We start from the raw sequence: 111763 nt of genomic DNA, 5'->3' as shown, positions 1-111763 counted from the left end.
CAACCCATTCCAGTATTCTTGCCTAGGAAATCACATGGACAGAGGAGCCTGGTGAGCTATAGTCCACGGGGTCACAAAGAACCCAACATGACTGAGCACGCGTGACACACATGTGCACACACGCACCCACCCATCCACCCACATATACCCAGATCTACTTACTTTTGCTTTTCCCATAGGCTCTGGTTCCACCATTCATATGAGTGTTTACTCCTGCTTTGGATATTATGATGATGCTTTTAAGTCAAAGCAACATGTTCAAAACTCCATATTTTTCCATATCTATTGCCTTTCCATATATATCTCTCTGTATGCTCATTCATCTGTTCATTTATACCCTTATTCATTATTGTATTTATTGAATACTTCCTTTGTATCAAGTCTTGTTGCTGGATATATATTAGTGAAGATAGCTGACAAGTTCAGTCCTCTGAGGAGATTTTCACAGAATCAAGAGACATGAACGCAGCATACAAGTTAGCAGTATGGGATGGCATGAGAACTACCAAGTTATGATGATATTGGGATAGAATGAAAGAACAAAGGGAGCACCTAATCCTGACTTGGGTGTCAGCAAAAGCTTCTTAAAGGAAGTAATATCTAAGTTAAGTGCTAAAGCTCGAGTAATATTTTATCCATGTAAAAGAGAGAAGGTAAGGAAGACAGTGAGTATAACAGTAAAAAAAAAAAAAAAAAAAAAAATCATGGCACACAAGCATGTCTAGAAAATAGAAAGAAAGAAAGTGAAATCACTCAGTCGTATCTGACTCTTTGTGACCCCATGGACTGTAGCCTACCAGGCTCCTCTGTCCATGGAATTTTCCATGCAAGAGTACTGGAGTGGATTGCCATTTCCTTCTCCAGGGGATCTTCATTATATCTGGATGCTTCTTAGGGGTATGAAATAGTGAGTTTTCACACTGGAAAAGGAATCAGGAGCCAAATCCATAAGTGCTCTTTAAGTCATGTTAAAGAATTTGTACTTTATTCAAAAGGACAGAGGATACATTGGAGGATTAAAAAGGATAATTTGATCAAATTTGAAGTTACAAATATCATTTTGACTGCACTGTGAAGGTTACATTCACACTGAAAGGCCAAAGACAGGGGAAATAACAATTAGAATGAAATGAGAGATGATGAAATCTTTGATTGAAGCAATGACATTAGAAATGTAGAAAAGCTAAGGATATTAAAATATATTTTGAAGGTCATGGTGATTTCATTAATTGGGGCTTTAGAGGGAGAAAATTCAATGATTTATATCTTGAGTAATAGGATGTATAAGGATATCTGTGTGTGTGTGTTTTCTTCTGACCAACTGGATGTCCTACAATTCAGTTAAATTCTGATACTGACTACCCTGGAGGTAGCAGCAGACTCCACAGACCTAAAGGCTCAGTCCTCAAGTTTTCCATCACTTCAGATGCCAGTTGCAAGTACTGAGTTACCATGTTATCTTCACTTCTGTCTCACTAAGCTAGAGAGTCGGCGTTTCCACAGTATGCACATCCTCCATTTTCTAGTCTCAATAATTTCCTAGAATAACTCATGAGGATCAGGAACACACCGTACTCACTATTACTGCTTTATTATAGAGGATAAAACTCAGGATTAGCCAATGAAAGAAATGCATAAGGCAAGGCATATGGGAAGGGACACATAGTTTCCGTGCCCTCTCCAGGTGTACCACCCTCTTAACACCTTGGCATGTTCACCAGCCCAGTAACTCTCTGAACTCTGTGGTTGAGGGGGTTTTATGGAGGTTTCATCAGTTACCTCATTAGAATAAAAGTTGTTTCTATAACCCTTATCAGTCAGGAAATTTCAAGGATTTTAGGAGCTGGGTGTCAGGAATGGGGAACAAAGACCAAATATTTATTTTTGTTATACTACAGCCTTCTACTGAGAAATGGAACAGAAGAACAGCAGGTTTAGAAAGGAAAAATTTGAGTTCAATCTTAAACATGTTGCACTTGAGTTTCTTTAAGTATAAGCATAAATAATCAGTAGAAAGTGAATGGGTCTGGAGTTTAAGAGAAAAATTTAAACTGGAAACTTTGCCTTAGTGAGCCTTAGGGCATGAAAGGTTATTCAAAGCATGAAACTAAATGAAGATTGCCAACAGTGAGTACACCACATGAAAAGAGAGAGGCTCCAGATTCTTCAACCAAGAAATGGAAGCCTGCAAAGAAGATGGGGAAGGTAAGTCATCAAAAAAATAACAGGAAGAATCAGGACTAAGCTAATATATTTTGAGTGTGTATGTTCACTGAGCATTGAGTGCAGTAAGCACTTTGCATGGATTGGTTTATGTAAAACCACAGAGTGTAGAGTCAAGGAAGTCAAAGGAAGAAATTGTTCAATATAGATGAAACCAACTATAGAGCTGATTACAACCAAGACCTTAATTATGGTAGAGACTGATGTGTGTTTATTGTATTTAGTGCAAGGAAGCCTCTGGAAAACTTGAGAAAAGCAATTTCTGAAAAGTATTACAAGCAATAACCATCCGAAGGAAATGTTTCTTATGACTACTGCTAGTTCAGTTCAGTTCACTTAGTGGTGTCCAACTATTTGAGACCCCATGAGCTGCAGCATGCCAGGCTTCCCTGTCCATCACCAACTCCCGGAGCTTGCTTAAACTCATGTCCATCTAGTTGGTAGTCGGTGATGCCATCCGACCATCTCATCCTCTGTTGTCCCCTTCTCCTCCTGCCTTCAGTCTTTCCCAGCATCAGGGTCTTTTCTAATGAATACTGCTAAAACTGAAAAGTGAAAGTGAAGTCGCTTAGTCGTGTCTGACTCTTTGCGACCCCATGGACTGTAGCCTATCAGGCTTCTCCGTTCATGGGATTTTCCAGGCAAGAGTACTGGAGTGGGTTGCCATTTCCTTCTCCAGGGGATCTAACCCAGGGATCAAACCCAGACCTCCCACATTGTAGGCAGACACTTTACCCTCTGAGCCACCAGGGAAGTCTACTATCCTACGTATCCAGAATTGAAAACTTGTCTTCATTTTGGATCTATTTCTTTCATTTGTTTTCTGATGTTAATTCTAATTGCACAATGATTGTTGCTTCTCTCAGGCTTGTCCTTGTCGTTGATACTAAGAGGGCCACTGTTGTTCAATCCTGGTCTCAAAGTCCTGCACCTCAAATTCGGCTCCTGTTTTCGTAAAATCATACCATAGTTGTTATTTAAAGCCTAGTTCAAATTCTGCGTATTTGACCAATAATTTCATACTCAAGCAATCAACTTTTCTCTAAACTCTTATAAGGCTTCATAGGTACCCTTTTTGTGATTTTCACAGCTTTCAGCCTTGAGTATGACCACCCACATACATGTCTTCTCTCCATTTCTATGTGTTAACTTCATTAGAACAGAAGTCATACTTATTTTTAAATTGTACATAGTTCCTTAAACAGAACATTTAAGTACTTATTTTGTTTCTGTATAATTTTGAACTTTTGGACCTTGGGCAACTCCTAAGTCTTCTGAATATTATTTCTTCCAAAAAGGGATGATAATATTATATGTTTTGCCTATTAATATTGTAGAATGCTTGTGAGAATTTACAAAATGAACGCTTTGAAAAATGCTTTAAAATGGTAGCATATACCCCATTAAGATATAAACAGTTTATTATTTACACTGTTACTATCACTGTGGCATAATAGTGTTATTAGAATTATTATTATAGTGATACCAATATGATTATTCTATGCTAAAAATGGCTGGTCTATTTAGTTATGTAACAATTCAGCCAATTAGTAGTTTAAAGATTAATTTCCTCAATTCATAGCATAAAGCACCTGTGGGAAAGTATCTGCCAATTGATTTTCATGAATAATTCAAGAAACATATATTTTATTCAGAGACCATTTCTTTCCCTGGATGTTTATATTAGGAGATAACTCTGGTGATTTTGATTAAGTATCTTGAGCATCATTCATCACTTTGCTATTCTTTTACTTTTTAAGTTCAAAATTAATGTGTGCTTATTGTAAAAATGCAAGCCATTCTTAAGAGTACACATAAAAACTAAAACTCCAATTCCCAGAAATAACTACTGTTAAAAAGTGCTGCTGCTAATAAGTCGCTTCAGTCATGTCTGACGCTGTGCGACCCCATAGACGGCAGCCCACCAGGCTCCCCCATCCCTGGGATTCTCCAGACAAGAGCACTGGAGTGCGTTGCCATTTCCTTTTCCAATGCATGAAAGTGAAAAGTGAAAGTGAAGTCGCTCAGTCATATCCCACTCTTATTGACCCCATGGACTACAGCCCACCAGGCTCCTCCGTCCATGGGATTTTCCAGGCAAGAGTTCTGGAGTGGGGTGCCATTGCCTTCTCCGTAAAAAGTGCTTGGTATGTGTATTTCCAGAAAATTGGTCTATATGCACACATATTTATTTTTTATTATCATCAATATTGTTCTCTATTTTTCTCTTTCCTCATCCCTGTGGTTCTGTGTATATATTTGTGTGACATGACTTAGTGACTAAACAACAATGTACATACACACAAAGGTATACATATGTATGTGTTAGTCACTCAGTCGTGCCCAACTCTTCGATCTCATGGACGGTAGCCTGCCAGGTTCCTCTGTCCATGAGATTTTCCAGGCAAGGATACTGGAGTTTGCCATGTCCTTCTCCAGGGGATCTTCCTGACCCAGGGATCTAACCCAGGTCTTCTGCACTGCAGGGAGATTCTTTACCAACTGAGCTACACACACACACACACACACACACACACATATGTATATTAAGTGTAATATAAATATTGTGGTTGGAGAAGACTCTTGAGAGTCCCTTGGACTGCAAGGAGATCTAACCAGTCCATCCTAAAGGAGATCAGTCCTGGGTGTTCATTGGAAGGACTGACGTTGAAGCTGAAACTCCAATACTTCGGCCACCTGATGAGAAGAGCTGACTCATTGGAATAGACCCTGATGCTGGGAAAGATTGAGGGCAGGAGGAGAAGGGGACGACAGAGGATGAGATGGTTGGATGGCATCACTGACTCGATGGACATGAGTTTAAGTGAATTCTGGGAGTTGGTGATGGACAGGCAGGCCTGGCGTGCTGCAATTCATGGGGTCACAAAGAGTCAGACACGACTGAGTGACTGAACTGAACTGAACTGAGTGGTTTTGTATATTCTAGAAAGCAGCTCTTTCCTGTGGGTAATGAGGTTGCAAAGAGTTGGACACGACTGAGCGACTGAACCTAACTGAACTGATTCATTCTTTGATTCTCACATGTATTCTAATGTGATACGTTAGAGGGCCACCTATGATTTTGTGAGAACACACTTGACGTAGTAGACTTTCTTGGCCTTCCCTGGTGGCTCAATAGTAAAGAATCTGCCTGCAATGCAAGAGACTTGCAGGAGATGTGGATTTGATTCCTGGGTTGGGAAGATCCCCCTGGAGAAGGAAATGGCAACCCACTCCAGTATTTCTGTTGGGATTATCCCATGGACAGAGGAACAAGGCAGGCTACAGTCCATGGGTTACAAAGAGTTGGAGACAACTGAGCAACAAACCAACCAACCAATCAATTCATCTTCCAAAAAGCACTTACTATATGTTGGATGTAGGAGACACTGCTGTGAGTCAGACATCTCTGCACCTGCAGAGATGGAGCTTAATACAGTGGGAGGTAGACAAGATGTATTATACAAGGCACCGACCTACTTTTTAATTGAGCTCTCTAACAGAAAAATGTTTTATCAGAGAGTAAATGCATGTTGTTTCCTTTTCTCTTTTAACAACAGAAATTGCCAGGTACTTCTTAGAATAAGCAGGCACAGAAAAATCACCTCGCAGCAGATACTGTTGAGAAGAATTATTTGCGGACTCTCATGTATAAATAGAGAATGAGTGGGCTCATCTATCTTATGAAATGGCAAGCCTTCCCAGCCCCGCCAACCCCACCTTTCAGTGACTTTATAAACCGCTCCTGTTTTATGTAAGGAGAGGGTGGTGTTATGGAAGAAGACAAGTTGGGTCAATTTGGTTAAGGAACCTAAGGCATTCTAAAAAGGAAGAAACCCAAACATGAATGCCTTAGGAAATGACTCTATAAAACCTAGATTTCATGGTGTAACATTGGGAGTTTGGCTGATTAGGATATAAAGCTAACACACTATCACAATATGTGAAACTTCTTCCCCTCAAAACACCAAGAGGTTCTGGATCAACCTATAGAGTAGTTTCACTCAGGAAGTGCTCCATCTCCAGGCTGGCCCAGCTTTCAACTAAAGGCATGTATCTGTCTCAGCTCCCACCATTCCTGTGAAAGGAACAGGGTCTCCCTCAGAAGAGCTGGTCCATACCCAGCATTGGTGCATTCACATCTAGCATCGCCTGATACCCAGGGGTGAACAATCTGCCACCTCTATATGGGAAGTTACGACACTGGAACTCTCTTCTATCTCCATCAGTCAGGGCTACCAGGACCCAGGATAGTGCTTGAATCAGAGAATGAAAAGTGCTCTTGTCAAGGGATTTAACGTGTTTAGTTAGTGTCTTAATTTGCTCAGGGATGCTATAACCAAATACTGTAGACAAGATGGCATATAAATATAATTTATTTCTCATAGTTCTGGAGGTAGCTGGATATCCAAGATTAGGATGCCAGTGTGGTCAGGTGATGATTCTCTTCTGGGTTGTAAAATTCTCATTTTATCCTCCCATGGCAGAAAGGGGCAAGGGATCTCTCTGAAGCCTCTTTAATAAGGGCTCTAATCCCATTCATGAGGGCTCTGCTCTCATGACCTTATAACTTCCCAAAGGCCCCACCTTCTAATACCATGACGTGGGGAAGCTAAGGAGATACACACATATAACCTAGGCTTAGCTAAGCAGATTATTCCCGTCCAAAATTTAAATCTTGAAGAAATGAGAGAAATAATACAGGCAGAATTGAGAAATTATTCACTGTGGTATCAACGACTTTGAGGGTTCAGTACATCCTGAAATTATCAGTGCCTTAATCTGTACTGTGGTATGAGGCTGTGCTCCCAACGCCCAGCCCCTCTGGGTTCCTGTCCATTGCCATTGCCTAAGTACTGATACTAGCCTTTACCTTCATGCAGTACTGTATAGCTTTTCATATAAAGTCTATCTGTGTTTAGCTGAAAGATTCAGCTTCTATTCTCTGCAAAAAGTAACTGTGACTAATGGCAGTGGCATGCATGCATGCTCAGTTGTATCTGACTCTTTGCAACCCCATGGACTGTAGACCACCAGGCCCCTCTGTCCATGGAATTTCCCAGGTAGTAATACTGGAGTGGGTTGCCATTTCCTACTCCAGAGGATCTTCCTGTCCCAGGGGTTGAACTTGGGTCTCTTGCATCTCCTGCACTGACTGAAGGATTCTTTAACACTGAGCCACCAGAGAAGTCCAGTGGGAATGGAGAGGATGTGAAAATGAACCAAAAAGACATCTCAAGTAAATGGCAATAAAATGGCATGATTTAATCTAGGAGATTCTAATAAAACTTCCAAGACTGGAGGGGAAAAACAGACTTGAAATATAACTGGTCTTCTCTATCCACAGGTTCCACATTTAAAAAAATTAAAATTACTGACAGTTCCAGAAAACAAAACTTGAATATGCCACACTCTGGCAACTATTCACAGAGCACTTAAATTATATTCACAACTATTTACATAGCTTTTACATTGAGTTAGGTATTATAAACAAACTAGGTGTAATTTAAAGTATAGGGGAGGCTGTTCCTGGGTTATATGCAAATATACCATTTTATATAAGGTTCTTGAGCTTATACTAAGATTTTGGTTTGGGGGGGTGGTTCTGGAACTAATCAATCCTCTGCAGATACTGAAGAACAACAACTGTCTTCAGGAGACAGATAATAAGGACAGTTTGGGGACTAGACAAATAGTACATATCGGGAAGTAGGGTTAAATAATAATGACGTGTGTGTGTGTGTGTGTGTGTGTGTGTGTATGCACGTGTGCGCTCCATCGTGTCTGACTCTTTCTTGGCCATGGACTATAGCCTGCCAGGCTCCTCTGTCCATGGGATTTCCCAGGCAAGAATACTGGAGTAGGTTGCCATTTCCTACTCCAGGGGATCTTCCCAATCCCATGTCTTGAACCCATGTCTCTTGCTTGGTAGGTGGATTCTTTACAACTAGCACCACCTGGGGAGCCCAATAATGACTAAGTGATCTCCTAATTGTTCACTCTTTTATCACTCCCAAAAATTGTTTGTTGAATTCTTGTTATATGGCAACAATTCTGTTGGCTCTGGACACTTAAAGATAAAATGGCAAAATCTATGTAGTCAAGGAGACACTAGTCTTTTCCAGAGGAGTAGTGAATTTCAAGGCACAAATTTCTTTCATTAAAAATTTTTTTTTTTCTATTCGATTTTTTTTTCAGTTTTATTTATTTTTTTACTTTACAATATTTTATTGGTTTTACCATACATTGACATAAATCGCCATGGGTGTACATGTGTTCCCCATCCTGAACCCCCCTCCCACCTTCCTCCCCATCCCATCCCTCTGGGTCATCGCAGTGCACCAGCCCCAAGCACCCTGTCTCATGCATTAAACCTGGACTGGCGATTTGTTTCACATATGATCATTTACATGTTTCAGTACCATTCTCCCATATCATCCCACCCTTGCCCTCTCCCTCAGAGTCCAAAACACTGTTCTATACATCTGTGTCTCTTTTGCTGTCTCACATATAGGGTTATCGTTACCATCTTTCTAAATTCCATATATATGTGTTAGTATACTGTATTGGTGTTTTCTTTCTGGCTTACTTCACTCTGTATAATAGGCTCCAGTTTCATCTACCTCATTAGAACTGATTCAAATGTATTCTTTTTAATGGTTGAGTAATATTCCATTGTGTATATGTACCACAGCTTTCTTATCTATTCATCTGCTGATGGACATCTAGTTTGCTTCCATGTCCTGGCTATTATAAACAGTGCTGCAATGAACATTGGGGTACACGTGTCTCTTTCAATTCTGGTTTCCTTGGTGTGTATGCCCAGCAGTGGGATTGCTGGGTCATATGGAAGTTCTAGTTGTATTTTTTTAAGGAATCTCCACACTGTTCTCCATAGTGGCTGTACTAGTTTGCATTCCCATCAACAGTGTAAGAGGGTTCCCTTTTCTCCACACCCTCTCCAGCATTTATTGCTTGTAGACTTTCGGATCGCAGCCGTTCTGACTGGAGTGACTGTTTGGCTGTGCTAGGTCTTCATTGCTGTGTGCAGTCTTTCTCTGGTTGCGGCAAGTGGGGACTAATCTCTAGTTGCAGTGCGTAGGCTTCTCCCTGTGGTGGCTTCTCTTGTTGTAGAGCATGGGCTCTAGGGCACATGGGCTTCAGTAGTTGTGGCACATGGGATTAGTGGCCCCACAGCATGTGGGATCTTCCCAGACCAGGGATTGAACCTGCATCCTCTACATTGGCAGGCAGATTCTTAACCACTGAACCACCAGGGAAGTCTTCCTTTCAATTTTTAATTTGACCATTTTGATCTCTCTCTCTCTCTCGGGCAAATTATTGTAATCCATTTATTACTTTTAAAAATTGACAGAAATAGAAATTAAGTAAAATTTCCTATATCAAATAATACTAGAAGAATGAAAGTAAAAGAGTGTGGATCTTAAGGGCTACATTCTCTATTTTATGAATACATACCTATTTGCTAGTTATGGTTAATCATAAATTTAATAGTTTATGTAAAATAATACAGTACAAAAAATAAGGAAGTGAGATTCCACATATGACAGTAGAAAGGCTGGTGCCATCAACGCTGCCCTGCTACTTACCTCTTGACCCAGCTGCCCCGAGGCACGTATCAACTTCTTCCTGAGATACCCAGGCTTGGATTAAAATTCTATTGCTACAATTCTAATAGCCCTTTTGAAACTGTAATTGAATAGAATAGGGAGTTTAAAGCATGAAGTGGTATAAACTCACTAGCCAATCAGAAAAGGAAGAAGACAAAATGTATCTCTCATGACCAAAATGATACTGATGTCTCACCATTTTCCAATTCCCCCACTACTTCAAGAGAAAATAAAGGCATGCACTATATTATAAAACAAAATTACATGATGCAGAGCTGGGAAATAACAGTAGTACATGGAAGATTCACAGGGGTTTACTTACAAAGAGTACTGATAAGGAGACTGTGCAAACCTCGTCCTCCCTCATAGATGGATGTTACTAATGGATGGTTTCCCAATCTATCCACAAGCCACAGTGGCATACACTGTGGTCTTCTGCCAGCATAACTGTTGGAGCCCCAGTTTCCTGAGATTTTTTATATAGTGGTGTCCTTTGGTGAAATGAAATTAATCAGTTACGGAAGAGCTTCTCATCTAGGGTGCCATCAATGTGTGTGCCAAAATATCAGTCTCCTTAACTCTAGGATTTACCCTGTAGAGTCTGGGATATTCAGAGCCACAGATCCATCATGTTCACCGCAAGAAGGCCGTTTGCCTCAAAGCTTTGTGAAAATATTCTTTTTATCTGTTTGGCAAAATGTGAACAAGGATGGGAAACACCAGGCAGAACCAATACTCACTAGTCTCTCTAGGAACTCTGGGAGTCTGGTGGCACAATCCAGTCATTATATACATAGACCTCAGTAGGCCTCGGCCAATTCCATTCCAATTAAATTCAAGCAGAATTTTTGGGTCTTGGGTGATTCATCTTAATCTTTATATGAAAAAGCAAAGAGCCAAGAATAGCCAAGGTAATTTTAGAGAAGAATCATATGGAAGCGGGACTTGGAAAATGTTTGTATAGGGTGCATGGGAGTTCATTATTTTATCTGTATTTTTCTGTGTTTGTCTAAAATATTTCACAATTAACTTAAATTTAGAAGAAAATAAAAGACTGTAGCTATAGACTCTGATTGTTAAGACTCTTGTAAACAAGAAAGTAGAGAGCACAAAATATAACCTAAAAAGTTGTTCAATTCAGCTAGCAGTACCATAAAATATATAGCATTGTCATCAAAAGACACCATAAAAAATTAAAAGACAACCTGCAAACTAAGAAACACTATTTGTAACACATACATCTGACAAAAAAGGAGTAATTAAAATTTAAAAACATAGAAAGATTATCTGCAAATTAATTTTAAAAAACAAGTCAACCAAAAAATGAGCCAAAATAGAGAACAGGCATTTCACAGAAACCCAAATAGCCACTAAACATATAAAGATGCACAACCATATTAGCAAGACAGAATATACAAATTAAAAGATCAATCAGATGCTACCACCATCTGAATATAACAATCAGTGTAGGTTGATTACAATAGTAATCAACAATAGTGTGGGTGTTACAAATAATGATGTGACAGTCCAGTTCATGTGAAATGGATTTATGTGTAGATGAACCTCAAAAACTGAATGTGCAGTGAAAAAAAAGAGGGAAAAATAAGTGTAAACTTATTAGATCAATATACAATACCAGGATAGCTATATTTTTAGGGAATTACATACATAAATATTTTCAAAAAGAGCAAGTAAATGAGTAATATAAAATTCAGAGTAATAATTATTTCTGGCTGGGATGGAAAAAGTTTTAAAGAGGCCTCTTAGAAGTCTTCAAAAATGCTGGCACTTTTCTGGATCTTCCGGTCTGTAGTGAGTACCTGGGTATTCTTTTTTATTATTATCCTTTAAAATGTGCACATATGGGATACATTCACATATATATATATATATATATTTCACAATTAACATTTGTTTAGAAAATCCAGTGAGATTTAAAGAAGAACTCTTACAAAATGTTCGTATCAGCAACTTCTAGACTGTCAGTGAGGGTTTCCTTGCTACTAGGTAACCAAACAAAAGAGAGAATTCTCTTGGTTTCTGATGTAAGGTGAAAACCTTCAGCTGTAACCGCTATTTCAAAAGTTCTTTTTCTTCACAGCTGCCTCATTGTTCTCAATTATTTCTAAAAGTATTCCAATACGTGATTTTACGCAATCTGTTTGCAAATAATAAGTGTCATTTCTGTCTTTTAGCTTCCAAGTAAAGTTTCATATATATATAGAGAGAGATCTATATCTATTTTTTGGAGGGCAAGATGTTCTCTAATTTACAATGTTTGAAAACTGCCAATGTAATCCAGTTAAAAGGAACTTTTGGATACCTCTGCTTCCCTTGAGGCTCAGCTGGTAAAGAATCCGCCTGCAACCCAGGGTTCAATCCCTGGGTTGGGAAGATCCCCTGGAGAAAGGAAAAGCTACCCACCCCAGTATTCTGGCCTGGAGAATTCACAAAGAGACGGACACCACTGAACGGCTTTCACTTTCACTTTCAAAGCTTTCCAGCAGAACCTTAGAACACCAGTTTCTAAGGAATGGGTTTCTCTAGTTGGGGAAAGGGGGCGGGGGGAGTCCAGCTTTAACTCAACTCTGAAAAATCTCTCCCTGCATGCATCTACACCCCTTTCCATCCCTTACACTCCAGAGGGACCTGTGCCGGAAAACCAGAGCCCCGCCCACTCAGCGAGCCCCACCCCACTCTGGCCCCGCCCCTAGGGTCTTCCAGTACACTGTGCGCGCGCCCTTCGGGAGGCGGGGCTGCTCAGGCTCACTGCCGGGCAGCAGCGGGCTACCTCTGCTCTCAGCTTCAACGTCTCCGCTGGCTGATCCTCTTCTGGTGTCTGGATTCCCGGACCCTGGTGAGTAGCTGGAGATTTCTGGGCCCAGCTGGCTCAGTCGTGGCCGGCACTGGGGCCACCCTCAGCGCCTGCGCTCTTACCCGCCAGCCAATCTGCTCGCCTGCAGATGGCCTTTGACCCTGCGCCCCAACGCCCTGCGCCGGCCGCGGCGGGCTGTGTCTCGCTGCGAGCCTCAGGAACTCGGGAACCCCACTCCGTTGCTCTTATACCTAATTTTGCTAGGGTTAGTTTTGTTGTCTTCTATTCTACTTTATCCCGAGCCTGTCGGCCTCGTCTCCGCCACTGTTTTGCAGCGGAACCTCTTGTCGCCTCGGTATTTTTCCCTCCCCAGGAAGTTGGGAATTTTAGGAGTAAATGAAAAGCCTTTCAGCGCCTTATCCTTTTGTCCCCAAACTCGGCCTAGGGGCAAGTGGGAAGGTCGAGGCCTACCTGGCTTGGGCTGCAGGAAAGTGGCAGGCTCCGGTCTCCGGACGCCGAGGCGTAGGGAGAGGAGAGCGAGGGTGGAGAGGCCAACGCATAGATGCGATTTCCATTCACCTGTTCCACGTTTGGGACTGTCATATTAGCCTGTTACCGTTTGCTAAATCGAAGGATGCAACTCTGCTGGAATAGTATCTTTTCCTGTTTTCCAGAGGAACCAATGAAAATTTAGGCAGTTAGGATTGTTGGTTTCTGTTTCAACAGTTAGAGACCCTGCAGATATGAGTTAAGGAAAAATGTGGCAGTACTTTAAAAAAATAAAACAAGGGAAGATAATGTTAATTATATGACTTCAGAAAAAGGCACGTAAGCCTGGAATGAGTTGGTTATGTTAAAGTATTAAAACAGGAGCTTCCTGGGTGTCTCAGTGGTAAAGAATCCACCTGCAGTGCAAGAGATCCTGGTTTGATCCCTGGGTTGGGAAGATCCCGTGGAGAAGGGAATGGCAACTCACTCTAGGATTCTTGCTTGGGAAATCCCATGGACAGAGGAGTGGGCTACATACAATTCATGGAGTCGCAAAGAGTCAGACATGTTTAGCAACTAAACAACAACAACCAAATTTAGACAATAGTTGAAAGAAAAATACAAAATAAAATCTAGATATTGGTAATATTAAGTCACACGATTGCACATCATTTTCATGACAGTATGTTGCTCCATTCATATTGAACTATATGTAAACCTTAAAAAAATAGTGTTGTGTAGGGAATCTTGCAGATTTCTAGGTTCTATGCATAAAACATTACCAGAGCTGTTGCTGTCAGTCACACGATGAGTATTGAGTATGTAAGAAAATAAACTTTCTTCAGATTTAATTTGGACTACAGTTTATGAGTAGGAAATAACAGATAATCGACTTTAAGCAAAAACATAATCACATGTCAGCAGGTTTCATCTGTCACAAAATTTATGGTGGTGTATTCTCTAAGCTTGCTTTGTCTAAAATGTAGGAAGGTGTGATAACAGGAGGAGCTTGAGTTCTAGAACTGTATTTCTCTGCTCTTTGCTCACTGCTTAACCACAGGTTACTTGGCCATTTGTTAGCCCTGTTGCTGCTGCTGCTAAGTCGCTTCAGTCGTGTCCGACTCTATGCGACCCCATAGACGGCAGCCCACCAGGCTCTGCCATCCCTGGGATTCTCCAGGCAAGAACACTGGAGTGGGTTGCCATATCCTTCTCCAATGCATGAAAGTGAAAAGTGAAAGTGAAGTTGCTCAGTCGTGTCCGACTCCTAGTGACCCTATGGACTGCAGCCTACCAGGCTCCTCCGTCCATGGGATTTTTCAGGCAAGAGTCCTGGAGTGGGGTGCCATCGCCTTCTCCGATTTGTTAGCCCAGGTACTGGGAAAAAGTTGGCAACTGCTCTATTGGCAATTTAGTTCAGTTCAGTTGCTCATTCGTGTCTGACTCTTTGCGACCCCATGGACTGCAGCACGCCAGGCTTCACTGTACATCACCATCCCCTGAGCTTGCTCAAGCTCATGTCCATCGAGTCGGTGATACCATTCAACAATCTCATCCTCTGTCGTCCCCTTCTCCTCCTGTCTTCAATCTGTCCCAGCATCAGGGTTTTTTCCAATGAGTCCGTTCTTTGCATCAGGTCGCCAAAGTATTGGAGCTTCAGCATCAGTCCTTCCAATTAATATTCAGGGCTGATTTCCTTTAGAATTGACTGCTTTGATCTCCTTGCAGTCTAAGGAACTCTCAAGAGTCTTCTCCAACACCACAGTCAAAAACTAGAATTAGTTATATTTCTCTTCAATGGTTTCTTAGAAAATAATGTTAGGAAAACAGCTAGAAAAATAAAGCAATCAGAAGTCTGTATAACATAATAATAAAAATTAAAAAATGAGGTTTTTGGGGGCTTTCTGCATAGCAGGATGGGAGGTAATCCTTTTTGAAATCATAGTATCATACTGATTCTGGATCTCTTATATCTCGCTAGATCTACAAGTTAAAGTCATCATTTCAAAGATTGAATGACCTCCAAATCACAAAAAGCAAAAGTAGAAGCCGTAGAGTTTCAAAAGAACAAATGTATTACTTCTGTGTGTTATTTTATCATGTGCCCTTTGAAGACACTGGATTTTTCTCTTATCCAATACCCTGAGTATTGAGTAGGTTACTCCTTTGGAAATCTATACATCTGTAATTAACTTGGAACTTTTTTCCTCTGAGGTGACTTCTGGAACTTTTTTGTGTTGAAACCAATTAAGTAGTCCCACCACAGTTTTTCTACTAAAGATCATTAGACCCTGTTAGGCATCTCAAGTTTCATTGTTTTGCTAATTTGGACACAATAATTTTTTAAAAAATGGATTTTAAAAATTATTGGATCTATCTATTTAGCTATGATTCTTCCTATATAATATGTTCAGTATGGACTGGGCATGTCAACTATGTGTATAGTCTGCAGAACCTGTTTGTACACATACTGCCTCAATAGATACCAATGTCAAAAACAAAAGGGCCAGAAATTAAATTTTTAAAGTTGAACATTTAATGGTCATTGACTAAATATAAGATATATTGGGTTCTACTATAGTGTAAAGATAAGGACTCCATTTTTGGATCTTATGGAACAATCTAGTAGGATGTATAATGCATTAAATAGCATGGTGCAATAGATAAATGCCAATTTAAAAAGTAGATAATAGTGTCATAATAGACTATATGAGAAAGTGAGTATTTTTCAGTTTGGAATCATTGGGAGAAGTATCAAGAAGAGGCAACAGTTTAGCTTTGTCTTGATGGATTAGTGTAGCAGTCCAGAAATTAGCCATATGGAGAGTAGGTATTTAGAGAGAGTAAACTGTGTGTTAACTGATTGCTTGCCAGACACCTATCTTTAATAACAAAGCCAGAAATGATTCCAAGGATTTTTTAATATTAACTTATTTCATCCTCATAAAAATCCTTTGAGTGAGGTAATAACTCATTGTAAAGATGAGAAAGGAAGGGAAATTTTCAAGTCACTTATATAGGTGAAATGGCTAAAAAAAGCCCAGCTAGAATTTGAACTGCAGAGTCCAAATTTTAAGCACAGGAGGCCTGTCTTTATTTAGGTAGATTAGACTTATTGGAAATAATATGAAAGGAAAAGAGAAATAGATTTATAGGTAAAGGAGGGAGCCTATTAAAATACCTATTCCATATAAATATTTCTTCCTTATGAAATATTATGTTCTAACTTTAGAAGACAACATAAGAAAATAGCAGTAAGTAAATGATTACCCACAGGTAGTCATTATGCTTGTTTAAGTGTACTTCTTTCCTCTCTGTCTCCTTAATATAGTTGAGCTCCTATTAAATCCATATTTTTTTTTCCTACTTAATGACTTGTCAGTAATTCTCAGTTTCTTTAAGTAAAGGGAAGGATTTGTTTTTGTCTTGTCAACTTTGAAATTTTAGGACAACAAATCATAGAGGCAGGTCAGACTGTCACATTCCATACAAAGGAATGTTAAATCCCTGGAGTCCTGCAGTTTGCTGGTGATAGCTGTTTTCCTTTCTTACCTGTTCTTAAATGATTTTAGACTTAAAAGTTTCAAAAAATAAACAACTTGAAAATCTCTGTATATTTTTCCTGTAGATTCACCAAATGGTAATATTTTGCTGTAAACATTTGCTTTATTGTGACACAGACACACACACTCATATATTACATTGTATATAATTTTACATACACATTATATGTAATATGTGTACATATGCATATATGTATACATACATGTGTATGCTGCTACTGCTAAGTCACTTCAGTCGTGTCCAACTCTGTGCCACCCTATAGACGGCAGCCCACCAGGCTCCTCCGTCCCTGGGATTCTCCAGGCAAGAACACTGGAGTGGGTTGTCATTTCCTTCGCCAATGCATAAAAGTGAAAAGTGAAAGTGAAGTCGCTCAGTCGTGTCCGACCCTCAGCGACCCCAAGGACTGCAGCCTTCCAGGCTCCTCTGTCCATGGTATTTTCCAAACAAGAGCACTGGAGTCGGGTGCCATTGCCTTCTCCTATATGTGTATGAGAGTATCTTAATATATTGTCTGCCGTTTCTTCATGATTAGATCCAGATTAATGTTGACAGAAATACTGCAGCAATGATTGTATGTTTTTCTTAGGGCATTCACTCTATAGACTCATGTTAATCTATTTATTCAAATCAGCTGGTAAAGTTAATTTTGATCACTTGTGTGAGGTGATGTCTGCTAGGTTCTGCATCTGCACTGTTAAGTGGCTGTATATATCTCCCTTTGTAGTTAATTTGGTATATTTTTTGGGGGAGGGATACTCTGCCAATATGTAGATATCCTGTTTCTCATAAACCCTATTTCTTTGAACCCCTCATTAATATCCGTTAATGATTCTTGCTTAATACAGTAGTAGCCAAGTGGTGATAGTCTGATTCCATTATTCCATCTAAATTTATGAATTGGTATTTGATTATGTCTTTTTTATTCCATTTATTTTCACATTTTAAAAATATCAGTATAGATTCATAAAGTCTTATTTTATGTCTGTAATTTATTATTCTTATTCATAATTTTGATGTTGAAAGCATCCCAGATTTAGTCAGTAGTTGCCTCTTTACTGTGTCCTATGAACATATCTCTACGTTTTTTGAATAATTCCTGATTTTCAGGCCATACTGGTTTTCATTTCAGGCTGATTTTCCTTTACAAGTTGTTCCAAGCTCATCTTGTACTTTCTTAGCCACATTCTTGAAATCAACCTGGTTCTATTAAGTAGAGAAGGGTATATAAAATTCAAAATCTTGGCATCAGATGGGTTTATTGCTGCAAGGATTTCTTCGGTTCTAAACTCTCAGTGGACAGAACTAGGAAATAATGTGCATGTATTTGTATGTGTACACACCCATTTACCCACCCCTACACATGAATTTGTTTATCTTTTAAAAGCCATGCATCCATATTGATACTGCCAATTGCAGTCTGACAACACAAGTTTCATTTTAGCCTCCTACTTTCTGTGTTTGTAACACTTTTTTCTTTTTTTTTTTTTTGTCAGTAAACAACCTGAGCCCCATTTTCTGGCTTATATTGCTTATTTTTACAATGCACATTAAATATTTTAAGAATTGCTAACCTTCATCATAGCATAAAAAAATTTACTTATTAACTGGAATTTAACCTTTAATATATTTTGTTTGTTTTGAGTATGTGAAATGTAACATAACTTAAAATGACAAACCTATATAAAAAGTTATACTCAGTTACTTTCATTATCCACACTTCTACCCTGTTTTAATCACCCCATATTTTTCAGTTTCTTTTTACCCTCTATAGATAATCAACCTTATTAGATTCTTGTTTTTCTGTTTCTTTTGCTCACTTGGGAAAATCTATTTTTTCTTATTGTCATTTTGCTTTTTTCACTTAGCAGTATAGCCACAGAATCACTTTCTTTCATCTCAGAGCTCTTCCTCATTTTTTCTGAATACTCAGTATTTTACAAACAATGCTGCATATTAACTTATGTACTTACTTATTGGTTGTGGATTTTCAAGGTAAATTCTGTGAAGTAGGATTCTTGAATCAAAGGAAAATGGATGTGTAATTTTGTTATATACTGCCAAATTCCAAAAAAGGTTGTACAGATTTCATTCACTATCAACACATAAGAGTGATTATTTTCTCAGTGTTCTTGCCAACAGGATGTAGTTTCATGCTTTTTATTTTTTGCCAACCTCATAGATAAGAAATGTTACATTTGTGTGGTTTTAATTTACATTTTTCTAATATTGAATGATACAGAAGATCTTTCAAATATTTTCATTAAGATTGTCAGTTGTCTGTTCACTTTATTTTGTAGTGTTTTTTGATATATATATTTAAAAATTTATGTAGTTAATTGTTTTTTATTTATTGCATCTGAATTTTGAGTCTTTTATTACACTAAAGATATAAGCGAATTCAGGTGGGATTATATGAATATTTGAATGATTCTGAACCCTACAACTTACATTATTCTTTGAGAGATTAAGGTGGGAAATAGGGGCATTATTTAAAACCTCTGCTTCAAAGTAGCATCAGAGAAGCTGGGAATATAAGGCAAAAATGGCAGCTGAGAAAATGAACAGAGCTTTCGGTAGTTTCATGGCTCTTTGGGGACCAAAATTGGAATTCAGGGCCCTTCTAAAGCCCATCCTAGAGGAAGAATCTTGGTAAATGCTTGTGACTCTGATTTCAGAACCTGTAAGTATAATGGAGTAAAGATGAATCAGAAATACACCAAATATTTGCAAGGGCTTAAACGCAGTTTTGGAGAAGGCAATGGCACCCCACTCCAGTACTCTTGCCTGAAAAATCCCATGGACGGAGGAGCCTGGTAGGCTGCAGTCCATGGGGTCGCTAAGAGTTGGACACGACTGAGCGACTTCACTTTCACTTTTCACTTTCATGCGTTGAAGGAGGACATGGCAACCCACTCCCGTGTTCTTGCCTGGAAAATCCCATGGACAGAGGAGCCTGGTGGGCTGCCGTCTATGGGGTCACATGGAGTCGGACATGACTGAATCGACTTAGCAGCAGCAGCAGCAGCAGCAAACCCAGTTTTGAAGATTTCCATCTGTGATTGCTGTTGTTCAGTCACTAAGTTGTGTCCAACTTTTTGTGACCCCATGAACTATAGCACACTAGGCTTCCCTGTTCTTCACTATCTCCCTCAGTTTGCTCAAACTCATGTCTCTTTGAGTTAGTGGTGCCATCCAACCGTCTCATCCTCTGTTGCCCCCTTCTCTTGACCTCAGTCTTTGCCAGCATCGTAGTCTTTTCGAATGAGTTAGCTGTTTGCATCACGTGTCCAAAGTATTGGAGCTTCAGTTTCAGCACCAGCCCTTCCAATGTGATTATACTAAGATAATCTTCCTCTACCCTAAAAGTCTTCAAGAAATAAAAATAAGCTTTCTTTGAAGGAAGATGTCATGTAGAGCCTCACATTATCTCTGAAACTTTTCATATTCTATGTATAGCATTTAGTAAAAATAATAATTTAGCCTATAAAAAAATAGTTACTGTCTGGATATTAAGAGGAAAAACCAAACAGGCAGTAGAAACAGAATCCTAAGATTCAAATTCAGGTTATTAGAGGTAGACTTTAAATAAATGGTATTACAAAATTCAAGGAATAGGAAATTTTAGCAGAAAACTGCTATCTTTGAGAAGAATTAAATGAAAATTTTAAGACTAAATTTATAACTGAAATTAGTTGCCACTGAAGAGTCAGGAAATTGAAGATAGTTCAGAAGAAGATATTCAGACTGAACCATAGAGAGACAAAAGGAGGAACATTTTAAAAATATTTAAGGAACACATGGGACATAAAATTCTGATGTGTGTAATTTATTCCATAATGCGAGATGAGAGACAAGATCAAAATTGAGTATAACACTTGAGTTGGTGAAATGGGGTGGGGAAAAAAAGGTGATTATAATTGAGGCAGTCAAATAATAAGTTTGTTGAATGACTAGGCTTTTTATATATTCCTAAATACTTCTTTTTTATATCTGAAGTTTTTATTTTATATTTAGAAAATTTTAGTCTCTGAGTGGAATGTTTCTTTTCTATATCAGTATATGTAAAATCTGTCTAAAGGATGAAGAATATATTTACTTTTTAAAAAACATGCTTAAAATCTTTATCTGACAAAAATGTAATTGTGATATTTCCAAATAAATACTGCTATTCAGTCTAATTATGTATAGATTCTTTCTATAGCTATTAATATTTGATTATATAATTAACATCATAATACTCTTTAAAATTTTTCAGTGTAACAAACTTTATGAATTTTAGTTTTCCTTTTGAATATATTGGAAAATATTATTAATACCACTTACTAATAGTTGTTTTTCAATACATTACAGCTAAACATTTACCATTTTGGAGTTTAAAGGATGACATCATGGCAAAATTTCGAAGAAGGACTTGCTTCATTTTGTCACTTTTTATTCTATTTATTTTCTCTCTGATGATGGGTTTAAAAATGCTGAGACCAAATAAAGCAGCTTTTGGAGATCCTTTTGGACTTGACCTTCTTCCAGAAATCCGGCAACAAACTCATTTGACGAAAGTTTTTGATTCCCAAAAGAGTGACAAAATCAGCAGTGAAACAAACATCAAGAACTTAAAATCTGAGGAAATCACTGTGAAAGCTTCCGTAGCCTCTGAACCTCATCCAGAAGAACCGCCACCTCTGAATTATTACTTACATGTATTTTATTACAGTTGGTATGGAAATCCACAATTTGATGGTAAATATATACATTGGAACCATCCAGTTCTCTCACACTGGGACCCTCAGATAACCAAGAAATATCCCAAAGGGAAGCACAACCCCCCTGATGACATTGGCTCCAGGTTTTATCCTGAGTTGGGAAGTTACAGCTCTCGGGATCCTTCTGTCATTGAAACTCACATGAAACAAATGTACTCAGCTTCAATTGGTAAGTATTTTAGATATGTATGTGCATATATAAGTAAATTTTTGTAGAACATTAATTACTAATTGACCTTACCTGCTGGCTCAGTGGCAAACATTTTGCCTGCAATGCAGGAGACAGGGGTTTGATCCCTGGGTTGGAAAGATACCCTGAGAAGGAAATGGCAACCCACACCAGTATTCTTGCTAGGAAAATCCCATGGACAGAGGAGCCTGGCGGACTATAGTCCATGGGGTCAGAAATTATTAATTAGTCTCGCGTTATAAGTTTATAATTTTAAACTTACAAACTCTAGATTAAACTGTTGTTATAACATGTTAACACTAAAATTTCTGGGTGTATTATTTTTATTGATTTCTAATTTAATACTCTGTGAATTTTATTAAATTATGATTGACATAAGATACAATGAATTCTCTCACTTTATGTTATACATTTGTGTAGATATCGTCCCAATTATGAAGTAAAATATTCTATAGCCCCCAAATTTTTGTCTGCTATTCAGCTCTCCCTACATTCAAGGAAACTATGTATCATATAGAGTAGTTGTTGTAAATGTTTTACTATTAAATAAAAATAGAATCATTAATTATTTGTGTGTATCCATGTCCAAGGTAAGAGAAACCCAAGTAAGATGGTAGGTGTTGCAAGAGGGCATCAGAGGGCAGACACACTGAAACCATACTCAAAGAAAACTAGTCAATCTAATCACACTAGGACCACAGCCTTGTCTAACTCATTGAAACTAAGCCATGCCTGTGGGGCCACCCAAAACGGGCGGGTCACGGTGGAGAGGTCTGACAGAATGTGGTCCACTGGAGAAGGGAATGGCAAACCACTTCAGTATTCTTGCCTTGAGAACCCCATGAAAAGGCAAAATGATAGGATACTGAAAGAGGAACTACCCAAGTCAGTAGGTACCCAGTATGCTACTGGAGATCAGTGGAGAAATAACTCCAGAAAGAATGAAGGGATGGAGCCAAAGCAAAAACAATACCCAGTTGTGGACGTGACTGGTGATAGAAGCAAGGTCCGATGCTGTAAAGAGCAATATTGCATAGGAACCTGGAATGTCAGGTCCATGAATCAAAGCAAATTGGAAGTGGTCAAACAAGAGATGGCAAGAATGAACATTGACATTATAGGAATCAGCAAACTAAAATGGACTGGAATGGGTGAATTTTACTCAGATGACCATTATATCTACTACTGCAGGCAGGAATCCCTCAGAAGAAATGGAGTAGCCATCATGGTCAACAAAAGAGTTTGAAATGCAGTACTTGGATGCAATCTCAAAAACGACAGAATGATCTCTGTTCGTTTCCAAGGCAAAACATTCAATATCACAGTAATCCAAGTCTATGCCCCAACCAATAACGCTGAAGAAGCTGAAATTGAAGAGTTCTATGAAGACCTACAAGACCTTTTAGAACTAACACCGAAAAAAGATGTCCTTTTCATTATAGGAGACTGGAATGCAAAAGTAGGAAGTCAAGAAACACCTGGAGTACCAGGCAACTTTGGCCTTGGAATACGGAATGAAGCAGGGCAAAGACTAATAGAGTTTTGCCAATAGAATGCACTGGTCATAGCAAACACCCTCTTCCAACAACACAAGAGAAGACTCTACACATGGACATCACCAGATGGTCAACACCAAAATCAGATTGATTATATTCTTTGCAGCCAAAGATGGAGAAGCTCTATACAGTCAACAAAAACAAGACCAGGAGCTGACTGTGGCTCAGATCATGAACTCCTAATTGCCAAATTCAGACTGAAATTGAAGAAAGTAGGGAAAACCACTAGACCATTCAGGTATGGGCTAAATCAAATCCCTTATGATTACACAGTGGAAGTGAGAAATAGATTTAAGGGACTAGATCTGATAGATAGAGTGCCTGATGAACTATGGACGGGGGTTCGTGACATTGTACAGGAGACAGGGATCAAGAACATCCCCATTGAAAGAAATGCAAAAAAGCAAAATGGCTGTCTGAGGAGGCCTTACAAATAGCTGTGAAAAGAAGAGAAGCGAAAAGCAAAGGAGAAAAGAAAAGATATAAGCATCTGAATGCAGAGATCCAAAGAATAGCAAGAAGAGATAAGAAAGCCTTCCTCAGCAATCAATGCAAAGAAATAGAGGAAAACAACAGAATGGGAAAGACTAGAGATCTCTTCAAGAAAATTAGAGATACCAAGAGAACATTTCATGCAAAGATGGGCTTGATAAAGGACAGAAATGGTATTGACCTAACCATAAGCAGAAGATACTAAGAAGATATGTACATAGAAGATACACAGAAGAACTGTACATAAAAGATCTTCATGACCAAGAATCACGATGGTCACTGACCTATAGCCAGACATCCTGGAATGTGAAGTCAAGTGGGCCTTAGGAAGCATCACTACGAACAAAGCTAGTAGAGGTGATGGAATTCCAGTTGAGCTATTTCAAATGCTGAAAGATGATGCTGTGAAAGTGCAGCACTCAATATGCCAGCAAATTTGGAAAACTCAGCAGTGGCCACAGGACTGGAAAAGGTCAGTTTTCATTCCAGTCCCAAAGAAAGGCAATGCCAAAGAATGCTCAAACTGCCGCACAATTGCACTCATCTCACACGCTAGTAAAGTAATGCTCAAAATTCTCCAAGCCTGGCTTCAGCAATATGTGAACCGTGAACTTCCTGATGTTCTAGCTGGTTTTAGAAAAGGCAGAGGAACCAGAGGTCAAATTGCCAACATCTGCTGGATCATCGAAAAAGCAAGAGAGTTCCAGAAAAACATCTATTTCTGCTTTATTGACTATGCCCAAGCCTTTGACTGTGTGGATCACAATAAACTGTGGAAAATTCTTCAAGAGATGGGAATACCAGACCACCTGATCTGCCTCTTGAGAAATTTGTATGCAGGTCAGGAAGCAACAGTTAGAACTGGACATGGAACAATAGACTGGTTCCAAATAGGAAAAGGAGTACGTCAAGGCTGTATATTGTCACCCTGCTTATTTAACTTATATGCAGAGTAGTACATCATGAGAAATGCTGGACTGGAAGAAGCACAAGCTGGAATCAAGATTGCTGAGAGAAATATCAGTAATCTCAGATATGCAGATGACACCACCCTTATGGCAGAAAGTGAAGAGGAACTAAAAAGCCTCTTGATGAAGGTCAAAGAGGAGAGTGAAAAAGTTGGCTTAAAACTCAACATTCAGAAAACTAAGATCATGGCATCTGGTCCCATCACTTCATGGCAAATACATGGGGAAACAGTGGAAACAGTGTCAGACTTTATTTTTTGGGCTCCAAAATCACTGCAGATGGCGACTGCAGCCATGAAATTAAAAGACACTTACTTCTAGGAAGAAAAGTTATGACCAACCTAGATAGCATATTGAAAAGCAGAGACATTACTTTGCCAACAAAGATGCGTCTATTCAGGGCTATGGTTTTTCCTGTGGTCATGTATGATTGTGAGAGTTGGACTGTGAAGAAAGCTGAGCACCAAAGAATTGATGTTTTTGAACTGTGGTGTTGGAGAAGACTCTTGGGAGTCCCTTGGACTGCAAGGAGATCCAACCAGTCCATTCTAAAGGAGATCAGCCCTGGGATTTCTTTGGAAGGAATGATGCTAAGGCTGAAACTCCAGTACTTTGGCCACCTCATGTGAAGAGTTGATTCATTGGAAAAGACTCTGATGCTGGGAGGGATTGGGGGCAGGAGGAGAAGGGGACAACAGAGGATGAGATGGCTGGATGGCCTGGTTTTTGTTACTGTTGCTGCTGCTGCTGGTGCTAAGTCACCTCAGTTGTGTCCGACTCTGTCCAACTCTGTGCAACCCCATAGATAGCAGCCCACCAGGCTCTGCTGTCCCTGGAATTCTCCAGGCAAGAACACTGGAGTGGGTTGCCATTTCCTTCTCCAGTGCATGAAAGTGAAAAATGAAAGTGAAGTCGCTCAGTTGTGTCCGACTCTTCGCGACGCCATGGACTGCAGCCTACCAGGCTCCTCCATCCATGAGATTTCCAGGCAGGAGTCTTTTTGTTACTGAGTTATATGAATTTTTGTAAATGATGGCTATTAACCCCTTATTTATTATATGATATGCAAAATAATATCTCCTATTCAGTATGTATCTTTTAATTGTGTTATTGTTGCTTTTGCTCTGTAGAAGCTTTTAAGATTGATATAGTCCTACTTTAAGATTTTTTTCTTTTGTTATTTGTGCTTTTGGTGTCATATGCAAAATATCAGTGCGAAGACCAGTGTCAAAGATCTTCTTCCCTGTGTTTACTTCAGGGAGTTTTATATCAGGTCTGTCTTATATTTTAAGTCTTTGATCTCTTTCAAGGTGCTTTTTGTGAGTAGTGTAGGATAGACCCAACTTTCTTTTCTGTGTATGGCTATCCAATTTTCCCAGCGCCAAAGGATGTTCTTGATCCTCTTGTCATGTATTAGCTCCTCAAGGTATAAAGCCAGATTGTTTCTTTCTAAGTTTCCCCATTTCTTAACATCTTCATTTTATGACTACAAATATCCCTTTCAGAATGGCTTTTGGAGCATCCCATAGCAAAGTGAAAGAGGAGAGTGAAAAAGTTGGCTTAAAACTCAACATTCAGAAAACTAAGATCATGGCATCTGGTCCCATCACTTCCTGGAAAATGGATAGCGAAACAGTGGAAACAGTGAGAGACTTTATTTGGGGGCTCCAAAATCACTGCAGATGGTGACTGCAGCCATGAAATTAAAAGATGCTTGCTTCTTGGAAGAAAAGTTATGACCAACCTAGGCAGTATATTAAAAAGCAGAGATATTATTTTGCCAACAAAAGTCCGTCTAGTCAAAGCTATGATTTTTCCAGTAGTCATGTGTGGATGTGAGAGTTGGACTATAAAGAAAGCTGAGCGCTGAAGAATTGATGCTTTTGAACTGTGCTGTTGGAGAAGACCCTTGGACTGCAAGGAGATCCAACTAGTCAATTCTAAAGGAAATTAGTCCTGAATATTCATTGGAAGGACTGATGCTGAAGCTGAAACTCCAATACTTTGGCCACCTGATGTGAAGAACTGACTCATTGGAAAAGACTCTGATGCTTGGAAAGATTGAAAGCATGAGGAGAAGGGGACGACAGAGGGTGAGATGGTTGGATACAATGGACATGAGTTTGAGGTGGTTCCAGGGGTTGGTGATGAACAGGGAGGGCTGGAGTGCATGGGATTACAAAGAGTTGGACATAACTGAGTAACTGAACTGATAGGTTTAGGAGAAAGGGATTTTATTTTCATTTGTTTTAAGGTAATCTTTGGTTCCTATTTTGATTTCTTCTTTTACCCATTGGTTGCTCAGGAGTTTCTTGTTTATTTTTCATGTATCTGTAGATTTTCCAACTCTTTTGATTGTTAGAAGTATAGCTGCCATGGCTTCCTTTTGGTTCCCACCGGAATGGAATGCCTTTTCATCCTTTCACTTCGAGTTTATGGGGATCCTTAAAGCTTTCTTGTTGGAACCATAGAGTTGGCTATTGTTTTTCATCCTTCCAGGCTCTCATGTGCCTTTTGATTGCTGAATTCAATCCACTTTTGTTTAGAGTAGTTATTAATACTTAAGGATTTACTCAGTTCACTCACTCAGTTGTGTCCGACTCTTTGCGACCCCATGGACTGCAGCATGTCAGGCTTCCCTGTCCATCACAAAATCCTAGAGCACGCTCAAACTCATGTCCATCAAGTCAGTGATGCCATCCTACCATCTCATCCTATGTTGTCCCCTCCTCCTCCTGCCTTCAGTCTTTTCCAGCATCAGGGTCTTTCCAATGAGTCAGTTCTTCGCATCAAGTGGCCAAAGCATTGGAGCTTCAGCTTTAGCATTAGTCCTTCCAATGAGTATTCAGGACTGATTTCCTTTAGGATTGAATGGTTTGATCACCTTGCAGTCCAAGAGACTCTCAAAGAGTCTTCTCTGACGGCACAGTTTCTTCAACGCTCAGCTTTCTTTATGGTCCAACTCTCACATCCATACATGATTACTGGAAAAACATAGCTTTGACTTGATGGACTTTTGTCAGCGAATAATGTCTCTTCAGTATGCTGTCTAGATTGGTCATAGCTTTTCTTCCAAGGAGCAAGTGTCTTTTAATTTCATGGCTGCTGTCACCATCTGCAGTGAATTTGGAGCCCACGAAATAAAGTCTGTCACTGTTTCCATTGTTTCCTCCTCTATTTACTATTAAGTAATGGGATCTGATGCCATGATCTTAGTTTTTGAGTTTTTTTTTTTCAGCCTGAAATAAGTCTTCATTTATTGACTACTTACAGTACAGTGATTTCATCTTAGCTGGTATTCAAAGATGGTTATGTTTTAAGTGAGAGAAGGCATAATCTCTCTTTCAGATACCACCTCTCAGAAATCTGGGCTAATTCAACTTTAAGAACTAGAATTGCATCTCCTGGTAAGCACGTGACAGTTGTCACCCTGAGAAGGGGAACAAGGCAAAGAAACTATAAAGAACTTTGATTCTCGTACACAGGTGCACATAAGTTAGTTTATTAATGACTACAATTTGAAGCCAGCCGTTTTGATCCAGTATTTAAATAACAAGCTGTTTAATATTAAAGCAGAAGATACTGCCACAATGTGACAGAAATACAGCTTTACCCATAAACCTTTCACACAATTATACATTAAATGCTATTTTTATTTAAGCAAGGCACCCCTACTTGTTCTAAAATATGGGATGTGCTACCCCACTGAAAAAGCAAATGAGACAAGATGTTGAGTTTTAAGTCAGCTTTTTCACTCTCCTCTTTCATTTTCATCAAGAGGCTCTTTAGTTTCTTTTCACTTTCTGCCATATGGGTGGTGTCATCTGTGTATCTGAGATTATTGATATTTCTCCTGGCAATCATGATTTCAGCTTGTGCTTCATCCAGCCCGGCATTTTGCATGATGTACTCTGCATATAAGTTAAATAAGCAGGGTAGCAATGTACAGCCTTGACGTACTCCTTTCCCGATTTGGAACCAGTCTGTTGTTCCGTGTCCAATTCTAACTGTTGCTTCCTGACCTGCATACAGATAGCTCAGGAGGCAGCTAAGGTGGTCTGGTATTCCCATCTCTTTAAAAATTTTCCACAGTTTGTTGTGATCCACACAGTCAAAGGCTTTGATGTAGTCAATAAAGCAGAAGTAGATGTTTTTATGGAACTCTCTTGCTTTTTCAATGATCCAGTAGATGTTGTCAGTTTGATCTCTGGTTCCTCTGTCTTTTCTAAATACAGCTTGAACATCTGGAAGTTCTCAGTTCACATACTGTTGAAGCCTAGCTTGGAGAATTTAAAGCATTACTTTGCTAGCGTGTGAGATGGATACAATTGTGTGGTACTTTGAACATTCTTTGGCATTGCCTTCTTTGGGATTGGAATGAAAACTGACCTTTTCCAGTCCTGTGGCCACTGCTGCGTTTTCCAAATTTGCTGGCATATTGAGTGCAGCACTTTCACAGCATCATCTTTTAGGATTTGAAATAGCTCAACTCAGATTCCATCACCTCCACTAGCTTTGTTCGTCGTTTCTCCTGTGGCCCACTTGACTTCATATTTCAGGATGTCTGGCTCTAGGTGAGTGATCACACCAGTCATGGTTATCTGGGTCATTAAGATGTTTTTTTTTTGTATAGTTCTTGTGTGTATTCTTGCCACCTCTTAATGTCTTCTGCTTCTGTTAGGTCCATTCCATTTCTGTCGTTTATTGTGCCTATCTTTGCATGAAATGTTCTCTTGGTATCTCTAATTTTCTTGAAGATACCTCCAGTCTTTCCCATTCTGTTGTCCTCTATTTCTTTGCATTGATCACTGAGGAAGGCTTTCTTATCTCTCCTGCTATTCTTTGGAACTCTGCATTCAAATGGGTATAGCTTTCCTTTTCTCCTTTGCCTTTAGCTTCTCTTATTAATGGCATTAAATTAAAAGCATTTATTAATGCTACCTTATTGTGTGTTGGTTTTGTATTTCCATTATTATCTTTTCTGCCTGCATTTGTAAAGGTTATTTTTCCATGATGGTATGCTCTTTCTCCTCCTTTTTTGTCTTTTATTGATCTGCTCTTGATTTTTGTTTTATTTTTACCAAAGGGTTAGTTATAATATCTTACAGATAAAACAGTCCAGTTTAGGCTAATAGCAATTTCTTTTTAACTTGTAAAGGTTTTCCTTAGTGTGCAGAGGATGAGATGGTTAGATAGTATTACCAACTCAATGGACATGAATTTGAGCAAACTCCAGGAGATGGTGGAAGACAGAGGAACCTCACGTGCTGCATTCTGTGGGATCACAGAGAGACAAACACAGCTTTGGGACTGAGCACCAATAAAGTGTCTACCATTTTGCTCCTCCCTTTATATTACTGATGTCACAGTTTACCTCTTTTTGTTGTATCTTTATGAATAACTTATAGTATACTTTTCCTCCTCTTTCATTTAGACTTTGTACTCTTGTTGAGTGGTTAACACACCACCCTACTACACAGTTACAGTGTTCTAAATCTAACCACATGTTTCTCTTCTTTCCCAGTGTACTGTGCAGTTTTGTGTGCTTTCATGTGACTGATTAGCTTGTTTTCATTTTAGCTTGAACTCCTTTTAGCATTAAGTACAAGGCTGATGTAGTGGTGGTGAACTCCCTTAGATGTTGTTTGTCTGGAAGTCTTTACTTCTTTGTATCTGAAGGGTAACTTTGCTAGATAAACCATTCATGGTTGGGAACTTTTATCTTTCACCTCTTCAAATATGTCATTCCACTGTCCCCCTGGCCTGAAGAGTTTCTGCAGAGAAATTAGTCATTCAGTCGTGTTCGACTCTTTGAGACCCCATAGAATGTAGCCCACCAGGCTCCTCTGTCCAAGGAATTCTCCGGGAGCAGGTAGCCATTCCCTTCTCCAGAAGAATCTTTCTGACCCACAGATCAAACCCAAGTCTCCTGCATTTCAGGCAGATTCTTTACCATCTGAGCCACCAGGGAAGCACAACTTTGCTAGATAAACCCTTCTTTGCTGGGCATTTTTATCTTTGAACTCTTCAAACATGTCTTTCCACTGTCCCCTGGCCTGAAGGGTGTCTGCAGAGAAATCCTAATGGCAGTCCATTGTAGCTTCCATTGCTTTCTCTTTTTTTCCCCCCTGCCTGCCTTTAAAGTCTTAGAGGGTGTCTTTTTGCTTTGAGATAGCAGGATGATCTATTAGCTTTGTAAACTTACATGTCCAAGTCTTTCCTCAGATTTTGGAAATTTTCACCTATCATTTCTTTAACTCCCTGCCCTCCCCCTTCTCTGTCTGGAATCCTGATTATCCTGATATTTGTCTTTTTGATGGATTTCCATTGATCACGTAGAGTTTCTTTGTTCTCTTTTAGTTTAAATTCCCTCTTTTCTTCTATTATTTTAAAATTCCTACCCTCTAAGTTACATTTTTTTTTCTTCCATATAGGCAGCCTTGTTGCACTGCATGCTTCAGGTCATTCATTGAATTTCATTTGGTTCTTTTTAACAATTTTAATAACTTCCTTCTCTTTAATAAAGAATCATTTGTTCATCTTTTTATTCTTGAATTCATTGATATGTCTTTCTAAGTTTTCTTGTAATTTGTTGAGTTCCTTTAGAACAACTAATTTGAATTATTTATTAGATTGTATATTTGGCATGTTCTAGCTTTCTTGTTGGAAAATATCAATACTATTTTCTTTTTGTGATGCTGTATTTCCTTGATTTTTTTTTGTTGTTCTTGTGGATATATGTTGATGCTGTCACATTTGAAGTAGTTGATACCTCCTTAACTCTGCTTGTGCCTTTCACATATGCCATTGTATCTTTATAATGTTGATATTTGAGTTCTTTTCCCCTGTAAAGCTGTATCTGCTCCAGTATATTTCTTACCCTTTGGGGAAAATTTTTAAGCATAAATGCCTACTCAGCTTTTAACATTTTCCCAGGCTGGCTTTTGGAAACCTCTTGTTATGCAGAAAGTGGCCACTGTAGATCAAGGTTTTTGTGGTTTCTCACTCATGCGTTGATTGTGGTGGTTTGTTTTCTTAGTGGACTTCCTGTTTGCCAGAATGCTTTTCTGGAGGCTTACACAGGAGCAAGCACAAGGAGCCCATGGCAAAGTGGGAGGAGGTGTGGGCTGTAGCGTTGAGGTACATTGAGGGGGGAGGTGTGTGCTGTAGCATTGCGGTGCATTGAGGGTGCCAGTAGGCCCGGTGAGCCACATCAGTGGGTGATTTCCAGTAGGCTCATGGGTAGACTTTCTGCCCAGTGGTGTCCCTTTCCTCCTCTTTGCCATCATCCCCTCTTTCCTGAGTTGTGAAGCTCCCACCTTAGTACTCCAGGTGAAGAGAAATGGATTTCTCCAGCCATATCCTGCCCAGCTGCTTTCTTTATCCCGTGAGGGAGGAGTTGCCTCCACTGGATAAATCAGCCTTGTTCAGTGTTTGCAGCACCAGGAAGTTTTTCATACTTCATACTATCTGACCAAATTCAGATCTTTTGGTGAAAGCTGGACTTATGCAAGTTTTCTTTCATGCCTAAGTGCCTGCCAGGGACAGCATTCTGTCAGTTTTTGCCTGATAGCAGCCAGTGGAAGTCTAGGCAGATTTACTGGCCTAGTAAAGAATCCGCCTGCAATGCAGGAGATTTGGGTTCAATCCCTGGGTTGGGAAGATGCCCTGGAGGAGGAAATAGCAACCCACTCCAGTATTCGTGCCTGGAAAATCCCATGAACAGAGGAGTCTAGTGGGCTTCAGTCCATGGAGTTGCAAAGAGTTGGACATGGCTGTGTGCCTGAGCACACACTGGTTTGGTAGCCCTGTTTGTCTGTTTCTTACTTGCCATATTATTGGAAGAGATTCCTCACAGGTCCCTTGGAGTAAGGTACTAGATCCCAAAATAACCACAAAAGTAATATAAGGATGTCTCATTCACTGACCATCTTAATGGCACCATGTTGCTGATGTCACTTCCTATTAGGCTTATCATTATTAGACAAAGAATAACTGGACTTGTTATAAAAATTGTGAACATAGAACACTATTTTGGTCCATGGACTTTTCCTGCTGACACTGGCATTTTTTGAATTGAAGAAGATAGTCAGTGAAGGCTATTTAAATTGTATATGAATGTGCTTGTTTAAAATTCATATTTTTCCTTTGATATAAATGGCCTTGTTTTTCCTTTTATTGAAATTGCTGTGTGAAATAATTATACTTTTGTATCACCCAGTACAAGCTCGTTAATTATTTGTTTTACAATTAAAGTGTTATGTGTTTTAAATATTAGTGGTCTAACCTTTTTTTTTTTTCCCGAGAATGATGAAATTAGAATGAAGTATTAATGCAATATTTAAACTCTAACCATTATAATCATGTATCAGATAGAAGTAGCCACTGATAGATATATACCCTTTTCAAGTCTTTAAAGTACCATAGGCAAGTACTTTCCATTTTTTAATTTTCTATAAAATGCTCAAAAAAACATAGAGGGGTATTCATGTACACATGATGTACCCCTAAGATGTACACATTCTAATCTCTGGAATCTTTGAATATGTTGTCTTACAAGTCAAAAGGAATTAAGGTTGCAGATGTATAATTAGTGTTGCTAATCAGTTGACCTTGAAATAGGACTAATATAATCACTGGAGTTCCTAAAAGTAGAAGAGGGAAAAGAGAGATAAGTGATCGAAATAAGAGATAAGTGATCTAAGCTGGAGATGAGTGATCTAAAAAGGACTTAGTTTGCAGGCCTGTCTTTGAAAATGGGGTTAGAAAAGTCAACAGCCAAACAATGTGGTGTCTTCTGTTAGCTAACGACAGCAAGGAAACAGCTCTTTCTTGAAACCTCTAGAAAGGAATGTAGTTCACTGAACCCTCTTGATGTTAGCCTACTAGACCCATGTCAAATTCTGACCTATAAAACTGTAAGGTTATAAATTTTCATTGTTTTAAGCCATTAAATTTGTGTTAATTCATTACGGCAGTAATAGAAAACTAATACACTTCAGCAAAACATAATTTACTCTATATCTTTAAAACTATCTTCCCTTTCAATCCGTTTAACACTGTTTATATATTAAGTTTCTACCATGTCCCAGCCTTGTGCTGGATTCAAGATGAGTAAGTCACATCTCCTGGGTTTCCTTTTGTTTTCTTTATTGGTACTTGAAAAGCGCTAGATGGAAACAAAGCTGAAAATGATCAGTTTTTATAAGGCAACACTTTGTATTTCTGCAACTCCTGCCTTTAAAATTTGTACATAAAAGTAGAAGAAACAGAACTTATAGTAAGACAGTTCAGTTCTGTCACACAGGCATATCCAACTCTTTGTGACCCCATGGACTGCAGCAGGCCTGGCTTCACCAGCTCCCACAGCATGCTCAAACTCATGTCCATTGAGTCAGTGGTGCCATCCAACCATTTCATCTCTTGTTGTCCTTGTCTCCTTCTGCCTTCAATCTTTCCCAGCATCAGGGTCTTTTCCAATGAGTCAGTTCTTTGCATCAGCTGGCCAAAGTATTGGAGTTTCAGCTTCAGCATCAGTCCTTCCAATGAATATTCAGGACTGATCTCCTTTAGGATTGACTGGTTTTATCTCCTTGCAATCCAAGAGACTCTCAAGAGTCTTCTCCAATACCACAGTTCAAAAGCATCAATTCTTCCATGCTCAGCTTTCTCTATAGTCCAACTCTCACATCCATACATGACTACTGGAAAAACCGTAGCTTTGACTATATGGACCTTTGTCAGCAAAGTAATGTCTCTGCTTTTTAATATGCTATCTAGGTTGGTCATAGTTTCTTAAGCTTCTTTTAATTTCATGACTGCAGTCACCATCTGCAGTGATTTTGGAGCCCAAGAAAATAAAGTCTCTCACTGTTTCCATTGTTCTCCATCTATTTGCCATGAAGTGATGGGACCAGATGCTATGATCTTCATTTTCTGAATGTTGAGTTTTGAGCCACTTTTTCACTATCCTCTTTCACTTTCATCAAGAGGCTCTTTAGTTCTTAGCTTTCTGCCATAAGGGTGATGTCATCTGCTTATCTGAGGTTACTGATTTCTCCTGGCAATCTTTTTTTTTTTTTTTAATTAATTTCTCCCAGCAATCTTGATTCCAGGTTGTGCTTCATTCAGCCCGGCATTTTGCATGGTGCATTCTGCATATAAGTTAAATAAGCAGGGTGACAATATACAACCTTGATGTACTCCTTTCCTGATTTGTAACCAGTGTGTTGTTCCATGTCCAGCTCTAATTGTTGCTTCATGACCTTCATACAGATAGCTCAGGGACAGGTTGGGTGGTCTGGTATTCCTATCTCTTTAAGAATTTTCCACAGTTTGTTGTGATCCAAACAGTCAAAGGCTTTGATGTAGTCAATAAAGCAGGAGTAGATGTTTTTCTGGAACTCTCTTGCTTTTTCAGTGATCCAGTAGATGTTGGCAATTTGTTCTCTGGTTCCTCTGTCTTTTCTAAATATAGTTTGAACATTTGGAAGTTCATGGTTCACGAATTGTTGAAGCCTGCTTGGAGAATTTTGAGCATTGCTTTGCTAGCCTGTGAGATGAGTGCAATTGTGCAGTAGCTTGAACATTGTTTGGCATTGCCTTTCTTTGGGATTGGAATGAAAATTGACCTTTTCCAGTCCTGTGGCCACTGCTGAGTTTTCCAAATTTGCTGGCATATTGAGTGCAGCACTTTCACACCATCATCTTTTAGGATTTGAAATATTTGAAATAGCTCAACTGAATTCCATCACCTCCACCAGCTTTGATCGTGGTGATGCTTCCCAAGGCCCACTTGATTTTGCATTCCAGGATGTCTGGCTCTAGGTGAGTTATCACACCATCATGGTTATCTGGGTCATGAAGATATTTTTTGTATAGTTCTTCTGTGTATTCTTGCCACCTCTTCTTATTATTATCTTCTGCTTCTGTTAGGTCCCTACCATTTCTGTCCTTAATTGTACCCATCTTTGCGTGAAATGTTCCCTTGGTATCTCTGATTCTTGAAGATCTAGTCTTTCCCATTCTGTTGTTTTTCTGTATTTCTTTGCACTGATCACTGAGGGAATGCTTTCCTATCTCTCCTTGCTATTCTTTGAAACTCTCCATTCAAATGGGTATATCTTTTCTTTGCTCTTTTGACTTTTGCTTCTGTTCTTTTCGTAGCTATTTATAAGGCCTCCTCAGACAACCATTTTACCTTTTTACATTTCTTTTTGTTGGAGATGGTCTTGACACTGCCTCCTGTACAATGTCACGAGCCTCTGTCCATAGTTCTTCAGGCACTCTGTCTATCAGCTCTAATCCCTTGAATCTATTTGTCATTTGTACTGTATAGTCATAAGAGATTTGATTTAGGTCATACCTGAATGGTCTAGTGGTTTTCCCTACTTTCTTCAGTTTAAGTCTGAATTTGGCAATAAGGAGTTCATGATCTGAACCACAGTCAGCTCGTGGTCTTGTTTTTTCTCACTGTACAAGAGCTTCTCCATCTTCGGCTGCAAAGAATATAATCAATCTGATTTTGATATCGACCATCTGGTGCTGTTCATGTGTAGAGTTGTCTCTTGTGTTGTTGGAAGAGGGTGTTTGCTATGACCAGTGCATTCTCTTGGCAAAACTCTATTAGCCTTTGCCTTGCTTCATTTTGTATTACAAGGCCAAATTTGCCTTTTACTCCAGGTATCTCTTGACTTCCTACTTTTGCATTCCAGTCCCCTATAATGAAAAGGACATCTTTTTTGGGTGTTAGTTCTAGAAACTCTTATAGGTCTTCATAGAACCGTTCAACCTTAGCTTCTTCAGCATTAGTGGTTGGTGCATAGACTGAATTACTGTGATATTGAATGGTTGCCTTGGAAATGAACAGATATCATTGTATTGTTTTTGATATTGCAACTGAGTAATGCATTTAGGACTCTTTTGTTGACTATGAGGGCTGCTCCATCTCTTCTAAGAAATTCTTGCCCACATTAGTAGATATAATGGTTATCTGAATTAAATTCACCCATTCCAGTCTGTTTTAGTTCACTGATTCCTAAGATGTTGATATTCACTCTTGTCATCTCCTGTTTGACCACTTCCAGTTTACCTTGGTTCATGGGCCTAACATTCCAGGTTCCTATGTAATAATGTTCTTTACTGCATTGGACTTTACTTCCATCACCAGTCACATCCACAACTAGGCATTGTTTTCCCTTTGGTTCCACCTCTTCATTCTTTGTGGAGTTATTTCTCCACTCTTGTCAAGTAGCATACTGGGCACCTACTGACCTGGGGAGTTCATCTTTCAGTGTCTTATCTTTTGCCATTTCATACTGTTCACGGGATTCTCAAGGCAAGAATCCTGAAGTGTTTTGCAGTTCCCTTGTCCAGTGGACCACATTTTGTCAGAACTCTCCACCATGACCTGTTTGTCTTGTGTGGCCCTACACAGAACATAGTTTCATTGAATTAGACGAGGCTGTGGTCCTTGTGATCAGTTTGATTAGTTTTCTGTGATTGTGGTTTTCCTTCTGTCTGCCCTCTGAAGGATAAGGAGAAGAGGCTTATGGAAGCTTCCTGAAGAGACTGACTGTGAGGGAAACTGGGTCTTGTTCTGATGGGCGGGGACAAGTTCAGTAAATCTTTAATACAATTTTCTGTTGGCTGTGTTCCGTCCCTGTTGTTTGACCTGAGACCAAACTGTGGTGGAGGTAGTGAAGATAACGGTGACCTCCTTCCAAAGGTCTCGTGCACTCACTGCTGCACTCAGTGTTCTGACCCTGAAGCATGCCACTGCTGACCCACACCTCCACTGGAGACTCCTGGACACTCATAGGCAGGTCTGCATTAGTCTCTTGTGGGGTCACTGCTCCTTTCTCCTGGGTCCTGTTGTACATGAAGTTTCGTTTGAGCCCTCCAAGCATCTCTGGTAGGTATGGGGTTTGATTCTAAATGCAGTTTTGCCCCTCCTACCATCTTGCTGGGACCTCTCCTTTAGTAAGACAAATTAGATTTCTGAAGTTTGAATGAACCCATTAGGATCTAACATAATGTCATAAAATTTCCTTTTAGAATAACTCTGTTTGTATTAAGTTTAAAGTTCATATTTAAATGTAGGTTGATGATAGTTTCATATTGCTATAGATACCTGAGTTTAATTCTATTGATAGCTTCTTCTTGGGAGTGTGCCAGAATTTTCCTTGTTTTTCCAATTGCCTTGCCATTTTTTTCTTGAAAGCATATTATCTTTTGTAGGTTCAGAGTTGTTGTTCGGTTGCTTACTCATGTCTGACTCTGCAACACCAGGGACTGAAGCACGCCAGGCATCCATTTCCTTCGCCACCTGCTGGCGCTTGCTCTAACTCATGTCCATTGAGTCAGTGATGCCATCCTGCCATCTCGTCCTCTGTCGTCCCCTTCTTCCAGTCTATTCCAGCAACGGTGTCTTTTCTAATGAGTCAGCTCTTCCCATCAAGTGGCCAAAGTATTGGAGCTTCAGCATCAATCCTTCCAAGTGAATATTCACGGTTGATTTCCTTTAGGATTGACTGGTTTGATTTTCTTTCAGTCCAAGGGATTCGCAAGAGTCTTCTCCAACACCACAGTTCAAAAGCATGAAATCTTCAGCATTCAGCCTTCTTTATGGTCCAATTCTCACATCCATGGCATGAGTACTGGGAAAACCATAGCTTTGACTATATGGACTTTTGTCACAAAGTAATGATGCTGCCTTTTAATACACTGTCTAGGTTTGTCATGGGCTTCCCTAGTGGCTCAGATGGTAAAGAATCTGCCTACCAGTGTAAGAGACCCAGGTTCGATCCCTGGGTTGGGAAGATCCCTGGAGAAGGGAATGGCAACTCACTCCAGTATTCTTGCCTGGAGAATCCCATGGGCAAAGGAGCCTGGCAGGCTATAGCCCATGGAGTAGCACAGAGTCAGACACGACTGAGCAACTAACACTTAGGTTTGTCATAGCTTTCCATCCAAGGAACAAACATTTTTTAATATCGTGGCTGCAGTCACCATCTGTCATGATTTTGAAGCAAAAGAAAATAAAGTCTGTCACTGTTTCCATTGTTTTCCCATCTGTTTACCATGAAGTGATATGACTGTTTGCCATGATCTTAGTTTTTTGAATGTTGACTTTTAAGCCAGCTTTTTCACTATCCTCTTTCACCATCATAAAGAGGCTCTTTAGTTCCTCTTCACTTTCTGCCACAAGGGTAGTGTCATCTGCATATCTGAGGTTATTGATATTTCTCCCTGCAATCTTTTTTCCAGCTTGTGCTTTCCAGCCTGACATCTTGCATGATGCACTCTGCATAGAAGTTAAATAAGCAGGGTGACTGTATACAGCCTTGACGTACTCCTTTCCCAATTGGAACCATTCTGTTGTTCCATGTCTGGTTCTAACTGTTGCTTCTTAACCTGCATACTGCTTTCTCAGAGGGCAGGTAAGGTGGTCTGGTATTCCCATTTCTTTAAGAATTTTCCACAGTTTGTTGTGATCCATACAGTCAAAGGCTTTAGTGTAGTCAGTAAAGCAGAAGTAGATATTTTTCTGGAACACTCTTTTTCTATGATCCAGTGGATGTTGGCAATTTGATTTCTGGTTCCTCTCCCTTTTCTAAATCCACCTTGAACATTTGGAAGTTCTCGTTTAATGTACTGTTGAAGCTTGGCTTGGAGCATTTTAAGCATTACTTTGCTAGCATGTCAAATGTGTGCAATTGTGTGATAGTTTGAAAATTCTTTGGCATTGCCTTTCTTTGGGATTGGAATGAAACCGACATTTTCCAGTCCTGTGGCCACTGCTGAGTTTCCATATTTTCTTGCATATTGAGTGTAGCCCTTTCACAGCATCATCTTTTAGGATTTGGAATAACTCAACTGGAATTCCATCACCCCCATTAGCATTGTTCGTTATGATGTTTCCTATGGCCCACTTGACTTCGTACTCCAGGATGTCTGGCTCTAGGTGAATGATCACACCCATTGTGGTTATCTGCATCAGATGTTTTTTGTATAGTTCTGTGTATTCTTGCCACCTCTTCTTAATGTCTTCTGCTTCTATTTGGTCCCTACCATTTCTCTCTTTTATTGTGACTATCTTTGCATGAAATATTCCTTTGCTATCTCTAATTTTCTTGAAATATCTCTAGTCTTTCCCATTCTATTATTTTCATCTATTTCTCTGCGTTGATTACTGAGGAAGGCTTTCTTATCTCTCCTTGCTATTCTTTGAAAGTCTGCATTCTGATCGTATATCTCTCCTTTTCTCCTTTGCCTTTAGCTTCTCTGGTCAGCTATTTGTAAGGACTCCTCAAACAGCCATTTTGCCTTTTTGCATTTCTTTTTCTTGGGGATACTCCTGGTCACTGCCTCCTGTACAGTGTCATGAACCACCATCTGTAGTTCTTCAGACCCAGTATCAGCTCTTATCACTTGAATCTGTTTATCACTTCCACAGTATAATTGACAGGAATTTGATTTAGCCTATATCTAATGGCCTAGTGGTTTTCCCTACTTTCTTCAATTTAGTCTGAATTTGGCAATAAGGAATTCATGATCTGAGCCACAGTCAGCTCCTAGTTTTGATTTTGCTAACTGTATAGAGCTTCTCCACCTTCGACTGCAAAGAATGTTATCAATCTGATTTCGTTATTTCGTTATTTCGTTATTTCGTTATTTCTATCTGGTGATGTTCATGTGTAGAGTCTTCTCTTGTGTTGCTGGAAGAGGGTGTTTGCTATGACCCCTGTGTTCTCATAACAATACTCTATTAGCCTTTGCCCTGATTCATTTTGTACTCCAGGGCCAAACTTGCCTCTTAACTCCAGGTATCTCTTGACTTCTTACTTTAGCATTTCAGTCCCCCATGATGAAAAGAACATCTTTTTTGGTGTTTGCTGTGGAAGGTCTGTAGGTCTTCATAGAACATTTCAACTTCAGCTTATTCAGCATTAGTGGTTGGTTGAGTTACTCTGCTATTCAGTGGTTTGCCTTGGAAACGAACAGAGATTATTGTGTCATTTTTGAGATTGCACCCAAGTACTGCATTTTGGTCTCTTGTGTTGACTTTCATCTCTGGAAAATGGGCGTGGCTCTCTTTATGATAAGAATGTAGTATGGAAGTTTCTCACTTTATTTATTAAGAAAACGGTAGCATCTCAATTTATGTGTTCTTTCACTTTTATCAGATGTCCAATGCCTATACTTATTTGTTTGGGTTTATTTCAGGATTCTTTCCTAATCTATTAATTTATATGTCTGTTCCTTTCATCAATACCATCCTGTTTTGATTGCTTTCGCTTCCTGAAAGCAAGTGATATTATTCCTTTTTGTTCTCTGAAAGTTTCTTTTGCTATTTAATTTCTTTGCTTATCTATATCAACTATTCCATATCTTTAAAATATCCTGGTGGAATTTAGAGTGGGATTGCCTTGAATATAGATAAATTTGGGTAAAGTTGACATTTTTAAAATAATATAATACCACTATTGAACAATAACAAGTTGAATATTCTATTGCATAAGCATGGTGTATCTTTCCATTTATACAGGGCTTTATTTTTTTTTAACTTACTTTAGGTTTTTATTATTAACCACATACAGGTCCTGTACATATTTTTGTTTTAAGTATTTTGGGGAGGTTTGTTATTGTAAATAAACTATTTCTTAAATTTTTATTTTTTGCCCATCAGAAGTATATAGGAATACTATATATCTATATCTTATGTCTTGTGATTTTAATAAACTCAGCTTATTGATTCTAGGAGCATTTTTTATGGACAATCAAATGAAAATAAAGACATATTTATGTCTTCCTTTCTAATCTGCATACTTCTGTTTCTTTTTCTCTTCACACTGGTTTGGACTTCTGATGTTATGTGGATATAACTGGTAAGAGAAGAGGATATACCTGACTTGTTTTTGATCTTAGAGGAAAAGAAATCTTTCTTCTTTAAGTATTATATGAGCTGTAGAGTTTTTATAAATGTCATTTGTCAAGTCAAGGAAGTTCATGTGTATTACTAGTCGTGAGCGTTTTATCATGTTGAGTTTTATCAAATGCTTTTTTTCTGTATCCATTGATCTGTAATTTTTTTTAATTTTCAAATTCTTTTTATTATGGTAAAATACATATAATATAAAATTTACCATTGTAAGCATATTTAAATGTGAAATTCAGTGATATTAAATATTAATACATACATAATGTTGTAAATCATCACCCCCATGCATCTTCATAATAGAAACTTTACCCATTAAATAATAATTCCCTATTCTCCCCACCCCACATTTGGCAGCAATCATTATACTTTCTCTATTATTTTTGATACAAATAATTCATACAGTATTTAAATAATTCATAATGAATTTATCTGTCTGTGACTGGTTTATTTCAGTGGATTCATTCATCCATATGTTGTAACATATTGCAGAATTTCATTCTTTTTAAAGATTGAATGACATTGAATTATATGTAGATACACATTTTGCTTATATATGCATCTGTTTATGGATGGACACTTTAGTTGCTCTCACATTTCAGGTATGTGAATAATGCTACTATGAACATAAGTGTAAGGACATAAATATCTCTTTAATAACCTGCCTTCAGTTTTTTAGTTGTATACTCAGAAGTGAAATTACTAGACTAGGTACTAATTCTATTTTTAATTGTTTCAGGAACCCACCCTACTATGTTCCACAGCAACTCTACTTTTTTACATACCTACCAACAATGCACAAAGATTCCAATCTTACCACGTCCTTGCCAGCAATTGTTTTCTGTTTTGTTGTTGTTGTTGTTTTGTTATTTGTTAAAAGCTTGCCTTATGGGTGTGAGGTAGTATCCCATTATACTTTTGATTTGTTCTTCCCTAATGATTTAATATGTTCCCTAGTGATGTTGAATATCTGTTCATGTGCTCATTGGCCATTATGTATTTTCTTTGGAAAATTTTTTATTTAAGTCCTTTGCTCTTTTTTTCTTTTATGTCTGGTAGTTTATTTTTGTAACTATTGAGTTTTAAGAGTTTTCTCTATACCCTGGATGTTTTAATCCCTTGTCAGATATGTGATTTACACGTGTTTTCTCCCATTCTGTGAGCTGCATTTTTACTCATTTGATAGTATCTTTTGATGTACACATTTTTAAAAATTTCAGTAAGTCCTGTTTGTTTATATTTCTGATGCCTGTGTTTTTGCTGTCACATTCAAATTGTCATTACCAAATACAATGTCATAAAACTTTTACAATCTGTTTTCTACTAAGAGTTTTATTGTTTTAGGTCTTAAATTTAGATCTGTGGTCCATTTTGAGTTAATTTTTGTGTATGGTGTTAGGGTTCACCTTAGTTATTTTGCATGTGAAAGTCTAGTTTTCCCAACAGCTTTTATAAAAAGACTGTCCTTGCCCCATTGAATGATGTTGGCATTTTTGCCAAAAAATACTTGAATGTATATGCAAGGGTATATTTCTGGTCTTTATTCTATTCCATTAGTCTACATGTTTGTGTTTATCCCAGTACCACATGAGGATGATTAATATTGCTTTGTAATAAGTTTTGAAGTCAGGAAGTATAAATCCTCTAATTTTGCTCTTTTTCAAGATTATTTTGGCTTTTAGGATCACATGAAATTCCATATGAATTTCAAATGCATTTCCATATGAATTTCAAATGCATTTTTCTATTTATGTAAAAAGTCATTGAGAGTTTGGTAGGGATCACATTGAATCTATGCATCACTTTGAATAGGTGTGGCATTTTAGCAAAATTAATTCTTTAAGTCCATGAATATGGGATGTGCTTGCATTTTTTGTATTTTAATTTCTTCTGGCCATGTTTCATAGCTTTCATTGCACAGGTCTTTCACCTCCTTGGTTAAGTTACATCTGAAGTATTTTTTTCTTTTGCATGTTATGTTGGAATTGTTTTTGTAATTTAATTTTCAGATTGCTTGTATAGAAATGAAACTAATTCCTGTGTGTTAACTTTGTATTCTGCAATTTTGATTAATTCAGTTCAGTTCAGTCACTCAGTCCAACTCTTTGCAACCCCATGGACTGCAGCACGCCAGGCTTCCCTGTCATCACCAACTCCTGGAGTTCACTCAAACTCAACGTCCATCGAGTCCGTGATGCCACCCAGCTATCTCATCCTCTGTCGTCCCCTTCTCCTCCTGCCTTCAATCTTTCCCAGCATTAGAGTCTTTTCAAATGAGTCAGTTCTTTGCATCAGAGGGCAAAAGTTCTGGAGTTTCATCTTTAGCATCAGTTCTTCCAATGAATTTTCAGGACTGATTTCCTTTTTGATGGACTGGTTGGGTCTCGTTGCAGTCCAAGGGACTCTCAAGAGTCTTCTGCAACACCACAGTTCAAAAGCATCAATTTTTCGGCACTCAGCTTTCTTTATAGTCCAAATCTCACATCCATATGACTACCAGAAAAACCATATAGCTTTGACAAGACAGACCTTTGTTGGCAAAGTTTATGTCTAGCTTTTTAATATGCTCTCTAGGTTGATCATAACTTTTCTTCCAAGGAGCAAGCATCTTTTTAATTTAATGGCTACAATCACCATCTGCAGTGATTTGGGAGCCCCCAACAATAAAGTCTGACACTGTTTCCACTGTTTCCTCATCTATTTGCCATGAAGTGATGGGACCGGATGCCATGGTCTTAGTTTTCTGAATATTGCGTTTTAAGCCAACTTTTTCACTCTCTGTCACTTTCACAAGAGGCTCTTTAGTTCTTCTTTGTTTTCTGACATAAGTGTGGTGTCATCTGCATATAAGGTTATTAATATTTCTCCTGGCAATCTTGATTCCAGGTTGTGCTTCATCCAGGCCAGCGTTTTTCACGACATACTCTGCATATGAATTAAATAAACAGGGTGACAATATACAGCCTTGACGTACTCCTTTTTCCGATTTGAAACTAATCTGTTGTTCCATGTCCAGTTCTAACTGTTGCTTCTTGACCTGCGTACAGATTTCTCAGGAGGCAGGTCAGGTGGTCTGGTATTCCCATCTCTTTCAGAATTTTCCACTGTTTGTTGTGATCCACACAGTCAAAGGCTTTGGCATAGTCTACAAAGTAGAAGTAGATGTTTTTTTGTAACTCTCTTGCTTTTCCGATGATCCAGTGGATGTTGGCAATTTGATCTCTGGTTCCTCTGCTTTTTCTAAATACAGCTTGAACATCTGGAAGTTCATGGTCCACATACTATTGAAGCCTGGCATGGAGAATTTTGAGCATTGCTTTGCAAGCATTTGAGATGAGTGCAATTGTGTGGTTTTTGAGCATTCTTTGCCATTGACTTTCTTTGGGATTGGAATGAAAACTGACCTTTTCCAGTCCTGTGGCCACTGCTGAGTTTTCCAAATTTGCAGACATACTGAGTGCAGCACTTTCAGAGCATCATCTTTTAGGATTGGAAATAGCTCAACTGGAATTCCATCACCTCCAGTAGCTTTGATTGTAGCAATGCTTCCTAAGGCCCACTTGACTTTGCATTCCAGGATGGAATGTGGCTCTAGGTGAGTGATCATAACATCATGGTTATCTGGGTCATGAAGATATTTTGTGTATATTTCTTCTGTGTACTCTTGCCTCTGCCTCTTAATAGCTTCTGCTTCTGTTAGGTCCACACCTTTTCTGTCCTTTATTGTGCCCATCTTTGCATGAAATGTTCCCTTGGTATTTCTAATTTTATTGAACTGATCTGGTCTTTCCCATTCTATTGTTTTCCTCTATTTTTTTGTGTTGATCACTGAGAAAGGCTTTCTTATTTCTCCTTGCTATTCTTTGAAACTCTGCATTCAAATGAGTGTATCTTTTCTTTGCTCCTTTGACTTTCACTTCTCTTCTTTTCATAGCTATTTGTAAGGCCTCCTCAGACAACCATTTTGCCTTTTAGCATTTCTTTTTCTTCGAGATGGTCTTGATCACTGCCTCCTGTACAATGTCACAAACGTCCATCCATAGTACTTCAGGCACTGTCTGTCAGCTCTAATCCCTTGAATCTATTTGTCACTTGTACTGTATAGTCATAAGGGATTTGATTTGGGTCATACCTGAATGGTCTAGTGGTTTTCCCTACCTTCCTCAATTTAGTCTGAATTTGGCAATAAGGAGTTCATGATCTGAGCCACAGTCAGCTTGTGGTCTTGTTTTTTCTCACTGTACAAGAGCTTCTCCATCTTTGACTGCAAAGAGTAAATCAATATGATTTCAGTATTTACCATCTAGTGATGTTCATGTGTAGAGTCTTCTCTTGTGTTTTTGGACGAGGGTGTTTGCTATTACCCGTGCGTTCTCTTGGCATAACTCTATTAGCCTTTGTCCTGCTTCATTCTGTATTCAAGGTCAAGTTTGCCTGTTACTCCAGGTATTTTTTGACTTCCTGCTTTTGCATTCCAGTCCCCTATAATGAAAAGGACATCTTTTTTGGATATTAGTTCTAGAAGGTCTTATAGGTCTTCATAGACCTGTTCAACTTGTGCTTTTTCATTGGTACTGGTCGGGGCATAGACATGGATTACTGTGATATTGAATGGTTTGCCTTGGAAACGAACAGAGATCATTCTGTCGTTTTTGAGATTGAATCCAAGTACTGCATTTCAGACTCTTTTGTTGACTATGTTGGCTACTCCCTTTCTTCTAAGGGATTCTTGCTCACAGTAGTAGATATAATGGTCGTCTGGGTTAAATTCACCCATCCCAGTCCATTTTAGTTTGCTGATTCCTAAAATGTCAATGTTCACTCTTGCCATCTCCTTTTGACCACTTCCAGGTTACCTTGATTCATGGGCCTAACCTTCCAGGTTCCTATGCAGTATTGCTCTTTACAGCATCAGACTTTACTTCCACCACCAGTTACATCCACAACTAGGTGTTGTTTTTGCTTTGGCTCCATCTCTTCATTCTTCCTGGGGCTATTTCTCTACTGATTTCCAGGAGCACATTGGGCACCTACTGACCTGGGGAGTTCATCTTTCAGTGATTCGCTTATTCTAATATTTGTTTTGTGTAGTGGAATCTTTAGAGTTTTCTACATATAAGATCATATCATCTGTAAACAGAGATAATTTTGCTTTCTTTCCAATATGAATGCCTTTTACTTCTTTCTGTTTCCTAATTGCTGTCTAGAACTTCTAGTATTGTGTGACATTGAAGTGGTGAAGGTAGACCTCCTTGCCTTGTTCTTAATCTTTGAGGAAAAGCTTTTAGTCTTTTGGTATTGAGTATGCTGTTCAATGTGGCTATTTCATATAAAATTTCTCTTATGGTAGCTTTGTTTTATTTTTTCTATGCCTAGCATTTGAGCGTTTTCATGAAAAAGTGTTGAATTTTGCCGGTTGCTTTTTTTGCATCATTTGAGATGACCGTTTATTTTTCCCTTCATTCTGTTAAGGCAGCATATTGCATTGATCAGTTTCCATGTGTTGCATCATCCTAGCACTCCAGGGATAAACCATACCTAGTCATGTTGTGTAATCCTTTTAGTGTGCTGCCAAATTCAACTCGCTAACATTCTATTGAAGAGTTGCATCAATGCTCATAAGGGATAGTAGTTTATAGTTTTCTTGTGTTTTGGTCTTGCTTTGCTATTAAGGTAATACAGATATCATAGAATGAGATCAAAAATGTTTTCTCCTCTTTGGCTTTTGGAACAGTTTGACAATGATTGTTTCATTTCTTCTTTAAATATTTAGTAGAATTCACCCATGTGAAGCCATCTCGTTTAGGGCTTTTTCTTCCTTTGTCAGGAGATGTTTGTTTGTTGATTCAATTTCCTAAATAGTGATGTCTATTCAAATTGTTTATTTCTTCATAATTCAGTCTGGGTAGGTTTTGAGCTTCTAGGAATTTGCCCATTTTATCTAGGCTATCAAATTTGCTGGTATAAAATTGTTCCTGGTACTTTATAAAAATCATTTTGCTCCTGTATAATCAGTAGTAATACTCTCACTGTTGTCTTTGATTTTAGTAATTTCCACCGTCTCTCTTTTCCTCTTAGTTCATCCAGCTAAGGTTTGTTAATTTTATGACCTCTTCTGAAAACCAAAGTTTGGTTTCATTGATTTTCTCCATTATTTTTCTATTTTCTGTTTCATCTATATCTTATCTAAGCTTTTATTATCTTCTTCCTCTTCTAGCTTTTGAATTATTTTGTTCTTTTTCTAGTTCCTTAAGTTTGTAAAGTTAACTTGTTTGAGATTTTCATTGTTTTATAGATGTAAGCATTTACAGCTATTAGTTTACCCTTTAGTATCACTTTGGCCACATAAGTTTTGTTATATCATATTTTTGTTTTATTCATCTCTTAAGTGTTTTCCAGTTTCCCCTTTAATTTTTTTTTCTTTAATCCTTTGGCAGTTTAATCTTTACTTTTAACATAGTTACTTATATGGATTAGTTTTTAAATGTTGAATCTCATTCTTTATTCCTAGAATAAACCCTATTTGGTGATGATTTGTTATCCTATTTGTATATTGCTAAATCCTATTTGCTCATCTTTTGTCGAGACCAGCTCGACAAGCAGGGTTTCTGAAAGTGCGAACTGGCGAGAGAATGAGAAACGAGACACAAGAATTCAGAGAAAAGCGAGGATCAGGGGACCAACGCTGCTCCGAGGTGAAGGTGCTGAAACTGAATCCAAGCCAGCTTGATTATACTTTCAGCCATGAATGAAAGGATAAGCGGGGAGTTAAACTATAACTCATGTGGCCTTCAGGGCCAAAGAACAAAATGATCATTAACCATTGAGTAATTAGGAAACAGTCATCAATAACAAATCAGTAACTAAGACTAATACTCTCATCTATAGATTTTCCACCAGATACGTAAAACATGTGACTCTGAGACGCCAGTTGAGAAACAGTCTGGGGTCGGTTTTCCGACCTCAGGATCATATCTTGTTTTCAAGATTATGAACTGTTCCCTCTGGACTTGTTCCAAGAGTCTCATGCCTTATAGCATCCAGTTTATCAGTAATTATAAATTTCTTTTGCGGTCCTTGCTGGAGCCTGCTTTTCTTTTATTCTTCCTGTCTCCTACAATCTTTTTAAAGGATTTTGCATCCTTTTTCATATGAAATATTGGAGACATTGGTCTGTGATTTTCCTTTTTTGATGTGTTTTGTCTTTTGTTGTTAGATTAGTTTATGACCTCATGAAATTAGTCAGGAAGTCTTCCTTCTTTCATATTCTGGAAGAGATTTCATAGAACTGGTTTTTTTTTCTTTCTTACCTTGATAGAATTCACCTGTGAAATCCTTTTGGGCTGGTAGGTTCATTATTTTTTTTAACTACAAAATGAATTTCATTAATAGACATAGGACTGTTCATATTATTTATTCTACAGTGACTTTATATACTTTTATTTTTTAAAGAACTGGTCTATTTCATTGAAATTTTTAGTTCTTGGACATAGAATTGTATGTATTATTTCTTTCTAATGCTTTTAGAGCCTCTTACACATCTACTTTTGATAATCCATTTCTGTTCTTCTTTTCTGGTCAGTGTTTGTAGAGTATGATTATTATTGTTGACTCATTCAGTGACCCAACTTTTGGTTTCATTGATTCCTTGGTAAAAGAATGTGTGTTCTGCTGCTGTTGAATGGACTATCTTATAAATGTCAGTTAGTTCACATTCTTGACGGTATTGTTCAGATCTTCTTATCCTTTTCTATTTTCTGTTTCTTTTATCAATTACTGATAAAGCAGTTTTCAAGTCTTCAGAAAAAAATTGTGGATTCATCTATTCCTCCTTTCAGATTTGTCAGATTTTGCTTCATATATTTTGAGGTCTTTTTTAAGTACATAATCATTTAGGACTGTTATATCATTGGGGATAATTGAGACCTATACTGTTATAAAATAATCCGTCTTTATGCTGGTAATATTCTTTGTTTTGAAGTCTACATTATTTCACATTATTATTACAACTGCTCCTCTCTTTGATTAACTTTTGTCTCCTGTATCTTTTATCATTCTTTAGCTTTTAACTTATCTTTGTCTTTATACTTAAAGTGACTTTCCTGGACACAGCATATGGTTCAGTTCTGTTCAGTCACTCAGTCATGTCTGATTCTTTGCAACCCCAATCGACTGCAGCATGCCAGACTTCCCTGTACTTCACCAACTCCCAGAGCCTGCTCTAACTCATATTCATTAAGTTGGTGATGCCATCTAACCATCTCGACCTCTGTCATCCCCTTCTCCTCCTGCCTTCAATTTTTCCCCACAACAGGGTCTATTCTGATGAGTCAGCTCTTCATATCAGGTGGCCAAAGCATTAGAGCTTCAGCTTCAGCATCAGACCTTCCAATGAATATTCAGGACTGATTTCCTTTAGGACTGACTGGTTTGATCACTTTTCAGTCCAAAGGACTCTCAAGAGTCTTCTCCAACACCACAGTTCAAAAGCATCAATTCTTTGGCATTCAGCCTTCTTTATGGTCCAACTCTCACATCCATGCGTGAGTACTGGGAAAACCATAGCTTTGACTATATGATCTTTTGTCACAAAGTAATGACTCTGCCTTTTAATACGCTGTCTAGGTTGGTAATAGCTTTTCTTCCAAAGAGCAAGTGTCTTTTAATTTCATAGCTGCAGTCACCATCTGCAGTGATTTTGGAGCCCAAGAAAATAAAGTCTATTATTGTTTCCCCATTTATTTGCTATGAAGTGATGGGACCAGATGCCATGATCTTCACTTTCTGAAAGTTGAATTATAAGCCAGCTTTTTTACTCTCCTCTTTCATCTTCATCATGATGCTGTTTAGTTCTTCTTTGGTTTCTGCCATAAGGGTGGTGTCATCTGCATATCTGAGTTATTGCTATTTCTTCTGGCAATCATGATTCCAGGTTGTACTTTATCCACCTGGTATTTCTCATGATGTACTCTGCATATAAGTTAAATAAGCAGGGTGACAGTATACAGCCTTGACATACTCCTTTCCCAGTTTTGAACCAGTCTTTTGTTCTATGTCTGATTCTCACTCTTGCTTCTTGACCTGCATACAGATTTCTCAGAAAGCAAGGAAGGTGGTCTGGTATTCCCATCTCTCTAAGAATTTTTCACAGTTTGTTGTGATCCATACAGTCAAAGGCTTTATTGTAATCAATGAAGCAGAAGTAGATGTTTTTCTGGAATTCTCTTGCTTTTTCTATGATCCAGCGGATATTGGGAATTTATTCTGTTTCCTCTGCCGTTTCTAAATCTAGTTCTCAGTTCACATACTATTGAAGCCTCTCTTGGAGAATTTTGAGCATTACTTTGCTAGCATGTAAGATGAATGCAATTGTACAATAGTTTGAAATAACTCAGCTGTAATTCCATCACCTCCACTAACTTTGTTTGTGGTGTTGCTTCCTAAGGCCCACTTGACTTCGCACTCCAGGCTATGTGGCTCTAGGTGAGTGATCACACCATCATGATTATCTGTGTCATGAAGATCTTTTTTGTATAGTTCTTCTGTGTATTCTTGCCACCTCATCTTACTATCTTCTGCTTCTGTTAGGTCCATACCATTTCTGTCCTTTATTTTGCCCATCTTTGCATGAAGTATTCCCTTGGTATCTCTAATTTTCTTGAAGAGATCTCTAGTCTTTCACACTCTATTGTTTTCTTCTTTTTCTTTGCATTGATCACTGACAAAGGCTTTCTTATCTCTCCTTGTAATTCTTTGAAACTCTGCATTTAGGTGGATATATCTTTCCTTTTCTCCTTTGCCTTTCACTTCTTTTCTCATAATATGGTTTATTTATGTTGTTGGACTGATTGAAATCTACTGTCTTCTCAGTCTTTATATTTCTTCCATTTTTTATTTCTCTTATTCTGTATTCCTTTGGGTTAACTAAACTTTTTATGATTACATTTAGTGCTTGCTATTTGCTTTGTTGTTGTTACTCAGTCACTAAAGCATGTCGATTCTTTGCAACCACGTGAACTAGAGCACGCCATCTTCCCTGTCCTTCGCTATCTGCCAGAGCTTGCTCAAACTCATGTCCATTGAGTTGACAATGGCATCCAAGCATTTCATCTTTTGTCTCCCCCTTTTCCTCTTGCCCTCAATCTTTCCCAGCATCAGAATCTTTCCCAGTTCGACAGCTCTTTGCATCAGGTAGCCAAAGTATTGGAGCTTCAGCATCAGTTCTTCCAATGAATATTCAGCGTAGATTTCATTTAGGATTGACTGCTTGATTTCTTTGTGTCCGAGGGACTCTCAAGAGTCTTATCCAGCACCATATTGAAAGCATTAATTCTTCGGTGCTCAACCTTCTTTATGGTCCAACTCTCGCATCTGTACATTACTACTGGAAAAAAAAATTAGCTTTGACCATACGGACCTTTGTTGTCAAAGTGATGTCTCTGCTTTTTTTTAATATGTTCTCTAGGTTTGTCATAGGTTTTCTTCCAAGGAGGAGGAACCTTTTAATTTCGTGGCTGCCGTCACCATCCACAATGATTTTGCAGCCCAAGAAGACAAAAATCTATTAATTTCCCCATCTATTTGCCATGAAGTGATGGGACTGGAGGATGCAGTGATCTTTGTGTTTTGAATGTTGAGTTTTACGCCAGCTTTTTCACTCTTTTTTTACCCCTCATCAGGAGGCCCTTTGGTTCCTCTTCACTTTCTGCCATTAGAGTGGTATCATTTGCATATCTGAGGTTATTGGTATTTCTCCTCTCAATCTTGATTCCAACTTTACAGTCATCCAGCCCAGCATTTCACATGATATAAGTTGAATAAGCAGGGTGACAGTATTCAGCCTTGATGTATTTCTCTCCCAATTTTAAACCAGTCCATTGTTCCATGTCCAGTTCTTACTGTTGCTTCTTGTCCTGAATACAGGTTTCTCAGGAGGCTGGTAAAATGCTCTGGTATTCCTCTCTCTTTTTAAGAATTTTCCACAGTTTGTTCTGATCCACACAGTTAAAGTGTTTAATGTAGTCAATGAACCTGAAGTAGATTTTTTAATTGCTTGCTTATTCTATGATCCAGCAAGTGTTGACCATTTGATCTCTGGTTCCTCTGCCTTTTCTAAATCCACCTTTTATATCTGGACATTCTTGGTTCATGTACTGTTGAAGCCTAGCTTGAAGAATTTTGAGTAGTACCTTGCTAGCATGTGAAATGAGGGCAGTCGTTTGGTAGTTTGAACATTCTTTGGCATTAGAATTGGGATTAGAATGAAAAATGACCTTTTCCAGTCCTGTGACCACTGCTGAGTCTTCCATATTTGCTGGCATATTGAATAGAGCATTTCAACAGCATTCTCTTTTAGGATTTGAAATAGTTGAGCTTTAATTCCGTCACCTCCACTAGCTATGGTCCTAGTAGTATATTCTAAGGCCCACATGATTCATATTCCAGGATCTGACTTTATATGAGTGATTACACCATCGTGGTTATCCAGGTCATTAAGAGCTTTTTTGTAGAGTTCTGTGTATTCTTGCCACTTCATCTTAGTCTCTTCTGCTTCTGTTAGGTCCTTGCCATTTCTGTCATTTATCAGTCCTGTGTTTGCATGAAATGTTCTCTTGGTATCTCTGATTTTCTTGAAGAAGCCTCTAGTCTTTCCCATTCTACTGTTTCCTCTATTTCTTTGCATTGTTCACTTAAGAAGGCTTTCTTATCTCTACTTGCTATTCTCTGGAACCCTGCATTCATTTGTGTATATATGTACCTTTCTTCTTTGCCTTTCGCTTCTCTTCTTTTCTCAGCTCTTTGTAAGGCCTCCTCAGACAACCATTCTGCCTTTTTGCCTTTCTTTTTCTTGGGGATGGTTTTGGTCACTGCTTCCTGTACAATGTTATGAACCTCTGTCCACAGTTCTTCAGGCACTCTGTCTCTCAGATCTAATCCCTTGAATCTGTTTGTCACTTATCCTGTATAATCATAAGGGATTTGATTTAGATCATATCTGAATAGCCTAGTGGTTTTCTGTACTTTCTTCAATTTAAGTCTGAGTTTTTCAATTTGTAGCTCATAATCTGAGCTACAGTCAGCTCCAGGTCTTTTTTTTCTGACTGTATAGAGCTTCTCTGTCTTTGGCTGCAAAGATTATAATCAGTCTGATTTCATTGTTGTCCACGTGTAGAATCATTCTGTTGTTGGAAGAGGGTGTTTGCCATGACCAGTGTGTTCTCTTAGCAAAACTCTTGTTAGCTTTTGCCCTCCTTCATTTTGTACTCCAAATCCAACTTACCTGTTATTCTAAGCATCTCTTGATTTCCTACATTTGCATTCCAGTCCCTAATATGAAAAGGACATCTTTTTTGGTGTTAATTCTAGACAGTCTTGTAGGTCTTCTTAGAACCATGTGACTTCAACTTCTTCAGCATCAGTGGTTGTGGCATAGACTTGGATTACTGTGATGTTGAATGGTTTGCCTTGGAAATGAACTGAGATCTTTTTGTTGTTTTTGAGATTACACCCAAGTACTGCATTTCGGACTCTCTTGTTGACTCTGAGGACTACTCTATTCTTCTAAGGGTTTCTTGCTCACAATAATAAATATAATGGTCATCTGAATTAAATTCACCCATTCACGTCCATTTTAGTTCACTGATTACTAAGATGTCAGTGTTCACTCTTTCCATCTCCTGCTTAACAACATCCAATTTACTTTGATTCATGTACCTAACAATCTGGGTTCCTATGCAATATTGTTATTAACAGCATCGGACTCTACTTTCACCACCAGACTCATCCACAGCTTAGCGTCTTTTCCACTTCAACCCAGCCTCTTCATTCTTCTGGAGCTATTTCTCTGCTCTTCTGAAGTAGCATATTGGACACCTACGGACTTGGGGGGCTTATCTTCTGTTGTCATATCTTTTTGCCTTTTCACACTATTCACAGAATTCTCAAGGCAAGAATACTGAAGTGGTTTGTCTGTCATTCCCTTCTCCAGTCTCAAATCGTAAGGTTAAAAATATGTATATTAGAGCTTTGAAATTTATCCCAGAGGTATTGGATGCATTTGTTTTGTATTTTTTGCCCCAATCATTTTTTTGATAATTTCTTGTGACTTGCCTAATTACATGACCCTTTCCTCAGAGGCTCTGACGTTCATGAATCTTTTGAAGGCATTTTTTATTATTACCTTTAGTGATTTTTTTGCTTGTTTTTTTTTTTCCCCCCAGCATTTCTATTTAGTTGTTTTAATTTTCATCTCTCTGCTAGTATTTCCCACCTGACCTTACATGTTGACTATTTTCCTATTAGATCTTTTAACATTAAATCATAATAATAATTTTAAATTCCTTGTTTAATGATATCAACATCTATTTCAGATCTGAGCCAGTCTTTCTCTATTGAATGCTTTGTGCATTATTTTTCTTGTTTTTTATAATGTCTTATTTTTTTTTGAAATTGTCATCCTGTGTAGTAGTGTTTATGTATGGAAATGGCATTTCCATTTTGCCTTTCTTTCTATGAAATCTTTAATTTGAAAGAATGTTTGAGATGTTTGAAAGAATGTTTGAGATGTTTGAAAGAAGCACTGTTTTAGATGTTTGAAAGAAGCACTGTTTTCCCCATATATAAGAGAAACTATCACAAGCTCTGTTGAGGTAAACAAAAACAAATTTACTTACCATTTTACTGTCTTAGATATTTTATTTAATAATTCTTTTTATAAATTTTTTAAATTACTTTTTGGAAGAAGTCCCACTCTGCATAATGCATTCTTTCATGTATGATTTTTAAAACAGACTTTTAGGTTATGAACTAAATTTATTCCCATTTACAAATGTGAAGACTTAAGTAGGCTAACTTACCTAAAGATAAACATCTATCAGATGACAAAATTGGACTGAATTTTCTGGGTCTGTCTGTTTCCTACCTGTATTCTTAAGTATTACCCTGTTTAGAATCACTTAGCTTAACAAAAATATTATTGTTGGGTTTCACTTATATTGAAGGTCTTGTGATAAGTGATGTGGAGGGAGGACGTGATCATTATATGAAGTGATCTGCATTTAATATACTAATGTTCCAAGAATGGACCTTAAAGAGTATCCTTTTTCACTTAGCAATTGGAATGGTAGAAATATGCTCTAATAGATTTTATGTATAAATGCTACTTGGTCGACATATTTTAGAGAAACCTTTCAGGTTACTCTGAAGGATTCATTAACATTTTATTTATTTATTTATTTTTTTATAGTTATTTTTTTTTTTTTTCTCCAATTTTATTTTATTTTTAAACTTTACATAATTGTATTAGTTTTGCCAAATATCAAAGTGAATCCGCCACAGGTATACATGTGTTCCCCATCCCAAACCCTCCTCCCTCCTCCCTCCCCATACCATCCCCCTGGGCCGTCCCAGTGCACCAGTCCCAAGCATCCAGCATCATGCATCGAACCTGGACTGGCAACTCGTTTCCCACATGATACTTTACATGTTTCATTGCCATTCTCCCAAATCTTCCCACCCTCTCCCTCTCCCACAGAGTCCATAAGACCGTTCTATACATCAGTGTCTCTTTTGCTGTCTCGTACACCGGGTTATTGTTACCATCTTTCTAAATTCCATATATATGCGTTAGTATACTGTATTTATGTTTTTCCTTCTGGCTTACTTCACTCTGTATAATAGGCTCCAGTTTCATCCACCTCATTAGAACTGATTCAAATGTATTCTTTTTAATGGCTGAGTAATACTCCATTGTGTATATGTACCACAGCTTTCTTATCCATTCATCTGCTGATGGACATCTAGGTTGCTTCCATGTCTTGGCTATTATAAACAGTGCTGCGATGAACATTGGGGTACACGTGTCTCTTTCTCTTCTGGTTTTCTCAGTGTGTATGCCCAGCAGTGGGGTTGCTGGATCATAAGGCAGTTCTATTTCCAGTTTTTTAAGGAATCTCCACACTGTTCTCCATAGTGGCTGTACTAGTTTGCATTCCCACCAACAGTGTAAGAGGGTTCCCTTTTCTCCACACCCTCTCCAGCATTTATTATTTGTAGACTTTTGGATCGCAGCCATTCTGACTGGTGTGAAATGGTACCTCATAGTGGTTTTGATTTGCATTTCTCTGATAATGAGTGATGTTGAGCATCTTTTCATGTGTTTGTTAGCCATCTGTATGTCTTTTTTGGAGAAATGTCTATTTAGTTCTTTGGCCCATTTTTTGATTGGGTCGTTTATTTTTCTGGAGTTGAGCTGTAGGAGTTGCTTGTATATTTTTGAGATTAGTTGTTTGTCGGTTGCTTCATTTGCTATTATTTTCTCCCATTCTGAAGGCTGTCTTTTCACCTTGCTAATAGTTTCCTTTGATGTGCAGAAGCTTTTAAGGTTAATTAGGTCCCATTTGTTTATTTTTGCTTTTATTTCCAATATTCTGGGAGGTGGGTCATAGAGGATCCTGCTGTGATGTATGTCGGAGAGTGTTTTGCCTATGTTCTCCTCTAGGAGTTTTATAGTTTCTGGTCTTACGTTTAGATCTTTAATCCATTTTGAGTTTATTTTTGTGTATGGTGTTAGAAAGTGGTCCAGTTTCATTCTTTTACAAGTGGTTGACCAGATTTCCCAGCACCACTTGTTAAAGAGATTGTCTTTAATCCATTGTATATTCTTGCCTCCTTTGTCGAAGATAAGGTGTCCATATGTGCGTGGATTTATCTCTGGGCTTTCTATTTTATTCCATTGATCAATATTTCTGTCTTTGTGCCAGTACCATACTGTCTTGATAACTGTGGCTTTGTAGTAGAGCCTGAAGTCAGGTAGGTTGATTCCTCCAGTTCCATTCTTCTTTCTCAAGATCGCTTTGGCTATTCGAGGTTTTTTGTATTTCCATACAAATTGTGAAATTATTTGTTCTAGCTCTGTGAAGAATACTGTTGGTAGCTTGATAGGGATTGCGTTGAATCTATAAATTGCTTTGGGTAGTATACTCATTTTCACTATATTGATTCTTCCAATCCATGAACATGGTATATTTCTCCATCTATTAGTGTCCTCTTTGATTTCTTTCACCAGTGTTTTATAGTTTTCTATATATAGGTCTTTAGTTTCTTTAGGTAGATATATTCCTAAGTATTTTATTCTTTCCGTTGCAATGGTGAATGGAATTGTTTCCTTAATTTCTCTTTCTGTTTTCTCATTATTAGTGTATAGGAATGCAAGGGATTTCTGTGTGTTGATTTTATATCCTGCAACTTTACTGTAGTCATTGATTATTTCTAGTAATTTTCTGGTGGACTCTTTAGGGTTTTCTATGTAGAGGATCATGTCATCTGCAAATAGTGAGAGTTTTACTTCTTCTTTTCCAATTTGGATTCCTTTTATTTCTTTTTCTGCTCTGATTGCTGTGGCCAAAACTTCCAAAACTATGTTGAATAGTAATGGTGAAAGTGGGCACCCTTGTCTTGTTCCTGACTTTAGAGGAAATGCTTTCAATTTTTCACCATTGAGGATAATGTTTGCTGTGGGTTTGTCATATATAGCTTTTATTATGTTGAGGTATGTTCCTTCTATTCCTGCTTTCTGGAGAGTTTTTATCATAAATGGATGTTGAATTTTGTCAAAGGCTTTCTCTGCATCTATTGAGATAATCATATGGTTTTTATTTTTCAATTTGTTAATGTGGTGTATTACATTGATTGATTTGCGGATATTGAAGAATCCTTGCATCCCTGGGATAAAGCCCACTTGATCATGGTGTATGATCTTTTTAATGTGTTGTTGGATTCTGATTGCTAGAATTTTGTTAAGGATTTTTGCATCTATGTTCATCAGTGATATTGGCCTGTAGTTTTCTTTTTTTGTGGGATCTTTGTCAGGTTTTGGTATTAGGGTGATGGTGGCCTCATAGAATGAGTTTGGAAGTTTACCTTCCTCTGCAATTTTCTGGAAGAGTTTGAGCAGGATAGGTGTTAGCTCTTCTCTAAATTTTTGGTAGAATTCAGCTGTGAAGCCGTCTGGACCGGGGCTTTTGTTTGCTGGAAGATTTTTGATTACAGTTTCAATTTCCATGCTTGTGATGGGTCTGTTAAGATTTTCTATTTCTTCCTGGTCCAGTTTTGGAAAGTTGTACTTTTCTAAGAATTTGTCCATTTCTTCCACGTTGTCCATTTTATTGGCATATAATTGTTGATAGTAGTCTCTTATGATCCTTTGTATTTCTGTGTTGTCTGTTGTGATCTCTCCATTTTCGTTTCTAATTTTGTTGATTTGATTTTTCTCCCTTTGTTTCTTGATGAGTCTGGCTAATGGTTTGTCAATTTTATTTATCCTTTCAAAGAACCAGCTTTTGGCTTTGTTGATTTTTGCTATGGTCTCTTTTGTTTCTTTTGCATTTATTTCTGCTCTAATTTTTAAGATTTCTTTCCTTCTACTAACCCTGGGGTTCTTCATTTCTTCCTTTTCTAGTTGCTTTAGGTGTAGAGTTAGGTTATTTATTTGACTTTTTTCTTGTTTCTTGAGGTGTGCCTGTATTGCTATGAACTTTCCCCTTAAGACTGCTTTTACCGTGTCCCACAGGTTTTGGGTTGTTGTGTTTTCATTTTCATTCGTTTCTATGCAAATTTTGATTTCTTTTTTGATTTCTTCTGTGATTTGTTGGTTATTCAGCAGCGTGTTGTTCAGCCTCCATATGTTGGCATTTTTAATAGTTTTTCTCCTGTAATTGAGATCTAATCTTACTGCATTGTGGTCAGAAAAAATGCTTGGAATGATTTCTATTTTTTTGAATTTACCAAGGCTAGCTTTATGGCCCAGGATGTGATCTATCCTGGAGAAGGTTCCATGTGCGCTTGAGAAAAAGGTGAAATTCATTGTTTTGGGATGAAATGACCTATAGATATCAATTAGGTCTAACTGGTCTATTGTATCGTTTAAAGTTTGTGTTTCCTTGTTAATTTTCTGTTTAGTTGATCTATCCATAGGTGTGAGTGGGGTATTAAAGTCTCCCACTATTATTGTGTTATTGTTAATTTCTCCTTTCATACTTGTTAGCATTTGTCTTACATACTGCGGTGCTCCCGTGTTGGGTGCATATATATTTATAATTGTTATATCTTCTTCTTGGATTGATCCTTTGATCATTATGTAGTGACCTTCTTTGTCTCTTTTCACAGCCTTTGTTTTAAAGTCTATTTTATCTGATATGAGTATTGCTACTCCTGCTTTCTTTTGGTCCCTATTTGCATGGAAAATCTTTTTCCAGCCCTTCACTTTCAGTCTGTATGTGTCCCCTGTTTTGAGGTGGGTCTCTTGTAGACAACATATGTAGGGGTCTTGTTTTTGTATCCATTCAGCCAGTCTTTGTCTTTTGGTTGGGGCATTCAACCCATTTACATTTAAGGTAATTACTGATAAGTATGTTCCCGTTGCCATTTACTTTATTGTTTTGGGTTCGAGTTTATACACCGTTTTTGTGTTTCTTGTCTAGAGAATATCCTTTAGTATTTGTTGGAGAGCTGGTTTGGTGGTGCTGAATTCTCTCAGCTTTTGCTTGTCTGAAAAGCTTTTGATTTCTCCTTCATACTTGAATGAGATCCTTGCTGGGTACAATAATCTGGGCTGTAGGTTATTTTCTTTCATCACTTTAAGTATGTCTTGCCATTCCCTCCTGGCTTGAAGAGTTTCTATTGAAAGATCAGCTGTTATCCTTATGGGAATTCCCTTGTGTGTTATTTGTTGTTTTTCCCTTGCTGCTTTTAATATTTGTTCTTTGTGTTTGATCTTTGTTAATTTGATTAATATGTGTCTTGGGGTGTTTCTCCTTGGGTTTATCCTGTTTGGTACTCTCTGGGTTTCTTGGACTTGGGTGATTATTTCCTTCCCCATTTTAGGGAAGTTTTCAACTATTATCTCCTCAAGTATTTTCTCATGGTCTTTCTTTTTGTCTTCTTCTTCTGGAACCCCTATGATTCGAATGTTGTAGCGTTTAATATTGTCCTGGAGGTCTCTGAGATTGTCCTCATTTCTTTTAATTCGTTTTTCTTTTATCCTCTCTGATTCATTTATTTCTACCATTCTGTCTTCTAATTCACTAATCCTGTCTTCTGCCTCTGTTATTCTACTATTTGTTGCCTCCAGAGTGTTTTTAATTTCACTTATTGCATTATTCATTATATATTGACTCTTTTTTATTTCTTCTAGGTCCTTGTTAAACCTTTCTTGCATCTTCTCAATCCTTGTCTCCAGGCTATTTATCTGTGATTCCATTTTAGTTTCAAGATTTTGGATCAATTTCACTATCATTATTCGGAATTCTTTATCAGGTAGATTCCCTATCTCTTCCTCTTTTGTTTGGTTTGGTGGGCATTTATCCTGTTCCTTTATCTGCTGAGTATTCCTCTGTCTCTTCATCTTGTTTAAATTGCTGAGTTTGGGGTGTCCTTTCTGTATTCTGGCAGTTTGTGGAGTTCTCTTTATTGTGGCGTTTCCTCACTGTGTGTGGGTTTGTACAGGTGGCTTGTCAAGGTTTCCTGCTTAGGGAAGCTTGTGTCGGTGTTCTGGTGGGTGGAGCTGTATTTCTTCTCTCTCCTTTCGAAGAGTTGGGTTGCTTTTCTGGGTGCCTGATGTCCTCTGCCGGCATTCAGAAGTTGTTTTGTGGAATTTACTCGACGTTTAAATGCTCTTTTGATGAATTTGTGGGGGAGAAAGTGTTCTCCCCGTCCTACTCCTCCACCATCTTGGCTCCTCCCCTCATTAACATTTTAAATGGACCAGTTCCCCTCCCGAAGTAGGACCATCATTGGCTTGGTTCCCAGGCCATTACTTATTCAAAGCTCATGAGTAACACAGCCCAAAATACACTGTACAAAGATAAATTGGATTATGGAGCACAATATGGGGATATAATTCAACATGTAGAAGTGATAATTGATACAGTAAAACAGCTGAAACACAATGATAGGATAAGGAAGAACAAGGAACATTTTCCCTAAGCCTTAGAGTATATCTTCAGCAAGGATAAAGAGGAAGAAAAATCACTGGACAAGAACCAGTTGGTAAGTTGTTTGTAGAATCAGTGTATTAGCAATGCTGTACAATAGAAATTTCTGTGATAATGAAAATATGCTATATCTGTGTTTGCCAATACAGTAGGAAATACTAGCTACTTTACATTCTCTGTGGGGTTAGAGGACTTCCCATGCATTGTCCACCTGGGATTTCATCTACTGACTTTGAGGGCTGGTTTACTTCTACCAGTTATGCTTAGGGCAGACTGACTTCCTTGCTCAGTTACCTCTCGGACTTCACATTTTCACTTCATTCTAGACAGGTAGGTAGTTCTTTACTGTCTTCAGCTCTTTGACTTTTGGAAGTTTTTTGTTCCCATTTTTATTTAATAATTTGTTTTTTTTTTGGAATTTTGGTCTGAGTATCCTAATCTACTATTAGAAACAGGAATCTTGTTTTGCTTTTAATTTCATGGAAACATGCCATGTTCATAATTTTCTGAACTCTGTGGCATAAACTTTCTTTTGTATGTTTCTACTTTATATACTTTTCTCATGTTCTTTCTCCATTTTTTTTCCCCAGGGTTTTTCGATAGGTCCCATGTTGAGAAAATTTGTATTGTTGCTTTTCATTGGTGATACTTTGCAATCAATTTATATGAAGTTTACAATCACATTGCAAGAAATTGATGTACTTTTTATAAAGCTGGGAACGTTGGCAGCTTAAATGTTTGATCAGTTGTCTCCAGAGTTTCCTCATCACTTTTTTTTTTTTTTTTTTTTTAATGACTGCTTTCATGGCTAACTAAAAGCTCCCTTGGAGCCCCATGTATTATAATTTTTTTTCTGCCTCAGTGTTCTTGTTGCTGTTTTTATATTTTTCATAAAATAAAATTGTATAGGGGACAGATACCTTTTTTTCTGTTAACTTAACCTCCGAGTTCTGTTTTGTTTCTGTAGGTGGAACTGCTCTGTTTGTATTGGTTTTCTTGTATTTGCTTTGTTTGGTTGGTTGGTAAGTTGTATCCACCTCTTTTTGTGACCCTATGAACTATAGCCTGCCAGGCTCCTTGTCCACAGGATTTCCCAGGCAAGAATACTGGAGTGGGTTACCATTTACTTCACCAGGGGATATTCCTGACTGAGGGATTGAACCCATGCCTCATGCATTGGCAGGCAGATTCTTTATCAGTGAGCCACTGGGGAAGCCCTTCTGTTTTTACATGACATAGGTAACACAAGGTTTAAGTCTTAAATTTAGTTCTCTGCCGGTTTCTAACTTTGCCTTTATTGTTTTCTATTTTCATTTCCACATGCTTGTCTTTTGATAACATTGTATTTTTCTTCTTGTCATAAAGAGTCTGTTAAATGATTTAGAGGTGGCTCAAACTAAAGAATCTACCCACAGTGTGGGAGACCTGAGTTCGATCCCTGAACATCCCTTGAAAAAGGGATGGCTACGCACTCCAGTATTTTTGCTGGAAAATTCCACGGACAGAGGAGCCTGGTGGGCTACACTCCATGTGGTGGCAAAGACTCAGACGTGACTGAGCTACTAACACTTTCACTTTCACCATACTTTTAGTGGCCTCTTGCTTTAAATGAGGCTTTGAATTAGTTGATTTCAAAGATTTCTTCCTCTAGTTAGTAATTTCTTTGCAAGCTTATTGTTTTTAAAACTTTCCTTTTGTAGTTTATTAGTTCAAAAGCAAGTAGGTATTATAGGGATAAACTGTAATTTTAAAATCACTGAGTCTTTTGTTAAGTGATACTGATCCACACAAAAATTTGCACTTATATGTTTATAGCAGGTTTATTGTTATAATTGCCAAAACTTTTAAGAAACATAGATGTCTTCAACAGGTAAATGGATAAACTACAGCATATTGATAGACTGAAATGTTACTTAGCAATAAAAAGAATGAGCTGTCAAGTCATAAAAAGATATGAATGAAACTTCAGTGCACATTTCACAGTATAAGAAGCCCGTCTGAAAATATTACTTTATGATTCTATCTATATAACATTCTGAAAAAGACAAAATATATAGAGACAGTAAAGAGATCAGTTATTTTCTGGGGGATTGAAAAGAAGAAAGAGGAGTTATTAAGTGGAGTGCAATGGGTTTTGAAGGCAGTAAAACTATCCTTGTGTGATACTGTAATAAATAGTGGGTTCATGACACTATACATTTGTCATAAGCCATAGAACTGTGCAATACAAAGAGGGAACCCTAATGTAAACCCTGTGGACTTTAGTTAAAAATGATATATCTACATTGGTTCATCACGGTCGTAACAAATTTACCACACTGATGTAAGATATTAATATTAATGGAAAAACTGTATGGCGTGGGAGGATGGTGAGTAGGAGAGGAGAATGCAGAAACTCTTATTTTCTGTACAGCTTTTCAGTAAATCTAAAACTTATTTTAAAAACTAAAATCTGTTAATTAAAAGATACTAATGCCTGAGAAAAAGGTTAAAGTATTGAGTATACCAAGTAATCGAATAACTAAAAGTGATATCTAAGTAAAGTAACAAAATAACATTATTTGAATATGTTTCTTTTTATTGTTAATACTGCCCTTGTCTGCCTTTTTTTTTTCTTTTAACAATACCTGTAGTCTTTTCTGTTCCTATGTTTATTTTTATTTTCTTTTTGGTCGTTTCTATTAGGTGTACTAGCCCTATCTTGGTACCCACCTGATTTGAATGATGAGAATGGAGAACCTACTGATAACTTGGTGCCAACTATTTTGGATAAAGCTCATAAATATAATCTGAAGGTATTTAATTTATTTTATTGAGATATAATATTAGATTAGTTCAAGGTGTTCAGCATAATGATTTGATATATGTATATATTGTGAAATAATTGTCACAATTAGTCTAGTTAACTTTTATCCCCACACATAGTGCTGTTTTTTTTTTTTGTCTGTTTGCTATGATGAGGATTTTTAAGTTGTATTCTTTTAGCAAGTTTTAAATATACCATGCAGTATTATTAACTATAGTTATGAAGCTGTACTTTACATCCTGGAAGCTTACTTGTTTTATAACTGGAAGTTTATGCCTTTTAACTGTCTTCACACACTTTACCCACCCCCTGTCTCAAGCAGTCACAAACCTGTTCTCTGTATCTATGAGTTGGTTGTTTTATGTTTTGTGTGCACGTGTGTGTGTGTGTGTGTGTGTGATTGCTGTTTTGTTTTTGATTCTGTATATAAGCGAGATCATATGGTTTTTGTCTTTCTCTGACAGACTTATTTCACTTAGCATAACACCCTCAGGGTTAATTCATGTTGTCACTAGTGGCAACATTTCCTGGTTTGTTTGTTTGTTTGTTTTTGACTGAATAATATAATATTTGTGTGTGTGTGTGTGTATACACACACCATTTTTTGTTATTCATCATTATGGATGCTTCCAGCATAAGCACTTCCATTTCCTGGGTATTATAAATAATGATGCAGATGTATTTTCAAGTTAGTGCTTTTGCTTCCTTTGGATAAGTACCCAGAAGGAGAATTGCAGGATAGCATATTTCTATTTTTAATTATTTCAAGAAGCTCCATACTATTTTCATAGTGGCTTCATCAATTTATATTCCCACCAAAGTGAACAAGTGTTCCCTTTTCTTCTCATGGTCACTAACAGTTCTTATTTCTTAATTTTTGATAATAGCTATTCGTACAGGTATAAGGCACTATCTCAGTGTGGTTTTGATTGGCATTTCCCTGATGATTAGTGACGTTGAGCACCTTTTCAAGTACCTGTTGGCTCTCTGTATATGTTTCTAGGGAGAATGTCTATTCAGAAGTGATGCACGTTTTTCAAAGCGTTTGTTTGTTTTTTGCTAATGTGTTAATAGGACTCATTTATATATTTTGGATATTAACATTTTTTCAGATACACAGTTTGCAGGTATGTTCTCCCATTTGTTATATTACCTTTTCATTTGTTAGTGGCTTCCTTTGCTGTACAGAAGCTCTGTAGTTTGATGTAGTGTCATTTGTTTATTTTCACTTTTGTTGTTTTTGGTTTTGGTGTCAAATCCAAAAAAGTCACAGCCAACACTAGTTTCAGGGAGCTTACCACCTTTGTTTTCTTCTAAAAATTTTATGTTTTCAGATGTTATGCTTAAGACTTTAGTCCATTTTTAGATATTTTTTGTGTATAGTGTAAGGTGGTTCTGTTTCATTCTTTTGCATGTGGCTGTTCAGTTTTTCCAATGCTATTTATTGAAGAGACTGTCCTTTCCCTATTGTATATTCTTAGCTCCTTTGTTGCAAATTAGTTGACCACAGGTGCCTGGATTTATTTCTGGGCTCTGCATTCTATTCCATTGATCTATGTATTTTTATGACAATACCAAACTATTCTGATTACTATAGTTCTGTAATATAGTTTGAAATGAAGTATGGTGCCTCCAACATCATTCCTTTTTCTCAAGATTGCTTTGGCTTTAGATGGCACCCCACCCCAGTACTCTTGCCTGGAAAATCCCATGGATGGAGGAGCCTGGTAGGCTGCAGTCCATGGGGTCGCTAGGAGTTGGACACGACTGAGCAACTTCACTTTCACTTTTCACATTCATGCATTGGAGGAGGAAATGGCAACCCACTCCAGTGTTCTTGCCTGGAGAATCCCAGGGACGGCGGGACCTGGTGGGCTGCCGTCTTTGGGGTCGCACAGAGTCAGACACGACTGAAGTGACTTAGCAGCAGCAGTAGCAGTAGGGTCTTTTGTGGTTGCATACAAATTTTAGAATTGTTTGTTCTATTTCTGTGAAAAATGCCTTTAGTATCTCATTGAATCTATAAATTGCTTTTGGTAATATGGATATTTTAATAATATTAACTCTTCCAATCCACGAGTGTGGGATATCTTAACATATACTTGTGTTTTTTTAATGTCTGTCATTAACATATAGTTTTCAGGGTACAGATCATTCACCTCCTCTGTTAAGCTTATTTCTAGGTAGCTTATTCCTTCTGATGCAGTGATAAGTGGAATTGTTTCATGAATTTATCTTTCTTCATTCATTCTTAGTGAAATGTAAGAGATTTTTGTATATTGATTTTTATATCCTGCAAGTTTACTGAATTTGTTCGTTTAAAGTTTTTCAGTGAAGTCTTAAGAGTTTTCAGGATGTCACATGTTGTTGTCTGTAAATAGAGACAACGTATTGTTGTCTGTAAATAGAGACAACACAGTTTCTATTTTTCTCCTTCTTTTCTGAATTTGATGCCTTTCATTTGTTGTGTTGTTACATTATTGCTCTGGCTATGAATTCCAGTGCTGTATTGAATAAAAGTGGTGAGAGTAGGTATCCCCGAGTTGTTGCTGATCATGGAGAAAAAAACGTTCGGCTTTTCTCCCTTGAGTCTGATTTTAGCTGCAGTATTGTGATATGCGGCCATTATTTTGTTGAAGTACTTTTTCTCTATACTCACTTTGTTGAGAGTTTGTATCATGAATGGGTGTTGAATTTTGTTGAATGCTTTTTTTCTGCTTTTTTTGAGATGCTCATATGAATTATATGGTTAATTTTGTGAATGTGTATCACATTGATTTGAGGGTGTCAATTCATCCTTGCATCCTGGAAATAAATCCCACTTGATCACAATGTATGATCCTTTTGTTGTATGTTGAATTCAGCTTATTAATATTTGTTGAGAATTTTTGCATCTCTGTTCATCAGGGTTATTGGCTTTTAATTATCTTTTATTGTGGTGTCCTGACTGCTTTTAGTATCAGCATATTGCTTGTCCCATATAATGAGTTTGGAGGTATTCCCTTCTCTTCAAATTTTTGGAAGAATTTGATAGGATTAGTATTAATTCTTCTTTGAATATTTGGTAGAGTTCACCAGTTAAGCTGTCTGATGCTGGGTTTTGTTTGTTGGAGATTTTTGATTACTGATTATTTCCTTTTAAGTTACCTACCAGTCTGTTCAAATTTTTCTGTTTCTTAATGATTTAGTCTTGGAAGGTTGTATTTCTAGAAATATATCTATTTGTGATGTCTGTGGAGTATTAAAGTCCTCTGTTATTATTGTGTGGCTGTTTTACTCTTTAGGTCTGTTAATATTTGTATTTATATTTAGATGCTCCTATGTTAGGTGCTAACATATTTACAAATGTTCTATCCTCTTATTATATTGATCCCTTTATCACTATGTAATGACCTCTTTCTCCTCTGTCTCTTATTATAGTCTTTGTTTTATGTTCTACTTTATCTCTTATAAGTGTTGCCACTACAGCTTTCTCTTGGTTTCCAAGAGTGTGGGGTATATTTTTCCATCCCTTTGTTTTCAGTCTGTGTGTGTTTGTACACACATGTTTGTACATTTGTGAGAATCTCGTGGGTAAGATAAAGATGACTTTTTATTATTGATAGGTATGGAGTTCTTGCCATTTTGTTAATAATTTTATAGCTCTTTTATAATTTCTTTTTTTTTTTTTCTTTCTACTTTTCTTGCTACTCTTGTGATTTGATGATTTTCTGTCGTGGCATTCTTAAATTCTATATTCTTTATCTTTTGTGTCCCTACTCTAGGTTTTGCTCTATAGTTACCATAAGGCCTACATAAAACAATTTATATTTATAATAGTCTATTTTAAGTTGACAACAAATTAACTTTGGTAACAGTTTAAAGCTCTATGTTTTTACTTACTCATATTTTATATTTTTGAAGTCTTCATTTACATCATCTTACCTTGCTTATTCACTGACAATTACTGTGCTTATAATTATTTTTACTGTTTGTCTTTTAACCTTCATGCTAGCACTTTATAGAAGTGATTAATCTTGTTTACATTAGCTTTTTCTAATTTTACTATATTTTAATTTTTACCAGTGAGGTTTATATGTTTATATTTTTTCCTTGTTTCATCTTCAAAAGTCCCTTTAACATTTCTTGTAGGACTGGACTATTGGTCATTACTCTTACGTTTTATTTTTCTGGACAACTTTTTAAATCTCTTTCAACTCTGAGTGATAACTTTGTTATGCAGAGTATTCTTTTTTGGCCGTTTAATTTTTTTCAGAGCTTTAAAATACCATGCCCTTCTATATTTTTTCAACTAGAAAATATGCTAATAGTCTTATAGGGGTTCCCTTTTATATAAGAGGTTTTTCTCTTGCTTCTTCAAAGAGTCTGTCTGTCCTTTAACTTTTGACAATTTATTTGTATTATATATTAGTGTGGGTCTTCTTAAATTCATCTTGGTTGAAACTTTCAGGCCAGACTTTGGGCAGCAGCTTTTAAGTTATACATAGACACCTCTTTCCATGGACATCTGGGAGATGGACCTTTCACTCTGCTCTCTGTGTACGGAGTCCTGCATGATAGTTAAGAACCATTTCTTCCTTTGTGTCATCCAAATAGATCCATGAACTCAAGACCCACCAGCCACTAGAGCCAGGCATCAAGGGTTATTTCTTCTGGACAGCAACCACAGAAGTTGGTGCACCAAATATGGGCAGAAGCTCCTTTCTCAGAGGTTACCAGTGACCTGGGGCTGGGCACGGGGTCTTTGTGAAGTTGATGTCCAGTTCGTTCCCAAGATTGCAGCTGGCCCTAGACTTGTGTTTAATTTGACGCCCTCCCCTCAGGCCAAATCTATGAAAATAGGACAATAGTCCTCTTTCACAGAAAGACTGGATGCCTGTCTGTTACCTCTCTGCTTTGTCCACTGAGTTGTTGCTGCTTATGTTCTCTTTCTCCACTTGTTTCAGTCCTCCGGGGCTGACAAATGCTAACCACTGTGACAGCCAGAGCCAGATGATCAAGGTAGTACCTCCTTAGCTGCCGCAGCAAAAACCAAGCCACCAGACATGTGCACAAGTTTCTTTCTGGGAGATACTGGTGACCTGGAGTGAGATGGAAGAGGACACCAGCGTGGCTCTTGCCAGCCTTTTTGGTCTTTGGAGAGTATTCAGTAAGCTTCTAGGTATGCCCTAAATTAGATGCCTGCCACTTAAACTGAAGCTTTAATATAAGTGTCTAAGTCTCTTTTACAGAAAGACTAGGCAGTTTTAATCGTCTGTCTTTTTGCTGGGCCTTGGGTGTTGGCATAGAGAATCCTCTTGAACTGTCTATGTAATTTTTCTGAGTTCGCTATAGCCTCGTGTGTATCATGGACACGAGCCTTGTTAACTATCAGAGTGAAATGTTTTAGGTGTTTGTTGCTCAGGTGCAGGTCTGAAAAGCTGGGGTACCAGATATAGAGTTCAAATTGTTTGCTCCTCAAAAAGAAGCTCAAGAGTTGTGTGTTTTCCTCCTATTTGTGGGTCTCCATACCAGGAGTGGAGTTTATAGTTAGATTGTGACTCAGCCTCTCCTACCCATTTCAGTATCAGTCTTTTTATTTTTTTCACTAGTATGTAGGAGTCACTCAGCTAGTTTTTGGATTTCTTTCAGAGAAAATTGTTCCTTGTATAGTTGTAGATTCGGTGTGTCCCTGGTAGGAGGTAAGTTATGAATCCCCCTACATTGCTATCAAGAACTAGAACTTCTAAAGGTATTTTATTATCAAATTATTGACAATTTGATAATAAAATATTCATGGATTATTCTTTGGGATATGAGGAGAGTAATTGCAATTTTTGTAGTAGTCATTTTAATTAAAACTTGATGTGAAAATAATGGCTTAGAATCTTTTATAATAATATATTTTCTCATGAAAAATTTCTGAGTTCCAAACCTCATCTAGAGTATAATTTGCTAATGTTCCATTCTATTAAAATTTTTCTGTATATGTTCTATTTTCATTATGGCAGAAAAGAGAGAATTGCAGTGTTCTTTTATAAAGCTAATGAAATGACAACCCACTCCCAATATTCTTGCCTAGAGAATCCGATGGACAGAGGAGCCTGGCAGGCTACAGTCAATGGGGTCACAAGAGTTGGACACGACTGAGTGACTAAACCATCTAGTGAGATTTACATATCTAAGTGTCTTGGATGTCAAAGATTTACTAAAAATAAATTTTGTTAACCATATGAGTTTAAATATTTCTAAGATAGAAAACAAACTACTGTCTAAAAATCTGTCAAAATTGGATTTTAATTTAAACCTTGTATACACATACATACATGTATGTACACACACACACAGACACACTCATACACTCATGTACCTAAAAAATGCAGGTGAAAGTCTGAAGGCAGTTATAAGATCAAGTATATTCTACCCATATAGTAAGATGTGTTACAACTGTGGGAAAATTTCATTTATTTCAGAAATTAATGAATCATGGAAGCAAATAGAAGTAATAATTAAAAGGATTTTGAATAGCACTACAAAGGAAATTTTTACAATGAATAGCAAGAGAATAGAAATTATTTTTAAAATCCAAGGATGCTTTTCAAAAATTGGTTGTGTAGTAGTTAGCAACATTAATCTTAATAAATTCACAAAAAAACATAACCATACAGGCTGCATTCTCTGTCCATATTCAGTTCAACTGAACATTAAAAGTAATGCCAAAATAAACATTTCATTAATCATTTAGTTGCTAAGTTGTGTTGGACTCTTTGATCCCATGGACTGTAGCCTGCCAGGCTCCTCTGTCTGTGGGATTTCCCAGGCAAGAATATACTGGAGTGGGTTGCCATTTCCTTCTCCAGGGGATCTTTCTGATGCAGGGATTGAACTGGGGTCTCTGCATTGCAGGCAGATTCTTTACTGTCTGAGCCACCAAGGAAGCCCTCAAACATTTTTTTCAACTTTTTAGTATAAAATTGTCTAAAATTTTAATTATAACATTATAACTGAAAATAACACTTCTTTTAAAGTAAAGATCAGAAGTGAAAATTTAGGATGATATAAAAATAGACAGCACTAAGATTATCAATACCAATGTGGGACATGGATGATGAAATAAATGAAAATTACAAGGAGGGATTAATAAGGATGACATAAGCCATTAATTAAATAAATACAAGACCTTCAAAATCGGTAGCCTTGATAAATTATTTTTCCGCTTTGGGGAAGAATAAAATAAACCACTAGCAAGATTAGAAAAAAAAGGAAAAATAGACAAAACATAATATCAAAACTTGAAAGGGAATACTAGACCTATAGAGATAGAAGTGCATTTAAGATTGTATATTGCCACATTTAAAATATGGGCTCCCCTGCTGGCTCAGATGGTAAAGAATCTGCCTGCAATGCAGGAGACCCAGGTTCGATCCCTGGGTTGGGAAGATCACCTGGAGAAGGAAACAGCAACCCATTCCAGTGTCCTTGCCTGGACAATTCCATGGACAAAGGAGCCTGGTGGGCTACGTCCCTGGGGTCTTAAGAGTCGGACACGACTAAGTGACCAACACTTCCATATTTAAAATATATAAAAAATGAATAGTATTCTTGGAAAACACAAAGTTTATTTTTTTGCAGAGAGAAGTTTAAAAAAATCTAAATTGACTTGTATCCTGGAAAACTTTTATTGAATGTACGTCTTCCTCAAATACCAGATCTTATCTAGCAGTTCTGTTCAACCTTTCAGAACCAGTTGATGCTTGTTGTAGTGAAATACTGTGGAAGGTTTTCTCATTATCTACTGCTTTATAACAAATTACCTCAAAACTCGGCAGTTTAAAATAACAAAGACTTTGTATCTCGCAGTTTTTAAAGATCAGAAATCCGGAAGTGGTTTAGCCTGGTGAGTCTGGTTCAGGATTTCTTAGAAGGTTGTAATCAAGCTGTTGGCTGGTAGTATAGTTATCTGAAGCTAGAGGATCTATTTCCAAGTTTTCTTATGTGGTAGTTGATATACCTTAGTTTCTTTTAGCTGTTGGAAATGAGACTCAGTCCTTTTTTTTTTTTTTTTAATTAAAGTGTAGTTGATTTACAATTTTTCAGTATATGAGACATAGTTTGTGGACAGCCTCTCCACAAGACTCCCTATGTCTCCTTATGGTTGCTGGCTTCTCCCATAATGATGGCTTGAGAGAGTTCCATGTAGAAGGTGCAGTGTTTTGTGATCTAATTGAGGAAGTGATTGTCACGTATGCCCTATTTTATTGGTTTTTCTGCTGATAAACCTGTCCTCATACAGTGTGCAAGGCAAATGCACAGGTTTTGAAATATCAGGAGTCGGGGATCATCGGTGGCCATGTTGGAGACTGGTTACCAAGGAAGACTTGCAAATTTAATCTATAATGATAACACAATTCTGATTCCAAAAATAAACAAGGATAGCACAAGAAATTTATAGAGTGACCTCATTAATGAAAATATATGCAAAATTTCCAAAGAAAACTTAGAAGTGTTTATTAACAAGAATCTATGAGTGGATTCAGGAGTATGAAATCTTAATCCAAACCGCCTGCATTCAGTCCTAGTTCAACCACTTACTAGCTTTGCTTCAGTTTCCCCATTTCTCAATGGAAAAAGTAACAAAATCTATTAATACCTTACATAGGGTAATACATGGGAAACAGTTACTGGCACATGTTAAGTAAATCAAGTTTTATTGATTATTTAAAGGAGACATGATTATCTTGATATTAAACTTTTGAGGGAATTAAAACTCTTTACTGATAGAATTAATAACCAACATTCTTTAACTTGATAAAGGATATTCTTTAGTAACCTATATCAAACACCATATTTAATGGATAAACATTAATGCTCAGTAAACCACAATCAGTCAAGAATGCCCTCGATAGTCAATGTCACTTAATATTATAATAGAAAGTCTGAACAAAGTGGTTTAACCTAAGTATAAAAATGTTTTCTAAGTAAAATTTTCATTTTTGTACATGGAAAATATTTACAATACCTGTGAATATACTAGATTTAATGAGTCTAGTAAGGTAACTAGAACCAAAGAAATATGCAAGTCAATAGGATTCATATATTACAAGAGAAAATATGGGAAAAACTACATTGAGAATAACATTAGCAGTAGATGCACAAAGATTTGTTAGCATTTTATTGAAGGAAATGAAAGATTTACATAAATGGGAAAACATGAATTTTATGGAAAGATTCAAAAGTAACCATTCTCTCTAACATTTGTATTTCATTTTCAATATAATTTATAAATTAAATGCAATCCCAGATAAAAGTTTCAGTGAGATTTTAAATGAAGAATTTGGCAGGCTATTCCAAAGTTTATAAATGTTAGGAAAGTATTTATTAAACATTTAAAACTTGTCTTCCCAGATACTAAAGTGTGTTTTAAAATGACAGAAATTAAGAGTATGGCATTAGCATCAGTATACACACAGAGATCAGTGAAAATAATAGAGTCATTTTATATGAGAATCTAACGTAATTCAAGAATCATTGAGAGTGAGGTGTAAAAGGAATGTTTATTAATGATCTTAACTTCATGATACTGGTTTAGTGTTTTGAATTATCTACCCTGCTGTTTTGTGTCCTTGGGCATTAATTTACACGTCTAATAATTCTACTTCTCAAATTGTTCTTTGTTTAAGTTTATTCTTTTTCAATGCAGTGTGTTTGCAAATCTTACTGAAAACATGAATTGGAATATCTTTTAACCAGAGACTTATGTGCCCTGAGGTTGTTCTCACTCTTAAAAACTTCTTGCAGTTTATATAGCTAAATGGAACATAGGCTGATTTGTCCAATACAGTACAATACAATAATTGAGTAAGTTCTTTTAAGAGATAATATGGATCCCAGTTGAAATATTAATGTCCAAATTAAAATGTGGAAAATTAGTCTTAATATTCTTTTTGCAGCTTAAAGACTCGGTAGCTACTGGGGAATATAAGTGGAACTCTAGAGAAAGAGAAATAGCTAAATAGGCAAGAATTTTTTATTCCTGTCAATGAAGGCTCCTACTTTATAATCCTGAAGGTAAGGAAGCATCTCTTAAATTAGCTGACTGGCAAGAGCTGTCATATGCCATGTCCTCAGTTTCTTTCAGTGAGCTCTTATTGGTGCTTGAAATCTGTGAGTAAACGGACATCAGGTCTGAGTCTGGATGGTTAGTGGTGTAGTGTTAGTCGCTCAGTCGTGTCCAACTCTTTGCGATCCCGTGGACTGTAGTCTGCCAGGCTCCTCTGTCCATGGGATTCTTCAGGCAAGATTACTGGAGTGGATTGCCATTCCCTTCTCCAGAGGATCTTCCCAACCCAGGGACTGAACCTGGATCTCCAACATTGCAGGCAGATTCTTTACCATTTGAGCTACAGGGAAGTCCGTCGATTCTGGACAAACATGATTTATTTTCCATAAAACAGATCCAAAGGCCACTTTTTTTGTCCAGGCTCTACTGTTATCCTGGGAGATGGGAAGTAAGAAGCCGCCACAGTTCAAGAGAGCTGGCAATTTTAGTACTTTCAGGACATTCTTAAAGGTAAAGTGAAATGTTCTGATGCATGAAGATAGCTGGCAAGAGTACTGGAGTAGGGTGCCATCGCCTTCTCTGAGATAGCTGACTAGTTCTATTTAAAGCCTCTGTGCAGAAGGAGAATGTGGCCAAGAGGTGTGGTCACCAGCATACTTAATTTCTCTGTGCTTCAGATTGTGTATGTCATGATCAGAAAAATGTGGAACCAGTCAGGGTAATAATTTGCAAAAATTTTAGAAACATTTCTTGGCCTTGTGTCTGGTGATGAACTCTATCCAGTACCAAAAAATAGACTAGGAATCACGAGACTGGAGTTCTTGTCCCAGCTGAGTACTCTGGAATCTTCAATTACTTACTTCATCTTTTTGGCTTATCTGCTTCATTTGTAGAATGACAGGATGAAGTGATAAGATGGTTTTATTTATTATACTTTTGTGTGATTTCTGTTGTGTTGACGTTCACCATCAACATTTTTTATAATTTGATGAAAATTTTGTTTGTAGTAAAATTTTGTTTCTGTAAAGAGTGAAAAGCTTTGCTTCCAAATAGGAGGGAAAGTTAATGTTTTATTAATGATAATAATTTACTAGAATAACTGAAACTTCTAAGGCAATATGATACAAATAGAAGAATTATAGTATTATGAGTTCTGTGCTGATAAACTTGGATCTAAATTCACATAACTGTTCACACCTGAAACCTTAAATGTAAAATAAATGGGTTCATTATTAACACTTTTTGCCTGCTAATCTTTAAGGAAATAATCTGCCCTTTCCCCCAATTTGATTAGTATAGATTTACTTCACCCTTTTCCCCCCAAAATGACCCTTCAATTTATCAATGATTTTACTTTTAAAATATTCTAATGATTATATCATCTACTTCATTCTTGATTAATGGGCTTCTCATTCTTCGCTTGAGTTTGTTTTACTCTATTTTTTGAGATGAAAATGTTTTTATTTTCATTCTTTGTTTGTTTAGGAATAGAGAGTTTTTAAGGAATTAGCCTCACAGTTAAGCTTTTGTCATAGCTCAGTAGTTTTGATTACATAATGCTTTAATATTCATCTCTAAATACATTGTGATTGCAATTTTGATTTATTAACTTCAACTGGAAGTCATTTAGTGAGTGCCTTTTAAGTCATAAGAAAAATGAAAATGTTTGACAATAATAAAAATGTTATTCTACATTATATTTTGCAAATGTACACTAATTTCTTTTGGAAGAGTAATTGAGTAAAAGTGAAAGTCGCTCAATACTGAAATGTAAATCATGATTTTTCAAAAAGATTTAGAGATCTGCTCTTTTATATACTTGCCTGCATATTCACTAGAACAAGTATTATAGCAGTTTTAACTGTCATTGAGTAGTCTGGTTTTGCAGAGACTATAAATTTCACAGCTGGGTATTTACCACTGTATCATTAATAACGCAGCAGTGAAATAATCTTTTGATGAAGCACAATAGATAGTTTTGATAGATTTTCAACAACTATTCCTGTTTTCCTTCTTTTCTATGGGAAGAGCAAATATACCTCTCATCCCATTGATGTTGGGCTTGGCCTGATGGCTTGCTTTGACTAATGAGATGTTAAAAAAGTCATGTATACCATGTCTGAGCAGTAGTAGTATGTGTTTCCATGGTTGTGTTCCTCTTCCATGCGAGCAGCATGCCCCACATGCTCCTTCTGTCTGGGACCCAGAATGACAGACATGGAGCAAAACTGAACTTGATCCATAGTCTGGAACAAAACCAGCATAGCCAGCGCATAGACCTATGTGTAGTAAACAAATGTTTGTCTTTGAAGACACTCAGATTGTGGGTTGTTATTACTATAAAACATCATTACCTTAAACCTGACTGAATTAAATTATCCAACTAGGTAAAAGAAAATCAGAATTATAGGGGAAAGAACTAACTCAGCCACTGGTGATGTTCTCGCATTTAAATAAATTTATTTTAAAAGAGCAAGTTTTTTTTTAAATAAAATCATATTTTAAAAGAGCAAGTTTTTTCTACTTTATATAGAAATCATATTTCTTACACTATTGACTTATCACCATCCATTATTTATTTGACCTATTGCTTGAGAGTCATCATAATGTCTGCTACTCAGGCTTCTGCAGATTTTTGACCATGTGAAACTTAAAATTATGAGTATTACATCTATGGTTCTTTTCTAAAAGATTTTTCAGTTTCATTTGGAAAACATTTTACTGTTTATGACCTTGTTTTTTTTTTTTTTTTTTTTTTACCTTATTGCTCTTTATATAATAAAGTGAATTTATGGTGAAAACTTGATGAATGTTACCTAAATGGGGTATGTAAATGGCATACCTAGAAATTAATTTGATGGTTGTCTGTTTCATGGAAATCATTCAGGGTCTGCTATGTGGCAGGTGCTGTTGGAGATTCTGGTAGTACTAAGAAAGGTATTCTCCTTGTACTTGAGACCTTGCAATCTCTTGGTGGTCAGAGACAAACACAAGTAATTGGAGGAGGAGTATGATGGCAGCACGTAAGAGTAGGAAGATCTGCCTCATTCTAACTGCATTGGGGGATGGAGGGTGTGCAGGAGTGAAGCAGGTTTAGAGGACTTTGAGAAGCAGAAAAGCATATCAGATTTTTGCTTTTTTTTTTTTTTAATTTTACTGAGGTATAATTGACATAAAATTGTGTAAGTTTAAAATTATAACATTTATTTCTATTGTAATATCACTGTCATTGATAGCTAATACCTCTCTATCATGACACACAATTATCATTTCTTCTCATGATAACAGTTAAGATCTAGTTTCTTAGCAAGTTTGCTGTAATACAGTTTTGTTGTTTATAATTATGGTTAGATTAGATCTCCATAACTTAATTATCTACTGGCTGCAAGTATATATTCTTAGTGAAAGTGAAAAGTGAAAGTTGCTCATTTGTCTCCGACTCTTTGTGACCCCATGTACTGTACAGTCCAGGTAATTCTCTAGGCCAGAATACTGGAGTGGGTAGCCTTTCGCTTCTCCAGGGGATCTTCCCAACCCAGGGATTGAACCCAGGTCTCCTGCATTGCAGGCAGATTCTTTATACCAGCTGAGCCACAAGGGAATCCCAAGAATACTAGAGTGGGTAGCCTATCCCTTCTCCAGCAGATCTTCCCAACCCAGGAATTGAACCAGGGTCTCCTGCATTGCAGGTGAATTCTTTACCAACTGAGCTATCAGGGAAGCCCAAATATATTCTTAAACACCATCTATTTCATTCCCCCACCTCCCAGCCTCTGGTAACCACCATTCCTCTCTGAGTTTTCAAGTTCATTTTATTTTGGATTCCACTATAAGAGATACATAAAATACTTGTCTTTCATTGTTGGGTCTGTCTCACATCATGATATTAATGTTCATCCACGTTGTAAACAAATGACAGCATTTCCTTTTTTCTCATGACTGAATATATTTTCATGGTGTGTGTATGCACACATTTTATTTATTCATTTTTTCATTGATAACTCTTAAATTTTCATTGGAGTATAGTTGATTTATACTGCTGTGTTAGTTTCAGGTGTACACATGTCCACTCTTTTTTTAGGTTCTTTTCCCATATAGGTCATTACAGAGTATTAAATGAGAGTTCCCTGTGCTAAACAGTAGGTTCTTACCACCTTTCTGTTTTATATATAGTAGTTTGTGTATGCCAATCCTGCTGCTGCTGCTGCTGCTGCTAAGTCACTTCAGCCATGTCCGACTCTGTGCGACCCCATAGATGGCAGCCCACCAGGCTCCCCCGTCCCTGGGATTCTCCAGGCAAGGACACTGGAGTGGGTTGCCATTTCCTTCTCCAGTGCATGAAAGTGAACAGTGAAAGTGAAGTCACTCAGTCCTGTCTGATTCTTAGTCTCCCAATTTATCCCTCCCCCTCATATACCATGTAACCATGTTAGCTTTCTACATCTGTGATTCTGTTTTGTAAATAAGTTCTCCTGTACTTTTTTTTCAGATTACACATATAAATGACATCATATATTTGTCTATTAGTATGTCTGACTTACTACACTCAGTATGACAATCTCTTGGTCCATCCATGTTGCTGCAAATGGCATTATTTTGCTTTGTTTTGTTTTTTATGGTTGAGTAATATACCATTGTATATATTAATATGCACCACATCTTTATCCATTCCTCTGTTGATGGACATTTAGGTGGCTTGCATATCCTGACTATTGTTAGCAGAGCTGCAGTGAACATTGGGGTGCATGTGTCTTTTCAAATGATGATTTTCCTACAGTATATGTCTAAAAGTGGGATTACTGGGTCATATGGTAGCTCTGTTTTTAATTTTTTAGGGAACCTCCATACTGTGCTCTGTAGTGGCCGTACCAATTTACTTTCCCCTCAATAGTGTAGGAGGGTTCTTTTTCCCCTACACCCTCTCCAGAATTTATTTTGTATAGATTTTTTGATGATGGCCATTCTAAGCAATGTGATGTGATACTTCATTGTAGTTTTGGCTTGCATTTCTCTCAGTTAGCAATGTTGAACATCTTTTCATGTGTGTTTTGGCCATCTGTATGCCTTCTTGGAGATACATCTGTTTAAATCTTCTACCCATTATTTCAGTTGGGTTTTTTTATATTGAGTTGCATGAGCTGTTTGTGTATTTTGGAGATTAATCCCTTTTTGACTTTGTTCTTTTGTCTCAAGATTGGCTATTCAGGGTCTTTTGTGGTTCTATACAAGTCTGAGGATTATTTTTTCTATTTTTGTGAAAAATGACATTGTATTCTGATGCAATTTGTGTTGAATCTGTAATTAGTTTGGGGCAGTATTGACATTTTAACAGTATTAACTCTTCCAGTTCATGAACTCAGTCTCCTTAAATATTATGGTCATTTCCTGGTTCAGTCTTGGAATGATTCTAGGAAAGTGTACACTTCTTCTAGGTTATCTGATTTTTCTGGCTTATAATTATTCCTGGTAGTCTCTTTTCACATTTATTTCTGTACTGTCAGTTATAATTTATTCTCTTTCACTTCTGATTTTTTTTGTCTTTTGTTTTCTTAGTTGTGTTTGAGTGATGTAGTTTCATTCTTGTGTATTCTGTCCAGCCCTTTGAAAAGCACCCAGATTTTACATAAAAGAAACCCATTTGCTAATTTTAAAAGCATTGGTCTGAGAGGCAAAGGCCTGCTAGGATATTCTGTGGGGAAAGAGCCAGGAGGTCTCTGTTCACCCTCTACGTACTAAAACCAGCAGGGCAGGTGCCATCCTTGCACTCCACACCTACTTCACTCCAGGAAGTGGGCGGCATCACTGGGGTCTCCCTCTGTCATGACCCAGAGCACAGTATTTCTAACACTATTTTATAATACCGTTTATTGAAGACTGTCCTTTACCCATTGTATGTTTTTGGCTCCTTTGTTATAGATTACTTGACTGTATGTGCGTGGATTCTTGACCTTTTAATTATAATATGTCCTGGTGTGGTTTTCTTTGGGCTCATTGTATTTGGCATTCTTGGGCTTCTTTGACCTGGATGTATTTTCTTCCTTGGGTTAGGGGTTTTTTCAGTTACCCCCTCTCCCAATAAGTTTTCTGTGCCTTTCTCTATTTCCACTCTTTATAGGATAACATCAAGTAAGCATTCACATGGTAAGTGTCCCAGAAGTCCCTTAATTTGTCTTCCCTGTTTGTCATGCTTTGTGCTGCTCAGATTGGGTAAGAGCCTCTTGCCCTTTTTTTCTGCTTCTAGTCTGCTGTTGAACCTCTCTAGTGTGTTTATCAGTACAGCTATTATATTCTTCAGCGCTGTGACCTCTAATATTTTCTCTTTGTTGCATTTTCACTGTGTTCAACCTTTCTTCTCCCCTTGAATTTGGATAGCATTTTTATTACCATTACTTTCAGCTCTTATCAGGTTACTTACTTATCTCGGGCTCTTTAAAGTTTGTTTTATTTTTCTGAGGTTTTATCTTAATGTTCTTTCATTTGGAGCATATTCCTCCAAATACAGTTCTTCATTTTGCTTGACTCTCTGTATTAGTTTCTGTGCATTTAATAACACACTCACCTTTCTCTGTCTTGAAGCACTGACCTTGTATATAAGATGAATCGTATCATTTAATACTTCCCTAACTGTCTCAAACCTTTGTGGTTGTTTAAGCAGCCTATTTTGTTTTTAATAGCTCCTAATAGTTGATGAAAGTGAAAGAGGAGAGCGAAAAAGTTGGCTTAAAGTTCAACATGCAGAAAACTAAGATCATGGCATCTGGTCCCATCACTTCATGGGAAATAGATGGGGAAACAGTGGAAACAGTGTCAGACTTTATTTTTTGGGGCTCCAAAATCACTGCAGATGGTGATTGCAGCCATGAAATTAAAAGACGCTTACTCCTTGGAAGAAAAGTTATGACCAACCTAGATAGCATATTAAAAAGTAGAGATATTACTTTGCCAACAAAGGTCTATGTAGTCAAGGCTATGATTTTTCCAGTGGTCATGTATGGATGTGAAAGTTGGACTGTGAAAAAAGCTGAGCACCGAAGAATTGATGCTTTTGAACTGGGGTGCTGGAGAAGACTCTTATGAGTCCCTTGGACTGCAAGGAGATCCAACCAGTCCATCCTAAAGGAGATTAGTCCTGGGTGTTCACTGGAAGGACTGATGCTGGGGCTGAAACTCCAATACTTTGGCCACCTCATGCAAAGAGTTGACTCATTGGAAAAGACCCTTATGCTGGAAGGGATTGGGGGCAGGAGGAGAAGGAGACGACAGAGGATGAGATGGCTGGATGGCATCACCGATTCGATGCACATGAGTTTGGGTGGACTCCGGGAGTTGGTGATGGACATGGAGGCCTGGTGTGCTGCGATTCATGGGGTCACAAAGAGTCACTGAGTGACTGAACTGAACTGAACTGAATAGTTAAAGGTATGCCAAGACCAGTATCCTTTAGGTGCTACCTGAAAGCCTTCTGTTGACTGTGGCTGATTGAAAGTCAGACCCTCAGGCAGCAGGTTTTAAAAAGTATGAATATATTCAATCTTATAGGACCACAATGTAAGCTCCCCTGGCCTCCAGATCCAGGTGATCAACAGGTGTTCCTTCATGACACCTGCAAAATCTAGGTCACAGGGCATGTAGAAGCTCCTCTCTTGGAAATACTGTGCTCTGGAGCATGACAGAGGGAGACCCCAGTAATGCCACGCACTACCTGGAGTGAGGCGGGTGGAGCTCAAGGATGGCACCTGCTGGCTTTAGTAAGCAGAGGGTGGACAGAGACCTCCTGCCTCTTTCCACATAGAATATCCCAGCAGGCCTTTGCCTCTAAGACCATTGCTTTTAAAATTAGAAAATGGGTTTCTTTTACATAAAATCTGGGGACTTTTCAATAGGGATGCTTTTGCACTGGTCCCTGGACTGAATGAGACTGCACACAAGCCCTTTAAGAGCTACATCCCTTTGGATAGTCAAAGCCGATATCTTGGGGACTCATCTTTCATGTGCTGGTCTTAGAAATTGGTATGCCAGATGTGGGATACAAACTGTTTATTCCTCAGGGAGAAGCTCTGGGTTTTGAGTTCCCTCTGGATTGTATGTCACTACTGGGGATGGGGTTTATGACGAGATTCTGTCTCAGCCTTTCCTACCTGCTTTGGTTTGATTTCCCTCTCATTTACCACATGTGATGAGGTCACTCCAGCAGGTTCTTTCTAGAGGAAGCTGTAGATTTGGTTTGTCTGTGGAGGGAGGTAAGTCAGAATCTCCTTCATCACCCTCTTGAAGCAGAACCATTTTATTTTTCCTAACAGAACAGAGATCTAGTTATTTCAATAATATTATACAGTAAAACTGTAAAGAAACAAAAATATTTGATCACTGAAATTATCTGAATTTTGTAAACGAGAAAGTTAACAATAATCATAAGTACAATGAATTGTAAAGATATGTTGATATGAAGGAAAATAACCAGAAGAAACACAAAAAATAATTTTAAAATACAACATCCCAATTGTAACAGCACATGGAAACTTTTCCATAAACAACTTGGTCATTTTTCAGTCCTGTTTAAATTTACATTCTGAAATTGATATTCCACTATAGTTTCACCTGCATGTAGTGTCTTTTTCATCCCTCCACTTTGAGTCTCTGTGCATCCTTAAAGCTTAACTGAGTCTCTTGATAACACACCACACAGTTTGGTCGTATTTCTTTATCCATCCAGTCACTATGTACCTTTTGACTGGTGAATTCAATATATTTACATTCAGAGTAATTATTACATATAGTCTTATTGATTGCATTCTGGTTTTGTATTGTCATTATTTCTTTTTCTCTTATCTCTTTCTGCCTACATTTGTAAATTGGTTATTTTTCATGGTGATAAGCTCTTTTATCCTCCTCTTGTCGATATACTCTAAATTTTTGCTTTGTGGTTATCAAGGGAGGTTATATAAAACATCTCTTAGATATAACAGTGCATTTTAGGCTTATAGAAACTTATCTATAACCTTGTAAGTTATCCAATATTTTGCTCCTCCCTTTTGTATACTGATGTTACAATATACCTCTTTTCAGTTTAGTTGAGTAGCTCCATCATGTCCAACTCTTTGCGACCGCGTGAATTGCAGCACGCCAGGCCTCCCTGTCCATCACCAACTCCCGGAGTTTACTTAGACTCATGTCCATCGAGTCACTGATGCCATCCAGCCATCTCATCCTCTGTTGTCCCCTTCTCCTCCTGCCCCTAATCCCTCCCAGCATCAGAGTCTTTTCCAATGAGTCAGCTCTTTGCATGAGGTGGCCAAACTATTGGAATTTCAGCTTCAGCATCAGTCCTTCCAATGAACACCCAGGACTGATCTCCTTTAGGATGGACTGGTTGGATCTCCTTGCAGTCCAAGGGACTCTTAAGAGTCTTCTCCAACACCACAGTTCAAAAGCATCAATTCTTTGGCGCTCAGCTTTCTTCACAGTCCAACTCTCACATCCATACATGACCACTGGAAAAACCACAGCCTTAACTAGACGGACCTTTGTTGGCAAAATAATGTCTCTGCTTTTCAATATGCTATCTAGGTTGGTCATAACTTTCCTTCCAAGGAGTAAGTGTCTTTTAATTTCATGGCTGCAGTTACCATCTGCAGTGATTTTGGAGCCCCCAAAAATAAAGTCTGACACTGTTTCCACTGTTTCCCCATCTATTTCCCATGAAGTGATGGGACTGGATGCCATGATCTTTGTTTTCTGAATGTTGAGCCTTAAGCCAACTTTTTCACTTTCCTCTTTCACTTTCATCGGGAGGCTTTTTAGTTCCTCTTCACTTTCTGCCATAAGGATGGTGTCATCTGCATACCTGAGGTTATTCATATTTCTCCCGGCAGTCTTGATTCCAGCTTGTGCTTCTTCCAGCCCAGCGTTTCTCATGATGTACTCTGCATATAAGTTAAATAAGCAGGGTGACAGTATACAGCCTTGACGTACTTCTTCTCCTATTTGGAACCAGTCTGTTGTGCCTTGTCCAGTTCTAACTGTTGCTTCCTGACCTGCATATAGGTTTCTCAAGAGGCAGGTCAGGTGGTCTGGTATTCCCATCTCTTTCAGAATTTTCCACAGTTTATTGTGATCCACACAGTCAAAGGCTTTGGCATAGTCAATAAAGCAGAAGTCGATGTTTTCCTGGAACTCTCTTGCTTTTTTGATGATCCAGCAGATGTTGGCAATTTGACCTCTGGTTCTTCTGCCTTTTCTAAAACCAGCTTGAACATCTAGAAGTTCACAATTCACATATTGCTGAAGCCTGGCTTGGAGAATTTTGAGCATTACTTTACTAGCATGTGAGATGAGTGCAATTGTGCAGTAGTTTGAGCATTCTTTGGCATTGCCTTTCTTTGGGATTGGAATGAAAACTGACCTTTTCCAGTCCTGTGGCCACTGCTGAGTTTTCCAAATTTGCTGGCATATTGAGTGCAGCACTTTCACAGCATCATCTTTCAGAATTTGGAATAGCTCAACTGGAATTCCATCACCTCTACTAGCTTTGTTCATAGTGATGCTTTCTAAGGCCCACTTGACTTCACATTCCAGGATTTCTGGCTCTAGGTCAGTGATCACACCATCGTGATTATCTGGGTCATGAAGATCTTTTTTGTACAGTTCTTCTGTGTATTCTTGCCACCTCTTCTTAATATCTTCTGCTTCTGTTAGGTCCATACCATTTCTGTCCTTTATCGAGTCCATCTTTGCATGAAATGTTGCCTCGGTATCTCTAATTTTCTTGAAGAGATCTCTAGTCATTTCCATTCTGTCTTTTTCCTCTATTTTTTGTAGTGATCACTGTGGAAGACTTTCTCTCTTCTTGCTATTCTTTGGAACTCTGCATTCAGATGCTTATATCTTTCCTTTTCTCCTTTGCTTTTTGCTTCCCTTCTTTTCACAGCTATTTGTAAGTCCTCCTGAGACCGCCATTTTGCTTTTTTGCATTTCTTTTCCATGGGGATGGCCTTGATCCCTGTCTCCTGTACAGTGTGACGAATCTCAATCCATAGTTCATCAGGCACTCTGCCTATCAGATCTAGTCCCTTAAATCTATTTCTCACTTCTACTGTATAGTCATATGGGATTTGATTTAAGTCATACTTTAATGGTCTAGTGGTTTTCCCTACTGTCTTTAATTTAAGTCTGATTTTGGCAATAAGGAGTTCATGATCTGAGCCACAGTCAGCTCCTGGTCTTGTTTTTGCTGACTGTATAGAGCTTTTCCATCTTTGGCTGCAAAGAATATAATCAGTCTGATTTCAGTGTTGACCATCTGGTGATGTCCATGTGTAGAGTCTTCTCTTGCATTGTTGGAAGAGGGTGTTTGCTATGACCAGTGCATTCTCTTGGCAAAACTCTATTAAGCCTTTGCTCTGCTTCATTCCATATTCCAAGGCCAAATTTGCCTGTTACTCCAGGTGTTTCTTGACTTCCTACTTTTTCATTCCAGTCCCCTATAATGAAAAGGACATCTGTTTTGGGTGTTAGTTCTAAAGGGTCTTGTAGGTCTTCATAGAACCGTTCAACTTCAGCTTTACTGGTTGGGGCATAGACTTGGATTACTGTGATATTGAATGGTTTGCCTTTGAACAGAGATCATTCTGTTGTTTTTGAGATTGCATCCAAGTACTGCATTTCGGACTCTTTTGTTGACCATGATGTCTACTCTACTTCTTCCAAGGGATTCCTGCCCGCAGTAGTAGATATAATGGTCATCTGAGTTAAACTCACCCATTTCAGTCCATTTTAGTTCGCTGATTCCTAGAATGTCGACATTCACTCTTGCCATCTCCTGTTTGAGCACTTCCAATTTGCCTTGATTCGTGGACCTAACATTCCAGGTTCCTATGCAATATTGCTCTTTACAGCATCGGACCTTGCTTCTATGACCAGTCACATCCACAGCTGGCTATAGTTTTTGCTTTGGCTCCATCCCATCATTCTTTCTGGAGTTATTTCTCCACTGATCTCCAGTAGCATATTGGGCACCTACCAACCTGGGAAGTTCCTTTCAGTATCCTATCATTTTGCATTTTCATACTGTTCATGGGGTTCTCCAGGCAAGAATACTGAAGTGGTTTGCCATTCCCCTCTCCAGTGGACCGCATTGAACCAGGTCTCCCACATTGTAGGCAGACGCTTTACCATCTGAGCCACCAGAGAAGTTTTACCTCTTTTATTGTATATTTATTAACAACTTATAGTAGTTATTTTTCCTACTTTCATTTAACCTTTAGACTATAGTTGAGTGATTGTGTGGCATCTCAGTTAAGTCCAACTCTTAACCCCATGGACTGTAGGCTGCCAGAATACTCTGTTCATGGGATTTCCCAGGGAGGAATACTGGAATGGGTTGCCATTTCCTTCTCCAGGGATCTTCCCAACCCAGGAATTGAACTTGTATCTCTTGCATCTCCAGCATTGGCAGGCGGGTTCTTAACCACTGGAGCCACCTGGGAATCAGTTAACACATTATTGACTGGGGGATTTCTACAGAAACTAATGCCTATGGCCTTTAATACATTTCCAGACAATAATATGTTAACGCACCATCCTACTACAGAGTTACAATGTTTTAAGTCTAATTGTGTATTTCTCATCTTTACCAGAGTACTGTGTAATTTTTTGTTATTTTTTAGCTTGAAGAACTCCTTTCAGCATTTCTTGCAAGGCAGATTCAGTGGTGGTGAACTCCCTCAAATTTTGTTTATTCTGGAAGGGCCTTTACTTATCTTTTCTAGCTGAAGAATAACTTTGCTCGATAAAGTATTCTTGGTTGGCCATTTTTATCTTTCAGTTCTTCAAATATGTCATTCCACTGCCCTGAGGCCTAGAGTTTCTACAGATAAATCTTCTGATAGCCTAATGGCAGTGCACTGTAGGGTTCATGCTTTTTTTTTTTTACTGCTTATCTTTTAATATCTTGGAGACTGTCTTTTTGTGTGGAGACAATAATTGATGCTTTTGAACTGTGGTGTTGGAGAAGACTCTTGAGAGTCCCTTGGACTGCAAGGAGATCCAACCAGTCCATTCTGAAGGAGATCAGCCCTGGGATTTCTTTGGAAGGAATGATGCTAAAGCTGAAACTCCAGTACTTCGGCCACCTCATGTGAAGAGTTGACTCACTGGAAAAGACTCTGATGCTGGGAGGGATTGGGGGCAGGAGGAGAAGGGGACGACAGAGGATGAGATGGCTGGATGGCATCACTGACTCGATGGACGTGAGTCTGAGTGAACTCCGGGAGTTGGTGATGGACAGGGAGGCCTGGCGTGCTGCTATTCATGGGGTCGCAAAGAGTCAGACATGACTGAGCTGAATAGAATAAGCTACTAGCTTTGTGGACTTGTATATCCAAATCTTTCCTCAGATTTTTGAAGTTCTCATCTATTATTTCTTTAACTCCCTGACCCTGCCTTCTGTGTCTGGAATCCCATTTATCCTGACATTTTTCAGGATATATGGATGCATATCTGTAGATCATGTAGGCTTTCTTTGATCTTTTCTCTTTTTTCTCTTTCAGTTCTCTCTTCTCCTTTATGTGATTTCAAAATTTTCCTCCAAGTCAGTCATTCTATCTTCATGTTCTCTGCCCTGCTAAATATTCTCTGTACTGCATGCTATCTAGTTCTAGAATTTTTGTTTGATTCTTTTGAAAACTTCAGTCTCTCTAATAAAGAATTGTTTTGTTCACATATTTTATTCATGATTTTATTGAATTGTCTTGAGTTTTCTTATAACCTGTTGATTAACATCTGTTTTCAACTCTATCAGATAGTTTGCAGTATTCTGTGCCTCTGAGTTTGACCACTAGAAATAGATAATTTTTCTGTGATGCAATGTTTCCTTGATATTTCTTATGTGTTTTAGATTTGCACTTTTGTTTTTGCATATGAATTAGTAGATACCTCCTTCACTCTTTTCTTGTTGCCTTCAGCAGATGGTATGTTATTGTAGTGTTGATATTAGAGTTTTTACTTTGTTTTCGTGAATTTGTATCTGCTCTAGTCTTCTTTGTTTCCTCTTTTGAGTGAATTTTTAAACACTTCTGCCCTCTCTTTTGCTTTTTAAAAAGTTTCTATACCTCCAGTTTGTAGATTCTGAGCACGCCCTCACTCTACTGGAGCTTTCTCTTGGCAGTGGCACTGGGAACCCATACATGGAGCCAACATAGAGTGGCAGTAAAGTGTGAGTTTAGCACTGGGTACATTGGGGGTGCCTGCAGATCCAATAGGGTAATCCCGGTGGTTCCTAGGTGGACTTCTGCTAAGAACAATCCCTTTCCCACCAAGTGAAGTTCTTATTTGCATCTTTCCTAATATCCTCCCTTCCCCTAGTTATAATTTTCATATCTTAGTACTCTAGGTACTGGTGGAGAGAATGGATTTTTTCAGCCACTTTCCAGTCCAGCTGGAAAGGCACTTAGCCAGGCACTTACTTACCAGCTTTCTTTTCCCCTCTCAGTGTTTCCTTGGGCAGAACTGGATGCTTAGAAAGTTTGTCTACTGCCACCAAACTAGCATTTATCTGTTTACTTATTTACTTACTTTTGGTCTCCAGTTATGTGCTGAAGTCTCTCTTTGGGAGGATTAGACTTCGGCAGGTTCTGTCTCATATGTGAGTACCTGCCTGGGTCTTCACTGACCCAGTTTTTGCCTGACAGGAACAAAAGTCTAGGCAGTTTGGCTGACTCCTCTGTTTCCCAGCTCAAATAGAAGTTTGTCTCTTATCATCTTCACAGTGGGTGAGACAACTCCTGGGTTCCTTGGCGTAAGACACTAGGTCCTAAAACACCACAGAGGCACTTTTGCTCATGCATGAATATCTCATATGTTGATTTAAAAGGGAATAAATAATAGGAACATTTTATGCCATCACGTTTCTAATCCCACTCTCCAGGATCATCAGGTTTTAACTTAAGAGGTTCACTTTGGGTGCATGGTTAAAATTGGAAGCATGAAATGAGGAAGCATCTATATGACTCTTACTTCCCCTTCTAAAGATATTACAAAGATCTGATTTTATATATATATATATATAGGATTCTGTCATATTTAAAGTGGTAGTATTAGTCTAATAGATTTTTTTCCAAACAGAATAGTGAAATGGTGATACATCACATTATTAATTAAACCTATAAAGAAATATAATGACCATTAATGAGTTAGAAATATGAAGGATAATATGAGTGTTATATATCAATAATAGCTTTTTGAATTACTATAAATGTATTGATCTGCATTTTATAGAAAGAAAGCCATTTATACTTTGCAACTTTACAAGCAGATTCATTTTAATGTAGGATATTTGTTTAAATATGGTATCCTTTATATATAAAATGAAACTTCCTTAGGAAGTGTTGCATCTAAAGGGAGATTATCCAAGGTTACATTATGTAAGAGTATGAAAATACAAATATCCTTGTCAATTTTCTTTCAATTGAAGTTAAAAAGCAAATATCAGAGCTACTGCAAAGTCTGCCCTAGCAGTACTTAGAGTATACTGCAGAAATGAATATATTTTGTTACTACTAAAACCTTTCTTTGTATAATATTACTGAAATTTTATTAAAAGTAGGAAATGAGTTACACTGAATGTTGTCTGCTGCTGCTGCTGTTGCTTTAGTTGTGTCTGACTCTGTGTGACCCCATAGACGGCAGCCCACCAGGCTCCGCCGTCCCTGGGATTCTCCAGGCAAGAACATGGGAGTGGGTTGCCATTTCCTTCTCCAATGCATGAAAGTGAAAAGTGAAAGTGAAGTCACTTAGTCGTTTCTGACTCAGCAACCCCATGGACTGCAGCCTACCAGGCTCCTCCGTCCATGGGATTTTCTAGGCGTACTGGAGTGGGGTGCCATTGCCTTCTCCGGAATGTTGTCTGACTTTAAAATTAATTCTGTGAGAACTAGTAGCACTGATTAATGCAAAATACATTTCACTTTAATTAAGGTAATTGAAAACAAAGACATTTTATATTGCAGTAGCACATAAGTCTCTAATTCCATACATGCTTCATAGGAACCACTCTAAAATTAAAATATTATCAATAAGTTTATCACATTCCCATAAAGATTTTTAATGGTCAGTAAAATTAGTAATAAATATGAAAATTCTCATAGTTGTTTTGCAAATCTTAAGTAGATAGTACACATGATCTTTCCTTTAAATGACAGTCTATTCCGCTAGTAATAAATGACCTACAGAATGGTTTTGGTAGCCAAAATTAGTTTTTATTGATTTATATATAACCTTTTTTTGGTTAGAAAAATTGAATTTTCTGTGCACAGTGCTTTAAAAGTATTTTTGGTTTCTGCTTTCTATCATCATGGTAGTGATGTATAAACCACATCAATAACGAGTATTTAATAATGAGTATTCTGAAAATTATTGTTCAGTATAGTATGTTTTTGATTTTTAAGTAATTTTGTTATAAATTATTTGAATAGTACATATTAAATGTGTATTATTTTGTAAAATGCTATTTTAATTGTATAGGAGAATCTGTCATTTAAAGACATTTGCTATTGATTGCATTTAAATGTTGGAGAAGGCAATGGCACCACACTCCAGTACGCTTGCCTGGAAAATCCCATGGATGGAGGAGCCTGGTAGGCTGCAGTCCATGGGGTCACTGAGGGTCAGACCCGACTGAGCGACTTCACTTGCACTTTTCACTTTCAAGCATTGGAGAAGGAAATGGCAACCCACTCCAGTGTTCTTGCCTGGAGAATCCCAGGGACAGGGGTGCCCGGTGGGCTGCTGTCTATGGGGTCGCACAGAGTCGGACACCACTGAAGCGACTTAGCAGCAGCAGCATTTAAATGTAAACTTAATGTTCACGCATGAAAAAAGAATCCAGGTTTTTCTAGATCATACTTTGTTTTGCCTTTTTTTAAAGAAAGATATATCTGAATATAGAATATATTCTTATTTATTTTTTAAAAGGAATAAGTATATAGGATGAACCACTGCACAGTAATCAAACATTTGCCCTTTGAATTCAGATTGCTTATATTGCCTCCAGCTGGCTAGGTGACAACTCATTGAACTGCCTTATCTTTGCTTCATATGGAGATACTAATAGTAACTACCTTATAGACTTGTGAGAATTAACTGAAGGTAAAAAGTATAAAATATTTAGAGATTATTTAAAAGAGAAAGCACTTAGTAAACATTATTACTGTTTGTTAGAATTCTCTAGCAACCTCTGTGTTCAGTAAATATACATCTTACCTTGCCAAGAAAGACTTATACCCTGAAAACTGTAAAACATTAATAAAGGAAACTAAGGATAATTCAAAGAAAAATCTCTTCAGCAAGTGTTACTGGTAAAGTTGTAAAGCTGCAAAATCAATGAAGTTAGAATACAGCCTCACACCGTACACAAAAATAAACTCAAAATGGCTGAAAGACTTAAGACATGATACCATAAAACTCCTAGAAGAGAACATAGGGAAAACATTCTCTGATGTAAATTGTACCAGTATTTTCTTGGGCCAGTCTCTCAAGGCAATAGAAATGAAAACAAACAATGAGACCTAATCAGATTATAAGCTTTTGCATAGCAAAGGAAACCTAAAGAATGGAAGAACGTGTTTGCAAATGATGCAACCAACAAGGGTATAATTTCCAAAATACATAAACAGCTCATACAATTCAGTAACAGAAAAACAAGCAACCCAATCCAAAAATGGGCAGAAGGCCTAAATTAGACATTTCTCCAAAGAAGAAATACAGATGGCAGTAGCCGAATGAAAAGATGCTCAACCTACTAATTATTAGAGAAATATAAATGAAAACTATAATGAGATGCCACCTCACACAAGTCAGAATGACCAACATCAAAAAGTCTATAAATAGCAAATGCTGGAGAAGGTGTGGAGAAAAGGAACCCTGCTACACGCTTGGTGGGAATGTAACTTGGTGCAGCCACTGTGGAAAACACTACAGAGGTTCCTCAGAAAACTGAATATAATTATATTATCTAGCAATTCCACTCCTGGGTTTATATCCAGACAAAACTATAATTCAAAAAGATACTTGCACCCCTGTGTTCATAGCAGCACTGTTCCCAATAGCCAAGACATGGAAGCAACCTAAATGTCTTATCAATAGATGAATGGATAAAGAAGATGTGGTACATATACACAATGGGATACCACTCAGCCATTAAAAAGGAATGAAATGATGCCATCTGCAGCAACCTGGATGGACCTAGAGATTAGCATACAACACGAAGTAAGAAAGAGACAAATACCACATGCTGTCACTTATATGTGGAATCTAAAACATGACACAAATGAGCCCATCTATGGAGCAGAATCACAGACATGGAGAGCAGACTGTTGGGTGCTGTAGGGTGGGGAGGAATGGAATGGAAAGTTGGGTTAGTATATGTAAGCTTTTATATAGAGAATGGATAAACAACAAGCTCATACTGCATAGCACAAAGAACTATATTCAATGTCCCATGATACACCATGGAAAAGAATATGAATATAAAAAAGAATGTATATGTGTATAACTGAGTCACTTTACTGTACAACAATAATTAACACATTGTTACTCAGCTATATAAGTCAACTTCAATAAGGTTAAGGTAAGTCAGTTTATTAAGTCAGTTTATTATTTCATTTTCATTGTTAATCATAATTTTTTCTCTATCAATATTTTTTGTTTTAGGTCACTTTTCATATTGAACCATATAAGAATCGAGATGATAAAACCATGTACCAAAATGTCAAGTACATTATAGACAAGTGAGTTTCTTCTCTCCTATAATTGCTGTTATAAGTGTATTTAAATTATATTTGAGAGATTTGAATGACATAGTATGACATTAATATCAATTTATTTTTGTAATGAATATTGCAAGCATTTTGAGGAACTTTTCTGAATTTTCTTATAATTTGATTTCTCTGTGAATAATTATAAGTTGCTGTTTTTACTCTTATGTGTATATTAGACTATGATGTTTGTCATCTAACATTTTACATTCTTACAAAATTGTTTGTAACATGTTTGTAAAAATAATTTACAAAATTATTCTGTAAATTTTATGAATATAAAGTTGTCTTTTTTAAAAAAATGTTCAGAATATGAAATATGAATTGGTATTAGATATGGTAGATTCATATCTAATATTTTCATTTATGTTTCAGTATGTTTACAAGGAAAGAATTTATTAGTACAGTTTCATTTTGTTTAAGGGTTTACTGATAATAGTCTGTGACAGATGCCATACTCTTATAAAGAAACATGTCAGCAACAGCTGGGACATGTATCATTTAGAACACACACAGACACAAAAGCAGTATTTTCATGTAGAAAAATGGATTTTTTATTGTGTTAGTCATAATTTTTAAACCTCAATATAAGTAATTACTTTCTTGTTTGTTAATGTCTTAATGTATCCAGTATCTCATTTCCCAATGTGTAAAATTAAAAATGTGTTTTTAATGATTACACTTACGTAGCTAATTCCACAAAGAAGGTGAACAATACACTTAAACTGTACTGATTACCTTCATTTTCAGTACATAAATAACTGGCTATGGGAAATAAGGCATGAATTTTCATTTTATTTTCATATATGTTTATATTCTAGGTATGGAAATCATCCTGCCTTTTATAGGTACAAGACTAAGAACGGCAATGCTCTTCCAATGTTTTATGTCTATGATTCCTATATCACAGCATCTCAAAAATGGGCCAATCTTTTAACCAGCTCAGGGTCTCAGAGCATTCGCAACTCTCCTTATGATGCATTGTTTATTGCACTTCTAGTAGATAAAAAGCATAGATACAGAATTCTTCGAGGTGGTTTTGATGGAATTTACACATACTTTGCCACAAATGGCTTTACTTATGGCTCATCCTATGAAAACTGGGCTAAGATAAAATATTTTTGTGATCAGTTCGACCTAATGTTCATCCCAAGTGTGGGCCCAGGATACATAGATACCAGCATCCGACCATGGAACTCTCATAACACTCGTAACCGAATAAACGGGAAATATTATGAGACTGCTCTGAGTGCTGCACTCCAAGCCCACCCCAGTATAATTTCCATCACCTCTTTTAATGAGTGGCATGAAGGAACTCAGATTGAAAGTGCTGTTCCCAAAAGAACCAGTAATATCGTGTACCTGGATTACCGGCCTCATAAACCAAGTCTTTATCTAGAGCTAACTCGCAAGTGGTCTGAAAAATACAGAAAGGAAAGAGCAATTTATGCATTAGGTCACCAGGAACTTAGCACACAACCTGTTTCTTAATGGATTGACTTAAGTTTAATAATTACAGAAATTACCTAATTTCAATACATTCCTTTTGTTTTGGGTTATGGGAAGAAAACTGTCAAAATCAATATGTACTGTTACCATTATCTCTAATAAAAATAATTTGTACATTGTTAAGGATCGTAATATCATTGCCACCTTTCACAGTGTTACACTGAGAGAAAAGTGCAAATAATATTCCTTATGGCATAAATTTGCTGAATCTGTGACTGGAATTGAAATCTTGCTTTGATAGCTGTTTCTATTTCACAATAGGCAATTGCTTGCATTTCAGAGAGTAGTTAGCACACAATCCTACTAGTATTCTGCGCCCAAAGAAATAGAACTGTGTATATATTTGATATGTCTGTTGAAGAACAAAGATGTAAAAGATAATACACATGGTTCATTTTTTAATGATCTAATCAGCTTTGTCCTATTAGCATTCAGACTCTGGAAAACGTTCCAATAATTCTTCAGAAGAAAATATGCCTTAAGCCTTACTGAGATGAAGGCCTGCTTTCTGTAACACAATATATATCATCATATGCAGATTTCTGGTTTCCTAGAGCTTGCTAGGTATTTTGCATGTCTGATGTTTCTACTTTGTAGTGATGAATTCCAGACTTCAGAAGGAAAATCTTTTCATAAAGGCTTTTCATAAAAGTTAAGAATTGCTTCTCAGTTATTGAAAAAACATAGCCAATTTACAATTATTCTGGAAATACAATGCCTAAAATACTATTTTTAGGGTATCTTGTCAATCTTTAACTTGTTTTATTATTCATGATTTTAAATTTAATTACAGATGAATTGTTAAGAAAAAGTTGATACTAACATTGGATTGCCACCTTTTAAGTTTTTAAGCTATTTTTACCAAAACTAATAGAGAAAATTTACTTAGCATTTCAGATTTTAAGGTTATGGAAATAAAATTTCATTCCTATGTTTGACTTTTTATTAGATGTAACATTTAATAATGGAAATGTTTTATTTAAAAGACTTTAAATTATTGTATATAATAATATCCCCATCTAAAAACATTATACTTTTATGTTACCTAACAGGATAAAGACTTGTGGTCTGTTGTCATAGTGTGACAAATTGATCATCTGTAAAAAATGAATTTCTTTAAAAACTAGAGAATAAAAGACACTCTGTTATTTTAGTTAATATTTGTAACTAGAACTATAGAAAAAAACTAATATATAATGCTCTTACATGAATATTTTTTAGATATTTATTAAATGTCAGCAATATAGAATACATATAGTCAGAATATAAGGACATTCATTCAGAAACAAATAGTGGAATTTGTCATAAATGTCATTGTCTACTGAGTTATTTTTAAGCAGTGCTTTCAAAGCAAACTATTATGTCTTTGAAAAGAGGCATGATTAATGTTAAATTGATTTATAACTTGAGAATTTGCCATATCTCAGAATATTCAGACCATGGGAAATTAGTACAATGGTAATTAGTAAATTCACTTTCTAGAAGAGATTACAAGAATAATTCACTATTGTATTATAACCATATTCATAGGAACACTCATACTGATATAACCAGTGGATTTTTTTTTTGTTTTTATTATAGTCAGTTTGCCACTATATGTTTTATTAGGGATAAACTCTAAATATGTCATACCTAATAATTTTTATTACTTACTATATTTTATTAAAGTTTAGTTAGATATCTACCACACAGGAATTTTTGTCTTTGCTTATGTTATATGCTTGAACCCATAATAGACAATTTTATGAAATAGTTCTGAGGTTAAGAGAAAGTATAAAAAACAAGGTCAGAAATCCTCAGCACGGACACCACCATTTGTCTCCTGCTCTCATTACAGATATAGATCATCTAGGATCACAGACTCACCTCTGAGCTTTGTTGTGGTTCCCAACACACACTACCCCAACCAGCCACTAACTGTCAGATTTCAAATTAAGATAAAATAGATTCTGTCTTCATTGCAGAAAGTTAATTCTCAAGGGAAGAATGTTTGGAATCAGCTCTAAAGATAGTTTACTAATTTATAATTCTTTGAATATGTTTATTTTCTTTTTTAAAAAAAGTTATTTGAAAGAATTATCTCTAATAATTTTGTTATTCTTAGGGAAGAATGCTTCAAAATCTTCCTCAGGTATTCGTTACCATTTAACTCATAACAAGTTTAGATTGTATAATCACAAAAATTATTTGCTTTTATTTAATTCAATAAACTAAAGGAACCGTTTAAAGGGAGAAGTAGTGTAATATATATAATGCATGGATTAAAATGAATTATTATTATTTTAAGGTTTAATCGGGCTAATTTTTTTGACTGTATAGAAACCAAATCTTTCTTTTACTACTCTCTTTTTAAGGACTGATATTATAAAAAACTACTGTTATTAATGTTGATCTCAGTTCTATATTAATTTTTTTGTTTTAAGAGTACAATTTAAAAATGACTATTTTGTTATATAAAATAGTTAACTTTCATCTTATAAGAGCATGCACAGAATAAATTTTATCTTAGATATAAAAAATTATTTATGAAATATTTACTTTCTGATTAACAGTTAAAAAGTAGTATTCAGTCTGCACTCTATATAGCATTTAAAAAGAACACATCTTTTAACTGTACATACTTTTAAAATCTGTGAATTTGTGTTATATACAGAAAAATAAGAAACCATTTCCCAAATTTAAAAATTTCCTATTTTTTATTCTTTGAGCATAATCGTATTGCTCTGACATCCTTTAGGAAATTGATCTTTCCTGAACCAGCTCAGTTGGTAAAAAGTCTGCCTGTAATGCAGGAGATACAGGTTTCATCCCTGGGTTGGGAGGATCCCCTGGAGAAGGAAATGGCAACCCGTTCCAATATTCTTGTCTGGAGAATTCCAGGGACAGAGGAGCCTGAGTGACTAACAATTTCAGTTTCACTTGAAAACATCAAAGTAACAAACCACTAGAGAACCTACTAAGTTCCTGTGCTGTGCTGTACTTAGTCACTCAGTCATGTTGGACTCTTTACAACCCTATGGACTGCAGCCCACCAGGCTCCTCTGTCCATAGGGATTCTCCAGGCAAGAATACTGGAGTGGGTTGCCATGCCCTCCTCCAAGGGAACTTCCCAACCCAGGTCTCCCACATTGCAGGTGGATTCTTTACTGATTGAGCCATAACCAAACCTTTTTTGAAACTGACCAGAGTTATGAAATTTAAACATAATGACTGCTTATAAACTCTACAGTGCTTACATGTGGAAGCAGTCCTTAAAAGTTTTTACCTAAATTTTGAATTAAGGGTGGACACTTATGTGCCCTAGTGTAGAAGCAATATTTTTTTTTACTACCAGCAAAATTTCAGTCATTTTTACAAATATTAATGTACTTTAAATTGTATACTGATTGTTGTATGTCCACATAAAGGCTAAATGTTACTGTATGTTTAATGTAAGATGACTATCCTGGAAAATTCAAGTACGACTTTGGCTTACTTAATTCCTCCTTAGTCAAATCAAAGAACTTAGTGGTAGTGCTGTTATATTCCAACTATCAGTGAAGGGAAGAACGGTTTTCAATGTGACTAGATTTTGCTGTTGTTATAATCACTATTTATGAATCAAAAGGCAGAATAATTTAAGACCTAATAGGCAAGTAGTTGCAGATCTAAAATTTATAAGCTCAAAACTTGTAGCACTTTTTATATTGTATGTTCTAAACTTCATTTAAGGTAGCTTACATATTGAATTTATATAACCATAAATGTAACCATGAAGTTAAAATGCCTTTTAGAGTCTTTCCCATTGAAATAATTATTTCACTATACAAACTAATGATGTACCACAGTAGCGATAATTCTATATACAGTTCATTTATAGTTTATGATTGTGTCATCATGCTTTTGTGTTTTTGACTTTTTAAAAGAATAGGTTAAAAATCTGAACAATCATAAACAACACAAAGTGGCAGTCTTCAGCTACTTAACAGCATTTAAACTAAATGTATTAATTAAGGGATTATGTCCATGGAGAAAAGTCTTTTTGAGTCAGTTTTACAGAAGCCATTTTGAAAACACTATATATCACCATGTTAATTTGATGATAGTATCTAAAGTGACCTTTATCCTGATCTTGAAAATATCAAATCCAAAAGAGAAAATACTTTAAAGGAAATTCAGTTGTAATACATGCAATACATTTTAGAAATTTATGTTCGAACAGAGTCACTTAAGAGTAGCTGCCATACTTCTTCAGTTTATACACACTAAATTTATATTTCTTAACCACCATTCTATAATAACGTTTTTTAATCACCCATATTATCCATATGACAGACTATTAAGCTATTAGTATTATGATAGAGCAGTCCAGTCTGACATCATGTAAAAGTCAACTGCAAATCTGATTACTAAATTCTTCCTTGAAAATTTGCTGTGTTGTTATATTTTTTTAAAGTACATTCTTGAAAACTATGTTCTTGGTTTTTTAGATATCATGTAAGAACAATATGTAGTGACAGTCATTATATGAACAGTAGTTGAACTCAAATTTTATTTTTCTTCATATGAGTATTATGTGTTTGTAGCTTAAGGCTTAATTTAATTTGCAAATAAAATATTCCATTAACATAGTATTTTGTCATTTCATTTTTTTACTTGAGTCATCCTCAACTAAAATTTATTTAATGTTTCCTCTTATAAGAATATGTGCACACTGACTCTGCAGAAAGGATTTGACATATTTTTTCTAAGAAATAGTTACAAAATTAATATATAATCAATGATGAAATTTTAAAAGGAATGTATATATGATACTAGTGTATATGGTTGGCTACACATTTGGTAGTGAGAGAGCTTCTAAGCAGTGAATGCAAGATGTTATATGGCTCTTGTTGCCAGAAAAGAAGCATCCCCTCCCCTCTGAAGACAGACTTTGCCTTGTCAATACATTTTAAAATACATTTCTCAAACAGGCATTATACCTAGGACCAAAACTGCAGAAACCTACTGGAAACTACTAGGTAATGTAAGTAAATGCATGAGATTTATACCCCATGGAGTACCTGCAGCTGTGGACAATTGTAACCCAATAGGAGTAGATGCTAACAGCTCCTGTCTGTGTTGCCCCCTCTGTAGCTCTGCGTCCCTAAAATGAGGATGTATGTCTGCGTATTTGGGGATTTTTCTAATTATACCTGTTGGCAAATATTGCAAAATATTTTAAAAATATTTTCTGGTTGGACCAGTTCATTGGTCACTAATTTGTGACTTCTGATGTAAAGAAGGTAAAATTGTATCATGAAAAACGTCCTCAACATTTTATAACACTCAAGGGAATTCCATAAGACTAGTTATTGTGATGATTATTACACAATAGATTCCAAGTATATAACAGCAAAACACAAATCAGTGAAACTGAGTCCTTGTGGCTCTGATTATGTGTTAGCTTTCCCTAGGTCCTATCAAAAATTAAAGCATCAAAAAGTGAGTTAGGTACATATCTCTCAGCCAGTCATCTCTATTATTCCTCCTAGTTTGACTTCTGAATAGCTGATTTGAATTAGTATTCACTGAGAGAGACTTGGAATGCTTTTATTCTATTGCTATTTAGATATGGATCCATTGTTGATGCCTGGCAAGAAGGTAGGGAAAAAAAAAAAAAAAATAGGTAATTGAGTGTAATTCTAGTCTCCACTTCTCAGGTGACTCAGCAGTAAAGAATCTCCCTGCTAAGGCCGGAGACACAGGTTGGATCCTTGGGTCAGGAAGATCCCCTGGAGGAGGGCATGGAAACCCACTCCAGTATTCTTGCCTGGAGAATCCCATGGATAAAGGGGCCTGGTGGGCCACAGTCCACAAGGTTGCAAAGAGTTGGACATGACCGAGCGACTACAGCACCACCAGCACCACCACCACTTGTGAAGCCTATTTTCTGTCCTTTTGCTGCCTGTCTGCCCCTGCCTACCTACCTGCCATTCAACTTTCTTTAGTCTCAAATCATCTGCCTTTCCTAACTGCTTTGTTTCCAAAAGGATATTAGTGATTTGCTGGAATATTTAACATGTAGCAATATATTCCCAAGAAGAGAGCAAGAATAAAAATATCGAACCCAGCATTAAATGAAAACTAAATAATGTAAATACACTGCTATACTGGTGGTCACAAATTTAAGCTTTCAAGTGGCCAGTAGGTAAAAGGACATGTAATTATCTACACATTGTGAAAATGTCTATAGTATAAGACAAATTAATTTCTCAAGAGAAAAGTATAGGTGCTTTGCTATTAGAGGAATTTCTCCTGAGGATTCTCATGAAGAGGATACTATTACTATATGATGTATTTATCAGCACCTTCCCTAAAATGCATGAAGATCAAGTTTCATAAGACTTTTTTACAAATATCTTTATAGTATGTGATTACAGTATCATGCCATGCACCATTTACTGATAGCAGTTATGTCTCCATCCATCTATATCCATCCCAAGGAGTGGATGGGCCTCAAACAGTGCTTCATGTAATTTATTTTTGAGTATCCATTAATTAAATATTTCTTCACTTTCTGTCAGAGAGTGTACTGGTGCTAGCTTTCTTTTATGATAAGTTTTTAAGTTATTAAACTTATAAGTTAAAACTTAAACATAAGTTTTTAACTTATAAAGCATTATATTTTAAGTGATGCAGTTTACATTTTCTTATTCCTTTTGTCTGATCAGCTATATCCATGACAGAATGGATATTTCTCATAATCAAAATGAGAGGAACTGAGTCAAATATGCATTAGTTCCAGAAGGGAAAGTGAAATTATATAGCTCAGAATTTTATATAGAAAAAGATTTCCACTTGTTGAATCAGTAGTATATTAACCATGGCTCATCATTCTTTAACAAAAAATAAACCAAAATGTTTACTAAAATCTGATCTGCCCAGTTTCCATATCTTTATAATGAAAGGATTGGTTTAGATGATGGCTAAGATTGCTAATCAGCACTAAAATTATTCTTATGTTAATGTTATCAACAGCATCAAGAGAAAAAGAAAAAGTCTTCATTTCTATTATAATCAAGAAATAAAATTACCATGGGGGGGAAGAATTCTATAAAATTATACCAACTTTAAAATTTTGTCTTCTCTATATTTTATTACTCTAATCTTTTCCTTTCAATTACCATTTTGAATATTAAATATGTTAGTACAAATAAAGTGCCTTAAACAGTCCTGAAACATGGTAATGTTCAACAAATGTTGGCCATTACTGTCATTTTTATACTCAAAATAGGAACAACCCAAATGTCTTTCAGTGGGTCAGAGGAAAAGTAAACTGGTATATTCATACAGTACTGCTTGGCAATAATAAATAACAATGCACTGATACATACAACCACATGGATGAATCTCAAATGCTTTAAGTAGAAGAAGTCAGCCTCCACGGATTATGTATTTTATGATTCTATTTATATGATATTCTGGAAAAGACAAATCTACCAACAGATTAAATTAGCGGTCACCAAGCTTTAGGAGTGGGAACTATTCTGTATCCTAACTGGATAGTGACTACCTGAGTCTCAACATCTGCCAAAACTACAGCTATACATCTCTACCAACATACACAAAAACAGATAAACTATCTGATATATTAAAATTTTAGGAAACCCAAAATGTGGTATTACTACACACTGACACAATGGCTAAAATTGAAATGACTGACAATGCTAAAGTTCTCATAATTTTCTGGTAGTAATAAAAAATATTTCACCTACTTTAATAACCATTTGGCAATTTCTTATTAAGTTAATCACATCTTTACCACATAACCAACAATTCCACTTCCACTAATAGTGGAATTTCTCAACTTACCTTCTCATTCTCTCAGTTTACCACACTGTCATTCATGCCATACCACCAGAAACCCGGGGTCATTCTTTGCCTTCTCACACACTCTTGTGCCTTAAGTCCCATCAAACATTAAGTACTACTTCCTTTTTTTCTGTGGATATCTCATAAGTGTTTATGCTATTCTCCATGTGTACTGTTTCTTGTCATACCCAGGACCTCATCATTTTTCACCTGACCTATTATATCCTCTCAACTAGTGTATAAAGCTGCAGTGTCGTCTAATTCAAATCAACCTCCAAAGTCAAAGTCTAGGCCATTTTCTTGCTTCAAATTATTTAGTGATTCCCAATTTCCTGTCTACACAATAAAGCACAAACTTTTTCACAAGGTATACAAGATGTCCCATTACTGTTCCATGCCTATATAAAGAGTTTATCTTCTAGTTCTTTTTTTCCCTCAGAATTTCTGCTACAATAATATTATCTTTCAGAGGGATAGCCAAACAAAACTTGTTATGTTATAACTGCATGAAGAGTGGGGGCCTTTGTTTTTTGTTTTTTTTTTTTTTTAAGTGATAACTTTTCTATTGTTCCTCATTTAGTTTACTCCTACTGGAAGTTCAATTCAGTTCAGTTGCTCAGTCGTCCGACTCTTCGCGACCCCATGGACTGCAGCATGCCAGGCTTCCCTGTCCTTCACCAGCTCCCAGAGCTTACTAAAACTCATGTCTATTGAGTCAGAGATGCCATCCAACCATCTCATCCTCTGTAATACCCTCCTCCACCTGCCTTTAACCTTTCCCAGTTTCAGGGTCTTTTCCAAGGAGTCAGTTCTTTGCATCAGGTGGCCAAAGTATTGGAGTTTCAGCATCAGTCCTTCCAATGAATATTCAGGACTGATTTCCTTTAGGATGGACTGGTTGGATTTCCTTGTGGTAGAAGGGACTCTCAAGAGGCTTCACAACACCACAGTTGAAAAGCATCAATTCTTCAGCACTCAGCTGTCTTTACAGTCCAACTCTCACATCCATACATAACTACTGGAAAAACTATAGCTTTGACTAGATGGACCTTTGTTGGCGAAGTAATGTCTCTCCTTTTTAATATGCTGTCTAGGTTGGTCATAGCTTTTCTTCCAAGGAGCACGTGTCTTAATTTTATGGCTGAAGTCACCATCTGCAATGATTTGGGAGCCCAATATAGTAAAGTCTGTCACTGTTTCCATTGTTTCCCCATCTGTTTGCCATAAAGTGATGGGACTAGATGCCATAATCTTAGTTTTTTGAATGTTGAGTTTTAGCCAACTTTTTCACTCTCCTCTTTCACTTTCATAATCAGGCTCTTCAATTCTTCTTCTCTTTCTGCCATAAGGGTGGTGTCATCTGCATATCAGAGGTTATTGATATTTCTCCCAGCAATCTTGACTCCAGGTCATGCTTCATCCAGCCTAGCATTTTGCATGGTGTACTCTGCATATAAGTCAAATGAGCAGTGTGATAATAAACAGCCTTGACATACTCCTTTCCCAATTTTGAACCAGTCTGTTGTTCCATGTCCAGTTCTAACTGATGCTTCTAACCTGCATACAGATTTCTCAAGAGGCAGGTCAGGTGGTCTTGTATTCCCATCTCTTCAAGAATTTTCCACAGTTTCTTCTGATTCATATAGTCAAAGGCTTGGCATAGCCAATAAAGCAGAAGTAGATGTTTTTCTGGAACTCTCTTGCTTTCTCGAATATCCAGTGGATGTTGGCAATTTGATCTCTAGTTCCTCTGCCTTTTCTAAATCCAGCTTGAATATCTAGAAATTAACAGTTCGTGTACTGTTGAAGCCTGGCTTGGAGAATTTTGAGTATTACTTTGCTAGCATGTGAAATGAGTGCAATTGTGTGGAGGACTGAACATTCTTTGGCATTGCCTTTCTTTGGGATTGGAATGAAAACTGGCCTTTTCCAGTCCTGTGGCCACTGCTGAGTTTTCCAAACTTGCTGGCATATTGAGTGCAGCACTTTCACAGCATCATCTTTTAGGATTTGAAATAGCTCAACTGGAATTCCATCACCTACACTAGCTTTGTTCGCAGTGATGCTTCCTAAGGCCCACTTAGGCATTCCAGGATATCTGGCTCTAGGTGGGTAATCACACCATCGTGGTTATCTGAGTCATTAAGATCTTTTTTGTATAGTTCTTCTGTGTATTCTTGCCAGGTCTTCTTAATATCTTCTGCTTCTGTTAGGTCCATACCATTTCTGTCCTTTATTGTGCCCGTCTTTGCATGAAATGTTCCCTTAGTATCTCTAATTTTCTTGAAAAGATCTCTAGTCTTTCAAATTATTCTATTGTTTTCCTCTTTTTCTTTGCATTGATCACTGAGGAAGGCTTTCTTATCTCTCCTTACTTTTCTTTGGAACTCTGCATTCAAATGGGTATATCTATCCTTTCTCCTTTGCCTTTGCCTTAGCTTCTGTTCTTTTCTCAGCTATTTGTAAGGCCTCCTCAGACAACCATTTTGCCTTTTTGCATTTCTTTTTCTTGTGGATTATCTTGATCAGTGCCTCGTGTACAAGGTCACAAACCTCCGTCCATAGTTCTTCAGGCTCTCTGTCTGTCAGATCTAATCCCTTGAATCTATTTGTCACTTCTACCATATAATCATAAGGGATTTGATTTAGGTCATACCTGAATAGTGGTTTTCCCTACTTCCTTCAATTTAAGTCAGAGTTTGGCAGTAAGAAGTTCATGGTCTGAGCCACAGTCAGCTCCTGGTCTTGCTTTTGCTGACTGTATAGAGCTTCTCCATCATTGGCTGCAGAGAATATAATCAATCTCATTTTGGTATTGACCATCTGGTGATGCCCATGTGTAGAGTCTTCTGTTGTTTTGTTGGAAGAGGATGTGTGCTATGACCAGTGCGTTCTCTTAGCAAAATTCTGTTAGCCTTTGCCATGCTTCCATTTTGTACTCAAAGGCCAAATTTGCCTGTTACTCCAGGTATCTTGAATGGAGATATTGACTCTCTTGACTTCTACTGGAAAGAGGATGAGAATGGAAAAGAAAAGCAAAGGAAGAAAGGAAATAAATATTTCTAACAAATATCTAATGTGTATGAACAACTGTGTTAAGTTCTGTCCATGTTATTCCAGCAACACTGAAAGATATGACACTAAAAGATTAATTCCCCAGGTCGGTAGGTGCCCAATATGTAACTGGAGAAGGATGAAGAAATAACTCCAGAAGGAATGAAGCGGCTGATTTAAAGTGGAAATAATGCCCAGTTGTGGATGTGTCTGGTGGTGAAAGTAAACTCCGAGGATATAAGGAGCAATATTGCATAGGAACCTGGAAAGTTAGGTCCATGAATCAAGGCAAATTGGAAGTGGTCAAAAAGGAGATGGCAAGAGTGAACATCGACATTCTAGGAATCAGTGAACTGAAATGGACCAGAATGGTCCATTTAATTCAGATGACCATTATATCTACTACTGTGGGCAAGAAATCCCTTAGAAGAAATGCAGTAGCCCTCATAGTCAACAAAAGAGTCCAAAATGAAGTACTTGGCTGCAATCTCAAAAATGACAGACTGATCTCTGTTCATTTTCAAGGGAAACCATTCAATATCACAGTAATCCTAGTGTATGTCTCAACCACTAATGCTTAAGAAGCTAAAGTTGACCAATTCAATGAAGACCTATAAGACCTTCTAGAACTAACACCCAGAAAAGAAGTCCTTTTCATTATAGGGGACTGGAATGCAAAAGCAGGAAGTCAAGAAAAGCAGGAAGCCTGGAGTAACAGGCAAGTTTGGCTTTAGAGTACAAAATGAGGCAGGACAAAGGCTAACATAATTTTGCCAGGAGAAACTTGGCCATACCAAACACCTTCTTCCAACAGCACAAGAGACTACTCTACACATGGAAATCACAAATGGCCAATACAGAAATCAGATTGAATATATTCTTTGCAGCTGAAGATAGAGAAGCTCTAAACAGTCAGCAAAAACAAGACCGGGAACTGACTGTGGCTCAGATAATAAACTCCTTATTGCCAAATTCAGATGTAAATTGAAGAAAGTAGGAAAAAACCCCACTAGAACATTGAGGTATGACCTAATCAAATCCCTTACAATTATACAAATTGTATAGTAGAAGTGACAAATAGATTCAAGGGGTTAGACCTGATAGAATGCCTGAAAACTGTGGACGGACGTTCATGACAGGAGGCAGTGATCAAAACCATCCCTAAGAAAAAGAAATGCAAAAAGGCAAAATGATTGTGTGAGGAGGCCTTACAAATAGCTGAGTAAAGAGAAGTGAGAGGCAAAGGAGAAAAGGACAGATATACCCATCTGAATGCAAAGTTCCAAAGCATAGAAAGGAGACATAAAAAAGCCTTCCTCAGTGAACAATGCAAAGAAATAGAGGGAAACAATAGAATGGGAAAGACTAGAGATCTCTTCAGGAAAATTAGAGATACCAAGGGGACATTGCATGCAAAGATGGGCAAAATAAAGGACAGAAAGAGTATGGACCTAACAGAAGCAGGAGATACTAAGAAGAGGTGGCAAAAGTACACAGAAGAACTATACAAAAAAGATCTTCATGACCCAAATAATCACAACGGAGTGATCACTCACCTAGAGCCAGACATCCTGGAATGTGAAGTCAAGTGGGCTTTTGGAATCATCACTACAAACAAAGCTAGTGGAGGTGGTCGCATTCCAGATGATCTATTTCAAATCCTTCATGATGATGCTGTGAAAGTGCTGCACTCAATATGCCAACAAATTTGGAAAACGCAGCAGTAGCTACAGAACTGGAAAAGGTCAGTTTTCATTCCAATCGCAAATGAAGGACAATGCCAAAGAATGTTCAGACTACTACACAGTTGCACTCATTTCACATGCTAGCAAAGTAATACTCAAACTTCTCCAAGCCAGGCTTCAACAGTATGTGAACTATGAACTTCCAGATGTTCAAGCTGGGTTTAGAAAAGGCAGAGGGAACCAGAGATCAAATTGCCAATGTCTGTTGGATCATTGAAAAAGCAAGAGAATTCCAGAAAAAACATTTGCTTCATTGACAATGCTAAAGCCTTTGAATGTGTGGATCAGAACAAACTGTGGAAAATTCTTTAAGAGATGGGAATACCAGACTACCTTACCTGCCTCCTGAGAAATCTGTATGCAGGTCACAAAGCAGCCATTAGAAAGGGACATGGAACAACAGACTGGTTCAAAATTGGGAAAGGAGTGCACCAAGGCTGTATATTGTCACCTTTATTTAACTTATATGCAGAGTACATCATGCGAAATTCCAGGCTGGATGAAGCACAAGCTGGAAGCAAGATTACTGTGAGAAATATTAATAACCTCTGATATGCCGATAACACTACCCTTATGGCAGAAAGGGAAGAGGAAATAAAGGGCCTTGTGATGAAGTCGAAAGAGGAGAATGAAAAAGCTGGCTTAAAACAACATTAAAAAACTACGATCATGGCAGCCGGTCCTATCACTTCATGGCAGATAGATGGGGAGAAAATGGGAATGGTGACAGACTCTATTTTCCTGGATTCCAAAATCACTGTGGACAATGACTGCAGCTATGAAATTAAAAGATGCTTGCTCCTTGAAAGAAAAGCTATGAAAAAATTGGAGAGCATATTAAAAAGCAGAGAGATAACTTTGCCAACAAAGATGTGTATAGTCAAAGCTATGGTTTTTCCTGTAGTCATGTATGGATGTGAGAGTTCGACCATAAGAAAGTCTGAGCACCAAAGAATTAATGCTTTCAAATTGTGGTGTTGGAGAAGACCCTTAAGAGTCCCTTGGACTACAAGGAGATCAAACCAGTCAATCCTAAAAGAAATGAATCCTAATATTCATTGTAAGGACTGATGCTGAAGCTCCAATACTTTGACCATCTGCTGTGAAGAGCCAACTCTTTAGGAAAGACCCTGCTGCTGGGAATGATTAAAGGCAGGAGGAGAAGGGGCTGAGAGGACAAGATGGTTGGATGGCATCACTGACTCAGTGGACATGAGTTGGAGGAAACTCCAGGAGATGCTGAAGGACAGGAAAGCCTTGTTGCTGCAAAGAGTTGGACACGACTGAGCGACTAAACAACAGCAACAATTCATCCAACATTCTTAGTTGGCTTTCATTTCATAATTAAGAAAATATATGTACCGAAGTTGCCATGTCCCACAGTTGAGTAGAGACAGAGCTGAACAAACTCTGTCATTCAGTTTTAGTGGTATTATTTCCCTACACCCAACCTTTTTCTGACATGCACCAGGCTAGGCACTCAGAGTACACTTCTAGTCTTAACTTCTACTACTTTGTTTGGAAAGAAGTTTCATACATATGTATCTCTTACCATAAGCACCTTGAGGGTAGAAAATATCTTTGGTTTCAATTCTTTTAAGAATATATAATACAGAAAACAGAACATAATAAAATAGAAGTTAAAAAAATACAGTCATTGATTCAACACTAAGTTTAATGAAATGCAGCATTCCCTGGAGCTTTTAAAACTGGCCTTAATTAGTGAGTATCTTTTCCACCATTATAGTCCCGGTGCTTGACATAGAGTAGGTGTGAATTAGATGCCTGTTGAACTGAAGAAAGATTCATATGAAGCTCTGCATATACAAAACATGGTATTCACACAAGGTTTGTGTTGAACATTACCTATTGTTTTTCTATTCCTCTTGGGCTTCTTGTAAGAAGATTGTAAATTCATCCCATATTTGATTGTTGTAACCAAATAATATTGGCATATGTAATTTCATTTTATTCATTAACTAAGATATTAAAACTGTAGCTCTATTTCATATGTTATTATTTTTAATGAGCTTTTTATGCAAAGTCAATTTTAGGGAAGTTCTATAAAGCAAACAGAAGCAATACACAAAAACTCCACTCCTTCCATAAAAGTAAGGCTATTGTATTGATTTAACATATTAGTGGGAGAAATTCTAGAAGTGTCCTAGTTAAATAGACTTTTAATCTGTCATTTACTTTACAGTATAATGCTTGAGAGAGTCATAGTATCTGGTTATTTGCATAATCCCTGTGCTCCTTCCACCAAACACTTTGCTAAATTTAACACAGCTATTAAAACAGCATGGACCACAAATTTTTTTAAAGTAAATGTTGACATGCATATCAATCAGTATTAAGATTTAGAAGACCATGAGTTGACTATTAACCTCATTTCCCCATTAATCATAATTCCTCCTAGATCACTAAATCTTAGGGACAGTGAAATTAATTCTTACTATTTGTGACAAAGCCCCGCAAATATCTTTTGGAATATTTAGTAGCTGGCTACAGTATGAGGATTAGGTTGGATAAGTAGTTACACTAGAAAACTACATGCTGGAGAAGCCCTGCACATCTTGAATAGATTGTTTAGAGTCAGAGTACACACATTCTTAGATACATTTCATCCTCTTTTCCATTTCCTCAAACCTCCACTACTTTCTCCTCCATCCAAACAATGTGTGATCTTGCTTCTTGCTTACCTAAGAAAGTAGAAGCTATTGAAGATGATTCCAGTGAGCCATGCCCTTATAGAATCACCTTCCCTTGTATATGGGTAAGATGTATAATTTACCTCTAAAAGAAGAAGGCAACGTTAATGGGTTATCATTCCTGTAATTATTAAATGGCCAAAGTGAAGAGCTTTTGAGGATGATAATTTGAGATGGCTAATAGTTGACTTTAAGTTAATTGAAAAGTAGATAATCCTTGGTGGACCTACCTAATCACTTGAAACCTTTAAAAGAAAGTCCAGAGGTTAAAGACAGAAGACAGAGATATTCTCTTGCTGGCCTAAAGAAGCAAACCACCATGAGTCTAGAGCTTCAAGGAAATTAAATTCCCCAAAGACCACAGGAATGGGGAAGAGGGCTCTGAACTTTACATGAGTCTTCAGTACCAGTTGACACCTAAATTACAGTAGGTGAGACCCTAGGCAGAGAAGCAGGTTAAGCTATGCCAGGTATCCTAACTCATGGGAACTGAGATAATAAAATATATGTTGTCTTAAACTGCTAAATTTGTGATAATTTGTTACAGAGCAATAGAAAACTAATACCTGATGAAAAGAAAATAAGGCCAATCTTCCAACACCACAGTCTTACTTGTATCATCTGTGCTCAGAGACCCTGTCAACCCTGCTTTTAACTATGAGTAATCTTCTAAAATTTGCTCTTGTTTGCTCAGACATTCCTCTGGCAATTGTCCCCTTTCACTTCTACATCATTAAGTCTACCCTCTCCAGTGAATCGTTCCCATCACCAAACAGGATCTGTTTTCTTCCAACTTCCAAAAGCATGCTCCCTCTGTATTATTCTTTCCAAATATATAACCCCAGTCTAGTCATGAGAAACCATAACAGACTCACTCTAATTGAGGGGCATTCTGAAAAATAACCAGAACTCCACAAAACTGTCAAGATCATGAAACAAAGGAAGGCTGAGAAACTGTCATAGACCAGGGAAGACTAAGACAACATAGATATGAAATGAAAATGGTATCTAGGATGGATCCTGGAACAGTAAAAGACATTAAGGAAACAACTGCTGAAATCTGAATGAAGTCAGAAGCAACCTACTTTAGTTCTCGGCTTTGATACATATACCATGGTGATTCCTCACCTTCTTGACATCTTTGCTCAAATATTATCTTCCCAATGAAGCCTCTTTTGACTGTTCTATTTTGCTTTAGATTACACCCCACTATTTCCATTTAACATACACAGAGTGCTTACTTTTATATGATGAGGAATGAAATTAATGTGATATGTCCATGTCCAAGGAGTTCACAAACTTGAAAGAATCATTTCTTCACAAGTTATCAGTTGTCTCTGATTGCCTAGTGTCCCTGAACCCCACTGATAAAAATTCTGTCCTTTATATTTGAAGAACCACGCTGTATATTCCTCATAGGATTATTAATCTCTATATTTTGGAGTTGGACATATGATATCAACTGGCAAATGAGTTTCCTCCCTTTGCTAAGTGATAGCTCCAGGGCTAGGCATGTGAACCAAGCTCAGTTGAGCTCTAGTAATACAGGCGGGGAACATTTCATAGATATATTTTGTCTGACATGGAAAGTTTCTGTCTGAGTAAAAGGCAACACATTGAAGAAAACAGAAGAAAC

General features: G+C 37.3%; 1 protein-coding gene across 1 annotated transcript; it reads left to right on the top strand.

The window, feature by feature from the left end:
• The first annotated feature begins 12554 nt into the window (after positions 1–12554).
• Positions 12555–99394, top strand: MANEA (mannosidase endo-alpha). Its single transcript, XM_070796061.1, has 5 exons — positions 12555–12711; positions 21076–21654; positions 64307–64416; positions 93172–93248; positions 94097–99394. Exons 2-5 carry the CDS (start codon positions 21114–21116, stop codon positions 94764–94766), a joined length of 1398 nt encoding a protein of 465 aa, XP_070652162.1. The 5' UTR covers positions 12555–12711; positions 21076–21113; the 3' UTR covers positions 94767–99394.
• The last annotated feature ends 12369 nt before the right edge of the window (positions 99395–111763 follow it).

The sequence above is a fragment of the Bos indicus genome, chromosome 9, assembly GCF_029378745.1.
Source record: "Bos indicus isolate NIAB-ARS_2022 breed Sahiwal x Tharparkar chromosome 9, NIAB-ARS_B.indTharparkar_mat_pri_1.0, whole genome shotgun sequence".
In the NCBI taxonomy this organism is placed as follows: Eukaryota; Metazoa; Chordata; class Mammalia; order Artiodactyla; family Bovidae; genus Bos; species Bos indicus.
The sequence above is the reverse complement of the archived record's forward strand: the minus strand, read 5'-3'. Positions and strand labels throughout refer to the sequence as shown.

Bases quoted from the DNA above. Each gene is read 5' to 3' on its own strand.
- MANEA (XM_070796061.1), top strand. From the start codon at position 21,114: ATGGCAAAATTTCGAAGAAGGACTTGCTTCATTTTGTCACTTTTTATT. The intron at 21,655-64,306 runs GTAAGTATTTTA...CGTTTCTATTAG, and splicing joins AATGTACTCAGCTTCAATTG to GTGTACTAGCCCTATCTTGG. The intron at 64,417-93,171 runs GTATTTAATTTA...TTTTTGTTTTAG, and splicing joins CTCATAAATATAATCTGAAG to GTCACTTTTCATATTGAACC.